Genomic DNA, 142,912 nt, shown 5'->3' with positions numbered 1-142,912 from the left:
AATGGAGAGAAGTGGGAGGGGGTAGGGGTGGTATTATTTTTTAAATAAATATTCTGTTCTCCATTAGGCATTACCTAGGAAACATTGAAAAGATTTCTGGCTTCAGATTTTACGGTAATCCATTATTAGAATAAATACATTTTAGCTGTATAGCATTTGTAAAAAAAATAATTGTGATTCATTCAAAAATGAAATATTCTGCCCTGAACAAAATTGCCAGCTCTTCCCCCTCTGAATCAAAGGATACTCCTCTTGCTTCCTTTTAAGGGGCAAGTTTGTCAAATGGTTCAATAGCCAGAGTTGAACATTTTGAACAGAAGGTTGAAACCAATGTGGGTTGATGTCCAGGCACTTACCTATAGTCTGGTGATTATACCATTTTTCCACCATAGAACATCAGTCTTTCCTTCCCTACAAGCCTAAGCAACCATGCCAGAAGCCAGCATAAGTCAAACAGTTGTAAATCTATTTATATGTATGTAAGACTTGTAAGTGCGATGATCACCCAGTTCTGCGATGGTCAAAATTGTAGTACTTTGGGTTTATAATGCTCAAAAGCGTAAGTGTTTGTTTATATTGAGCAAAGACGCGGAAATGTGTTGGTTTCCTATTCAAAGCTGCCTCGAAATTATACATGCATATGTGCTTGTAAATGGAAGATATTGCTTATATGAACATATTGTCATAATTTTCCTTTCCTCTTTCGTGTACCCCGGACTTGACTTTTTATGAGCAACTCGGCAGGTGTTTTTAGAAAAGCAGAGGATGCTTACTCTACCGGTGTACCTGGTCCATGCTCCCAGTTTTGAGTGGGGTCCAAATTGCTCATTTGCTTTTGTTACAGTACTTTGTATGATTTTAGTTACTCTGTGTTCTTTCTTGTGTATGCCTGTTTTCCATGTCTGGTCTTTGTCCCAGGAGTACATTCTTTTGATTACTGCTGTAACTTTGGTTCCCTTGATTACTCTTGAATGGACTTCCTTTCTGCATCCCTAGCCTTTATACGATAATTTTTACCACAATATATGTGGCCCCGTGCAGGTCTGGGTGTCAAAAGAATAGGCCTGCAGCACCGCTAAGCTTGTCTTAAAAGGCGACTAAATAGTGCTCAGAAACCTAGCCGGGGGCTAGGCCCTCTGTCCACAAAGCAGCTGGGATGTGTGCCCCAGGTGGTGGAATGGGGTACCCCTGGCTTGTAACATGCTGGGGTTGTCAGGCTATAATACGGAAAACCTGACCGCAAACCATAGTGGTGCACCGTGTTGGGAAAGATGCCATGTTCCTCGCACGTTAAAGATTACTGCTCGGGTATTCATTAGGAGTAGGAACCTTTGTGCTCCGCCACAGGAGGCTAAATTACCCGAGCTTACCCATCCCTCCCTTTTATCTTGTGGCAATGAAAATTTATCAACCCTTTTATCCTTGTGTCCCATCCCTTTTTTCATTTCATCATTATCTCATTTCATGTTCATTTTATCATCCCTTCCATGTTTATCGCCTGAATATAGGTGAAATGTTGCTGCTCGGGCATTAAACCAAAGTAGATTATGGAAAACTAAGATAGAATTAAGTGTCACCACATCTGGTTTACACTTAATCAAGGTATATCTACACATAACACATACATATATGTACATGTAATAATAATGTATCAAATGTCAGTATGTTGTGATGATTGTATCACCAGTATTATTTTTTTTATTAATTTGTTGTAGAGATCAACAAATGTCAGTAATTTTGCTGACCCATACTCATTGTTTGGAGATGAGGAATACCCCATGAAGATGATGCACAAGAGGTCTAAGAATGTATCGTCATGTAACAGAAGTATATCTAGCACTTTGAAAGATAAAAAGGACAACACTTCAATAAGAAATGTTTGTCATTTATCTTTAGTATCTGTATTAAATTAAAAATTGCCTTTTAAATGGTGTTACATTAAAAAAATACCATTATAAAATTTAGGGAAAAAATTAATTTCTCTTATGCAATACTATTAATTTTACCTGAAGAACAATGCTCATAAATAAAGTTTTTGAGTAAACAATATATAAGAAAGTAGAAGTTTTTGGAGTTATTACTAAATATGCTTGATTGTTTTAATTTGAAGGCAAATCTTACATTTAAAAAAAGGAAAATGCAGTAGTGTATCAATCGATTATAAAACTATTGTATTTATTTACTTGATTCCCAGTTTGTTTACACAACACTTTCCATAGCACTTGATTAGTTTATACGTAGGGAAATGTTTTTGTATAAATCAACTCACAAATAGTTAATTTTTTTTCAGAAAACTTCCACTTCAGTCTCATCCGATGTTACTGCAAGAGACTTACACTCAGCCAGTGCACTTGCATTTGATTTTGACATTCAAATCCCTTCTGACAACTTTAAAAGATTGATTTATGAGAAAAGTGCCCATGTTGCACTTGATGAAAAGATGACACAGTTTGCCATTCAAGATTATGATGAACAACACTAAACTCTTAAAGTTATTAGTATTTAATATTAGTTATTACCTTCTCATAATAAACTAGTTTATTAATTAATTTAATAACAAATCTTGCAAAGAATTTTTCTTAACATAATACAACCATTTATAGTGTCATGGAAATTAATCAGTTGCATTATATACAAACATATTTTTTGCCCTTTATGTTTGCTGGCATGGAGGGCTGCAGCAACAGAGGTTCTCAACTGTCATTGATCTTTTGTATCCTCTCAGCTGCCTCCCACTCATTTGGTTCATGCCTTCATTTCTCCTTTAGCCTTTCTTAGCCATGTTGTTTTTTTTTGCCTCTAACCATCTTGTGTCCAGTGTAATGTGACCTTGAAATGAGAATTGTCTTTGCTCATGACATGGCATATGCATGGCCTACCAGTACACACAAATGTGATACAGCATAAATTTTGCATTTTAAGTACAAAAATCACCAGTTGTATACTTAATGTAAATTTCGACATGCTGTACACATGTTTCAAGGAGTAATATCTCATCTGCACCATTTAAATGAAATATTTAGGAAGATCATAATCAAAGTATTAGTTTTGTATACAAGAATTACTTAAAACCAAAACTATTTGAAAAGGAAGCCAAATCCATCCCCGTGTACAATACAATGAATGAAGCCCCAGTGGTTTACATATTCTAAAATTTGGAATACTGCCAGATTTCATAAATAGGGTAGATAAAATATGATATAATTTGGGGTCAGATGCTCTATTTCAGGAGAAGGATAACATAATACATATGCACGTTTTTTTTTTTGCTTATTTTTTTTTCTGACATATATCATTTTTCATACATAGAATTTTGTGTTTTATTTAGTGTCACTTGTTTTTACAGAATAATGCTGCTGTTATTGTCAGCCATATTGAAGACGAGTTCTACTGTTTGTGTGACAGGAACAGGCAGTCGTGTGTTGAGAATATATCTTCCTGTGCAGCTTCAGGTAAGTTTACAGTACAGCATAACAAAATTTAAATGTAATTTTGTGGATGTATTTCTCATTTGAAAATCATGTCTTCTGTTTTTCTATTTCCCTGAAAATAACAATCAGTATTTATTATGGCTCCACCGGGAAAAGTGGAACATCCCCTATAGTGATCACTCTGTCTGTCCATCGGTCATTCATTTATTAACTCGTGTCCAGGTTTTAATTTTTTTTGCCTATTTATGTAGGTTTTTATATTTGGCGTGTGGGTAGATCATCTAAAGCCAATGTGTAGGATACCATTGATTGTGGCCTAATGATGTTTTATTTTTAGATTTAGATCATTTATACCCTTGAACTTTGACTTCAAGATCAAAATCCTCTTTTCTGTGACAAAATCCAGGCTGTAACTGTTTTGTTCTTCTATATGGGCTTTTGATATTTGGAATGTGGGTAGATTTTTAAAGACTAAGTGCTGCCTATCATGGATAGTGGCCTATGATCTTGAACTTTGACCTCAAGGTCAAATTTTGAATTGGTAAGCTTTCTCAAAATGCATTTCGTGTACATTGCTGAATTGCCACAGTGGGCCCACATAGCTGAATTCCATCTCAATAATTTCTGGTATTGCTTAAAACTACATGTAAATGCTTTTGGATGTTATGTTTTGTTTTACTGATGTTCTGTTAAGATTTAAATCAGTTATTTCTTTTATGATTTCTTATTGTTAGATTTAGATCATTTTTACCCTCCATGTCAACACATTGAAGTGGTAAAAGATATATACAATACATTTGTCTCATTGAATGATGTTGTGAAGTTGGATAATTCTGCAGGTATGTACATTCAACTATTAAAATACTTGTAATTGTGTACAACCATACACTTTGTTATTGTAGTCATTATACTGTCACTGTCTTTGCTATTACAATTTTATTCCATTACGAAAGTTATAGTTAACCAATAGATTTTGGCCCAAATGATGATAGGTAAAGTAAACAATTAGATGTACAAATAAAAACCATTCAGTATGCAATTTTTATACATAAAACATCCATGCTCTATGATCCAGACAGTGTTCCAAGAAAAGTGTGTATTCAATTTGTTTTTTCAGGGGATATAATTTATAAAAATAGGAAATTTTGAATTCATATCTAAATAAACTTAGTATCCACATATCATAATATAAGTTATTGAAAATGTATATTGTCAAAATTCATCCATAAATTCAATCATTTCTTACACTCAACTGAATGAAAATGCCTATTTCCTACATTATAACTTTCATTGCCATAATATTTCTTTTCTAAAATAACAGGGTTATTATTACTACAAGGTTGAAGTCATCAGAAGTTTTATGGTCATCATCATGAACTCGTGGATCGCTACGATGTATCCATCTGCACCATGAAAACTGATTTGTTGAACATGTCATAATTTTCCTTTCCTCTTGCCTACCTTGGATTTTACTTATTTTGAGTCACTCGGCAGGTGTTTCTAGAAAAGCAGAGGATGCTAGTCCTACTGGTGCACCTGGTCCATGCTCCCAGTTTTTAGTGGAGTCTGAGTTGCTCATTTGCTATTGTTACTTTGTATGTACATGTATGATTTTAGTTACGTTATGTTCTTTGTTGTGTACATGTATGTCTGTTTTCCATGCCTGGTCTTTGTCCCTGGATTACATTCTTTTGAATAGCGCTATAACCTTGGTTCCCTTGATCACTCTTTCAGCCAATATCATGAAAACTATGATAGATAGGAAGATACTTTCAATTGTGAAATGATCCTTATGATAAGTCCTAACAAAGTCTTCTTGAATCAAAATTGTTGGACAACGTCTTACTAATTTTATTGCCCTTGAAAGACAAAATTTAACAAGGTGAACGATTTAGGCTCCTTGGAGCCTCTTGTTTGAAATGATTAAGTTATGCAGTAAAATTTATATAAATAATGTATGTGCAGTTAACTATGTACATGTAGTTAAATATTTAAGATAATTTCAATAACAAAGCAACATTAATTGTTCATTATATATTGGCATAATACACTGTGTGTTCATGTAGATAACTAAATTTTATTTCTTATTCAATGTAGCCTGTACAGAACAAGAGGAGTCGAACCTCCCACTCTTCCCATGAATGGCACAAGTCCACCAGGGTACTGTTGTCTTTTTCTATATTTCTCTTCTCCATCTTTTTCTATTTGAAAACAATTATTTTGTTTACAATTTAAATGGTATATTTATCCAAATGAAAATATTGAAAGAAATGAATTTTCATATTTTTATATTCAATTTTACTTTTCTAAAAATGTTAATTTCTTTTAAAAAAGTTTAATATACAGTTATTCGGTAATAAAGAAGTTTTTCATGTACACATATACATTGTATATTAAAATCATTTTAGGAGTAGAATAACAAATTATTCAGTGATTTTATAAACACCAAGAATCCATCAACACTTAAGTAACATTCCACATAAAAATCATGCAAAATGTTATTCATGGTTTGAAAGCCTGCATATTTTCATTTTTGATATTTTGTTTAAAATGTCATAGTAAACAGAGAGTAACATTTGGCTTTTCATATAACTCTTGTTCTTTTGAGATAAAAAATTATGTAGAATGTACTGTAGAATTCTAAATTAAGGGAGATAACTCTGTAAATGACACTGAAATACCATAGAAACTACTGAATTTTCCTAGTAGATTGTCTCCCAAGAGCAGACAGATGTGAATGAATAATCACATATTTCATCATATAGACCTATAAAGCACCTTTATATAAAAAAATAAAAATATGTAGCCTCTGTTTTAGGTGTATCACATTTCTTTACACGATCTTTACAAAGACTGCTACTGAAACTACCAGACATTTAGCATCATCTATGATATGGTGAATACCATTGTGTCTACAATATAACCCAAACTGTGGAAGGTATTTTGATTCAAATTATTTTTTTGCATTTTTGTCTTCTTTTTTTAAAAATTATATTTAAGAATTGGCAATAATAACAATTTTGTCTACTGAAAAATAAAAATTTTGTCTATTGAATAATAAAAATTTTGTCTATTGAAAAATAACAAATTTTCCATGTGCATATTTTGTTTATTGCACTTCGTGCAATAAACAGTATGCACATGGAAAATTTTTCTTTTTTTTTCAACAGACAAAATTTTCATTGTTCAATAGACAAAATTTTTATTTTTCAATAGACAAAATTTTTATTACTGCCAATTCTTATAAACTAATTTTTAAAATATATTTTTATCTTTAAACATAAGAAAAGTAGCTCTAATTTTAACTGAATGGGGGCATGTCAATATTTTGTTATCCATTGAGATATAACTTTTTTAACCAATCAGATTACAGTATTTATTTCAAATTAATTTATATACATATAGATTTTTATTTGCATGTATTATGTATTAAGACACAGAAAACAAGATACTACATGTGTCATTTTATAACTTTCAACATACAGTTATTGTATCGCAAATAAAACAAATATCTAGTAGTTGTTGGACTTTCCTATCATGGTCAATCATGATCATATAAGACTGCTTTTACTATACTATCCTTGATTCAGGAATTAAGCAATGTAAAGGATAATCAAGGGAACAAAGATTCCAGTGGAAATCAAAAGAATGTAATCCAGGGACAAAGATCAGACATGGAAAACAGACAAACGCTACAAAGAACATAAAACAACAAAAATAATACTTACAAAGTAACAAAGGTCAATGAGCAACCCGGACTCCATTGAAAACTGGGAGCATGGACCTGTTCTGGTAGGCTAAGCGTCAAAAAAAAAGCATAACGCTAAGGTAATCTTAACTTCCCTTCAACTGCTTCCTCCTGTCCGTTTGTGAAATAAACATCATATGACGAATAACATTTCTTATAATTGTGTCAGTTATCGATGTTATCCTTATTGCAGTACCTATCATTGACTCTTCAATGCAAAAGTTCATAGATGGTATTATATCTTTTTTTTTTCGTCACACTTTTCTCAGCAACTACTAATGACAGCCTCTTGTTATGGAGCATTAGGTATGGGTCACATATTGTGGGATCTGAAACCAGGTCCGTTGGACATCTTCCTGTTCAGTGAAATGCGGCCATTTCTGTCTCTGTCTCATTTTCATTTTTATCTTAGAATGGCATAGCTAATTCTAGTTTACCCCTTGCAATGCAGTTGGTACAATGTACAGTGAATAAGTGATCATGGTTTCCATCCTAGCATCCATATGCATATGCATGTTCTTGTACGAAGTTTCGTTGAAGTTTTCCCTGCAACTTTTTATCGCAGTCTGTCGATCTTGTGGCAGATTCTATATATAGGTGTGTGATATTATGGAATATACAACTTATTCTTTGACAAGATTGTTAATTTTTGGCTATATGGTTGGCAGTGTTCTTTAGAGAGATTTGCTCACTTGTGCATATTAAATACCTTCTTACAGGAATGATTTTTTAAATAGAACTTAGAATCAAACACACTGATAAAAATATTTGTTCTTTACTTACATTGTACATGTAGCTGAGTGTCCAAGGACACTGCCTATTGGAAAGAGCTGACGTCTGCAGACTTACAGAGACAGTTGTGTTCCTGTCAGGTTTGTTACAATAGAGTTATCTTTCTTGACACATTGTTATAATTTCATATGCTTATTTTAGGGGCTTTAAAACCCATAAAAACCAATTGGGAACACTTATATTGTACAGCCCCGTGCAGGTGCGGGTGTTAAAAGAATAGGCCTGCAGCAGTGCTAAGCTTGTCGTAAAAAGCGACTAAATAGTGCTCAGAACCCTAGCCAGGGGCTAGGGCACTCTGCCCACAGAGCAACTGGGATGTGTGCCCCAGGTGGTGGAATGGGGTACCCCTGGGGTGTTACATGCTGGGGTTGTCAGGCTATAATACGGAAAACCTGACCGCAAACCATAGTGGTGCACCGTGTTGGGAAAGATGCCACGTTCCTCACACGTTAAAGAACCCTACTGTGGTATTCTCCCGGAGTAGGAACCATAGGGCTCCGCCACAGGAGGCTAATTGCCCAACCCTACCCACCTCTCCCAATTTCCAGTGGCAATCAAAAGTTTTCGACCCTATTATCCTTGTGTCCCATCCCTTTTTCATTTCATCATCATTTCATGTTCATTTTATCATCAATTTCATGTTCATCGTCTGAATATAGCTGAAATATTGCTGCTCGGACGTTAAACCCCAACAAACAGACAAACAAAACTTATATTGTACATGTAGCTTAGTTTCCAAGGACACTCCCTGTTGGAAAGAGCTGACGTCTGCAAATATCAAGAGACAGCCATGTTCCTGTGTGAATGAGGAGTAAGAGACTTGTTTATATATCGGTTCACAGACCTGTAGTTTCCATGGACACCCCCTATCGGAAAGAGCTGACATCTGCAGAGATTTAGAGACAGGTGTCTTCCTGTGTAAATGACGTGTAAGAGACAGACTAGTTTTTGTCGTTGGACGGGGTGGAAGGGAGGATAACTAATAGTGCAAGATAAGTGTGAAATTTTATCTGGTGATACTTTCCTGGTTCTACCACTTTAGACGAATACTTTTTTTTTAATTTTAAGCCAACAAGTACCTTGGCTGTGAACAGATTTTAAAAAGAAAAGTTTTGAGAACCGTGCTATAAATGAAATGATTAATGACTAAGTGCCATTCTGTGTAAGAATCTGGCAATGGGTGGCAAATCACAATCCACATAAATTGGCTGTTTTATAAACACCATGCATTAATCTGCAGTTATTAGCAGTAATTAACTGTTAATTTTTCATACAGGAATGATTTTTGTCTGAATAGAATTATTATAGACAACAATTTCATTAAAAAATATGGGTGATTATAAGATGAAATGATGGACAGAATGCTCAATCATCCGCTTGATATCGCTTTTTTAACAATAAAAAAAAAATTTCAATCGATGTTCTGTTTACATTTAAGGCATTTTCGTCTGTATATGAGTATTGTTAATAAAATGGAATTGAATTGATGTTGATGGGTTACAATTTTAAGCGGTTACAAGTACCGATACTCATAATGTTGTACCAGAAAGATATATAAGACACCTACCTTCGTCAAAGTGTCTGTCTGCCATATTGCATTATTGAAACCAGATCCTAAACATTTTAATCGGTGTCATACGATATTTTGACCCCCGCAAAATTTTGACCCCCATATGATAATTTGACACCCCCTATGATATTTTAACCCCCCAATTGTAAGTTGAATAAAACAATAGGGTAAAAATATCACAACAGGGGGGTTAAACTATCATAACAGGGGAGTTAATTCATCGCAGCAGGGGGTTAAAATATCATAACAGGGGGGTTATTTATCTCAGCAAGGGGGTTAAAATATCATAAAGATGGGGGTTAATTTATTTCAGGAGGGGGCTTTAAATATAACAGGGCTGTAAATTTATGGCAGAAGGGTGTTAAAATATCATAACATGGGTTTAATTTATTACAGCAGGAGGGTTAAAATATCACAGCAAGGGTTATAATATCATAACAGGGAGGTTAACTTATCACAGCAGGGGGTTAAAATATCAAAATATCATTACAGGGTTGGGGGGGGGGTAATTTATCGCAGCAGGGGGATAAAATATAACGGGGGGGGGGTAATTCATCACAGCAAGGGTATAAGATATAAAAGAGGGGTTAATTGATCACAGCAGGGATGTTAATTTATCGAAGGAGGAGGGTTAAAATATCATAACAGGGGTTTAATTTATCGCAGCAGGGGGTTAAAATATCATAAAAGTTGGGGGGTTAATTTATTGCAGGAGGGGGCTTTAAATATAACAGGGGTGTAAATTTATGGCTGGAAGGTGTTAAAATATCATAACAGGGGTTTAATTTATCACAGCAGGGGGTTATGATATCATAACAGGGGGGGTTAACTTATTGCAGCAGGGGGTTAAATATCATAACAGAGGGATTAATTAATCGCAGCATGGGAGTTAAAATATCATAACGTGGGGTTAATTTATCGCAGCAGGGGATAAAATATCATAACAGGGGGGTTAATTCATCTCAGCAGGGGGTTAAATATAACAGAGCGGTTAATTGATCACTGCAGGGAGGTTAGTTTATCGAAGGAGGAGGGTTAAAATATTATAACAGGGGTTTAATTTATTGCAGCTCGGGAGTCAAAATATCACAGCAGTGGGATTTAATATCATAACAGGCGGGTTAATTAATCGCAGCAGGGGGGGGTTCAAATATCATAACAGGGGTGTTAATTTATGGCAGGAGGGGGTTAAGATATCATAATAGGAGGATTAATTTATCCCAGCAGGGGGTTAAAATATCACTGCAGGGTGGCTTAAATATCATAATAGGGGGTGATTTATCGCACTAGGGAGGTTAAAATAGCGTAGCATGGGGTTAAAATATCACTACAGGGGGTCAATTAATTGCACCAGGGGGGTTCAAATATCTTAAGTATTGATATCTCCATTGAGCAACTTTCATTTGCGCTTTTATTTTTAATACAGTTTTTATGAGTCTTACTGAAGGATTTCCATTGATAAAATATTTTGGATCTGCTTTATATCTTGAAATATTTTTTAAATGCTTTTAGTGTAAAAATTCTTGCGGGAAATTTGTCTTTATGTTTTCTGTAGTAGAACATTACTAAATCTTAAAAGTTTTTATATCCAGTGAACTAATTTTATTTGTACTTATAAAAGAGTTTCTATGGGGCTAAAGGATTTCCAATAAAAAATATTTGTGATCAAGAAAGGCATGAATCACTAATTATAAGCCTCTGTTTAGCTTTTAGTTAGACCTGTACTTAAAATTCGCTATTTGTATGAAGTTTTTAACTACTTTTAGCCCTTTGGAACATTATTGTCAAGGATAAGAGAAATAACCCTGCAAAATTAACATTAAGGTTGTTACTTGGAAACTTGTAGTTCAATATCATAGAAATCTATTAATTTTTATGCAAGACATTGGGAACAACAGGAAAATGCTCATTGCTTGCCCATATTTTTGTTTTCCATTTCAAATGGTTGAAGTCATGACCCTAGCTTCAACCATAGCCATCCTTTTGTGGTATGAATCCTTTTGTACAATTTCATTTGTATCCACACATTTTTACAGAACTTTGAACTTTGTCTGAAGTCATTGTGAGGACACCAGAAATAAACTGTCTAGACCCTTTTTGGCCCCTAACTCCAAGATTGTTCAAATAACAACCCTCAGAATCAATCCCAGCTTTACTGTTGTGGTATGACATCTTGTGGTACTAATACTGTCTCAACACAAAATGCAAATTGATGTTAGAAATAAAACTTATATAGAAAGTTGAAGAAAAAGATCTTTGACCCCTTACAGAGAAGTTGACATTTTTAGCTAATCTGGCCTAAAAGGCCATAATAGCTATTGCTATCAGTTGGCGTCTATCGTCGTTGTCTGTTGTCCTTTGTTGTTGTGTCGTAAACAATTTTTCGAAGTTTTTTTCAACTTTATACAGCACACTTCCACATAATCTCATAAATTTATTTGTTCCAATACTTTTAGATCATTTTTAGTAACGAAAAACATGAAAACTTCTTTTGAAATGCTTTCAGCACTTGAATTCCTGTTAGACAATATTTTCATATGCTATGGCGAAACTGTTTATTGTCAAGTTATTGGAATTCACATGGGGACCAGTTGTGCACCACTTATTTGGCATAGGTCCATCCCATCATGCAGAACTATTCTACTCCCTTCCAGACTTGAGCTTAACCCAATTGTATTCGCATAATTCAGCTATTTTACCATTATGGTCTATTTTTAGTACCCAGCCATGTTTTTGCAAAAACAAAAACACATATACACACATTGTTAAAAATGTTGTACAGAAAATTCATGCCAATTTTTTTTTTCAATCGACCCAGTAGTTTCATAGGATAAGATTTTCAGTTAGAAATGAAAAATTCAGAAAAAAAAATGATTTTCAGGACCCATAACTCAAACATCCATCAACAGATCTTTCTGTAAATACAAAAATGTATTGTCATAGGTCCGTCTTATCATACTGAACAATTTTATCCACTGCCAGATTTCAGCTGAACCCAACTGTTTTCGAGTTATTTGCAAAAATCCTTTGAGATGAGCTCAAAAATTTATTATCTGAGGCATGGTCCCTTTGACCCCTTAAAATTCATAAAAATTTAAGAGATTTCTGATATCTGAGTTTTCACAAGGAAAATAATATTAAATTTTCTTTTAAATCTGACCAAAAATTTTTTAAATAGTTCTTTTGGGGTCATGGTCCCCTTTGGCCCTTATTTGAGCTATATAAGAGATATCTGAAATCTGATTGAAAAATGCAAGCAGGAATGGTAATGAGGAATCAATACAAAGAAATCACAATCTGAACAAAGTTAAAATGTAGATTTTTTTTGGGGTGGCTCTTATAGTCCCAAAAACATAAGAGATGTCCAAAATTAAAAAGCACAGGCAGGAATTTTCATCAGGAATCCAATAAAAAAATTCGGAAATCAAAAATTTAAAAACTTTTTTGGGTGTGGCCCTTTGACCCCTTATAAATTGAAAATGGTCTGAGATATGTGAACACAACTAGGGATTTTCATTTGGAATAAAAAATGAAATTATTCCAAAATAAACAAGAGGGTCTCAGGAGCTAGTCCGAGTTTCCTCTGACCCTGCAACCCTCCTCTTTTTTATTTGGATATTGAGAGGAGGGTTGCAGGGTTACAATTGTGACTCAAGAAGACTTTGGTAGCACTATCATAAGGATCATTTCGACAATTGAAGGTTTCTTTTAATCTATCACAGTTTTCAAGATATTGACTGAAAACAATAAAAAAAAAGTCATTTTCCATTTCGAGGGCAATAACTCTTACGAGGAATCTTCTGACAGCTCCTATCCCTGAAGACTTTTGTAGTCCTAATAATAAGGATCATTTCAGCTATTGAAAGAATTTGGCTAAACCGAACGGTTTTGGAGATACATGTACATAGGAAAATCTACTGTCTGACCCTTATGTTCTATTTTTAGTAATGGCAGCCATGTTTTTCGACATATCAAAAATCCCACATCAGTTATATGCAGGATACCGTAAGGAACATTAAATAACAAGTTTGGTTTTAATTGGCCTAGTAGTGTAGTGTAAGCGGAGAAGATTTTTGAAAGAAATAACGTTAAAAATAGCAAAAAAATCGTTGAAAAGAGGCTATAACTCAAACATGGCTTATCAGATTAAAACCAAAATTTAATCACAGCTGAACACGTTTACCCTATCAGAATTTAGCTAAACCTAACGTTTTGGAGATATAATATAATATACAAAAAATTAATGTCTTAGCCCTATGATGTGTTTTTAGTAACGGTGGTCATGTTTTTTCTCCTTACTGTGATATTTTAACCCCCTGCTGCAATAAATTATCCCACCTGTTACATATGATATTTTAACCCCCTGCTGCGATATTTTAATCCCCCTGTTGCTATAATTTAACACCTTCCTGCGATAATTAACCCCGTGTTATATTTTAGTAATATGCTGCAATATTTTAACCCTCTGTTGTGATAAATGAACCCCTACTGTTATGACATTTTAACCTCCCTACTGTAATAAATTAACCCCTTGTTATGAAATTTTAACCCTCACTGTTATGACTTTTTAACCCCTTTACTGCGATAAATTAACCCCCTTTTATATTTTAACCCCCTGCTGTGATAAATTAACCCCACTGTTATATTTTAACCCCCTGCTGCAATAAATTAACCCTCCTGCTATGATATTTTAACCCCCCGCTGTAATAAATTAACTCCCCCTGCTATGACATTTTATCCCCCTGCTGCGATATGTTAATCCCCCTGTTGCTATATTTTTAACCCCCTTACTGCAATAAATTAACCCCCTGCTACGATATTTTACCCCATGCTACGATAAATTAACCCTGTTATGATATTTTAACTCCCTGCTGTGATATATTTACTCCCCCCTTCTGTGATAACTACAGGAGGGTTAAAATATCATAAGGGGGTTTATGTTAAAATAACCATGGGGATCAAAATTTCATATGATATTTTAACCCCGGGGTCAATATTTCGCAGGGGTCAAAATATCATATGACACCGGGCTTATTTAGGACAGTGCTACTGGTATATAAGGAAAAAGTGCAGGAAATTTTCCCAACATTTTTCAATTGTGCATTTCAACTAAATTTGACATCCTTAAATCAAAGAAACAGTTTTTTTTTCTACGTGAACCGACGTGATCTGCTTCATATTCTTATAAATATAACTCTTAAGTTGCAAATACACACATTTTTGGGGTTTCCTTGTCTGTCTGTCTGTCCTTTGTTTTTCTACATATCTTATAAGGACAACTCCTAAATTGCTAAAATCTGATAAGTATGAAGTTTATAAGAATTTAAGCCATCAAGTGTAAAGAAGCAAGAAACATTATTTATGTCATAAGGGGCAGAAAAGGTAAAAATATCTAGTGTTATTCTTGGTTCCTGACAATGGCTTGGATAAAAGTTAGATGGATCTGTATGAAATTGAACCACCAAATATGTATGGCCGCAAAAAAAAATCTGTCGTTCAATCTTATCACCTTATCGTTATCGTTGTGTGTGTCCATTAACTTTACTTTATTTATGAAAACTTGATTAAAACTTATCTGATCTTTTTTAACACATTGTACCTAGCGACATGGCGGAGGACCACATAATATTTGGAGGTTTTTGCCCTCTTTTTCTTTTAGAAATATGGGGCTACAAGATAAAAAAAAACTTATTGATGATTTTCCTTGTCTGCAATTTTAAATCAGATTTCAGATATCTTTTATGGTTTTCAGAGGTCGAAGTGGCCACAACCCATGAAACAAGTTTTGTAAAACTTTATTTTTAGTCCGAATTCGAAATATTTTTTTATTGGATTCCTATATGAAAATTCATGCCTTCATTTTTCAATCAGATTTTAGATATCTCTTATGCTTTTTTGGGTTGCAAGAGGTCATATGGACCACACCCCAAAAGCCGGCTTTTTTTTTAAATTTTTGGTCTGATTTTGAAAATCTGTATTTGAATTTCCAGTTTTGTGTAATATTGTGCCCAAACTAGTTGTCTTGTCAATATCTTTTGTAAGTCTCTAAGTGTGTCAAAAACTAATATTATGTTCACACTTGCCACAACTTTTCAGGGTTCGAACACTGCTTTCATATCATGCTGCACTCCGCAAATCTTTTAATTTAAAAAAATGAGTCGCCAAATTGATACGCACAAATATGTTCACTTGACAGAATTTGCAAAAATCATTTTGTTTTCAGTAGGCTCTTATGCACTGTTGAAAATCAATAATGCGTCATATACTTAATAATCTTGAATTTGAAGAATATTATTTTTTTTGTAAAAAAATATATATATAAAAATTACTACTGGATCTATTTGTTATCACTCTGTTTTAGATATTCAAACTTCAATAGGAGACAATGTTACAGTACTGTTTAGGTATTACTTTGCATTCCTCTATTGATTTGTTCAACGTAATAGTTTTCATTTCCTCTTTCGTCTACTCCGGACTTGACTTTTTATGAGCAACTCGGCCTGTGTTTCTAGAAAAGCAGAGGACGCTTATCCTGCCGGTGCACCTAGTCCATGCTCCCAGTTTTTTAGTGGAGTCCGAGTTGCTCATTTGCTTTTGTAACTTTGTATGTATGATTTTGGTTACTTTATGCTCTTTGTTGTGTGTGTGTTTTCCGTGTCTGGTCTTTGTCCCAGAATTGCATTCTTTTGATTACCGCTATTACCTCGGTTCCCTTGATTACTCTTTCTATGCCAATTTGTTGTGGTAACATTTCTATCTTTTTTAATATTTATTTTCTTTACATGACAAAAGTCTCTGTCTGGTGGAGAATACATGTGTATGTTGGTTCGATTCCAACTGGAGACAAATGTAATACAAATATCAGTCATATAATGGTGTCATGCTGTCGTCGTTCTTGTCTCCACTTGTAGAATCTAATGTCTGAACAATAACTTTATTTTAAGTGAATAGATCTTTTTGAAATAATGCCTGTGATTTCAAACGTTTAGGTATTAGTGACCAAGAAGAATCATTATTTTCATGATGTTGAGATGTTACCTTGCATTCATCTATCCTTATTTGTTAATTCTGGTAGCTTTTCTATCTGCATTTATTGATTATTTTCTTTACATGAAAAAGGTTTCCATGTTAGGTTTGGAGAATATGTGTAGAGCTGGTTTGATTCCAAATGGAGACAAATGTACACCATTTGATTTTTTATTAAACCACAACGCATTTGCGGTCACTTGAGCTTAAGAGAGGTTTGTATCCTCAAGGTTAGTGATTCAGACCTTTTCTGAAGCACTAACAAACTATTTGCATTCACAAAGACAAAGGAATAACACGAAACCATACGGGCAGGGGATGGACACAATGTTGACACATGTAAAAACATTTAAAACTTTTATATTTAAGGCACAATTTATTATCACTTTTATTAAAAAAGTGTATAAAAATATTACTTTTACAATGAAATTGATTATCGCATATACATTAAACCAACAACATCAGCAGTGAATGATGTTTATTTGAAATTGATATATTTAAATGTTATGTAATAATAATCAAAAATCGATACAGGCTAGTGGGGATCTTTAGAAGGAACTATAATTTAATTTCCTGTTCAGTTAATTTTACAGTACATGTTTAATGGAAGATATAGATCTTCGTAAAAAAGGAGCAAATTTTGTTTAAATGGAATGCTTTAAAAAAAAAATTTGGAACACGTGTACAGAACAACGATACATGCAATATCAATAATTGATTTTTTTTTTATTTTGAAGAAATGTTTTGTTATTTAAGGACTCCAAAACAATGTTAAAATCATCTTGTACATGTAAATTATTTATAATCTTTTTCTCCGCAGTAAAGAGTTTAAGTACGCGCAATTACGCATAAAGAACTAGAACAAAAAATGTATTAATGCGTTCAGTTTCATTTTTTTAGGAGAATTGATTGTGCAAAAACATAGTACACTCAAAACATAAGAGAAGACATTTATACCAACTTGCATAATGATATGGATTACCTCTTGTGGTTTACCTTATATTGTATAACCAGTTTCGCCTTTTAGGTTAGCAGTGTCAGTAAATGTAAAAATAACAAAAGTGCATAATTTAACATAAAAATTCAACATACAATATTTGATGTTATTTTAAGTTAGAATTTTTTCTTCGCACAAGCGCAAAAATATTTTTTTCAGCAACAGCTGAAAATTTTCAATTTAAAATCTACATTGTTGAGTGATGGGAGGAATATAAAAATATTAATGATGATAATTTTTTTCTGTCCATAGCCGAGTAACAAAAATGTTTTTGCTTAAATGTGGAATAACTGTATTTAAGAAAAAAATCCTAGGCTCCCTCAGTATAAAAATGGCCCATGCCTAAGTACCATTCTGTGTAAAAATCCGGCAATTGGTGGCACATCGCTTTTCTCAAATTTGGTCCATTTGCCTGAAATATATTCAATACGTCTAGAAAACAGATTAAAAGCAGCTTAGATTAATCTTGACGCATTTGTGAAGTAAATATTTTAAATATACTTAAAAGACATAAAATACTACATAATGGTAATATTTTAAAACATTTTCTACACCAATCTGAAAACATGAAAAAAATAAATGCCATTGACATCCACCGTTTGTTAAACACAGAGTGATACGAAAGTATTAAAAGTACAAAAGACAAACCAATAACAGTTGATAACACAAGAAAAACAACAATCATAAGATATCACAGAACTGGATCTTTCCATATATGTATATCTAAAACAGCAATGTAGTATTCTCATTAAAAAAGTAGCGAGGAAACAAAGTTCGGCTCGTGGCACTGACTGCAGATTTTTGTTCATTCTTCTGGATCTGCAGTAAAAAGATATTAACATAAAGTAAAATGCATGACTGTGAATTAAAGTACAATAAAACATAACATGTTTTTCCTACCTTTCAAAACAAATGACAAACAACTATTCTTTTTCTATTTTTAACTTTCATGTTTATGCTCTATATTGCCCGAATTAAAAAAAAAGATTGTTCTGAAGTTAATTCAAGTTAAAAATACTTAATAATTGGTTGCCTTTTAAGCAAGTATGAGGAAACTTTTACTTGTCTAAATGTCAGTTTTCCTGCCCCCGGGCAATATGACAAACTTTAATGTCATACCCTCATATTTTTGTTTGAGAAATACCAATAATACGCCGTTTGTGTCCTTTTTAGTGAGTAATTTTGTATACATACATGTGATTGAATAGGGACATTTTGGAGACGATTCTTCGCCCAAAATGCAAATGAATACGTTCAGGTATTTGATTTTTCATTAAACCTTATTTTCCTTTTGTTTTTTACCCCGACAATCGTTTGCTTAAATGACGCTATATCACAAAGTAGCCTTGAAAAGCTATGAACCTTTTTTATTTAAAACTTTCAATTCTAAAAAGAAGTTTTTCTTATTAATTATAATGGCTTCCTTCTGAAGATTAAGTATATTGTCGAAAATCTTTTGTAATGTGTAAAAATTTTAACAACTCTTCACATGAACTTGATTGTATTTAATAGTTGCAAAATAATCAGTTGGACATTTCATTGAAATCATCCTTGTATACACCGACCGATTCCTTTTTTTTTTAATAAAACAATCTGTTTTGTGATAGTGTTTTGTTTGTTTTCTGTTGCCATAAACATGTTTATATACATGTATGTAAGGTGACCCCAATAAAAAAACATTTTAGCTTTTAATTGAATTATCCGCTTTTTAAAAAAAGAATATGTTATTAATAATTTTATTAACCTACAATGGTAATTAAAAATCAGTTACTTATGTTAATAAATATCATTAACATATGCAACATGTAAAGTACACCTAGTGTTGCGTATGGAGATGTGCAGACGCGTGCAGTGCCAAAATCTCCGGGTCTTGTGGAGATAAAATGTACAGCTACGAAGTCACCAACTTCTTCCTGGCCAGTCTTCTCCCGGTCGTAGGGTGGAAGCCAAACATCCATGTTTCTCGGATCGACATTTAATTTACATATGAAACTGTAATCTCGTCGTTGTTGCGTGTCTTGTGTTCGATCTTCTGTTGGTGTTGGTACATTTGTCATAGCGGCTACAGAAAATGGAAGATTTTGTACCCGAACACCACTTGGAATTACCGGATATATGTAATATGTAACTCCGGATATATATATTGGAATTTAGCGTTTTGTGTATCCTATTTTCTAAGATGGTCAGTGTAAGACGAGATCACGCGCTCTCAGACACATCTGATTTACTAACAAAAATGCCTACTAACAAATGAGGAGGGGCTTCTATTTTCTGTAATGTTATTGTCTATTTGAAGTAACCTCAATGCCTATGGCGCACGGCGCACACTTAAAAATAACCTGCTATATGCAGATTATTTAGTGTGCATCATGTGATGGATGTTATTTCTTCACAGACCGAAAAAATACAACAATCATGATAATTCCTTTAATTACTGATTTCAAATCATTAAGGTACAAAAAAATGTACTAACTAAAGTGAAAATAGTTTAGGATTCCAAGAAAATTTTTACTGTAACGTTTTCCTTTTCCCAAATGATACTGCCAACCAGGTTGTCGGGTGTTGGTGGGTTATGTCCTTTTGAAAAAAAGCTTGTTTCTATAAGTTCTCCAATAAGTCCCATTTCATACATGCAAATCCTCTTATGACTATGACTTAAAACTATGGATCACATTCGCTCAATAAAATAATTCTCCTTACATCTGACTTCACTTCACTCTCTTTTTACGTATGACTTCACTACACTAGCTCTCTTAACAAAGCATGTCTTGACACATCGTAAATGTAATTAAATAGAAAGCAAGTTTGCGTTAATTTAAGAATGTCAAGATAAAAAGAACTTTGCTCATTTCTGTCTCTCCAAGGATTAAAGCAGCCAAATGTGCAAGTTAATACATTTGTAGCATCTAATATGCCTTTGTTGACAAACGGTTTAATCCTGGTTTGCCCACTTTTAATTGTCCAATTATCCATCAGTTATATGAACGTTCACTTATCATAAAGTTGTATTGTCTGTTCTAAATTTATAAGTGTCACAGATTTATGTATTTTACTTCATATTGTATGAAAATGATGGAGCTCATAACTATTCGAACGTCGTCCGTCATAAAACTGTTACGGACAAAAAAAATATGTTCATTTCAAAGAGAGGTCCATGTCTATTTTTTTTTTCATTTTCTCATGCTTTCAGCAATTGCACCCAGAATTTTCAACTTCATAGGGTACTACAGGACCTCAAAACTGAGGTTTTCATGGCTAAACCAACTGACTATTCTTGCCACAATTGGTCTCTCTGGTCACTTCATTACGGGAGATTTAGACATCATAGAAAACGAAGGTCTCAGATACCGTGAACATCGTTCCATAAATTGGAATTATAATTTTGAAATTCTTATGGATGCTATGGGACACTATGCTAGAAAATGGATCAAACGAGAACTAAAAGACCTTGATTGACTGTATGAGTGAGGTTCGAATCTTTTAAAAGCGTATATGAATTCTAAGCAGGTCAATGAGGGTCAATTAATGCTCGGTCAATTTTCAAAAGATAAAGTTAAGTCCAATTGTTTATGACTACTTACCATATCGACTGCAACATTACCCAATATAGGACTAACATCATGACTTTGCTGACTGTTTGAGATTTAGAAAGAGACTGTAAAACTCATATTTTAAGTCATTCATAGTTAAGTTAAAACTTAAACACATTGATTACGTAATAAAAATCTGACTTAGCGTGTGACTTCTACATGTCATTTGCAAATAATAGGTTTATCAGATGAGGTGTTGCTCTTTATTATGGTAGAGAATCTAGAGCAAGCTGTATGACCAGAATGAAAGAATTAGTCATAGGTTGACAAATAAATAATACAATTACCGAAACCTTTAAAACCAACATTTTTTTGGCTGAAATCATAGTTTGTTAGAAAGGTGCTCGTGTTAGGTTCAGAATGTATCAAAGTAAGTTTACGAAAGGTTTCACTGTCTTAGTTAAATCTAAATTTCGTGCACGTGATGATCTTGAATGAATATTCAACGGAACATTCGTAATTATGACAAAAACTTTTAAAAAAAAATGCTGTAATTGTGTGCTTTTTAGCACTATAAAAACATGTATATTACATAGAATGTTGTAGTTGAGTGCCTGACCCAGACGTTTTAAAACTATTTAAGGATCTTGATCGGATGTTTGTACACACGTGTTTGTACACCCCGCATCCCATTTTTTAAAAAAAAAAAAGAAATGAATTAGAGTTATCTTTCCTGGATTATTAAAGATTCTTTTGGGGTATTATGAGTCTAGATAAAGTAAGTCACAATTATTTAAGAAGGTATTTTATTATTGATAGACCTCCACAATCGATTTCATTAGGTCCTGAAATATTTCTGGACCGCCACATTTTGACGAATTATTTAGGACCTCTGAGCCATAAATATTTTTTTTTATTTCAGGAGGTCCTAAAATGTTTCTGTACATCGAGAATTATTTATGGACTTCCAAAATACGATTCAGGACCTCCATAAATAATTGTTTTATTTCAGGTGGTCCTCAAATATTTACATGTAATCGAATTGTTGGGTCCAGAAGTATGAGAGGACTCCTGAAATCGTTTAGGACCTCTGAAATAAAGCAATTATTTATGGAGGTTCTGAAATAATTCATGACCTCTATAGGTCCATAAATAATTAAGGACCTCCTTAAATATTGGTAATTTTGACTAATTACGCCTCACATAATAAGGAGATGCCTATTTCTGTATTGTTTTCCCAATTACATGTAGTAAGGAAATTAACAAGCCAATGTAGAAATGTTTGAAGAATTTAATTGGCTTCGGTCCATCACGCATTTTTTTTCAAGACTGCATGCCAAACATGCACTGGCAGCATAATTTACATTTACGCTGTCCCATCCAATCACTGGTGGTAATCCACCAGCTTGGCAATTTATAATGTATTTTCTTTTAAAATGCAAGCATACAAGTATTTGCCTAGGTAGCCGATCCAGGATTTCAGGTTAGTTATAGCGATAGAATTTGATGCTCGATGGAGCAAGAAAGGAACCTTTTGTGAAAAATCAAGATTTTACACAATAGCATCCTGGGTGTCTTTCTTTGATTATACCATGGATAGCTAATGCACCATTCTAAGGGAATATGTATTCTAAATCTGCGTGGGAATACAGTTAACTGCATTAATTTTGTGTGATTTGTAATCAGTTTCATTATTTTTGTTTTTAACAATTAATGGACTAATTTTATTTTTTTCCCACTGTGGCCAGGGGGAGGGTTGTAATCACGCCAAAGTACTTTAACCCCGCAGTATTTTTCGCATCTGTACCAAGTCGGGAAATTCCGGACTCTGTATGTCTTGTTTCGTTTTCACTTTCAGTTTAGTAATACTTTTATGTTACTGGAGTCTATAGTGGTAACTATTTAGGCGTATCTGTGTAAAATGTTTAAGAGCCAGCTGCAGCTTACCCTGCGGTATGAATGTTACCTCGTCTTTCATTGAAGGACCCATTGGTGGCCTTGAACTGACGTTTTTCATCCCAGTGGTGTTGTTGTCTCAATGACATATTCATTATACCCATTCTAGTTATATATTGAATAAATTTTACTTTGGAGAATTACCCCGATTTACCTTAATGAACCCCTGAAAATTCGACTTCCGCTAGATAGTTGTATTATGCATGAGTCCTTTTAAGATATTTTCGATGAATGGCCACAGAAAATGGCAAAAATATATTTTTTAATCAAAATGGAAATAATTGTTCTCGGAAAAAAAGGAAATGGGGTGGTTGGAATCATGCCTACCCCCAAGTCCCTGTGATCAATAATTTCAAATACTAGTAGCTATGATTTTGAAATGTATGCTTTAGTTTTTTTATCCTATACAGTGCATGATGATTGAAGACTTGTATTACAGTATTAAATAAGTTCCTAAACAGTTTAAAATACAATTAGGATTTTAATGTTAACTTATTTTGGAAGGGATACTTCAAATTGAATGCATTACATTGAAATGAAGGTAAGAAATTGACTTGTATTGCATTAAAACTGGATTGCAAAACGGTGTAATTATAAGTTTTTTCCCTTTATTTTATATAGAGACGCAAAAATATCAAACTATGATGCTCATAAAATGCCAATTTACCTAATACCTTTGAAGATATCTTCCAATGCAGAAAATGAATGAATCACTCACCCTGCTTGGATAGTATAGCATTATTTACACCAGTGCCTTCAATAGCATGAACAAAATTTGTTGTGGACAGACATCGATGTATCATATAATAAGAATGGATTTCTAGACCATTTAAATATCAGTCTTTATAAAGATCGGGCAGGAGGACTCCCGAATTCAGTTTAATTTCTTGTTCACAAAGAGTCTCTGATCACATAACCAGTCTTAGTTTTGGATTTTGTGGTTATAGAAATTGAATAGATTGTACATGCAATTGAAACTTTGCAAGAGTTACCGTACTTGATGTTGTTTGATTTGGTTGATTTAAGTGGGAGGTAAATATTTTATTTTCTCAAAAGTGCAGATCTGAATACAGAAAATATCGATTCAAGTCTGATACCGCATTTGTTTTGTGTCGTATGAAAAGATCAAAGGGGAGACGGAAAATTCGGCTAATGTATATTTTGTATTCAGCCACGAGTTGCGTTAAAGGGACTTTGCGCATATTGCATACTGGCAGTATTTTAAGCTGAAGAGTGCTGGTGACTAAACAAATGAGCAGTTGTGCTTGCGAAATTATATAAGCTTCCTATAAACAAGAGGCTACAAGGAGCCTGAATCGCTCACCTAGTTAAATGTTGTCTTCAATTGCAATAAATTCAAAAAGAAGTTGTCTAACAATTTTGACTTAAGAAGACTTTGGTAGGACTTATCATAAGGATCATTTCAGCAGTTGAAAGTTTTTTTCTATATATAATATAGTTTTCATACTGGCTGAAAACTGTAAAAAAAAAAACAAAAACAAAAAAAACAAACAAACAAACAAAAAAAAAAAACCCAAAAAACAAAGAAATTTTCATTTTTGTGATACTTGCTTGTGGATTTGTCCTATAATATAATGCGTCCTATAATAAAATACTATCAGTTCTAAAGAGCTTGAATGACTCACTTGGAAAATATCGGGAAGCTGATGGCCTTATTACTGAATCCCTTGAAAGGAAGTGTCAAACTGAGAGAAAAAAGAAAAGAAACGTGAACAATTGTATGGTAAAAGTAATTAACAGAACCACGATTCTAGCGGAAATCATAAGAATGTAATCCAGGGACAAAGACACGACACAATACATACAAAGTAACAATAGTAAAAAAATATGGTAAAAATCTGATAAGAGCAAAATAAATCAGTTTCCAAACAATAAAACTACATACCTTCAACGAACTTTCCATCAGGTAAAGTATAACATTTTTTCAATTATACCATACTTTATGCTATGAATAAGTTGATTTTCTCAAATATTAAGATTATTTCTAGTGAATTAATTATTGTAAAATATGTTTGTCCCAAAGAAATCTAGCAGATAAAGTATGTTCTGTACTTTTAGAGTAAATAAAATTTTATTTTAAGATTTATATCTTTGAATTATTGTCCTTGAAATCAAATTAAGAAATAGATGAAATGAAAACAAAACACGTGCTCAGCCTTTTGTGTGTAATGTTATTTTTTTTACCAATGTGAAAGTATTCTTAACCCACGTGTATGTCCTGTCGGCAATCTTCGGAAGTAATGGCGAAAAATAATTAGATCAGAGCTATCGATCTTTGATACAAAAACGTTATTTTTCATAGTATTCTGCAGGTATTATCGACATTGATTACTCAAATTGCATTGCTACAAATTTATTTCATTGAATCAGCAAAATTCAGTAGAATCATAAATGTACAAATTTGACAGCTAATGCGGCTTTTTAAGATTTTTCTAACAGTTTGTGTCAACATTGAAGCAGTTTTCGTATTTGTTAAAGGTCAAACTCATTTTCATTCCATTTTGTGCAGTGAAATTATTGGTATTTTGTCTGAATACGCATTTCCACGAACTAGTTGTAATGGGAACATGTGCTCTTGTTTTTTTTGTAAGCATTATTCCATATTTACTAAGAATACTGGTAAAAGATAAAAATATGTTAACTTACTGTAGTATTAACAAGTTAACCTTTTGTAGTGGTAACTGATACTACCTCAACTTCGGTATATTACTTTCTGATTACTTTTCAATGGTTGAACACAAAAATATCAATAATATTCACCCCCCTAAAAACTTGAATCTGCCTTCTAATATGTACATGTAATAGACGTTTTTCGAATGCTGAGAATGCTTACCCCACTAATGGTTTGTTCATGAATTCAAAAGTTCACTGTTTATATGGTGTCAACATTTATTTTTTATGCCTCATTAATGTCTGGTTTGCATTTCAACTTCAAGAAAAAAACTAATTTTGAGTTAGGCAAAATTCCAAATCTCTCATTTAGTCCTAAACTACAAAAAAAAGTACCAAAGCTAAATTTCATTTCTTTTATTCATAAGCTATATATACTGACTTTACAATAACATAGCAACTCTAATGTATATAAAACTTCTCCAACATACATTTTTTAAATAACAAAGAATATCCAAGATGATCAACATTCTTAGAACAAACAGTACAGGGAGAGGCACTATAAAATGGTAAATGCTGAATAAGAAACTGTTACAAAAAATCTGATGTACATGTGAAAACTTGTGGACTTTTCATAGATAAACATTTGCAGTATTATAAATTGTTGTTAACTACAAAATCGTATTAATATATAAAGTGAACACCATACAGTTCGGTGTTAAAATGAAAGTGAAAGTAGATTTAATTTATTCATTATTTTCAATACAAGTTTGTAAAACAATTCCATGTAGCATTAATAAATTCTTCACATCGATTTTTTTTTAATTCAAGCTAATCTCTTACTTGTTCCATTGGCAACTTTTCAAGCTTCAGGTTTGATTTTTTAAATCTTTATAGGGCAAGTTGGCATTAAAAATCAAAATTTACAATTCATTTACATTTTAAATATAGATGATTTTAAAAATGAGGAATAAGAGGTGGGATTCAAGACTTGTTTAAACCGAATGACAAAGCACAATCTTTTTATAGATACACATACTAGATTTACCTTAATCTTTAAAGAATCAAATCATCAACTGACAATTTCTCAAAAGTGAAAACAAAACCTTTTAAGGGATGACCTTTTATAGAAACATATCACATGTTTACCTAGCAAATGCTATTTTTCATGAAATGGCTTTTCTGCAAATAATAATTAGCTAAACTTGACTAAGGTATAAATGCTGATTACAATCTTGTTTTTTTTTCAGGATATATAAAATAATTAAAAAAGCTATATACAGTCTAAATTCAAATACTGTGGTCCCGATGTAAATCTTTCTGAATGAAACTATATAGATAATGTAGAAAGAGACTTAAAATTTGTATTTCCAGTAATAAGCAAATCTGGCAAATACAGACGTGTATGTTACTTAAAAGCTCTCTGCCAGTGATGTGACCTACCAACAACTCAGAACTGTGCAAATTTTGCTTATATTTCTAATTCATAATCAAATTAAAGTAGCCCTAGTCATTTCTTACATTTATTTTACGTTACAAGTTGACTGTGCATGTCTGTCACATCACGAGTCTTGAGTTAGAATGGATAACATCTTTTTCAATTCTCGCCAATTATAAATTTTCTTTTATAACTAAAATACAAAATCGGCTGTTGTGAATTGATTCTTTCTCTAAAGGATGGTATGAGCACATGCATGAATATGGCACAAAACAACCCTTTTAAAAATAACTCAAATTTAAACTCCTTACAACCTAAGCTATATTAAAGTGTAATGAGGTTTCGCATGCTTATTAATGAAGCCAACAGATCGATTCATGCTAATTTTAAACATAAGAAAATAACCTAAATTCAAGACCAATGAAAACCCTTCAAGGTTAACCACTGCAGATAGCATCTTTGGGAAAAAAAGGAGAGGCATGACTAATGAATGGGGTCATAGAGAAAGGCACCATGATTTACGATTTAAATGTACGTGTATACTACCAAGCATCAATAATTAACAATACACAAAATTATACAATGCACACAAAACACAATGTAACAGTAACAATTTGCAAAAATAAAAATTTAACAATAATGAAGACCCATAAAAAAGTTAACATTTCAAAGAATACACATTTCTCAGTACGTGTGACTTTAACAAATTTATTCTAAATATACAATGTACAAGTACACACTGGATAATAAACCTGACTACAATAATTTGTCTCTAGTCAGGGATGTAAAATTATTAGAATCTACTATTGTTTCATCACAATAGTGAACAGAATACAAAAATGTGTGTAAAAAATCACACAAGAGGTAAAAATCACAAATTGTATTTAAAAAATTGCATCACTGTTGAAAAAATACAAGTGTATAGACAAATTTTGAATGTTAGTAATTTTCTTATTTTGACATTTACTGTATTAGTTTTCAATGCCTTTGTCTACAAAATAGTTTCATTTTAACAAAATAAAAAAAAACCCATGGTTATCACAAGAAAATGTCTTAAAAATTTTGTAATCCTGTTCAATTTACATTATTTCAACCAATCCTTCCCATTTTAAAGAAAGCCAACAAGATATAATAGTTATTCCCTTGAGAACTACATTTGACTAGTAATATGTTCCTATAACATGGATTTTTCTAGAGAGAGAGAGAGAGGTATCTAAATGTATTCTTAAACAATCATTTGCTTAAAACCCTGCTGGAGAAAATAAATTATAACATGAAATATTCCTATTGGAAGACATTTGATATACTTTGAATCTCAGAAAGTATTACCATTTATTAAACATAAACAGACTTTAAACCCAAAATATACACACTGAGACCTCGATTTCCCTACACACCTCTTTAATAACAAATGCAATATTTTCTGAATTTAAAAGCAAATATTATTAGAAATCATTTTTTGTGTACATGCATTTGTATTTCTAGTATTTCCAATTATATATACAGAGAGTAGGAGGAAAGGCAACTGAAAAAATCAATAATCAATCTTGGCCAACACTTTAAAGTTCAATAATTTTTTTTATTAGGCCAAGAAAAAACTACCTGTGCTTCCACTAAAATGCTCTACAAACTAGGTTCAGTTGGTAGGCAAATCTTTTTTCTCTCCAAATGATTATGACTGGTATGTATTGTAGACATATTCAGACTTGAGTAGTGCTTGTCAAAAAGTTGAGAAAAAAAACTTTAGGGTAAGCAGAAACACAGGTATATTATTTTCCATTATAGAATTAGAAAAACAACATGATTCCATATACACGTAGTAATAACTAAAGTCAATAACATACAATTCTCTTGTCCCCTGTACAATGCACCCATAAAGACCCTGGTAATGATTTCTCAGAACTAATTTACAAGTCACTTCTTCAACGTTTTAATTTTTCCACAATACTTTCTGTTACATATGTAGAATGTACAATGACATGTACCACACGTATTGTTTCCATGAAAAAACAGTAGGTCTTAATATTAAGTATTTGGAAGTGTTGACATTCAAACATATTTGTATCTATGCTTTATTTTGTTTGTACATTATACACACTCATAACATTATTCCTAATTAGGACAGATAAAAAGACTATAATTGGACACATATCTGCTGAAGATTTTAATAACTATTACCATGACAATCATGTAGTCTATGTTGCTATTATCAAAACAAACAACACATATTGCATTCAAGTTGTTCTGAGAACCCAAAACCAGAAGTTGACTTCGGGATGAAACATCATGTTCTTGTTTTAGAAGCACAAAATGATGTTAGTACAATTACACTGCCTCATTCATCCCCATTTTGTTGTTCCACGTCTCCGTTCACACAATCTGGATCAACATCTGTACTGTAAGAAGTACCTTCCAGTTTAATTGTCTTTTCTAACTTTGTTGCGGCTTTTGTTTCGTAATGTAATTTAATGTCTTGATCTGAAGGTAAAGTTTGAATGAATGCTTTGGTCTGGTATGCAATTTGTAAATATTTCCACATATTCCTCAATTCTTTGGGGATCTCATAGCCTTTGTAAGCCTGTAACAAAGTAATACAATCTTATATTAAATATTGATTTAAAGGGTTAGAGAAAGATAATAATGATAAATTGGTCTGATGTGGAGCATAGAAAGAGATATATAATGGCTGATTACTGACAGTAGTACACTGTATACCACTCTGTGGGTGGTAACCTGCGATTAGTTTCTTACTGAAAAAGATTACAATTTAGAGAAAAGTTGCATAGTAGGTTATGCCCATCAACATACAAAGAGTTCTTTTAAAGAAATCTTGATAACCAATAATGCTACCGACTACCACTTTCTGAGAGGAGTACCATTAATTTGGTGACCTCTCACAGTATGCCTCTTTCTGAACTGTACATCATATACAGAATATTAGGCAATTGTTGTTGATACTGGCTTAACCATGGGTATCTAAGGTCGAGTCTGTTACAAGTTTTCCACATGTCTGGTTTTAAACTAACCTGTAATTTTTGTACCAGGGCAAGTACACTAGCACTGTGACAAGCATTATTGATTTGTGTACATCAAAGGAAAATGCCACAAAATACTGATAAGTACATGGATCAACAACTTTATTGTTCTTCCGCCTGACGGAAAAATGTAATTATTGTTGCAAATATGGTATCAGCATAAAGGAATTTATTTTGGTACTGAATTAGTTAAATGTGACATCCACAATTTTAACTTGAAAGTTAGTAGAAGCAGTGGAGGTGCAGTACTCTGCAGTACCATCGAATCTCCAACTTTTTGAAGGGCACATCATTCTGGACCCCAACCCGACATATTAATATCCAAATGAAAAAGAGGACGGTTGCAGGGTCAGAGGAAATTCGGACTGGTAATAATCTAGACTTGTTTTTATTGGTCTTTTTAATGCTTAATCTAGAGACCATAATTATGCAGAAGTACAGACAAAATCTTGTCTTAATGTTGATTGAAAGCAACTATTTTCTTTCTGTAGTGTTCAAACATTATTTGTAACCATGGTTCAAGTTCCTTGGTTACTTCTATCCCAATGACGCTCACTTTTCCATATGAACAACTAGAAGTTGCCCTATCATATTAAACATTGCTGATACATGTACATGTTGCAATCTTGATTTTGCTCATGGAAAAACACAAAAAAAAAAACTAGGAAACAGAGAGAGAAAAAAACGGGAATTAATGGGTAAGGTCAAGAAAAACAATATTTTCTGCCTGTTCTGACAAAATTCTGTAGCTTTTGATACCAAAGGTTTTGATAAAAAAGAAAAAATTCCTACTTAAATAGGCAGAAAAATGATATTTTGATCAGAGTTATCTTTCTTAGATAACAAAGTCTAACAAATCCAGAAAAACTATCTCATATTGTACATGTATTTGACCAAAACAAATATTTCTATCAGATGCTCAAGTCAAAATAAGGAACACTAAATGTTCTAATCCACAGCTTACCCATAATAATGTTTAATATATGTACATGCACTTTGTGTTTGCGAAAATCGTAATACTGCAAGTGTACATATACAAAATGTAAGGCATCAAAAACAAAAATTCTATATATCCCCCAACTCTGTTTGCAGATTGTATATAAATATGGTTTATGAATGAAACAATGAAGCCCATAAAACTTTCACCTGACCTACATGAACCCCTACTTCTTCAGAGTTCCTATTATTTATTGTTTCCTAGGAAACTCACTTCACTTGGTCTTTCTCAAGTAGCTTGAGTCCTGACCTGGGTTTCATAAAAAATCTCTCATATTAAGATTTTTTTTCAAATCTCAAATGCCAAGTGATTTTATTGACCAAAATTTGACAGTGATTCCAAATGAATTTTTCTTCCATTGGTTATTTAACCAATAATCTTGTAATCACTAAGAATTTGCTCCAACTATTACTGGACGAAACAAAATTTTACTGGGTATGGACCTTCAGTATTGCTGATCTGAGGAGAACTTTAATTTGATACTCTAAATGAAACTGAGCCGTGGTCACTTTCATTATCATGTTCATTTTGCATGTATTACCTTTCCAGCAACTCTGATGTGTTGCAGTCGTGACAACAAGACTGTATCACTGTACGAAAGTGATGAACCACACAGGAAAGTTGTCTCCATCTCTCCCAAGTAACCATCAATATTCTTAAGCTGAGCAGTCAACTTCGTGCCATCATCATTAGGGTTTTGTAGAAATAAATTGAATTTCTGAAATTTATGAAATGTACTTAAATGTATACAAAGCAACATACAAGTACAAAAAAGTTTAAAGCTTGAATTATTAATGCATTTAACCAACCACTTTTCCTACAATGTACCTGTAAATTTGTTTTATCTGATACATACAAATGTACACTTGTAAGTTTTCCAAGTTCTGTTTCTCAAATTTTAAACTTCTAACCCAAGGACGTCCATTGTTCACAACCTTGTGTGCCAACACAACATTTATGAGCAATAATATATAATGCAAAGATCACATTCGAGCCTAATAATCTCCCATTAAAATCCAATATCTTGAAAACAAAATAATATTAAAGAATGGCAAATAGTACTATGTAAATATAATTTAATTCTCCCCCCCATAATGTATTATATATATATATTGATGTCATTTTATTAAAAGAAATGTAGATGTTTCAATTTCATACAATATCAAGAATTAATTCTTCAAATCATGAAGTACATGTATAATCATTGTTTGTAATATAAAATCAGCTTATCTTGATTGTTTAAAACAAACAAATGTATGTACATGTTACATTTATTTCAGAAATACATTTGTGCTTGAAGACTACACATAAAACAGTGTTCTAGGAAATGAGGAACTTGGACAAATTCCAAACTAGAACTAGTTATTTGAAATTTTCCCACAATCAATGTCAATGCCAAACTTAGTAAATCCCGTCAGAAATCATGTTTTAGTATCTATATGAAATGCAACAAGCTTCACGTAATAACTTTCCCTCACTAAAATTTCACTTTACTTTCTTCAGAAGAAAAGAAATGGATATCCCACTGTACAACCCAACACTGCTTAATTTTTTTCTTACTTTATAAACATCCTCAACATATCGAAGCGCTAACTGGTTCTTGGCTTCAGTTCTCTTCAACAATGGTCTGCTGATATTTACACTTTCAAAAAACTTTTCTACTTCATCAGCGTCATCAAAAACACAGTTTGAGATGTCTTGTCCTTTTGTGTCTCTTCCAGATACTCCAATAACAATTGGGAAAGTTTTACTCATTGTTTTGGCCTTGAAGGACTCTGGTAGATTGTTAGCAGGGACCGTGTATACTTGGAAATGAACATCTGACTTTTCTGCCAAAAGATGTGCCACCATGAACCACTGCTGGCAAATTGGGCATGAGCCTTTACTTTCCCCATCTCTTACTGAAGCCTGAAATCATTGAGAATACAAGCATCCATTAACAAAATAAATACATTTTTTTTATACTACGTTCTTTAAATACACCCAAACAAATATATATTTACTATTGCTTAAGTTTTTCTGTAAGTTTCAATCTGTAAGGTGTTAAAAACATACAAATATTAATTGAAGGCAATTGAAGCTGTCCAGCTGTCAAATACTGCAACGTTCAGTAAGTTACAAGGGAGTTAACTCAATCCGCCCAAATCAATGCCGTAGTCAACTTCGTAATATACTCCGCACTATCCAACAATTACAAAATAATTTTACAATTTGGTAAAATACAAACGACCTTTAATAAACTGAAAAAGGGTGAAAATGTGTGTTATAATTTACATGTGCATGGACACCAATGACAGGTGAAAGTATCGAACTTGCGCCAAAACTTGACCATGTTTTGTTGTAAGATTTTAACTACCAACCTTTATATACAGCTCAAAATGTGGCTTATTGTCTGACACGGAATCATTTGCAGAGTTGTCGTCACTCATCTTCTGTGAGAATTCAAGAGTGCGATGAAAATCCACTCACTTTATCACGTATGACGCACAGGACCTCGCCCAACGGAAGTAGCAGATATGTTAGCACATGCGTAATGGAAGGGGCACCTACCGTCATGTGACAAGAACATTAATCGGCGGGCAATTTTAAATGTTTCATGGTGTATTCAAGTCCTGTTTATTACGAAGTCAGGACAAAATAAATTCAGTAGTCATGCGGTTTTTTTAAAACCACATTTTACAACTCATTATGTCAAAGTCAATACCATTCACGTGACATATGTTACAGAAAGTAGTCAAATGATAAAATCGTACAGACACTTTTTTCAAGTTAGCCTAAGTTGGCAAGGGTTCAAATTTACTTTCAAGAGTGGAAGGTCCTGAACTCTTCCAAAGTTGATATCAATAGCCCACTTCAAGGAAACCAAAAGTCCTCAATATAGTGCCAATGGAAAAGATTGAAGGCCCAGAACCCAGGTAAATAAAATGTAAGAAGTCCTAAATCTGAAATTGAGTCATATACCTCTGACCACCACTAATTTGAACCCATAATTTGGTTGCTTAGTTACTCCTACTTGTAACATATGAGCAGGATCATCAAATATCCTTTGAAGGGGTATTGAGGAAGTAAGGGAACTACCATTCAAACTAGCCCCCACTAAAAAATCAAATGGTTGCTACCTTATGGAATAATGCAGTCCATACCTTTTTTAAATCCATCAATATTTCCTATAAAAAAAGAAATTTGTTTTGTTTCAATGTGGATTTCCATGACAGAAAACTTCCATTTGCATGTTCAAGTGGTTTTCTGACAGATTTTATGGTTTAACAACCTATGGCAGATATTTCATGCATTTCAGAATGAGAGCGATTTACCAATCAAACAGACCCTGGATTGTTCTAGTGTAATATGCTGAGCCAGATTTTTTTATTGTGCTAGTTCACAGAAGCAACAGCCTGGAAGTATGCATGCCACCCAACTTGGACACATATTCACAGACACTGAGCCAACCAGTCCTCTTCCTTTCCCCTTTAAAAATACCTCATGCTGGATGGAGAAGCAGTGACTATCAGTTGTAAAGTCTTTGGTATGACTTGGCTATGGATCTTACCTAGAAATCATGTATTCAAGACAAGCAAGCTACCCTATGTAGCTGAGACCACTGAGGCTGTTAAGTTTTTGTTTTGGAGTTTGGGTAATTAAACAATAATAGTGGAAAAAAGTGCATATAAAGTATAATACCTGTAGTAGAATTGGTATTGGTTGGGAAAATACATGTAAAAACACTACAAAATACTTTGAGCCAGCTGGCACAAAAACGAGAATATTCCACTTCAAATGGAATTTATCATGTTAAATCTTTAAGTTGGATTATATCTTCTAGAAAGTGACCTAATATTTTGTTCTTCCTTTATGCAAATTTACATATAATGTCGAACCTTCTGATAAATTTTATGAAAATTTGTAGGGTTTTTAAGGACGTAGACCTAGGGTAAGGGACATAACTTTTGAAATCAGTGATATGTTTGTATTATATTCAATTTCACCAAAGTCTATAAAGCTTTCATTTGAAATAGTATGAAATCAATCCAAGTTACTATGATGCTTAGATGAGATTGATGTAAAATGTTTTACACAAATGTTCCAGTGATTTATAAGAGTTATGTCCCTTATCCTGGTCTATCTCCTTAAGGAGGAATGCCCTTACAATAATTTAACATACATTGTATATGCCTCATATCAATTTTTATATGTTATTACCATGAATGCTTTGTCTAACCTTCCTTTCAAGTTTCATGAATAACCCATTCAGCTCACAGTTTATAATATTCCCAGTTTCTCCTCTATCCCCTTCCTTCTAAGGAGATAGAGGAACAACTGGGCATATTATAAACAGCATTCAATAGCCAGCAGACATGTCTGAGAAGACACATAATAACTCAAATGAAGGAGACAGAGGAAAAACTGGGCATATTATAAACAGCATTAAATAGCAAGCAGGCATGTCTGAGAAGACACATAATAACTCAAATGAAGGAGATAGAGGAAAAACTGGGCATATTATAAACAGCATTAAATAGCAAGCGGACATGTCTGACAAGACACATAATAACTCAAATATGGAAACAAAATGATTTAATGATTTTTTTTTGTGTTTAAGAAAAAATCCTGGTCCCAAGGGCCTGTGATTCAGCTGTTTAAGATGAGTTGCATTGAAAGATATGTGGACAGACAATTGGAAAAACAGGCAGATGGACTGACAGAATGGTGGCTTTGAACTACCAAAACATTTTCTTCTTTCTGTAGGGGGGGGGAGTTGTTTGGAGAATAATGGCTACATGTATGACTATTCTGAACATTTCTTTTTTTTAGGAGGGATGTACAAATACTATTAATTATATTATTAACTCATAATGTCCAAGTAAGCTTAGGTCCATTCCTGTATCAATTGGCAGCCATTTGAACTGGTTTGCATTAAGTCAGTATTTAGGAACAGAGACAGATCCAAAGGAGGGGGGTAGCTGCCACCCCCATGCAAGAAAAGTTTGGTAGATTACACGAGGACATTACTTTTTGTAGGTTTAAACTGGTCTGGAGATGGTTTATCAGTTAACTGCTAGTATTCCTTTGTTTGTTCATTTGTGTAACCTATAATCAGTTCCTTTATTTCTGCTTTAACAAGGGACTTAAACCTTTTTGAACTGATTTTTTGGTAAGTTTAATTGTGTAATATTGTTTCCACAGTGGCCAGATTTAAAAGGGGGAGGTTGTGATCAAGCCAAAGTCCTTTAACCCCACCATAGTTTTTGGACCTGTCCCAAGTCAGGAATTTCCAGCCTCTATACATGTGTATGTCTTTCTTTACTTTAATGTTGCTGTTTTGCTGGAGTATGTAGGAGAAACTATTTCACTGTACCTGCGTATAATGAAGTTTTGGGGCCAGCTGCAGCCTGCTCGATGATGTAAGGGTTTCCTTGTCTTTCATTGAAGACCCAAGGGTGGCCTTGATGTGACATTTTTTTTTATCCTGGTGGGGTTGTTGTCTCTTTGACATATTCACCATTTCCATTCTCATTATACATAAAAAATACTGGAAATCACTGGACCTAGCTGGCTCTCTTTTAAATCATTCATTACCACCCACTTTTCATAATTTTCAGAACAAAAAACTTTATTGTATAACTAGATCAACAGTAAATAGGATAACTTTCCATCATCTTTTATTTCCGGACAACAGAAAATTTAAACAAATTACATCCAGTTTTAACATAAGTTCATTAGTCACTTCAGTGGTAACAGTCACATCTTTTTCCTGGAAGTAGTCATTTCCTATTTGGCACCTAAAATAGAAAATACACTCTAATATTATTACATTTCCTATTGTTTTTCTTTCAGTGTTTTCATGCCAAGCCTCCTTTTTTAATGTTGCTTATTTGTATCGATATACTTAGGTACATTGTACCATCTTTATTCAGACCATATTTCCTGGTAGCTGTGTAGAATGCAACATGGTTTATGGGTAAACAAAGCTAAAAGAAGCATACAAGAAGCTTAAAAGAAGGAGTCTGTATAGAATATGGCTGCTCCAGCAGCCACTACTAAATTCAAATAAAAATGTCTGTTACATGTAAAGTCGATGACAGACAGTGGTGGATCCAGGGGCCCTGAGCCCCCCCCCCTCTTTACAAAAAAAAAAAAAAAACTGTTGAAAATTTGTGTGTGTTTAATTATGAAAAACACTCACTTCCTGATTCTCACCAATGTTCCTGTTAAGAAATTTTTGGGCCCCCTTTACCTACAACTCTGGATCTGCCACTGAGATATATACAGTATTCACAAACAGCAATAACACTCGGATGTTCAAACACCTATTAGGCAGGAAAATAAATAGAGTTTAAAACTGTGTATATGTGTATAATTGACAAAAAAAATAAATTTGCAAGTTGTCCACAGAATACATGTAAGTATATATTGCCGTATCCACCAGATGACAAAAATATTGTATTTTTTACTGGAATAAAAAATCTTGGATAATATATTTTTAAAAAGTTTACTTAAGCTTTAGGCAAAGATGGTTTCATTCAACCAGAGCATAACCTAAACATTGAAGACAAGGAAAAGTTATAGTAAATTCTGTTTGAAAAATAATAATATTGACATTTTTGTCCATGTGATATATTACAAAAACTTCTCTCTGTCAAAGATAAATGGAAGAAGTGAGCAAAATACAAGGAGAAGTTTTGCTTATTTCCCCCTTTAGATCAGGCCTTGTTAAACAAGTTTCAGTCAAGTCCTTCCCTTCCTTCTGTAATACATGCTAAAATGAATTGACATACTTCAGTCACTCTACACAAAAAACACCCTAAACTCCCTTTTTTTTCTTAAATGACTATGGAACTAACAGAACTGAAAATATTGTTTTAGTCTGAGCAAAGATTTATACAGATAATTGTCATACCCCACAGTAAAAGTACAAGCAACCCATAACGACAACTTTTTTTTTATACACTAGTCACAGCTGTGGTGAATGCATACAATCATCGTACAGAAAGTTGACACAATATACATGTTATGATGAATTGTAGACTATATCTACAATCTTTAACTATTCAGATTTAAATACTTTGTTTAAACTTGAAGATAACATACAGATACATAGGTATCATCTTTAAAAACCGTATCAAACTCATTTTTTTGTGTATTGGGGTAATGCATCATTCAACAGTCATTGGTTCAAGATAAAATCTGTTTTCTTCTGTAAATCTTGTTTAAACCAAACCAGGGACAGACCCAGACACTTTGAAAAGGAGGGGTACCAGCTGGGCTTTGTCAGAAAGCAGGGTCGTCTGAATATAGCTGAAATATTGCTGCTCGGACGTTAAACCCCAACAAACAAACAAACAAACAAACAGAAAGCAGGGGGGACTGCTAGGGTATTATTTGCTAATTTTTGTTAATTTTATACAAGAAAAAAAAAAAAATTTTCCAATAAGGGGGGTGTGCCAATGCAACCCCCTGCACCCCCTTTTAGATCTGCCACTGCAAACCTCTTTTGAACCTAGAGGCTTGTTTGGTGAAGGCAGGTGCTTGGTTTACACAAGTCCAAAAAATATTGAAGCTGATATGGAAAGACTTCAGATGATGTCTGGTTTAGACAGGTAACCAGTTTATTCAGGGTACCATTATAGGTAGGTTTCACTGTATTTTTTCCCTTATGATGCCAAGCAGTACTTCAATGATTAACTGGATTTCTAATTTTTTTTTTGAAAATACTTTTTTGAAAATTTAACTTATACTGGTAATGTTAGCTTAATTTCTTCACTTGACAGCCACTACACATCTATAATTATTCTAAACTTATGTACCTGTCCTTCTGAAAATCATCAAATATAAGAACTTAGTACCGGGTAATTCATTAAAAAAGTTTTAAAGTTAAAATATAACTAACAAAAAACAATTTAATTTAACTGTTTTACTTGGATGAAAAATCTTGTCTTTTGATTGCTACAGATCTCCCTCTACATATTTAGCCATTCTCGATACATTTGTTTAAAAATTTCTTGAGAATGTTTCAGTAGTATATTGTCTTGTTCAACCTACCAAAATGTCTTTTTTCAGTCTCCTCTCCAGTTAATTCTCAACATTTTTTCAGTTGTATAGTGACAACATTATAAACAAGTGAAGAAACACCAACTGAAAGTCATGTAGTGAAAACTGGAGAGGAGATTGAAGAAGACATTTTGGTAGGTTGAACAAGATATTCTCAATACTGTAAAAGTACTTATATTCGAGGGTATCAATTTTCGTGGTTTAGGGGAAATGCACATGTTCGTGGATTTTTGAATTGGTGGTTTTGATGATCTTTGTCATACAATTTAAAGTAAATAAACCTTTTCGTTGGAAACCAAATTTCATGGTTTACCTTACCCACAAAATCCATGAAAATTGGTACTCCACGAACAATAGTACTTTTAAAGTATATCAAATCATTGCTAGATCCTATCTAACCTAAAAAAGGAATATTAAATTCTGGATAAAAACAGTCCTAGAAATATTTTTGCAAAAAGGCTGAAACTCTTCTTTAGATCAGATTTATCTAAATACCTCATGTAGACTAGAGATCTGAACTATAGCAATAATAAAGGATACAAAGTGTTACTAGGTACGGCAAACTGAAAACATATAATTATTTACCCATGGCCTAATAAAGATAGTTCATCTGAGTATGACAACTTCGAATAGATACAGTATATAGATATTAACATCCATTCATCCACAGTTTTGTTTACACTTCTATCTTAGGTAAACTATAAAGGTCTGATACAGTTTTCAAGATCATACAAGTTGTCATCTGGTGAGGACACTTTTTTGGCAAAGTCAACCTATTAAAAGTTGACTTTGAAAAGATTCAAATATTTATAGTTTCTTATTCAGGTATTTGTAAACAAGATGTGAACTGGAAATGAAATAATGGTCCACAGAAACAAATCTTGGCTATAAAATGTTAATCCAACATTCCATAGTCAGTCCTTTTAAAGAAAATACTGGATTTGATAGCTTTGGTGTAAAATGTCTTCTTTGAATGATGAATGATACAAATGTTTATGAAAATGTAAACAAAGTGTATTTCTGAAAAAAAAAAAAAAAAAAAAAAAAAAATTATATCTACAAGTATATGTAAACAGCACCATATTGGTCAATAAAATTTTATAGTAAAATATCCTTCAAAATCAAGGGTAAGAAACAGAATTTCAGGTTTGAAAGGGGAGGGCATAAAAAAAACTAAGTATGATTTTTTTTTGGGGGGGGATTTGTGAAAAAATAAAGTTTACATGTTAAAAAAATGAACATCCCCTTCACCCCCTCTTATAAGGTTCACCACTCCTTAGTAGTTTTTTATGACACAATCATGTTTGCTGGATATGGTGTTTTGGATAAAAAAGTTAAAGTCCATGTGGATTAAATTTTGTGAGGATATATATAAGTTTTTCAAAAACAAAGATTTATTTAAATTTTTTTCTTCAACTGTATTTAGGGGTGGGGGTGGGGGTGGTGAATACTGAACAGTGAACACATATCTTCATCTTAACCTACTCCTGTTATAATACCAAATTACCTACAGCATTTTTGTAGTAATATAACTGTACAGGGGCATCATAGGAAAATAAAAGTTAATTTTGCCTTTAAAAATATATGTCTTCCTCTGTTCAAAACTTCCACAAAATTTAGTGGATCATAAATTCAGGGTAATATGTATTACCACATTATCATGTCCTTGAACTATAAATGTACCTACATGTATACAGTTGAATGAAATTTGGTGCCACAGTTTCTGAGGAAATTGGCTTATAAAAGTGTTGTGGACAGACAGACAGACAGTAAGGGTACACATAATAAACCAATACTTCTATGAGCTTTGACTCAACTGTTGCACAAATCTAAAATTCTGATACACCATATATTGGTTACTCTAAAAGAACTGTCCAGCCATAAAAAAGGCAATAAATAATGTTAACACCATTTCTAAATAAAATTTCACCTGTGAAGGCATTTAAACAGGTATTTGTGAAATAACAAGACTGAGAGATAACTTCTAGTTAATAGATCTTCGCCTATGGAATGAAATGAAGTTCATAATGTTTGATTGAGTAAATATATGGTAGCTGAACCCAATCTTTTTCCTATTATCAAGGTCATGGTTGTAACACAAATTAATTATGAACTAGTTCTTAGATCACTGGATTTTTACAGTGTTGACTATATCACATAAGCTTGAAATTAAATTAAGAGACTTTATTGTATAAATACTGCACTTATTTCCGTTTTCCTGTTCATTTGTACAATTTTCAATACAGGAGCTACAGATAATCTTTCTTATACATAGATCCGCAAGACATTACTTTGATTGTCACCAATATAAAAATCTACTCCAGTCAGAAAGATGTATCTGCTGGCTATTCATGCAATACCATCAAACAAAATACATAAAATGAAACCAGTCTAAACTGAACCCTGAATTAACTGAAAACCTGCCTACACCAGACAACTTTTGAAGCTCCATTGTGTATGTTTAAATGCATTCTGAACCTGTCTAAACCATACACCTGTCTAAACCGACCAAATTCTACAGTCCGAAAATAGTTCGGATCAGAGAGATTTTACTGTATATAACTAAATAAACATGGCCAGTGACCCATTGTCATATGCATATTAATTAGGATATGTAAGCAATTATTATAATATATGTACAAAATGTACCATACATTTAAGATAATTCATCATTACTGTAGTATGTCATTTTGTACAATATTCAGTTGAACTGGAATACAATGGGTTTTTTAATACCTACCTTGAAACATTGTAATATATTTTCTTGAGCAAAATACAAAAAAGAAGATTTTAAAAATGCTCAAACTTCAATTGTGTCATATAACAATACCAAAATTCTAATTCTAGATTTCACACACCAAATATCCCACAGACCTACTTCAGCTTACACTACCTCAAAAAAGAAAAAAAACTTTCCACTCTTAATAGACCTTATGGGAACCAGGCCCACAGCCATTGAAACAAGATCTTAAATACAGGTAGAATGGTACTATTTATTTCCCATAGGCGACAATAGTAAAACTTTCGAAAAATTCACTCCTTTAATAACTGTCTTTTTTCCAGTCATATCTTCATTCCCTAACTAAAAATATGAGCAAAGTCATAGCATTACCGTCTCATTTCTTTGGTATGAAATAATGAGAAATGAAGTATTCTATCTATACCAGCAATGGTTCAAAATAAATTGTTGTAAAGCCTTCATCCTATTAGACACTAATTACTCCTTCCTTCCCGTTTATTAATACCCTGCCAAAGATTTGGCATCATCTATTTTATGGAGTGGAGTTGTGGAGTTTAGTCTTGGACTGGACTTTTGGAATGAAAACTTTCATTTGACATTTGAAATAAAATGTTTGATTTATGATAAATATTGTGTAATATATGAAGGTTACATAACTGTTTGTTGGAACTTTTTTTATTACTGTCTATTTTTGTAATATTCTAAAACAAAATTGCATGTGTTTATTTAGAAACTCAATTGCAGATTTGGAGAAAAAAAAATTCACAACACCATGTACTATTAAAAATTCAACTCCGTGATGCCATTCCACAACACCACTCCATGACCCCACTCCATAAAAAAAACATGCCAAAAGATTTGCATCAGAAGGATCAATTAACATCCTCACACCATAGTTAATCATAAAATAATCACTCTCCATACATAATAAAACCTATAAATTTTCACTTAAACAGTAATTAAGGGTGATTTTTACAGTGATTAGAGTGTAAGATAGCTGATTTAATGCACACAAGTGTGATTTGGCTGATATTATGTCCATTAGATTTTGTGATAGGATCCTAATGATATAAATAACTGAATAATTTTAAAGTCAGTAAGAACACTCACATCTAAAGTAATGACAAACAATACCATGTAGGTATATACAGTATTAAGAACTATTTAAGAAGCAAAAACCAAACCATTGGTGGCACATGACAAACTTTGTTATAAAAAAAAATTTCTCCTATTTCATATCACAAAGTTGAATGTTGGTTTTTGATTAACTGCAAGGATTGAAGAGAAATAAATTCCATAGAAAGTACTGAAATTCAATGAAAAAAGGGAGATAACTTTTTAACTTGAGCAAAATTTGGTTGCTTTGTTAGGGAACTTAAAAACCACATCCCCAACCACACATTTACAGTTTAAAACAAACTTTATTCTATTTGACATGTATATGATATATACATTACATTGGAACAAAAAATTCAGAGGGATAAAATTTACCCCGTGCCACCCAAATCATGGGATCAGCCTGATTTTCACACTGACAGCCTTTTAATTTTATCAGCAACTATATCAATTTGCCATTACTCCTGCTGCCTCATAGCTACTGTTTTGAAGCTAAAAGTATTGCCAATTTCCAATCATATCAACTGTAATGTTGCCCTATCTGGCTAAGCAAAAAATTTTCTGTTTCACGTTCAAAACTGCCATTATTCTGTTTCCAAATTTCTTATTTGGGTCCTTCAAAAGAAGGTTTTATGATGATAAAAAATAACATTCAACTTTGGATAGAGACAACTGTTCCACATTCTGCAAGATTTTAGAAGTTCTTAGGTGTTGGACAGGTTTATTTATAATAAATTAAGTATGGTTCTGACTCAAAATAATAGAGGGCTATACACTACCTACCATATTAGATAGTAAATTTATGTAAGTGGCCTAGATATATTGAGTAGACCCAGACCCTTTTACATTTCCCAATGAATGCTGTATATTATGAGATATCTTTTGTCTAGATATGGTGTCAAATACCTCATGCAAGTTTCCCGTAATATTTCAAAATACATGTAGCTGAAATCAATATTTAGCTGAAAAAATCTGAAAAATCCAGTTTTCACTGACACTTTCATGATCTTTAAAAAAAAAGAAGAATATATCAGGCCATCAGAAATGTTTCCAGTTAAAACTATTTTTATACAAAATCCTTAAGTTTTCAAAACAGATTTTTCATATCATAGCTTATGATGAAAAATTGTAATTGCTACATTGATGTCATGCCAATAATAATTCTGCAGATGTTAAGTGTCAGTCTCTGTAAAAACCAGGCAGTCGGTGAAACAAGGTATGAAAAAAAAACCCATCATTTTGATATTGTAATTTGACCACCATCAGAATCAAAGAAAAAAGAGAATATTTTCCATATCATGTTGGTACATTGAGTTACAATTTCACTGAAATGCACTGAAAATGAACATTTCAATGGCAGATTACTCATTTTTCTAACATTCTATTGAAAAAATTCTGAACAAAGCCAGTGATGCAGAAATCAAAAAATGGTCTTTTCCAATTGAGAAAATACCCTTGAGTGATAGTACATTGTCAGATTGGTGGGGTTTTGACAGGCATGTTTCTGATTTTTCCCATTTTGCCTGATTCTTACAAACACTTACACTTGAATCTTCCATTCATATACAATGCAAACATGTATGGTACACTGACAATCAGGTGAAACATTTCATAACAAAACATCACAACAGCATCTCCCATTTACTTTAACTCTCAGGCATAGGAATGGATAATATGAAATAGCGACAATTTCATAATAATGTAGAAATAAAGAGTACTCAAGGGAACCAAGATTATAGCGGAAAAATCAAAGAATGTTATCCAAAGTATGTTTTTATCTTCAAAAAGGTATACTCCCCCAATCTTCCATTTCCTAAGTTAAAAGGGTATAAAAATTCAGCGGATCATAAATTCATTTTCTATCCACAAAGTTTCACGAAATTTGGGGCAATAGTTTCTGTGAAGTTATGCTTGCAAAATTATGTTGGACATATAAACAGACAGAAAGACAGAGCAGAAACAATATGGCTCTCCTACAAGCTCTGGGGGCATATATTTTCCTCAACCAAACCAGGAGATACTAGGCTTACTAGTAATTAACTCCTTAAATTTTTGCAGTTAGTTTTAAGGTGTTTCTTTTTCTAGAACTACTAAAGAAAATCATTTAAAAAATGGGAATCGTTTGCATTATAATCTATAGCTTGATAAAGCAATGTTGGGTTTCTACATTTTTCATGAATTTACTAGCCCAAAAACTAACAACCATAAATACCACCTTTTTTCTTGCTACTGGGTAGCATAGCATGTATTCAAGCTAAATGCTTGTGCATAGCTATGCCCTGTCACTATATATAATACTAATACACTCTATGAGAATTCTTAAGCATGGTTTTGCCAATTAATATTCACAGTAAAACTTACAAGCATTACAAAAACTATACGGAATATCCATTAATTTTACTATATAATTATAAGACAAATTTAGACTATAAAAGAGGTGTATAATTAATCTATTTTTGACAATTAATGGTAAATGTTTTTAACTACTGGTATGGTAAATGTACTGGCAGCGAATATCAATTTAAGATAATAGTTAAAATTCATGGTGTATTAGAGGGGATATTATACCCAAAATGGGCTGAAATGGGCTTAAGGTCACAAAAATTAATGTGTGTCTCAATTTTATTATCAAATGACTGGAAAAGTTAGGTTTGGTCACGGTTATCTGCGGTACAATTAATATATTATGTTAGATATGAATACTGTAATATTTATAATGCATAAAACAATTAACTTCAGGACATAGATATTTTCGTCTGTGATGGAACTGCTCAGGGTTATTGTTGACTGGACAGTTGAGAAAAAAATTGCTTTGTATTACTTTATTTGTATTTAAATGTTCGGTAGGAAGTCGCTGTAAATCAACGGCAACTTATTCAAAAGAAATTGCCTCAACTACAGCAAAACATGAGAGTATTCTTTCGTAGCCTTCAAACTGACGCAAATGCCAAAAAAATAAATCTGTAGCGTTTAAGAACAATTCATGTTTGGGGTTACCGGTTATTATTTTTTGTTGTTTTCATGGTCAAGTCAAAACACAAATTTAAATTCACAACAGAATGTAAAACATAGTGGCTTTACATGAAAAAATCCACTAGTTCATCTACCGAAATGTTGATGTACCATGAAAATTGATATACACAAATACAACAGGAAAGGCAAATTCATATACTTTTAACTTCCACATTTTTTGTACTAAAGTAAAGAAAAAGTATGTTGAAACTTTGATCAACAACTACTGGCTCACAGAAATGGATCCAAATGTCAAGGATTGAAGATTTCATTCAACAAATGAAGCCACTGTTCAAATACTTAAATTGGAAATACTATAAAACTAAAAAAAAAAAAAACCATTTGAAATAGTTCTTCCAATTTGATACAGTACAATTGATAAAATATACAGATATAGCTCTAAGCCTCAATCAAACTTTTGTCACCAGTAATCAGGGATAATGTTTAATCAATACGCAAACGGTTTCCAGCAGTGAAACAGTGAAAAGTAATCATTTCTGGACTGTCCGATGTAAAACATAATTGTAACAGATGGATGAATTTTGTCAAACAGGTAAGATACAAGTCAAAACAAATTGCAGGCATACTGCAAAACATCAATATATGTCTATTTTATTTTTTTGTAACTTTATCCTAATTCTACTGGATTCCTGTTAGGATCCCAGCTGGAATTTATAAGTGAAAACATTAAAAGGATAAGAAGGTGTTTTCAGTCGGAATTACATTGAAATGCCTATGGAATTCTATAGGTACTACTAAGTTACAATTTAAGGAGGTAGACCTATGGTTAGGAACATAACTCATGAAATTGATATGTTTTGTATCACATTAAATTTCAATAATGTCTTTCAAGCTTTCATTTGAAACAGAATGAAATCAGTCCAAGTTACTTTGATGCTTACATGAGATTGATGTAAAACAGTGAATACAAATGTTCCAATGATTTCAAAGAGTTGAGTCCCTTACCCTGGGTCTACTTCCTTAATTTACTGCACAAAGATATAATCATCTCATTAGATAATCGGCTTTACATGTGATGTTTCATGAGTCGTTGAAACACATCTATGAATTATTTATATAGGCCATGCCCACAGTTAAGTAGCCTACATTTATTGAACACTGTGTATTGCCTAATTTCAAAGTATATCTTATTTACATATATTAAAGAAATGTAATAAGAGAAGGTTTCATTTTTTAAAATTTTTCATTGGCATGTGAAAGTGTTGACCTCACATTCTGGACATGAAGCGCTAGCTTCATTGAACACTTTTACATGCCGACAAAACATCAAAATTTTATATGCTGTGATATGCACTAATGGAACATTAAGTGATACCCCGCAATGTAATGGTGAAAAAGGGGGGATGGCAATAAGTTCAAAATAGTCTTACTCATAAACTGCCTTGGCTTTTTGATTTTGCTGAAAATTAAACTTTACCTGTACTTAATGCTACTTAGTAACCGTACAAAATTTTACACAAAGTCATTACTCTGTTCTCAAGTTATCATCTGGAAATGTCAGGGGATAGACAGACATGCAAATTTTCGTAGGGTATTACATAATACTGTCCTACCTTGTGTGGCCAGATATAAAAATTATCAATTAAAACAAATGTTAAGTTGTTTTAATCCTCTAGATTGACCATCAAATCGGCTAATTGATCATATTTTCATAGCAATAAGATGTCTCTAGTCAAAAGCAGGTGTCACATGAACAAATTTATGGTATGATACTGTACCATGAATATGTAAACAAGAAACCTCTCTCATGTGACCATTTATAAATTAGCTCTACCACTGGAAATTATTTCACATAAATTCAACTACAAACACTTACACCATTTAGTTTTAGATATGAACTGAGTGAAAAGCTAAAAAAGAAAACAATCTCATCTAAATAATGCAATTTTTAGTATGTAGTACACATGCATATTTCAAAGGTGGAACTAATACATTCAATAACTATTTCTGCATAGTTTTAAAATGGACTAGTACTTCTTATAATTAAAGAAACATTGGAATTTTATCAATAAATAGGTTTGATACATTTCTTCCTAAATCACCATTCATATACAGTAAAACCTTTCTAAACCGAAACCTGAATGATTTGAAAACCTGCCTAAACCAGACACTTGTTAAAGCCCCTTATATCAATTCAAATGTATTTCAAACCATGGTAAACTGAACACCTTTCTAAACCAAACCAATTTTAAAGTCCTCAGGGAGTTTGGTTTTGACAGATTTCACTGTATTCTGTATCTGTATACATCAGGGAGATAGATACCTAGGTTGCCATAGGATTGAGGCCCCTTATGTTCATTTGTTCTTTCAAAATATCAAACTTTAACTTTAGAAGTGTCAATAGTAAATTCCTTTGATAGAACTTTGTTTGCTCAGTATTGTCCGATTTTTCACCCACAAAGAAAAAGATGATAAGATTGTAAATGTTATACCATATGCCTAGTTATAAGCTGAAATAACTGCACCATGAATGAAACTTCCATAAGAAGGTCCATTATGTGCTAGACAGGAAAAAGACTCTAGTCCACTAATGGCACAACAATGATTTAAATATTAGATAAGAAACCAAAAATTAAACAATATTAACCCCTGATCATGTTTCAATTATTTTTACTTACACAATGGAGTATTTACTAGTTACTTATAATGGGATTCCATAATTTTTTGAACTGCAAAGTCACCCTATTGTTTTGGTAGCATGATCCATACCTGTTAATCCTCCCACATTATGGGTAGGGTGCTCCAATCAAATCATTGAAAAACGGAGAATATCAGACAATAAAATTCAAGATTTACAAGAGATTTCTTGTAAATTACTATATTTTCTGTGAAAAAAAAAGATACTGATTTTTTGCATAAAAAATAGCTTTTTACTTGGAGGTCTTTCCTATATGTGCTAGTGTTATTGGGGGAGAATCTCCCACATGAACTGTTCTAAAGGGTAATAGGTACGCTGATCACATGAAGAAACTTAAGGAGGTAAACCTAGGGTAGGTAAAATTATGCACCGATAAAGTCAAGGCAGATACAAGGTCTAATTACTAGAAGTGTATTTACCCATCTTCCAGTTCTGAGAAACTAATTAAAAAATTAAAATTAACTGTTGACTAAACAAAACACATGTACTGCGAAAAAAACCATAGTTCATAGGGTACAAATTTCAGTGAGTTTCATGGAATTGCTCAAACCACAAATTTAAAGTGGCATTAGCAGTCAGAATTGCCAAATTTGATTCTGTGAAAAAGTCACAAATATATAAACCAAAGAATAATTTGAGAAATATATTAAAGCTACAAACCATCATATGTTGTGTGCAATTGATTGTTTTTGGTCAATTATTTCAAAATATTAACAAAATGCTGAAAAATTTCCATACTTAAATCCATGAAATTCATACTTCACAAGCTAACAATCTTTAGATAAGACCTTAGCTCCTAGCTTTGGGTAGGTAGGTAGGTAGGGAAAATATTTTTTTCAAACGTTCATATGATTCTGTTCAAGAGTAATCAAGGGAACCATGATTCTATCAGAAATCAAAAGTATGTAATCCAGACACGAAGACCAGACATAAAAAACATGATCAAAGTAGTGAAAAATGTTCCTTTGAAAATTAGAAAAAAATCTTGTCACAGAAGAGCAGTAACATTTTTTTGGGTAAGGCCTATTTTATGGGTAGGTAGGGTAAGGTGAAACAAAAAGAATTTTAATTTTGGCCTAAACTGTGCCAATAGATACATAGATATTAGAACCCTCATGGTGTCAGCCTCTGTGTTTATAATTGGCCCAGGAACCCTTTTGAACTGATGTCAATGGACTTCATACTTTGTTTGTTTACATAAAAACCATGGACAAGATAAAAGTTACCCTACATGTAAAGTCATAAAAAATACATGTACAAACACAATGGCAAGGACAATCTCTAAGTATCAGGAAATATCTTGTTTCCTTTTTCAAATGAAACATAATATAAGATGAAAATAAATAAATTGAAAAATAAGGTTAAAATATTTAATCAATAAGGTTAAAATACTTAATAGTTGATGATAAGATCATATCTGTACAAAAAAACATAGGTTTATCAGAAACAGAAAGTATTTATCATGATAAAAGAAATATTTCCCCTTTAAAATACAGCTATAACTATATAATTTTACCAAGAATTATTGTAGCCAGAACGTGTCCAGGAAACTGTGTACATCACTTCAGCATAGTAATCTTAAACAACAATTTAAGTTTCCAGTATGCCATAAATTTTTTTTGTAATGTATCATTTTTTTCATCTGTGGCAAAATCCCTTCACCACCCACGTATGTTCATATCACAACTCATACGTTATGCCAGAGCTTGCCGAGACTATGCATACTTTTTGTATCATGCTAGAATTCTAACAAATAGGCTACTTGAGCAGGGTTATGTTGCTACAAGATTGAAGTCATCACTACAAAAGTTTCATGGCCTTCATCATGAACTCGTGGATCATTACGGTATATCCATCTGCGTCATAAAACTGATTTGTTCAACGTCTCATAGTTTTCCTTTCCTCTTTCGTCTACCCTGACTTTTTATGAGCTACTCGGCGGGTGTTTCTAGAAAAGCAGAGGACGCTTACCCTACCGGTGCACCTGGTCCATGCTCCCATTTTTTAGTGGAGTCTGAGTTGCTCATTTGCTTTTGTTACTTTGTATGTATGATTTTAGTTACTTTATGTTCTTTGTTGTGTATGTCTGTTTTCCATGTCTGGTCTTTGTCCTTGAATTGCATTCTTTTGATTACCGCTATAATCTTGGTTCTTCTGATTACTGTTTCACAAACAAAAAGTGTGATAATCTGTTCATATAAGGAGAGATTAAAGAAGGACTTCAATTACCACAGAACATGCATCATATTTTGACATTAAAATATGGTGAAAATCTCAAAGTGACGACAATCCCATAAAAAATGACCACCCATGTGTCTTAAATGAACGATGAGGAAAGCCTCACAATACAGAGCAGGCTGCACTATACTTTGGGACAGCTACTCCATTAAGTCAGAAGTAAAATAATTAACTAGGCTGTGGCTCTTTTCACAAAAAATCGTAAGAGTAAAATTAGTCGTAAGTTATGAAGTCACAATACTTTCGTTTACTATGATGTTATAACTTATGACTAATTTTACACTAACAATTTTTTTTAAAAGGACCACTGAATCCTGAGTTATGTCAAGAAGTTAGCATACTGAAATGGGCTTATTAGGCCATTTGGCTAATTCCAAGGATGTTTTCAGCCTCCCAGTACAAGATAGTGTTAGTATTTGCCCCTGAATTGGTATGAAGACTAACAAACCAAACAAATACCCTCAAACCGGGAAGATTATATGGGGATGACCCAATGATTCTGAAAATGGGGTTGGCAGTTCTTGTAAATAAATATCTGCTAAGAAAAAAATATTCTTGCCTTCAGATTCTACTGAATAATACACATAATGAAAATAATTAATTCAGCTGTATAGCATTTAAAATAAATTTCACACACTTTTTAAAATAGATACCAATGTATTATGTCCGGATCAAACCTGTCAGTCTCCCCTAAGAATAAAATAGTATGCCCCTAACTATCATCATTAAAAATCTCAACAGATTTCAGAAGTTGAAAAACTGAAGTTTTCAAGCCATTGAAAATTTTTAATTGAAATAAAAGAACGATTAAAACTTTGTAAGTGGACAATATCCTTCATAGTTCTTTCATTTTATTCACAATTTAAATGACCCAGCCTATTTTAATATATGGCTTTCAGACAACCCACGAAGACATCAAAGTTGTAAAATATTATGCAATAAAAATTCTTTTGGTTTTTCGTCACATTCGATCAGAAGACAATGTTCAACTTATGTTACCACACCTAAAGTTGTTATCTTGTAAATAAACTATCTATTGATATGACCTTTGACCTTTTAAGATTTAACAGACAAAACAAAGATAAATGAAACAAACAGAAAAAAATTATTTCTTCTTAAATTCATGCTAAAACTAGTTTAAAGCCGATTGATGAGGGGTTATAATCCTGAATTAGTTTGCATAAAGGTCATAATGACAAGTGACCCCTAAAAATAAAGTAGTTATGAACAGTAAAACTTGTATATACAAAACCTCTTTTTTTCTGTTTTGACAAGTGTTTGGTTTTCTAAGGTTCAAATACATTAAAACAAATGTAAAATGTCTTTTTAAAATGTAAAAAGAGTCTAGTTTTAATACAGGATTTTGGATTACTCAGGATTCAATTCGACAGGTTTTTGCATTGCTCAGGATTCTATTCAGACAGGTTTTTGGATTGCTCAGGATTCTATTTAGACAGGATTTTAGAATACTCAGGATTCAATTTAGACAGGTTTTTGGATTACTCACGATTGAATTTAAACAGGTTTTTATAATACTCAAGATTCAATTTAGACAGGTTTTTAAAATACTCAGGATTCAATTTAGACAGGTTTTTGGATTACTCAGGATTCAATTAAAACAGGTTTTTAGAATACTCACGATTCAATTTAAACAGTTTTTTTTTTAGAATACTCATTCAATTTAGACAGGTTTTTGGATTACTCAGGATTCAAATGCATGCTAAAAAAATAAAAATAAAATTGACAACTTTAGAAAAAAAAACTCTTGGCTTTACTAGATTGTTTTGATAATAAAAACAACAATCCGAATTTCTTATGTAAGATGCACTAAGAAAAATGCCAATACCAAAACCCCAAACTTTTCAGACAAACTAACTAAAAGAAATGACTCATATGTACCTGGTGCCCTGCCACCCCTAAATTTCAAATAAATATCATCTCGTAAACAGGATGCTAATGTGTAACTACTTGAAAGCAGATACAGACTACAATCCCTTCCTAAGGAGGTATGAGAAGACAAAACAATACTGAAAGTACAAATACATTTGTGTTTGGATATTCATTGACAAAACAATGGAACCAGGAACACAAAAAGGACAAAACAATGCTAGAAACACCAAATGGATAAAACAATATGTTGCCAGGTACACTAAAATGACAAAAACAATGCTAGAAACACTTAAAGGACAAAACAATATATTGCCAGAAACATTTAAAAGACAAAACAATGCCAGGAACACAGAAAGGACAAAACAATGCCAGGAACATTGAAAGTACAAAACAATGCCAGGAACACAGAAAGGACAAAACAATGCCAGGAACACTAAAAGGACAAAACAATGCCAGGAACACAGAAAGGACATAGCTATGCCAGGAACACTAAAAAGACAAAACAATGCCAGGAACATTGAAAGTACATAGCAACGACAGGAATACCAAAAGGACAAAACAATGCCTTGAACTCTATAAGGACAAAACAATGCCAGGAACACAGAAAGGACAAAACAATGGAACCAGGAACACTTAAAAGACAAAACAATACCAGGAACACAGAAAGGACAAAACAATGCCAGGAACACAGAAAGGACATAGCTATGCCAGGAACACAGAAAGGACATAGCTATGCCAGGAACACAGAAAGGGCAAAACAATGCCAGGAACACAGAAAGGACAAAACAATGCCAGGAACATTGAAAGTACATAGCAACGACAGGAATACCAAAAGGACAAAATAATGCCTGGAGCACTTGAAGAACATAGCAATGCCAAGAACACCAAAAGGACAAAACAATCCTGGAACACTTAAAAGACACAACAATGCCAGGCAAAACCAAAAGGGCAAAACAATGCCTAGAACACTTGAAGAACATAGCAATGCCAAGAACACCAAAAGGACATAACAATGCCAGAAACACTGAAAGGACATAGCAATACAAGGAATACCAAAAGAGAAGGGGTGTTCAGGCCATTATTTGCTCATGTCTGCCCCAAATTTGTGACATTAACAAAACTTTCATACAAAAAAAACAAAAAAACAAACAAAACAAAACAGAACAAAACAAAAAACAAAAACAAAAAAGAATTGGTTCAAATCCTAAATCATATCCTCTGAATCTACAACTGTGTGTGTATTTCTTTCCAAATGATTAGAAGCAAGTGCAGGTTTACAAATTTTTCTATACTTTAATTTCGGGGGTTAAGTTGGGATTTGTTAAAAAAAAATCCTACCCAAAATTTGAAAAGTATAAAGCTGAACATATATTCTGTTTTTCTCATTTATTGTGAAAGTACTTTTATTCATGGATGACAATTTTCGTGGTATAGGGAAAAAAATGTATAAATTCGCCGATTCTTTAATTTGTTGATTTGATAGCTCTATCAAACAACTGAAAGAGATATTTACATTTCGTTGGGAACCAAATTTCATGGTTTGCGAAAACCACAAAAAACTGCTAAAATTGGTACCCAATGAAAAATGAAGTAATACAAGTACTCTGTTTACAAAGGGCATGTGAAGTAATAAGAAAACTTGTCCAACTGGTAGAGTAGTTGGTATGTTACCTGGTACAGAGTGAAGCTCTTATAATATGATAAATAGAAAACTTCCAAAAAAAAAGTTAGCAAAGTGGGCAAACTCTGTTTGACTAAGGTTTAAATGTCATAATTTTTCAGTCTGACTGAAGCCAACCCATAATTTTCGCTATATATAGAGAATGGACAAACAATGACTATGTCATAACGACAACAACCCCACCAGGATAAAAATTATCAGCTCATGGCCACCCATGAAACTTCAATGAACGATAAGGAGACCCTCATATCACTGAAAGTGAAAACGAAACAAGACATGCAGGACAGTCTGCAGTGGACAGTAGGGGCTGGTTTTAGTCAGGCTGTGAAGTTCACTTCCGCTGGCCAACAGAAAAAGTGCTTATTTTGACTCCTGACAGCTTACTTGGTTTAGCTAATCAGAACTACTGTTCAGTGCATACAGATATAACATAGTTGTTCAGTCTACACAGGTTTTTATCATTTAATTTTGACAGCAATTAATTTTACACAGGTTGGCCAGATTTAAAAGGGGGATGGTTGTAATCACACCAAAGTACTTTAACCCTGCTGCATTTTTTGCTGCATTGTTTGCACCAATCGCAAGTCAGGAATTTCTGGCCTCTGTACAAGTTGTTTCATATTCACTTTCAGTTTAATTTTATGCCGCTGGAGTATATGGGGTACCTGAGTATAATGTTTTGGGGCCAGCTGCAGTCTGTCCTGTGGGGTGAGGGCCTCTTTGTCATCCATTGGAGACCCATGAATGGCCTTGAGCTGACATTTTTTCATCGTGATAGGGTTATTGTCTCTTTGACAAATTCACCATATTCATTGTCGTTTTATTTTTTTAAAATTTTTCCCTAGACTACCTTCATATCAAGGTGCATTTAACTTCACAACTTAAACAAAAGTTAAAGTACTCCATAAATTTTGTAATAATAAGTATCTATACCTAAAAGCTTGCATTTTTTACATCATAAACGTTTATATACCTCCAAAGTCATGTCATAAATTTTGATATCATAAATTCTTTTGTAAGACACCTCACAAAGATATTTCTTTATTTAAAGCCCACTTTTATTGCAATAAATGTACTGGGTACATAAAATGTTTATCTCCCTAAATCTCTTTTGACTTTTTGATTCGAGTTTTCATTTTTTCTTTTGTTATTTTATATACAATCTTACAAGAGCTATATCCTTGAAAGCAACTACTATGAAAGTATTTTAATTTGTGGATGTCAATTTTTGTGGAAAAGGGAAGAAACACAAGTTCGTGGATTCTTGAATTTGTGGTTTTGAGGTTTTCAGTATATACTTCCATGGAAATCTCCTCTTCATGGGGAACCAAATTTTGTGGTTTAGCCTACCCACGAAAACCACGAAAACTGGTAGCCCACAAACAATAATACTATCACAGTATCTAATTAAAAAGAAAAAATAATAAAATTGATATATACATGTATAGCCAAATGCCTCAGGTCCCTGCAGAAATATGAGGCACAAAAACAGTGATAAAGTATAATTTGTATAATCAAAATATAGTATAATATGTTCATGTACATGTACTGTCAAATTATCCTACAAAATTTCAACAAAATCTGATGTCCACACAATACCCATATCATGGTAATGGACAGAAAAATTCCAAAAAAATCCTAACTTAGTCTTTCTTAAGTGTTACTGCATAGTCTAGGGAGAAATGATGAATAAAAGAGGCAAAAAGAAAATAATTCTAAGCCAAAAAATCCACAGTCCAATACTTTAATTCCAAGGCCAAAGTACTAAACCAAGATCAGATCTCTAGTTAAAGGCTAGAACAGAAAGGGGTATATCTTATAAATAAGTTCTAGCTTTTGACCTACACAAACCTGGAAGAACACTGCAAGAGACAGAAAATCTAGCATAAGACAAGAAGCAATGAAAATCCACTGTGGTTGCCCTAAGTGGGTTACCGTAAGTCAAATATGTAAATCTTAAAATTGCCTTTGAATGGAAGTTACAAAAAAGCAAGAAAACCAAATTTTCTCTACCTTATAATATTTTAGGTGCAAAAAAGTCATGGCTATGCAATGTTTCAAACCAAAGTTTCTAAAATACTCAGGGCATATTAAAGATGAGAATGTATATAGTGCTCATATTTTTTATAATTCTTATGACTTTCTTTTTGGGCATTTGGGACAGATCATCTAGTGCAAAGAATATTAAGTTATTTAAACAAGTCTTTTAAAGGTTTAAAAACAATGATTTTCAGACCTGTAAGTGTAGAAGTATTACATAGAGAACAATTTGTATTATTACATCATTATTTATCCAGCACAACAATTCAAGGATCCATCTTCAGATGTACAAACATAGGTAAAATTACATACCCCTATCACATGAACAGAAAATGAAAAGGAATAGGTTAAACATAACCCAAAAAAATGCCACTGTTCAAATAAAAGTTCTAGCAAACTAGAACAGCTGTGAGCTTTGTCATATTTCCTACTCAAGTAACTATATGGTCAAAATATAAACAAAGTTATCAATCAGGAAGTTGATGTTCCTTCAGTCTGAATTTATTTTTCATGACATGGCATACCAATATAAGCTTCCGTTAAAATATCATGTGGCTGTGATAAATAGTTGAAGAGAAAGCTTCGATGAAAAAGTTGTGCACAGACAAATGGACAGACAAATACCAAGATCCCTATTAAACTCCTACAAAATGGGACTATAAAAATTTAATCATACAAAATGAACCTACAAACAATACCAATAAACTGTTCTGACTGGTAATAATGTGCTAAGCAGAAAATCTGTAGGCCCAAATCCCTTGGTATTGCATGTAGAGCACAAAAATGTGAAATTCTACTATTATGTACCGGTAATATCGAAACATCTTATACATCCCTTGAAATTGATACCATTGATTAAATGTCAAATGACAGAAAATATAAACAAGAGGCTCCCAAGCGCCTGAATCGCTCACCTGGTTAAAGTTTGTCTTTAAGAGCAATAAATTTAACAAGGAGCTCTCCAACAATTTTCACTCAAAAATACTTTAGTAGGACTGTCTTAAGGATCATTTCTGTGATTGATAGTTTCTTTTTTCTATCTATTCTAGTTTTCAAGATACTGGCTGAAAACTGTAAAAAAAAGTCTTTTTTCATCTTTCAAGGGCAATAAATCTTACAAGGAGTCGCCTGACAACTTTGATCCCAGAAGCCTTTAGAAGGCCTTATCATAAAGGTCATTTCAGCATGTGAAATAATTATGCTAAACCTAATGGTTTTTAGTAATGGCGGTCATGTTTTTCAATGGATCAAAAATCCCCACTTAAGTTCTAAGCAGAATACTCCAAGGAACATTCATACCAAGTTTGGTTCCAATTGGTCAAGTGGTATCAGAGAAAACGAGTTTTGAAAAATTGTTAACGACGACGACGGACACCAAATGATGGCAATAGCTCATATGGCCTTCGGCCAGGTGGGCTAAAAATGGTTCACATCAGAACTTAACATCCCTTGTCCTATTATTTAACATGCATTACAATACTAAAATTGTAGTTAAGGATATGATTACTTAGATGAGAATGCATAAAATCTGTTTTGATTACATAACACAGAATGTTTCCCTTTAGAAAAAGCCTTCACGAATGTTTTCACAGAGGAATTGACCTGTCGTTGACTTGCATTAGTGTTTTTGTCACATTCTTCTTTTCATTCCTCATTAACAAGGGAAAACGAATAGCTCTGTGATAAGGACAGCTACGTAGGGAATAAAAGAAGAATTAAATTAGTGATGCTTTTCTACTTGTACCACTCCTCATAAGAATCAGGAATGTGGAAGGAAAATAAATACAAATTTAACTCAATATCAAATTAGATAGTAAGTTCTCTTAGATAAAATTTACAACTAAAATGAATAATATTTATTTGTTAAGTCCCTGGCTCCACCTAACTTTCAAATAATTTAGGTTTAGTATAATCTTATCTTACAAGCAATCACCAATCAAACACTTGAGATCTTAAAGAATGATCATAAATTTGTAAAAATTTTAGAAACTCAGCAGATGTTTCTAGAATAGCTGAGGACACTTACCCTACCAGAGTACCTGATCTGTTCTCCAAATTTTTAGTGGAGCCTTTCCTTGTACATTCAATTTTGGTTATTTCATGTGTTTTATTGTGTGTGTCTATATTTCCCCTCTCTGGTTGCTATCCTTTAATAATATTGTTTTAATTACCATTCCAATTATGTTCACTTGATTTCCCTTTCAATCTTCAATCTAACCCTGATCACCACACATTAGTTAATTTCAAAACAAAGAAGACGAACACCACAGACAGACAGACATGCAACTTTTGGGAGAGTATCATATAAATTATAATACCTTGCCACTTTGTGTAGTGGGGTATAGAACCAAATAAGAGGATATTGAGGGCAGAGGCAAAAGATCATCACCAAAAGATACCAAAATACTAGTAACAACAAAGGACCAGACAAGCTAAACCTTATATAATGGTCACTGCATAAGATAAACAAAGAAGAAATACAAACAGTCACTTTGTTACACAATATACCAACAACCAACTTGCAGAGAGTAGGGCACAGTCTTTCCCAAGGTTCAGTTATTTTTTTTCAGGACATTGGGTCCTGTGATGAAATACTATTTTCAGGACCAAACCAAGATTTAACGACCATTACGATCTGAATCAAGAATGACTAATATCCGAAATTTTCAGGACTTCCAGTCTGGCGATCCAGATTTTTTTTACCGGTCTTGTCACATTTTTAGCAGTGATATCCGACAGTCCGAGGAACCTTTGGAAAGACTGCTAGGGCATCATTCACAAAGCACTCATATGACTTACACATAATTCCTTAACAAACCAATGGGACTTATGTGCATGCAAGTCTAAAGTACATTTTGTAATACAACACCAAGGACCCTAAACTCAACCTAATCGCATGTACGATAATCTGATGTGTCACTAGAAATCTCATGAATAATCCTAAATAACATGACAAAAAAGCACATTTCAATCACTACAAACCAACAGCACTAATCAATCATTTTTTAAAAAGACATACAAAAATATTGAATAAAATTTAAGGTAGCACCTATCTTGTTTTTTAACATTTTAGCACATGTAGAAATATATATTTCATGATCAGGGACATAACTCTTGAAATCAGTGATATATTTGTATCATATTTGATTTCACCAAAGCCTCCCAAGCTTTCATATGAAACAGAATGAAATCAACCCAAGTTTCTTTGATGCTTATGTGAGATTGAAGTAAAATACTTAACACAAACGTTCCAATGATTTGTAAGACTTATGCCCCTTAGCCTTGGTCTACCTCCTTAAAGAATTTCATCTTGCAATCCCAAAACTTTATAAAAGTGTGATTTAAATCTATTAACAGCTAGAAATAACAAATAGGGCTAATATGTAGGGATAAACAGACAGACAGACAAATAATAACTTTTCTTGTATGATGCATCACTTTATACTCACATACATCTCGAGCAGATGGTCATCCTAAAAGGTTAGGAGTTCAAGTCCATCTCTGGTCCCTAAAGCAGATGGACCCAAACCTGGACTTAGGTGGATGGAAAAAGTAACAAGTAAAAACCAAATGGACAATACACATTTTATAACCAAAGTGACAACAGGATCCATATAGTTTTCATCACTGGTTGTTTATGACAAGATTATAGAACTATACAACTCAGTTTAAAGCTTTGAGAGTAACATGACTAGTAATGCAAAACTTGTCTGACTGTCTGTTATTTTCAATAAAGAGTACTTCAGTCCTGAAATTGCCCTGAAAGGTCTGGCAAAAATGCCCAGAATTGTTTTTTGAGTTCAACAGAGTAAGGACTATCAAAACATTATTCTTCCATTGAGAATAAAATTATAATGGACCAGTTGTTCCATAGATATTTCAAAGTTTCGAAAACAGCAATGGCAGTAACATTTTATTCACCAGTTATTGCTGGACAGACTGATTTCACATCTTTTTAACTATAATCATGATAATTAATGCATTTAAAGACTTGAATATTATAACTCTGAAGTTCCTAGAGATCTTATTTGTACATGAACACTGCAGGGATTAAATTTAAGAATTTTTTCCACTAGTTAAAGAGTAATCAAGGGAACCAAGGTTATAGCGGTAATCAAAAGAATGTAATCCAGGGACAAAGACCAGACATAGAAAACAGACATACACAACAAAGAACATGAAGTAACTAAAATCATACATACAAAGTAACAATTTTAGCAATTGCAAGTACCAAAAATATATAATCGCTAAATCTAAATTTCTTGGGTTATTTCTTTAATGAACTTAATATACATAAAGAACTCCACAAAATTTGTGGCTTTGTAGTTTTCAGTATAAAAACCAATAGGAAATTTCCATTTAATTGCAAAACCAAATTTTGTGATTTTGTCTACCCACGAAAACCTAAAAAATTGGTCAGTAACACTGAAAATTTCACAGTAATTGGTATCTACATACACAGTTATCTACTGCAGGGTCAATCAAATGGTAGAGTGTTCACTTGGGTAATTTGGGGGCTGATATGGATAAAAATACTGTCAGTTAGGGATCATTTCAACAGGGAAGGGGATACTGGCAAATAGAGAAAAAGTAATCAAGTGAAATACACTATTATATAAGCTGAAAAATTGCAAAATTTATAGAAGATCAGAAAAAAGTGTCATGGCGATTGATAAAAAGCATTTTCTCATGTATGTGGATCAAACAGAAAGATATTCCTTAAGACCTCAACAAAACACAAAATTTTGAGAAGTTTTATATTGAACTAAAAAGTCATTAAAAAAAAATAGACTAAATGCACTTTGAAAAATGTTTTATCTGATACTTATCAAGACTAATAATGTTTTGTAGAAGGAAATAACCTTGACTCAATTAAATCAAGTTAATTGAAATTGATATGTCGCAAAAAAACAAAATTTCTTCCTTTTGAACAGAATAGAGTTTCCTTTAAAGTAAGGTAAAAAGATATGCATGGATTGATAGGCTTATGTGTCATTATATCCCATAAGTATTTAAGTATCAGTCTTTCTAAAAATCAGACAGAGGATGATTCATGCATGTCAAAAACACACCTAATTCAGTTTTATTGCTTGTTCAGAAACTGTTATAAATCACATAACCAGTCTTAATTTGCGTTTTTGAGATAAAATGTACATAGATTTTACATGAAATTAGCACTTTGCAAGAGTTATAGTTCTTGATTTGGCTTGTTTTGGTTGATTTTAGTGGGAGGTTTAAGTGTAGTTTTAAAAAAAGTACAGATCTAAATACAGAAAGTACTTTTGCAACATAAAAATATAGCATATGTTGACCAAAACAGCATCGGCTGATCCATGGATTTTTCTACATGAATCACCTGTACCATAGACAGTGTCTGACTTTTATTTGGACTGGTACTTATGTAGCAGTCTTTATAAAAATCCATGCATAACATGCATGACAAAAACATAACTCATAAAGTCAATAATATGTTTGTATCATATTCAATTTCACCAAAGGCTATCAAGCTTTCATTTGACACAGAATGAAATCAGTCAAAGTCACTTTGATGCTTACATGACATTGATGTAAAATGCTGAATACAAGCGTTCCGATGATTTGTAAGGCTTGTGTCCCTTACCCTACGTCAACCTCCTTAAGTGGGAGATGAATGTAATGTATGGTTTTCTTCAAAAATGTAGATTAGTATACATGTAGAAAGGAATATAATTACTTGAACATATGACATATGTAGATAGAATTAGTGAACCTTACTTAGCACACTCATAATAACCCCCCACGTTTGCAGTCTTTCAAAAGCTTCTTTTGCAGTCCTCCTGAACCAATTTCTGTGAAAAACAATCCCAAACGAGTCAATCAAGATATTTTATGCTACCTACCATTCACCATGAATTGAAGGATTCCTAATTGATCAAAAAATGGAAGTCCTATTCTGGTGGCAAGCCTAAATCATTGATTTTTTACTAAGTCCCCTTCCGAAAAAAAATGGTCCCCATTGACCAATTTCTGTGAAAATCCCTCCCATTTAATATTTTATTGCTACTTAAACCATTCATCAAAGTTTAGAAGAAATCAGTCAAAAAATGTAAGTGCTATCCTGGCAACAAGAAATTGTGATTGATGCACAGACAGACAGACGAACGGACTGACAGAAGGGTCAAAAACATACCCCTGCAACTCTCTTGTGTGGGGGTGTAAAAAGCGTTGTTTCTTCAGTGGGTTCTGCTATACCGAAAATCATCTATTGACAGTGTTTAAAATTTATACGGATTGGTACTTAAAGGGAAGAGCTTTCTCATTCACTGTATCAAATTAATCTGTTTGAAGTACATTCAAGTGCTTGAATCATCATGTGTGGAAAAATTCCAAATATTAGTAATATTTCCATTCAACAAACTGTTAAAGTATCAATTTAATGTAGGAGGTTACTAATTTAATATATATGGAGATTGATTTTAAAGTATATTTGGTGATGTAAGAATATTTTAGCTAAATACAGGCATTCATAAAATGATTCTCAATGACCTTTCACTACTCTTTTTTACTATTCACACATCAGTTCTAAAAACTTTTCTACCCATATCTTGAAATAGACAAAAGAAAGTAGGCCAACAATTGATGCTAAAAATGTTTCATTTGGATTACTGTGGTATTAGACAATCATTCTTGCAAGGTTTGAACATGCATGAAATACAACTTCATAAAAACTGTACATTTTCCATTTAAATATTGTTTAATCAATTTCAGATTAATAAAAATCAGTAAAAACTTATTTATATACCAACAAATGATATGCATCAAATGTGATGTAATTTTAAATCAATGACACAGGTATATTACTGAAGGCTACCACTGGAATAGGAATGACATAGTTACCTCTCTTTGACCAAGTCAGCCAATTAATTATCTAGCAAATGAAAAAAAAAATACCCACATACTTACACTAGTGTTTTCTTGATTTAAGGAGGTAGACCTAAGGTTAAGGACACAACTCCTACAAATCATTGGAAAGTTTGTATTCAGCATTTTAAATCAATCTCATATAAGCCTCAAAGTAACATATAACTTGATAGGCTTTCGTGAAATTGAACATGATACAAACAATTAAGGAATCTTAAATGATCAAAAAATGGAGGCGCTATTCTGATGGTAAGCCTAAATCATTCATTTTTTACTAAGTCTCCCTCTGAAAAAAAAAATGGCCCCCCTTGACCAATTTCTGTAAAAATTAATCCAATCCAATATTTTTATGCTACTAACCAATCATCAAAGTTTGAAAGAAATCAGTCAAAAAATGGAAGTACTATCCAGGCAACAAGAAGTTGTGATTGATGCATAGACAGACAGACAGACAGACAGAAGGGTCAAAAACGTTATACGCCTGCAACTCTCTTGTGTGGGATTTAAAAAGCAATGTTTCTTCGGTGGGTTTTGCTACACCACCAATCATCTCTACTATTGGCAGTGTTTGAAGGAGGTTACTAAATAAATATGTATGGATATTAATTTTAAAGTATATTGTGTCATGTAAGAATATTTTAGCTAAATACAGGCATTCACAAAATGATTCTCAATGACCTTTCACTACTCAGTTTGCCTATTCACACATCAGTTCAGTTCTAAAAACTTTTCCCCCCATATAATGAAATAGAAAAAAGAAAGATAATAACATCACTGGTGTATTAGACAATCATTCTTGCAAGGATCAAACATGCATGAAATACAACTTCATTAAAACTGCATATTTTCCATTTACATATCGTTTAATCAATTTCAGATTAATAAAAATCAGTAAAAACTTATTTATACACCAACAAATGATATACATGCCATATAATGTAATTTTAAATCAATGACACAGGTATATTACAGAAGGCTACCATTGCAACAGGAATGACAGGTATATTACAGAAGGCTACCATTGCAACAGGAATGACAAAGTTACCTCTCTTTGACTAAGAGTAATCAAGGGAACCAAGGTTATAGCGGTAATCAAAAGAATGTAATCTAGGGACAAAGACCAGACATGGAAAACAGACATACACAACAAAGAACATAAAGTAACTAAAATCATACATACAAAGTAACAAAAGCAAATGAGCAACTAGGACTCCACTAAAAACTGGGAGCATGGACCAGGTGCACCGGTAGGGTAAGCGTCCTCTGCTTTTCTAGAAACACCTGCTGAGTTGGTCATAAAAAGTCAAGTCTGGGGTAGACAAACAAGGAAAGGAAAACTATGACCCGTTGAATAAATCAGTTTTCATGGTGCAGTTGGATACACCATAACAATCCACGAGTTCATGATGATGACCATAAAACTTCAATCTTGTAGCAACATAACCCTGTTCCAGAAGCCTATTTGTTAGAGTTCTAGCACAATACAAAAAGTCTGCGTAGTTTAGGCAAGCTCTGGCACAACGTATGAGTTGTGATATGAACACTCCATATGTAGGTGCTGAAGGGATGTTGCCACAGATGAAAGTTGACAATTTTGAATGAAAAGTCATCATGTTTGTCGTAAAGTTTGATCAATAGTTTTCCTTTACCATTGATTTCTAAGTGTAGGTCAAGATATAAGACTGACTTCACAGAGTCTGTAGTATCCTTTATCTCAAGTTCTTTGGGGTAGATGCGATGTATCAAATCCCTGAAATTAGGATTGTTTAAAGATAATGCATCATCTATATAGCGGAAACTGAGATTAAAGGAACTAGCCAAACGATATTCTGTCATTCAGATCAGATCAGATATAAGTCAGCCTCATAAGAGTGAGGGAATAGGTCAGCAAGTAAAGGAGTACAATTTGTTCCCATTGGAATGCGGACCATTTGTGGAAAAAAAAAGTCCACCACACTGGACAAATATGTTGTCGATTAAGAATTCCAGCATTTTGTAAACATCGTCTTCTATATATCTGGAAGATGATTTGGAATTATTTCTTACAAAGTATGAGGAGTCTCTACCAAGAACTATATATTTGTATCTAGGTGTACCATCTTTTTTGGAAGAACAATGTATAATGTTAACTGGGTATGGGGAATCGAAGTATACAGTGTTGAAAAATCATAGGTTTTAATGCTATTATATTCAGATAATAGTTTTGAACTGATTGTCTCCAAAAGATCTTTCAAATTTTTTGAATTAATACCACTATGGGAGTAACAAGTGTTGTGGTAAATCTACATGCTAACACTTTTGTTTTCTTGATTTAACCAGCAATTGAAGCCCAAAACATGAAGAAGTGTAAACAAAATACTGCAAATGTATTAATTTTCCCAATGTACTATTTTTTGCTATTTTCATGGTGGAGTGAAAAGCGTGAAAAATAGTACTTGCAAAATGGCTTTTTAACTCCATGTAACACTAATCATTTTTTCAAACTGCGAAAATTGATACCCACAAATTAGTAACTTGACAAAATCTGCGAAGATACACAACCATGAAAATTAATATATTAACAGTATTTGTTACAGATTGATTAAGTCCATGCAGTTAACACGAGACTACCTCAAGTGCTAGACATTTACAAATGTGAACACATTTTTTAGAGTGTAGCAGTTTGACCAAACATGGGAAAGTTAAAATAAAATGACACTGCATATATCTCAAGTACCTAGATGGTCGAGAATTTAAATAATTAGAAAGCTGATCAATTTCAATAAACTGAATAGGAATATACTAAAACAAAGCAAGTGATACCGGTATACATACTACCAATTGCCCTGAAGACAGATTTTCCTATCATAATGAAAATCAACAGAATTTAATTAAACTTGGCATTCATAGTTTCAGGGAGAAAATAATTTGTAAAATTCAGAAATGGATAAACTTGTTATTAGATAATTTAAGGACAACATGATATATTGACTCACACTAGTTTCAGGGTGAAAATAATTTGTAAAATTCAGAAATGGAACTTATTATTATATACATTGTAATTCAAGGACAGCATGAATTTGTAAGGGTTGTAGTACTTGGTTTATCCCCACCCTTACAGGAAGTTGATATCAGACAAAACCCAATGTATGGCTATATACAAAGCCGCAAACAAAATTTGAAATCAACCCATCCATTGGGAGCTGAGATTTTTGTGATGAAAATTTCCAGTATCATTGCATATGGTAAAACATTGTGAAGCCCCATGAAACAGAAAGTTCATATACTGTATAGCATCAAAATCAGTTACAATGCGCATCTAATCTATAAAAAGTCCCACACCAAATTTGTCCATTTGGCGCAGAGATAATTGTGAAGAGATTTGGGTGAATGGAATGACAGATCAACAAGGTGATCCAAATATATTACCCAATCATAAAGTGGGGTTATAATTAATACTTAAAAATATCTGCACATATTTTACAAGATATCATAGTCCTAAGTACAATTTAATTAAATTTCTATCTACCTGTAAATGACACACAATTTCAAGGTTGTGCAAGAAACACCATGGGGGCAATAAATTAGATAAAGATTTTTTGCCTTTTTTAAACTTAATTACACATCATAATCTCTGAAAGAAAACAACAAATCAGAATGGGGACGTCATTTTCTTCGCACCATAACCACTGGTACAATGAAAATAATATACACCTCTTCAATAACATAACGAGAATTAATATGGTGAATATGTCAGAGACAATAACCCAATGGAATGAAATATGTCAGCTCCAGGCCATCCATGGGTCTACAATGAAAGCAAGGAAAGCCTCACACCACATGGCAGGCTGAAGCTGGCCTGAAAAAAACATTATACACAGGTACAGTGAAATAGTCGCCCCCACTGAAAGTGAAAATGAAACATTACATACAGAAGCCACAGAGTCCTCACTTATGTTGCACAAGATTGAAGTCATCACTACAGAAGTTTTATGGTCGTCATCATGAACTCATGGATTGTTATGGTGTATCCATCTGCACCATGAAAACTGATTTATTCAACGGGTCATAGTTTTCCTTTCCTCATTTGTCTACCCCGGACTTGACTTTTTATGAGCAACTCAGTGGCTGTTTCTAGAAAAGCAGAGGACGCTTACCCTACCGGTGCACCTGGTCCATGCTCCAAGAGTCCTAGTTGCTTATTTACTTTTATTACTTTGTATGTATGACTTTAGTTACTTTATGTTCTTTGTTGTGTGTGCCTGTTTTCCATGTCTAGTCTTTGTCCCTGGATTACATTCTTTTGATTATCGCTATAACCTTGGTTCCCTTGATTACTCTTAGAACAGACGAAAAAATTATGTCGGGGTTGAAGAATTTTGGCATGACCACAACCCTCCCCTTTTAAATTTGGCCACTGTGAAAAAAAATGTAATACAATGAACATACCTAAATTCAGTTCAAAAGGTCTGATTTAAAACAGAAATAAAAAAAAAACCCAGATTATGTGTTACACAAATCCACCAACAACAGACTACCAGCAGTCAACTGAAATAACAGCTTAAAACCAGTTTAAAACTACAAAAGCTTTGCCCTCACCACATGTAGTAAAAATGAAATAAACATCCTCTATACGGCAGAAACCTTGGTGGGTTTTTGATAGATCACAGAAAATAACTTAGTATCTTAACAGATATCAATGGAAACTAGATGTTACATGCTATGTCAGGCTAATAATACCCTCAATAAACCATTCATACAGTAAATTGAGTTAACAGGAAATACATAAGCAAAGAATCAGGAAAGGGGAGACATTATACAAGTCATCATGCAAAAGCAATGTGCCAAAATATTTAAGCATTCCCTCCAATAGAAGCTGAGTAATCTGTTAACTTATAATTACCAGGAGTAAATGACAGACTGACTGATGGAAGTACATGTACATGGTGATTGCAATTGAGTCCCCATTCTCTAATGATTGGGTATAGCTTTGTATATTGTGTCAAGGCCACATTCTATAATAAATCACCCATAAATGCTCCTTGGATTTCTCGCTTTAATTATATGAAGCAGAACTCTTACATATATGGAACCAGAAATGACATTTAACAATACCAGAATACTCCTCCTTATGTAAAAGCAAAAGGCTAAAATACTGGTATAGAAAACACATATCATGGCCAGCCATGCAAGATAAATATATTACCGTAACTTCTTTTGTCTTTGTTTCAGAATACTTGAGAGATGGAAGCTATCAGATGTTGTTTCTATTTGTCGGCCATGACACCATGTGTTGGAGGCATCTTTTCTGTTGGTATTTAACAGGAGCACACAGTAGTTGTATAAATTGTCCTGATTTCCTAAAATTAAAGTAAAATTTTATAAATTTCATTATTTGCAAAATTGTTCTAAGGAAACATAAAGTGTGAAATCTTATGGTTGTGGAATGAATCATGGAATCTTGGAATATTCAATGAAAATTGGTGATGTGCTATCATCTGACTCCATTCAAGGATGTTGATTCTAAATTTGTTCACAAGAATGTTGTGGAATGGCAGAGGTTTAAATTTACTTCCAACAGAGAGAGGTCCTGTAGTTGATTTCATAAAAAAATTGTTACCATAAAAATAGTTGTAAGTTATGATGTCATAACACTTTGATATATTATGACATCATAACTTACATATGACTAATTTTACACTTAAGATATTTCATGAAAAGGAATGCTGGACTTTTGCAAGTTTCAAATCAAAGGTCTACTTGAGGAAAAGCAAAAGTCCAGATTAAATGAAAAGTCAGTTAACAGGGTTGAAGGTCAAGGATCCATGTAAAAGAAATTTTAAAGGTCTAAGGTCAGAAATTGATGGTCCTGGACCTGGCATCAGACAGCCATTAATTTGAAGCCTTGAATTGGCAATAGCATAAATACAATCAGAGGCAGATCCAGAGATTCACATAAGAGGGACCCCCTAACTGGCTTATAAGGGGAACCATCTGTGTCATAGCTCAGTGATTTCCTATATAATCAACCAATTTTTTACGACACAAGGGGGGACCCTGGCCCCCTGGGGCCCCATCTGGATCTGCCTATGACTACTTTCCTTTACAACTTACAACAAAATTATCAAACACCTGAATGCATTGTAATTATTTTGAAAAAAAAATTATATGCATCATTTTACACAAATTTAAATCATATACAAGAGGCCTTGTAAACAACTTATCTTTGCATACATTTTTTTAATTCAAAAATTTTCCATTGTGCATGATTGGTTTTTTGTATTCATTGAAATTCAGGAAAATTAATCTAGGGAATTGTGAGTGCAGTAAAAACAAAATGAATCTATTAGAATAAATTGGTTTACAGGTAAGGTACCCGGTACTTGGAAAAAGGATACAAAATGACACTTACACTCCATTCCCACAACATTACAACTTTTTTGTTTTGTTTCAGAATTATACTGACAGTAACTGTGTATTGACATGAAATAAAAACAATACATGGATGAGGCTTAGAATCAGGACTAAAGTAAGGCTGCACTGAACATTTTTTTTCCGATATGTGCCAAATTTGTATGTTGCTTTTATTTCTACTCAATATACTATTATTGTCTTCAACTGTAATCCCAATCATTTTTTAAATCTAGTTGAATTTTTCTACTACATGTTTATGACATTTTCTTCACCACAAGGGCCCATCAATATTGACACTAGGATATAAAACAGGAAGTTCATGCAAAGGGCAGAAAAGTAGGCGGAGCCAAAGTGTTATTTACCGTCCTTGACTGTATATCATCAATGAATGTATTGTCAAATCATTTCAGTTGTTCAAAAGAACAGTGACAGTATAAAGGACTTCAATCACCCAGATAATTATAAGGGAGAGATATGTATATCAAGAACTTTTTCACAGATTTTAATTGTTGCTTTACAGAATTCACTGATTTATTGAATTTTTAAGTAGCAGTCTATAAAAATCAGATTTACGCATGACAAAAAACAACTAAATTTGTATATATTTCTTAATCAGAATCAGTTACCAGCCACACAAACAGTCTTAGTTTTTCACTTGGGTGTTGTGCATCTGAGATAAAATTTATATAGATTGTACATGAAATTAGCACTTAAGAGTTATGGTTCTTGATATGGTTGATTTTGGTGGGAGGTTAATATGTGGTTTTATCAAATCTAAAAAATTGAAAGGACTATTGTCACATAAAAGTATAGCATATATAGACCAAAAAGACAACGTTTGTACTATGGGTTTTGGTTTTTCTACACCATGAATCACCTTACCAAAGGCAGTGTCTGAATTTTATATTAAATTCATGTTTCCTATTTTCAGTAGCATCAATTGCTAATGAATTCATATATGTAGTTTGTTGTATGTTTATCCCTGTTTGTGTGTTATTCCTAATTATAGCCATGATTATCTTTGGTTCTTCCATGCCCTTTGACATTCAACTTTAAATCTTTTTTTAGTTTTCATTTTCCATGTATCATATATACACACCTGGATCCAGTCTTAATCCCAGTCTTAAGAAATGCAAAGCATCTGTAATCTGACTTTTAGCTGCCATGGCAATACCCAAATGACCATAAACAGTTGATGCTAACCTCTGAAGGTCACTGACTGTTTCAAACATTGATTTTGCAGTGTCTCCAGCTGAATCTACTCTCTGTCTCTTAGTTTGTTGTTTAGAATCAAGTGATTGAATGCCTTTGGCCAGGGGTAGTCTTTGTGAGCATCTAAATAAATATTAGTGAAAATATAATGCACTTTACCAGTACACAAAAAATATCCACCCAAATACATTGAAGCTCCCCTTCTCCCCCAAAAAATATAATAATTTTAATTGTACGTCAAATACGATCAACACCAAAATCAAAATGTTGTATAAAAATATAACATTTTAAATGTATTTTTTTGTAGTATGGGTTTTATCCGTTTTAGAAAAACCATGAATTTAAATTCCAAACAAAACTTTAATTTTCCATTGTATACATATAAAATAGAGCCAAAATGTGTAAATTCTGCCACATTGGGGAAAAACACTTTATTTTATTACTTTTTTCTTTACAAGAGATTTTTGCCAAATGCTTCAACAACTTCAATATTCCCACCATTTAAGATTTTTGTTTTAAGACAACAAATGACCAAATATTTGTTGAAGTATGAGAACTTCTGGTTTCTTAAGAAATTAATGAACTGTGAGCCATTTTGAAGCCTAAATGAAGCAACAGCTCATAAATCTTTTCTGCCTAAAAAAATGCCAATAAGTCTTTTTTTTACTTAATCTATAATTTTAATGGTATAACACAATACTCCTCTGAGATCATGTCAAAATTGCTTGTATATTCATAATTGTATTGCTACACATTCTTACTTATCTAGGCATGTGATGGCCACCTCTATCTTCTCCAAGAAAACAAAACAATCAGCTCTGTATAGAAGAATCAACAAATCATTGTCCATTTCATCAATTTTTTTATCTACAGATTCATCTGATCTCAATCTCTTTCTTCTGCTAGAATCTATATGGCTAAGTTTGCCACTAGAACAAAATTCACTATCTGATTGAAAAGGTAAACTGGCTGATGATTTATGGGATGAGAAAGATGAATTATGGTATTGTAAGGGGAGACAACTCAATAGCTGGTCACAAACTGCTACACATTCACTGTAGTTCTTGGCTAAGTGGAGGCTTTTAATAGCCTCCATATAAATAGTTTGTAAAGTGGGAACCAATACTGATCTATTGCCAGGTTTACTCTAAAAATATACATTTTAAAAACAGAAATTTTAAAAAAGGTACATTTGTATACATATTACATTCATTGTAATTATAAATTAGAGAAAACCCTAAAGCCTTAAGCTGCTATGCTATTTTCTATTGTTTTATTGTGTAATGCTGAATAAAAAATGGAAAAAATAACGAATTGTGCTTACTATGTTTGAATGAGCATATCATTGTTATTATTGATCTTAGACCAATAACAGTTATATGTTAAAGTATTGTTGGATTCTAGAGTTTCTTATTTTCACACTATTTGATTCCATCAGCAATTTTACCTGTCTAGGTGCAAATAATTGTCAGATAATAAGAGAATTGATGATTTAATATTAGGAACAATTCCATAAAGATAAAACTTTATGATAATTAAACACATGTAAATATAAAAAAATTTCAGAAAACATTTTTCGCACTTTCAAAAAGTTTTAAAAAAAATTACAGGTAAATATTAAGGTATGGCATAGGTAAGTATAAAACTTGTGAACTATAAAAATGTCAAAGGAATGCCAAAAAAAAAAAAAAAATTCTAAAAAAAACCCATAATTTTTACAAATATCTGATCAACTTCATTTGACATGTTGGATAGATTGATTGATTATTGGTGTTTAACACCCGAGCAGCAATATTTCAGCTATATTAAGGCGATGACAAGTTTGGAGCAAGAAACATATACAACTGACTACCGAAAACGACAATAGCAAACATTAATAAAAATATCGAAACTACAAAAACTTGAAACTTGAAACTTTATTACTTGATTAAACGCCTATTTCTACATATAAAATATATTCAATGGCATTTCACAATTTAAAAATATATATATAGTATAAATATGATACAATACAGTATGTACACGATATAATCATACAAAATTCAAAATAGTGAAAAATAGTCTGCAAAATACAATGATTTAAGTTGACTTTTGAAAATAGCAAAAGATTCATAATTTCTTAAGTTTAAAGGTAATTCATTCAATGACAATAGTTGCACATGCAGCTTAAGTGTTAAATGTACATATGTCAGGCAAGTATATGATTTTATGCAATAAAGTTGTAAAATTGCAGTTCTGAAAATAGGATTTAAAATGTCTAAAGATCACAGTTTTCTCAATTTTATCAAAAAATTAAATTTTTTGATCCACTACATATAGGTCTACAAAGTTAAATTCAGGCTATCAGTACTGACCTCTACTTTGTCACTATCTGTGAGGTATGATAATAAATCAAGGTATCTCTGTGATGCATCTTCATACCTGTCAATTTAAAAAAAGATTTGTCAAAGCCATGTTGGTATGCCGCAATGTACAATCCAATCCACAGTATGTCATTGTACCAATGAAATTTCAAAGATGTATATGCAGAGGCATAGAAAAAAAATCTCAATTGTTTTGATCATGTAAAATACCTTTTTTTTTTATATATAATTTGACAAGAATTTTAAGTACAGCATGCCATACTAACAAAAAATAATGGTACTGCTCCAGCATTACCTGCATTACCTAGCTATGCCCCTGATATGTACCAAATTTCATTATGATGCAACGAGACCTTCATACATACATCAAGATATAACACAAGCAGAAATCTATCCAAGTTAAATTATCTCCCATTTCATTGTGATTTTCGTTTGTCAGGGAGTTTTACTCTTAATTCCTCTTGTAGGAAACAACAAATGTAGATTGTGCTGATTGCTTGATAGATTTGTAAAACGATTATTTCTTTGGATGGATAAGTTGTGAAAAATTCTTATATTGGTGGTAAAATGTGGTGCCCTGATGATATTTTGTGGTTTAAAATTGGATCAGCATTTTAATTTTATGGTAAGTATTTCTAGTTTCCTAGAAAGTAAAAATTATTTTTCTCTGAAGTCGCACATCGAAGTGATCCCCTTAAACCTAAAATTTTACTCAAAGACACAACACATGTACCTTTATAAGTAAACGAAAAGGGTCAAAGATTGTAATGTAGAATGTACATATACTGCCCTACAGCTTCATTCTTGATTTCAATCATATCTTAAAATCATTCAAGATTAGAGTAGAATATGATAATAGCTAATGAAGGATTCTCACATACCCACAAGATGAAAAGTTACGATTTTGCCATTTTTGGAATAGGTTCTATGCAAATTTTATGCTAAGACATTATATATGTTATATTCAGCGCACACGACAATCAGAAAGCTAGTTAAAATTCGTCACAAGGTTTTGTTATAGGCACCATGTTTATAATTGAAGAAGGGTCAGATGGAATGGTCTTTCTGAAAAATAAAAGAGTTCCAAATTCTGTGATTTTTATATCATCCATTCATTGAAAAAAAAATTATAATCTGACATCAAATCCAAGCACACACACACACACATACATATTCATTATTTTACAAATATGATTGGCAATTGAAAAGGATTATTTCCAATTCCTAGTACTTCTTAAATATTAAACATAGTACATGTACACTGCAACAACAGTCAAGTATTCTTTTCAGGCTTGCAAGTAGTAAATTTCTCTATTTTCTTAATGTTACATTTATTTAATATTTTTCATGTCTTCCGTTATAGGATTTTCGTATCCATTATCTTGGTAGAATTTATATGTAGCTATTTACAGGGAAAGTACAGGTAAGTGTGATAGAACAGCTTATGTCAGATTGGATCAACATGTGTTTATACCTGTACCTAGATGGACAGCAACAGAAGGAACACATTTATCAAAAATGCAAAGAAGTCAAAAACTGTATAGAACAAATTATGTTAAAAAAAAAAAACGAAATAAATTCAATATTTATTTATCACACTGTTACTACTTTCATTCACGCTATGATCCTGGTTAAGTTACTATTAACCAGACGAAAAATTCAGAAATGTATCTACCTTTACGGTTGTATCAAACTGCAACCTGGGAAGTTTTACATTCCTTGTTGAATTAGAATTGGTTAATATTACTAGGTTGCATCATACTTGCAAAAAGGATGGAACTTAAAGAAATATTGATTGTGGGTATTATGCATGTCGTATTTATACATGAACATATAAATTTGATAAGAAAGAGGTGCGAGATGCATACTTTCAGCTTAACGGAAAGATTCATGTCTACACCAGTTTAGGTTGATCTTAATAAAACTTTATAACAGGGTAAAGAAAGGTTTGTATTGATTTTAGGGTTTTGGAGGAATGTCGCGTAGTCCTCTGACCAACCAAAACTATGTTGTTATAGGGATGTTTCTCGGAGCGGCATTCTCTACATTTTGTGCACATGTGTAGTGTAATTGCTATTGAAACAAAATTGGCATAGATTTAAATTTTGTAAACCATAGAATTAGAGGAAGTTTGATTGTTACACAAATATAAAAAATTCGGACTGAAAGTATGAGAAAGAAATTAAGAGTAAAACGTAAAACTGAATTCAAAAGACAAAATGCATGAAATAACTTCAAACAAAACCTAATCATAAACTCATAGACCAAGTGTTGTTTCCTAATCATAAACTCATAGACCAAGTGTTGTTTCCTAATCATAAACTCATAGACCAAGTGTTGTTTCCTAATCATAAACTCATAGACCAAGTGTTGTTTCCTAATCATAAACTCATAGACCAAGTGTTGTTTAACTGACAATTCAACAGATTTCAACAGAATCACAATAAAACAGATTTTTTTGTGGTTTGCCTATTTTGATGGTGAGAAAAAATCTGCGAATGGAAACGTTTTAAATAAAAGCCATGCCCAACAAAAGCAAGAATTAATCAAATTTTCAGATTTTCGCAAATAAAATTCCTAGAAAAGAGAGTGTAAAGTGTACTGGTATAATATTTGAGTGAATATCACTGATAGATGTATAATTGTAGCAAATCACTTTTGGCATTAAGCCACTTTTCCAATATACACGTACATGTAACCTTGAACTTAATTGTTGTCAAGCTTATTGATGGGATTATACAGATAAACTTAGGTAAACTTATGACACGTGTACATCGGCAAGCCTTCAATGTCCCGACTCACTTAAATTTTTTTCTATGATTGTTACATTTAGGAAAAATACAAAATTTGGCATGTTGGTAGATACACTTTTGACAGACTTGTGTACTTTTTCCTGATTTTTTTTGTGATCAAACACAAAGGGTGATCCAATTTTGATTAAATGTACCCCCCACTCAAAATTATTTCAATTAAAGATCAAGGCTTTATCTTAGTATTATTTGATACTGTTTTTGTTGATAACTTAATGTTTACTAGTAATATTCCTAACTTAAATTGAATAATTTTTTTGTCTAAAAGTAACTTTTAAGCAACAGCAATAAACAACAGAATTCACTTTTCCGCCCTCAACTAAACGAGAGCGTGAGTTCTATTGTTCTTGTTGCTGTAGGTTTCTGCCTGAACAAAAAAAACTAAAATTTAAACAAGTATCAGAGGCTTGAAATTGTAAGAGACCCTATTTCTTTAATTAAGGCTGGTCGTGTTAAATGTTAAACAACAGTAATTCACTGAAAACAATATCCTAGACTTTTTATGTCTTATGGTTCTGTAGAAACATGTGAAGAGAGACACTTACATAAATTAAATTGCAAATTCTTCAGAGTTATCTCCCTTTCATAATGCATTCTACATACTAATTATATTCTATGGCCATATCAATATATATATCTTTGGGTTATTGTTTTTGTGCTTATATTTATCAAAATTTGCAATGAATTTTTTTTTTTTACCAGAATCCTCTGAAATCATTTCATGTCGGAAATAACTGACAGTTGTACAAATTTTATTGTCTAAAATGTGGCAACATGATCTTGACCTTCAACATTATGACCTTCTTGTGAGGTTAAATATATATTTTGTACATACATTTGTAACTGAGAACATCGACAAGCCAAGAGATACAGAACTTGATGTCTTGACAGTTCTTCAGTTATCTCCCCTGCCAAATCTGTAAACTTGTTATTTGTTGAACTATGAGATTCATCCTGATCTTCTAATGCCTTAGAAAGAGATTACAAAGGGATATCAGTTTTTTTATATCAATGTGCAAGGTTTCAAAACAAACTGATAGTTTATGAACCTGTGAATTTTTAACAGGTTTTTAGAAGCATTCCTCTTCATTAAATATGATTTTGATAAGGCATCTGAACAGTTCTTACAAGAATAAAGGGAAGATTGATGATCAATTCACTCGGCTAATCATGATAACAAGGTCATTTGTATCTGTCTTCCATGAGTGAACCTCCAATCAAAATGGTTGTAACAAAGATGTTGTGGTTTGTGTTGACAATGATCAGATATAATGAAGGTTATGTACTAATATCTGGGAAACAGCATATTTCATATTTTTTTTGGTTTGAAGTTTATGGGAAAAAAATAGGTTTTTACTTTAGTCTTTCTAAAATCAAATAGATTTTTACCCTTCCTCGGAAACAGACAAGACTTAACGAAAGATCAATGGGTAGACATTGGCAAAATCAGAACTAAATTTAGAGTTAAAAATAAGGCATTAATGGAAGAATAAGTGATTCTCTACCATGTACTTTTGAAAAAGAGTGATGGCAAAATTTAAAATATGGCATAACTTGAAAACTGCATTTGGGATTTTGCTGAAAATTGAACTTAAGCTGTATTTCAATTTATGATATTAACAACTGTGCAAATGTTAAAAAAAGTTTATTGATCTGTTCTCAAGTTATAATCTGGAAACTGTTGGGAGATGGATAGTTGAACAGACCAACAGACAGTCAGACAGACAAACTGATGGAGAGCATCACATAATACCTTGCCTTTTCATGTGGAAGGGTATGAATATGAATTGTCATCTGAAGTTTCAGATTTGAAAAAGCTCAAATTACACTTAAAATTGGAGAAAAATCATCTGTATAAGCATTATGTTGTCTTCTCCTTTCCTCCATGGGAAACTACTAAAATGATAGATTTCTGGAAAACTTATGGCAGAAATCCCAGATCTTTCATTGAGACTTATTTAGGAACCTTTAACACTAGATAAATTATTACCGTAGCTAGCAGATTTAGGGATTCTAGTTCTGGAGCCACCATACCCAGAGATCTGTATTCCATAGATATGTTGTATAATGGCAACAGGAAGGAGAAGTCATGGTCTAGTGATTCTTGAAACTTCTGAATAGCACTTTGATGTTTTCCCTGAAAAAAAAATGTCAGATAATTGATATTTCATGGTCTAGTGATTCATGAAATTTCCAAATAGCACTTTGTCATTTTCCATGAAAAAACTAAATGACAGATAGTTGATATTTCATGGATTCTTGAAACTTCTGAATAGCACTTTGATGTTTTCCATGAAAAAAAGAATGACAGATAGCTGATATTTCACAGATTCTTGAATTTTATAAACATAAATTAATGTTTCCTTGAAAAAAAAGTAAATTACTGTACACGTTTATTGATATTTTGTAAAATTAACATTTGTTTTCAGTTAGAGATTATTGAAATTCCTGAATAATAATTGATGTTTGTTTCCCTGACAAAAATTGACAAAAAATAATCAAGGTTTTATTGATGTTTTGTGATCTTAAAATTTGATCTCGTATACTTATTTCTTTTCTGGAGACAGTAAATTGAATTGAAGGGAGTAACTAGAAACCAAGGTCATTTACAGTTCATTTCTTGGGTTCTCAAATCTCAAGTCATTTTACATGAAAAACAATACAAGCTGTTGAACTTTTACAATGGTGGTTTTTTTTTTATACCATGTTTCAACTACTGCCTGATTCTAATAGAGACTGATACTTAAGAGAGAATTCATTGCAAAACAGCAAATATTAAATTTATATTGTTGCACAAGCATTTAAGATGATGCTTACATAATGGAAACATTGAGATGAAGCTATATGGAAAATACCCTATCAGTGCACCTGGTCCATACTCCCAGGTTTTAGTGGAGTCAAAAGTTGCTCATTTATTTTTGTTTCTTTGTATATGTTATTTTGCATTTTCAAGTTTTTTGTTGTAGGTGTCTGTTTTCCCTGTCTAGTCTATATCCTTTGATAATATTCTTTTGATTTCCACTTGAATCTTCATTCCCTTGATTACTTTTGGAAGAGAGTGACTAATTATTTTAGCGTTTTGTTTAAAGACAAGGTTGAGTATAAGGTGACAACAGGGAATGGAAAATTAGAAAAAAAAAAGAAGTAAATATACACTATAACTAGAAAAACTTAAAGAAAACTCACTTGGAGATACCCTTTGTCTCCTTTAAAACCATATAGGAAACCCAAAAACAAAAGAAGTTTACAGTGGCATCATGTAATAAAGAATGTATGTGAAAGTTTCACCTAATTCCATTGAGTAGTTTGAGTGGAGTTGCAGATTAAAACTGGAGAAAACGGACAGACAGAGAACATAATCACAACATACTTTCTGCTTTTCAAGCAGATAGTATAAATATATTTTAGCATTAAAATCTGGATTTGAAAAAGAAACTCGGTCTTTGAAATCAAAAATAAAATTTACCAGTTTTGAGAGAGCTAGTCCAAACAAATGACAGCACAAAGCATTCATTCTACATGTTATATCAGTGATATGTGGAAGGCTGCTAAGTCTTGTCAGCACCTCTATGTAGTTATCTATCTTGTAATCTTGGTATGCTGTAATAAAAAAAAAAGATGGGCCAATAGACATGTGGGCCCTACAACCAACTTGAAGGGTCCTCCTAGGCAAATTGGGAAAAGGATGGCACATAGCAAGGTGGAGTCAAGTACTGTATTTCAAGGGTCTTTAGTGTAAACTTAAAGGCTTTTCAATATGGCTAATAAAAAAGGACATGCTGTGCCAATCCCTCTTTTTTCTGTTTTCAGTTTTAGTCTAATTACTTGGAAATAAAAAATCGAAAACAAATAAAAAAAAGAGCTTTTAACATTTAAGAGGAGTCCTGCACCCATCTTTAAAAGAAGTTTCCTGCAACTAACTCCAGTAACATTAAAATATTTTTGAAAATGTCATTCAATTTTCCATGATTTTTAAAAGTACCATAGTTCTTCAGAGAAATTTAAATTAAAGCTTTTCAACAGAATTTTTTCATGTTTTCAGTAAAGGTTGCATCTTCAGAATATAACAGTAATAGTATAGCTATACAATTTCCTTAAAAATTTCTCTATACTTCGGCACTCATTTCTATTAAACACTGATTCCAATGAATTATCCTATAAGAACTCATATCATGTGTAATTCTTTAAAGAGTTTACCTAACAAATACAGTATATATGGTCTGAAATCTTGTGATTTTACATTTTCCATATATTCCCTGGCTTTTTGATGCTGGCTATTAAATAATGTCATTCCTGCCATAAGGTACACCATATCATGTGTAGAAGAGCTGTCTGTGTACTGCTGACCAGTTAAAAGCAAGGAAACAGGAAGCAAAAGGATGGGAGGTAACTCTAAACTCTGCAAAATTATACATCTAAGTATCTAGGGATGTTTTAACAACAGTATCAAAATCTTTTATGCAATGCTTTTTGAAAAAAATATCCAATAAAACTAATAAATATATATTTTTAGTTTACGATATAGTGCCATATTTAAAAAAAAAATTTCTCTATCAACAAACGTATTTTAAATTACCCTTCGACAGTAGTTTGGATTATTAAATAAAATGGTCACCCATAAGTCAGAATCCCTCGGTTCATTTTTTGCCTTTCAAGGGAAATAACTCTAATAAGGAATTGTCCTTTATCTTCCACCCAACTGAAACTTTAGAAGGCCTAATTGTTAAAAACATTTCATCAATTGAAAGTTTTTTCCCTATATATTATGGTTTTCAAAATGTTTGCTAAAAACTGTAAAATTATCATTTTTCACCTTTTTTTCACCTTTCAATGGCAATTACTTGAACAAGGAGTTGTCTTACATATTCAACCAGTGCAGGGGCGGATCCAGAGTTTTAGTAGGTAAAGGGAGGGGGGTAAAAAAAATTACTTGACAGGATCACCTGTGACGATCACTGGTAAGGATCAAGAAGTGATCAGATTTGTCAGGGGGGTTTGGAGGCAAGCCCACCCCAAGAAAATACTGAAATATTAAACCACAAATCCTGCATTCTAAGCATAGCATATCTTGAACAATTTTTCAAAAATATCTAAAAATTGCAATTTTGCTGAGGGGGACCCAGCCCCCCCAGGTCCCCCCTTGGATCTGCCACTGCAGTGGAAGACTATTGAAGGCCTTTTCATAAGTATTAATTCATCAATTGGAAGTTTCTGACTTTCTATATTGGTTTGAAAGATATTAACTAAAAACAGGTGCCTGTGAGTAATATTGTTACAAACTTGAATTTCTTAAGACATACCTTAAGAGAAGGTAAGCTACTACAATGCTCCAGTATATCAGTTGTCCTTTTTTCATCCTTTGTGTCAAACGTACTCCACAAGCAACACAGGTAGACTAATGAAATCAGGATAGCATCTACCAAAATGCAATGTTCAATTTATCTAAGCATTGAAGAAAATGTAAAAAAAGATTTAAAAAAAATATCAATTACTATATGTTCACCAAACTCCCTTGTTGCCACAGGGATACAGTCTTTGCCATACAAATTACTGACAACAAGCCTGAGCTGAGAAAATTTTGATGAACTTACATGTACATTTATATAGCAATCATTGGCATGTTAGCCTAATTCTGCAGAACTACCAACAAATGATTCATAAAATCTTGAACTTTGTATCATTTTAACATGTGCATTATAAAGAGGTTCTTAACCCGTAGTGTGTAATCTGCAATCAAATTTTGTAGAAACTACAACAGAACCATAATGATTAAGTAGCACTCGGGTTAAGGATCATGCAAAATGTGATTCATGGGTAAAAAGCCTACATATTTTTATTTTTTATATTTTGTTTCAAATGTCATAGTAAACAGAAATTAACATGTGGTTTTTCATATAACCTGTGCTCTTAGCAGATAAAAATCATATAGAATGCGCTGTAGATTTCAAAATAAAGGGAGATAACTCTGTAAATAGCGCTCAAATACAATAGAATCTACTGGACTTTCAATGTGGATTATCTCCTAGGAGCAGGAAGATTTGAATGAATAATTACACATTTCATTGTATAGACCCATAAAACAATTTAATTACAAAAAAAATATGTAGCCTTTTTTGGGGTGTATCAAATTTTTCAGATTTTGCATGATTCTTACAAAGACCGCTATTTAACAACTCTGTTAAAACTAATTTGTACCATTTCACAAATATTTTGAACCAAGTATTGAGTCCATATGATTGTATGATTTTTTGGAGATTTTGAACAACCATCATCTTGAAATGTGGCCATCTTTGATTTATAAATATATCATTGCACAACTTTTAGGAGGTAGACCTAGGGTAAGGGACATAACTCTTACAAATAATTGGAACATTCGTGTAAAGCATTTTACATCAATCTCTTCTAAGAATCAAAGTAACTTGGATTAATTTCATTCTGCTTCAAATAAAAGCTTGATACAGTCCTTAGACCAATCCACACAACGATTGGACGGATCAATGACCGTTGACTGATTAATCGCTGACAGATCGACGACCGGTGACCGATCTGATCGCAGTTTTGTTATGTAACATGACATAAAATCTGTTTGAAATAAAAGAAATGTAAAATAAAAGTTTAAATTGATGTTTAAATCTATTACATTATGTAAATATTTGTAAAATTGACAAAGATAACAACAAAAGCTGGAAAATACAATGACCGTTCTGTGCGATCACCGGTATAATGGATTGGTTTGACGGATCGATGTCTGACCAGAAACTGGTCGATGATCGATGACCGATCGCAATTTTTGATGCACAGATCGGTTCAGGTACTGTAGGCCTTGGTAAAACTGAATATTATGCAAACATATCACTGATTTCAAGAGTTATGTCCCTTACCCTAGGTCTACTTCCTTAAATGACTGTTTTCTACAGATATCTTTCATTTGACATACTAATTCAGAAACATATTACCATCATTTGTTTGTTGTAGAGACACTAGCATCAGCTCTGTGATGTCATCATCAACACTGCAATGTTTCCAGTTCTGTAAACCTACAACTGTACAATTCAAATGGAAACTATAAACAAATAACTTGCTAAATCATAAGTTGCCTTGACAACACACATAACAGACTAAGTTGATAAAATCGTAAGTATGCCATTCATTACTTTTTGAAAATAATTTGAGGATGAAAAAAAAAAAAAAATACTTAAGGATGCTTGCTGTTCTGTCTAAAAATAACAAGGATATCACAGGTTGTGAAATCTTTTAAAATCCATCGTGCAGAACAATATAGTTAAAAAAAAATGATGGGTCAGTGTGCTAGTTTTTGAGATATAAGCATTTAAATTTTTTTGGGGAAAAGCGTTTCTCTTGATTTTTTTGTTTTTTTTGTAGGCTTTGACTTAGTAGATAAAAACTTTTCAAATAGATTGTAAGGTATGTTATATTAAATTAGAAAAGAAAAGTGGGGGTCACTGAGCAAAAGATATTGATGCTATGAAATGGATAAAACCAGAGGAGTCTGAAAATCTGAAGAAAAAAAAATGACTGAACATGAGCATCGAACATCTTTAATGCACTACTGCAGGATGATGAACGTGGCTTTCTTTCTCCTTTGTGCAAATTCCATTTATCAGACAGACAGGTACAAACATGAAGTTACACGGTGTGTCATGCCAGGTATACACCCCTAATATCACTCCCACAAAACAGGAAGTCAATACTGGACAGAAACTAAAATTGCTTACAACATATGCACATCTATGTACAGCCAATCATACCATATAGTGAAAAATAGGTCAAAAACAGAAATGGCGGGGTTGCCATTGAAAAGTTGGTTAACATGGTTAACAGGAAGTAGAAATGTGACAGACCTGAAATGACATCCCACCAAATGAGACCCCATACTAAAGCTGCATACCAAATATCTACTGGCTGTGATTTATAGTAGCAGAAAAAAAAGTTGTAAAAATATTTTCCCTGCCCACATGCCACGACCAACATTCAACATTCTATAAGTTGCTTTACACAAGTGCACCCCTGCAAAAAATGGTTGAGTCCCACAAATCAGTAAAAAGCTACAAATCCATTGCATGTCAAGATAATTGCAATTAAATTTTAAAAGATATAATGACAGACATGCTCTAATACAACAACCACTTTTTTAGAGTATAAATAGATAGGATTCCAATAATCCTTACATTAATGAAATAGCAGATATCCTAGATAAGAACAATTCACAATAGTTAGGCAGAAAGAAAACATGAATATAATGTTAATATCTATGAGTTGTTAAGGTTCTTCACTGCTCATGTTCAGCCATTGTTGTCAGATTTTCAGACTCCTCTGGATTTATCCATTTCTTAACATATATATTTTTTGTCCATTAATCCCCACTTTTCTATTCATAATTTCATTAAACTGAACTTAAAATATTTTCAGGAAAGTTTTTTATGAAATCTGTGTTATTGCTTCAGTGTTTAATGGATAAAACCTATCAACACAAAACTAATGGAAAATCAAGAGAAATTCTTTTCCTGCCAAAATTTCAAATGCTAATACAAGTACCTCAAAAATGAGCATATCGGTCCATCTATTTTTTCATCTTGTACTGTTCTAGTATGAACAATTTTTAAAGATTTCGCAACCCTTTAAAATTCTTGTTATTCTTAAATAAGAGCAGCAAACATCCTGAACATCTATGAGTTGTTAAAGGAAATCGTGAAACTGACCTCGTACGAGAGTCTCAGCTAAAAGTCTTTCTGATCCTTCATCTTTATAGTTGTAAAAATTACCATACAGAATGATATAATAAATGTTGTAAAGGGCAGACAGCTCTATCTGTAACAAATTTGTGCTGATTGGAGCACCTAAAATTACAACATGCATGTACATCATTTTCTATAAAAGAGGGTTTTTTTTTGTAGTTATTGACAATGGTTTCTTCACTGTTTTTATCATTTTACTTGTGTAACATTTATGTACATGTATCAGCTAATTACTGCAAATTAAAGCAATTTGAAACCGAGTGATACTGATTTCAATTCAAATCTATCTAGGCTTTTGAGTTATTTTAAAAAGTAGCACTCCACATAAGAATCATGCAAAATGTGATTCATGGTAGGAAAGCCTACATATATTTATTTTTGATGTTTTGTTTAAAATGTCATAGTAAACAAAAAGTAACATGTGTTTTTTTTATATAACCCCTGTTCATAGGAGATAAAAATTATATATAATGTACTCTAGAATTCAAAATTAAGGGAGATAACTCCATAAATGACAGTAAAATACAATAGACACTATTGGATTTTCCATGTGGATAATATCTTGAGAGCAGACAGAATGGTATAACTATACATTTCATCATATAGACCTATACAGCAACTTAATAAGAAAAATAAAAATAAGTAGCTTTTTTTGAGGTGTATCATATTTTACAGAATTCACATGATTCTTAAAAAGACTGCCACTTCAAATTTCTCTTCAGGTAAATTATACCAATGTGTTCTACTTAATTACAACAGAACATGATTTTTTGGACACTGTTTTTCAAAAGATCACACAGGTACACATTGGTATAACCTAGTGCAGAAATCTAATTAGAGTCAGCTACTTAATCACTCAGAAGCCTAGATAGATATGTACTGAAATTGGTACCAATCTAATTTAAATTGCTATAAAACAAAACTTATCAGTTTTTAATAAACAAGAACAAACTGCATATAGTATTGATTGTGCAGGACACCAAAACAGTTGTTTGAAATTCCCAAAACGTTCCCATTGTCACAGAAGTTCCCAAAATCAGTTTATACAGTTCAAAGATTTTACCTTATTTTTTATGACTGTGTTATCTTTGAAGGGTGGCCATAATTGAAATAAAGAAATTTTTAATAAGTGCACACACACTTCCAAAAGTGATCTAATTTTGTGCCAAGTTAGGTTTCATTGCAATTCAGTTGTTTTGGAGAAGTTGCGCAGACAAAGCATTGGCCACAAAGAAGAATTGTAAGTGTCAAAACATAATGATTATTTGTAATCGTCTTCATAAAAACAGCACTTTTATTAACCCCCTTTTTTTTAACTCACTTCGAATTTCTAATACAAGGTCTTGCAAGTCTTTGATAAACATCTTCTGTAACTCCTCTGTAACATTGTCTTCAAGATGTTTCTACAAAATAATAAAAAATAGATACGCAAAACATAAACATGAGATACAATGATAATAGAACAGATAATTTCATTACATACATTGATACCTGCCTAAACCAAACCCTGAGTACCGGTAACCCAAAAAACCTGTCTGAACCAAACCCTGAGTAATGGTAACCCAAAAACCTGTCTGAATCAAACCCTGAGTACCGGTAAACCAAAAAACTGTCTGAACCAAACCCTGAGTACCGGTAAACCAAAAAACTGCCTGAACCACCCCCGAGTACCGGTAAACCAAAAAACTATCTGAACACCAAACCCCGAGTACTGTAACCCAAAAAAACTGTCTGAACCAAACCCTGAGTACCGGTAACCCAAAAACCTGTCTGAACCCAAATCTGAGTAATGGTAACCCAAACACCTGTCTGAACCAAATCCTGAGTCCTGGTAAACCAAAAACCTGTCTTTACCAAACACTAAGTAACAGTAACCCAAAAACCTGTCTGAACCAAACCCTGAGTACCGGTAAACCAAAAATCTGTCTGAACCAAACCCTAAGTAATGGTAACCAAAAAACTATCTGAACCAAACTCTGAGTACAGGTAACCCAAAAAACTGTCTGAACCAAACCCAGAGTACCGGTAAACCAAAAAACTATCTGAACCAAACCCTAAGTACTGTAACCCAAAAAAACTGTCTGAACCAAACCCTGAGTACTGGTAACCCAAAAACCTGTCTGAACCCAAATCTGAGTAATGGTAACCCAAACACCTGTCTGAACCAAATCCTGAGTTCTGGTAAACCAAAAACCTGTCTATACCAAACACTAAGTAACAGTAACCCAAAAACCTGTCTAAACCAAACCCTGAGTACCGGTAAACCAAAAACCTGTCTGAACCAAACCCTAAGTAATGGAAACCAAAAAACTATCTGAACCAAACTCTGAGTACAGGTAACCCAAAAAACTGTCTGAACCAAACTCTGAGTACAGGTAACCCAAAAACCTTTCTAAGCCAAACCCTGAGTGAGTAATAGTAACCCAAAAAAACTGTCTGAACCAGACACTTTTTCAAGTCCCTATTTATAAGTTCAAATAAATTTCGAACCTGGGTAAACTGAAAGCCTGTCTTAACAATCTTGAAGTCCAGAATGAGAAAAGTTTAGACAGATTTTAGTGCAAACATCATTCTGGATCTGATAGTTACAAACAAGTTTACTAGCAACAGTGATTTAGCTAGTGCTCGATGTTTTCCCCATTGATAAATCTTCACACTATTTTCAACAAAATTCACAACTTAGATTTTTTAAACACCATATTTTCAGAGTATCAAGCATGGTACAGGTAAACTGCTTAAGCCGTAGACTCACAAATTAACGAATGAAGCCAGGTTAGTCTAGCAATTAATATGCTAATAGAGCCAGTAAACAATTTCTTGATCAATCCGTTCAGCTAATCTGATATATTTGCGTGTATGTGAAACACAGCTGCTTTAAACACATACTTACAGTCATGAACTTGGTGGTTACAGAGTTACAGCTATGGATCCATCCTTTGTATGTGTTATCTCCCTTAAGCTGATCTGACAGTTCTGTACACTGTTGATACTTTCCAACAGAAAACAATGAGATGCATCGGTCTATCACTTCCATACTTTGCAATAAAACAACAACTTGACTGGTAAAATGTCGGTGTAATACAAGGCAGGACAAAGTTTTAAGCTAGAGAAGATCAATCAAACTATGATACCCTATTATTTTAAGGTCCAGAATGGCTTTGTTTCTTTTACGCAGTTATAATTATACCAAACAACTAACGCACTTAAATCCTTATAGCTGAAATATTGCTGCTCCGGCGATAAACCCCAACAATCAATCAATCAATAAATCCTCATGTAAATGGTGGTTGTAAGGTGCAGTGTCCTAGCTGTGACTGGGATTTCATTTTTTCTGTAACTGTGGCTGAGATTCATTTACACAATTTTTAAACGATTACCATTTTTCTCTGCTTTTCAAGAAAAAGAAATTTCATTTGCCTAAGTCATTAAACTCTTTTAACTGACATCCTACTGGGGACTTTTGATTTTTCTCAAGTTTAAAATTTGGAAAAGTTCAGGACCTTCCCCATTGAAAGTTGATTTGAACCCTACACTTGTGTGCTCATCAAAAACAAATATTTTTTTAAATATTCTACAGAGATCCTTATCACATAGTACATGTAGTTGTACAGCAGAAAAAGTATCAAAATTTCACAAAATTAGTCCCATAACTCCTGTAAAATTTGTTGAATCGAAATGGCAGCACAACATGATCAACTACAAATGGTATCTAACAATCCAACAAAATTTGAACAAAATCAGTAAAGCTGTGTCTGAGGAGTTGCGTCCACATGTGTGAAAGGACAGATGGATGCACACCCAGAGTTTCTATGTCCCCTTCTGCATGGTGCCGGGAAAAGACAATTAATCAGGGGTATTTATAAGCAGAAACACCTTATTCAGCACTTGAACTACCAATAAATGCAATTGGGAACTTTCTCATTGGGATCATTTTTAAGCCATTTCGTTTTTTTTTGTTTCAGAGGTTATTTATTGCAAACAACATCATTACAAAAAAGTAATCAAGAGATTTATATATCCATAGGTTATCCTTCCCTTGTAAAAAATGTAGTGTTTGCAAGGCATATGGTATAAAGTATGAATAAAGTTAGAGGCTCATATTTGTTCAAACTACAACTGAAAATTAATAGTCCCTTCTTTACATTTTCTCCAACACAAACCAAAACTTCGAAGAAATACAGAAGTTCTGCCTACCTACTGCTAGCGGAAACACAGGTATTTTTTTTTCTTGGCCTTCGTTCATGGTGATTAAACAATGATGGGACCACATAAGTCACTGAACAAGAACTGATGAGAAATTCTGTTTTTTTTTCTGACAAATTTACATTTAGAAAACTATGTCAACGAACAAGAGACAACTTTAAATTTCCACAAACGATGAACTATGTTATAATGAATGTATTCACTAAATAGACAATAAAAGTTTTATTTGCACAAATACATTTACAGTAAATGGTTTTGGCATGAACAAAAACAAAAAAAACAATACAATTGAAAATGATTTTTGGGTGTGGACACCATTTCATTGCCATGAAATGACCAAAAAATGACCAGATGGTAGAAAATGAATACAGTATCTGAATTTTAGTAAAATTTTAATATAAGAATTTTTAAAGAATGTAGAAGTCTTCATGTTGTCTTAAATTTTTATGTATTCGTGTCTCCCAATTCACAATTTACATGTTTAACGACTATTAATTTTCAGTTGTATTTTAAACCAATAAGAGTCCCTAACCTAACTGCCTTTCTCCATAGCAGTCTTTCTTTTATCTGTGGATGAAAGGTAGTAGTATAAAGTGTTGAAAAATTTAATTTTTTTAATCTACTACATCAAGAGCGATTATGATTTAAGATTTTCTGTAGTTCTTTATATATTTTTTTCAAAATCCATATCCGATTAATGCAACTTCTTGTATAGCAAGCTTAACAATGATAATGGAGACCATTTTTCACAGTTGTTCAAATGAAAATAAGTAGCTTTGAAAGGGATTAATGATGGTGGTCTCACATTGTCTTCTATTACATCCATTAGAATGCTGAAGTTAAAATTCCCATTAAAGTAGATCATAAATTACGGAATACTTTTTTTCCAATAGGTTTTTAACTATTTTTGTCAGAGATTATGTTGGATGAATATATTCAAGAATTTTGATTTTAAAAAATAAGTCACCTAACTTGGTTTTTCAGAAATTATGCCTTAACATTGGAGATTTTTTTTTCAAGGTGTTATATATATTATATGCAGAATTTTTCTCAAATATTTTACAATTAAAAACTAGACTATAAATAGAATTTCTTACAAAATTGTCAAAAGAATTCATTTAATATTCTGCCTTTAATCTAAAAAAGATTGACTTTATGTTTTCCAAAAAAATTGAATTCCAATAATATTTCTATACAACATTCTCCCAACAGTTACTTCCCACTTAAAAAGAGTATTTTAATTTAATTTAATAAAATAAAGGTTGTAAATTAACCATTAGTAGTTTTAAGAAACATTATTACTCTAAATTGAAGTACCAGTCCATATAAATTCAGACACTGCCTATGGTTGAGTTGATTCATGGTGTAGAAAAACCCCAGATGTCTATTTCACAAAAAGTCGTAAGTGTGAAATTATGACGTCACAATACTATTTTAGGTTGTGACGTCATTACTTACAACTTTTGTGAAATCGACACCAGGCCTTTCATTAAGAGGCGGTACCAGGTACTTTTATCCTTCTAAACTACTGAAAGGTACATCCAAAATTTTTAAATTTCATACATATTTATTATTAACAAAATGATGAAAAGTACCTCCTACAAATCCAAAGGTACCTGCATTGCAAAAAAATAATGAAATCCCTGAAACCCATCTAACAAATGATGCTTTTTTGGTCTACATATATGCTATATATATTTTTAAGTAATGATAGTCCTTTCTGTATTCAGATTTGTACTTAAGGTAAGGGACACAACTTGTAGAAATCATTGGAACGTTTGTATTCACCATTTGACATCAACCTCATGTAAGCATCAAAGTAACTTGGACTGATTTTATTCTGTTTCAGAGGAAAGCTTGAAAAGCTTTGGTGAAATTGAATATGATACAAACATATCACTGATTTCAAGAGTTATGTCCCTTACCCTAGGTCTACCTCCTTAAGAAAACCTTACATTCATGTTCCCCACATGTTGGAAACCCATGGCTGACACTGATGCATACCTTATTTCACCAACTAAATAAGATAAGCATCAGAATCAGCTGTGGTTTCCCAAAGATGTATCCAACTAAAATCAACCAAATCAAGAAAGATAATGCCTTAAATGGCTAATTTAATACACTATCTATATAATTTTTATCTTAAATATGCAACAACCAAGTGAAAAACTATGACCATTTATGTGGTCTGTAACTGTTTCTGAATATAAAATAGAAGTAATATGCTAATTATAAATGCATGCAGTGAAACCAGTCTAAACAGAACCCTAAATAACCCAAAAACCCTGTCTAAACCAGACACTTTTAAAAATATCACAACATCAATTTTATGTATTTCAGCCTTTGTAAACCAAAAACCTATCTAAATTTTCAAGTCCATAATGGAGTCAGTTTAGACAGGTTTTACTGTATTTCAGCATGAACTTGCAAGATGGCCAAAAAAAGATGCTCAGTGTGCCCTAACTATACCAGCAATAAAGAGTGATGTCACAGGTTTAATAAAAAAGTTACTTAAAGGTGATCCACCCTTCATGGCTTACAGAGAAATCTTAACATTTCCTTTAACCTAACAGACAATAATGTATTGTTAGCATAAATAACTTCATCCTTTTTGAACCTCTTAAGGAGGTAGACCTGGGGTAAGGGACCTAACTTATGAGGTCAGTGATATGTTTGTATCATATTCAATCTCACCAAAGGCTATCAAGCTTTCATTTGACACAGCATGAAAACAGTCCATGTTACTTTGATGCTTACATTATATTGATGTAAAATTCTGAATACAAACGTTCCAATGATTTTTATTAGTTGTGTCCCATACCCTAGGTCTACCTCCTTAAGTCTTTTAATTTTGTTTTCTAACTAAAAGAAATGATTGTAACATTACATAAAAAGTTCAGGAAAAGTTGGATGTATGTACATGTACACATCTATTACTGCAATGGCAGTTCAAGAACCTAATCTGCCTTGAAAAAAATTCAGCTCAAATTGATTATCCAAACCAAAGCATAGCTTTTCTTTAATAAGGAATGTATTATCTTTTGACATGCAGTCAGTTGCATAAAAATCTTTGATGTGCATCTGTTCATGTCATAGACAATGCTGGAAATTGTCCCACAAGATAGTTTTTGACTTGATGCCATTCATGCTGGAGTATGGAGGATTAGAATCCAAACTTTCACAGAATTCTATCCTGTGTGGCAGGATAGCCTTAATTAGTTGAAAGGATTTATCTTTAGCCAAAAAAGTTGGTCAATGGCTTGTCCCAGAGTGGTCTAGGGTTCAATCCTCGGTTGTGCAGAGGTATGATTTTGAAATGAGATTCGTGCTCTCCTGTTACACTAGTCCAAAAATTTATGCTGTCTTTGGAGGCTAATTTTTATTTTGCTTGGTTGCCTCTCTTCGTGAAGCATAAATGTCAAATCAAAACAAATGCCTCAGCAAACGTCATGATTATCTGGACTACCTTTGGTACTGACTTGTTTCGCCTACATTCCTGTTCGCCTCAGCTCTTTTCGGCTCGATATGAAATATATGTTAAACAAGGAAAATAAGAAAACAAAAACAACAAGTGGGTTGATTATGGTTTTCATTAAAATATGTGCATTTCAAAACCTTTTTTTTTCTCTTATCCATGCATATGCATAAAGAAAATGGTTATTTAACGAGAAGTAAAAATGAGGAAAAGTATTTCCGAAAAACAAAATGTCACATAACTAAGTTTCTGTGTGCAATTAATCAGTTCCGCAATTAAATCAATTGAATAAACAAGCATGACTTGATTGTTTGTTTAATGTATAAAGGATGTTTTTATAAGATCAAGAAGGTTACAGTTATTAATATGTCCTGATTAAAAAACATAATCGAATGAACATTTGTTGAAATAATTAAAGGTAATTAAACTTATTGAGAAATTAAATTGAAAAAAAAATTAACTTACTTGAAAATTCTATGAAATATGACTGAAAAGGCAATTAGAAATATCCAAGAAATTCACATTTGTATAGTACATGTATTTCTTGTTAATTTCATTTCAAATATTTTGTTGATATAAATCAAATGGACTACAGCTATTGTTATACTGGTTTATTCCTTACTGTGATCTAAATTTTTGACTTAATGGGCTCCTTAAAATTTTTCATAACTTTTTAGACTAAGTTGGATAATACACCAGACTCCAAACCAAGTTCCAGGAGACATGGGATATCATAAGTACATCGAGAATGATGTGTCAACAACCTAGACAGTGGGTCATCGCTATGGGGTTGATGACCAGTGAAATGACAATTGTTATAATACTTTATAACCATGTGCTTGTGTTGCATGTGCTGTAGACCGCTTTTCTTACAATGCAATGTGCTGTAAAAATATTAGTGCTGTTTTACCCGTATGTATGATAGAATGTGTAGATAGTTTAGTACTGTTTTATGTTTGAATATATGAATTTGAATGTATGAATGAATATGTACAAGTATATGAATATATGAATTTGAATGTATGAATATGTACAAGTATATGAATATATGAATGTGTATATATAAATATATGAATGTGTATACATGAATACATGAATGTGTATGTATGAATATTTGAATGTGTATATATAAATATATGAATGTGTATATATTAATACATGAATGTGTATGTATGAATATACGAATATGTTCCTATGAATATATTGTTGCTAAAATAAAATTAAATATGAAAGCAAATATGTTGTTATTGGTAATAATATAAGTTAAAGTTACTGATAAAAAGTCAAAATAAAAAAAAAAAATTAAATTAAAAAAAAAAAACAAAACATACAAGCAAACAAACAAACAAAACAAAAAAAAATGATGTTTCACAAAAGAGAGAAAATACAACATATTTAAAGTCCCATATCTCATTTACAAATAGCTAAAATGAATGTAGAAATTCATGCTCCTTACCTACAATTCATGTTAATTATTTAATTAATTCATAAATAAACATCAAGAACATTCCTACCTGCAATTAATTGATTTATCTTGATCTATGACCGGCGTGTGCCACATGTTGAGTAATACTTAAATATCCACAGAATCACAAAAAAAAGGTTAACATTTTTTTTGTACACATATTAGGTGCTATGAGAGGTTAAACTTACGTGACTGATGTCGACTTAACGTAATTTGATACACGTAGGTAATTGTTATATTGACTTACTGTATTATAATTATTCACTTAATTATTTAAATTTCACTTTCTGTATTGAGTATATCTGTTAACTAAAACACCAGTACAATCGTAGATGACAAGTTGCAAATGACAACGGAAATGTTGGCGAAATAACCCAAGGTGAAGTAGTATATAGGCGAAAGGACCCGAGACAAACAGGAAAGTGAGCAAAACAACTCTGTTGGTGAACTGGTTTCATGGTGAAATGACCCGGATTCACTACCGGTACACCTGTTACATTGTTGGAGTATGATTAGTCCGAATTTCCTCTGACCCTGCAACCCTCCTCTTTTTTATTTGGATATTGATATGTCGGGTTGGGGTCAGAATGATGTGCCTTACAAAAAGTTGGAGATTTAGCGGTACCGCGGAGTATCGCCCTTCAACCACTTGTAATGACTTTCATGTTGAAATTGTGCATGTCACACCTACCTAGTTGGATTCTGGAATCATTTTCCTGTATGCTGATACCAATTACCAAATTTGCTACAAAAATTACATTTATTATTGAAGTTTTGAGAGAATATTATTAGAGTATGATGTAATCCCTTTTGGGATTCTGTGTCCGAAGCTATAATCTGATTTGGCTACCCACTGAGTGTGAGGCCAAAACAGAAAATAGCTCCCAACACTGAATCCCAAAAGGGATTAGAGTATGATGATCCAAATAAACATGATGATCACTGAAGACTTTTTTTTAATCTGATGTTTATGTCTCACTATTGAAGGGAGGCTACTAAGCTAAAAATAAATAGCCTGCCACGACGGCATAATTGGACTAGAAGTATATGGAGGAAAGGAACTGAAGCAAAAGCTATTAATGGCTTTATCCGACTTTCAGTCTTTCGTTTGTTATGCCAAATACATGTAATTAATTTTATAATTTTTAAGTTCAACCTCAATTACCTGGCAATTAAAAGTTACATATCTACAAGAATTCAACTGTTCTGTCACACAACAAACGGAACAGATGATCAATTGAAATTTAGCGCCATATCCTCCACAGCCTGCTTTCGATTTCAACAACTTGTTAACAAGCCTATTTTCGTTTGGGTATAGACAACTCGGCCCTCGGATAACTCGTACCATAAAAAAAATGACAATTCGGACAATCAAAAATCTGTATTCGGACAAACAAAAAAGACGAATGAAGGTGTTCAAAGAATGTGTTTCAAATGCAAAAAAGCTTAGGTTTTAAAAGGACATACCGACAATAAAGTATTTTAATTCATGCAACTGATGTTAAAATCAAATACAATAAGAGTAATCAGTTCTATATATTATATATTCAGTTCTATCAAGTTTTTTTTGTTTTTGTTTTTGTTTGTTTGTTTGTTTGTTTTATTATGTGTTTGTTTGTTTTGTTTTGTTTTTGTTTTTTTCGTTTTGTTTTGTTTTGTGTTTTGGTTTGTTTTGTTTTTGTTTTTGTTTTGTTTTGTTTTGTTTGTTTTGTTGTTTTTTTGTTTGTTTTGTTTTTTTTTTTCTTGGGGGGGGGCATTTTTGGGGGTATTTAATGTTGTCCCGTCTTTATTTGACGTGACATTATACCATCATCAGACATATTTGAAAAATTCCGTGATGACGAAGATGAATTTTAAAACAGAAGATCGCCGTGCCAATCCAAAATATTTTGTTAGTGCTAACAGCATATAATATTGACAGTAAAGGAATTACTACAAGGGTCATTTTCAAAAAATGTACAGATTTCTGTCCGCTGATGCTGCACAAAAATCTAAATTTTAAAATACATTTTATGTTTGTGTAACCGAAAATTTGCATTGTTCTTGAGTATTGACATATAATTTTATTGCAATTTTTTGGATTAAATATGAACAAAAATGTATTCAAAGGTCTATTTTAAACAATTTGTGCTTGTCCCACTTAAGAAAATCGGACTTTGACCAACTTTTTCAAAGGTATAGCAAACGATATCAGGTGAGTGCTGTGGTGTTTTAGAATCGCTAGAAGCTCAATTATTATAAAAAGAAACTGATATGGACATATTCATATACATATAAACGAAAATCTAGGTTATGTAGTTGTCACAGACATTCATGATTATCCTGTTACCGGTCCGAATTAAATTCGCATACCAATCAATTCTCCCTGATTGAATGGAACTCTTCAATAATGACGTCAATAGCATATAGGAAACTGATGACGTGCTTTTTTTTTAAAAGCAGAAACTAAACATAGGAATACTTTTCAGTGATGAATAAATATCGAATATCAAATGTTTCAATGAATATTTTATAAATGTAGCTAAAGATATAGGCAAAAATTCAGCACCCAAGATGATAACCAACCACGTATCTGTATAGTAAAAGACAGGTATGTATTTCACACGATGTGCAGAATTGTTTAACAGTCAAATATGCCTCAGAGGATTTGGTAGAAAAACAAATTATCAAAACTAAAGTTAAAGAATCCACTATTATTGATCAAATATCTCCTGAGATACTAAAAATAACTAAAACCTGCAGTTATGGCCCCAATCATCCAACGGATACATTTATTCTTTGATTACTGTACTTTTCCAGACCAACTAAAGATAGGACAAGTTGTGTCAATACATAGAAAAAAAATAGCACTTTACAGAAAGGTTCCTATAGGCTAGTATTACCACCTTGCTAACCATTTCAATTTGAAGAATGGGTAATTTTTTTACTGTATTTTAATCCAGTTACAGCTGTCAATATGATGCTCTCATCAAAATCATATTGAAAGAGTATTAAAGTTCGTTTGTTTGTTTGTTGGGGTTTAACGTCCGAGCAGTAATATTTCAGCTATATTCAGACGATGAACATGAAATGGATGATAACATGAACATGAAACGATGATGAAATGATAAAAAGGATGGGACACAAGGATAAAAGGGTCGATAAATTTTGATTGCCACTAGAAAAAGGGGGATGGGTAAGGTCGGGCAATTTGGCCTCTTGTGACGGAACGCAAAGGTTCCTACTCCTGTCGAATACCACAGCAGGGTTCTTTAACGTGCGAGGAACGTGACATCTTTCCCAACACGGTGCACCACTATGGTTAGCGGTCAGGTTTTCCGTATTATAGCCTGACAACCCCAGCCTGTAACATGCCAGGGGAACCCCATTCCACCACATGGGGCACACATCCCAGTTGCTCTGTGGGCAGAGCGCCTAGCCCCGGCTAGGTTTCTGAGCACTATTTAGTCGCCTTTTACGACAAGCTTAGCGCTGCTGCAGGCCTATTCTTTTGACACCCGGACCTGCACGGGGCAGTAATAGTGAACCAATAACCTAGCGGTAATCAAAAAATGTAATCCAGGGACAAAGACCAGACAAGGAAAACAGACATACAAAACAAAGAACATAAAATAACCAAAAAAATACATACAAAGAAACAGAAATAAATGAGCAACTCGGATTCCGTTAAAAACTGGGAGCATGGACCAGGTGCACCGATAGGGTAAGCATCCTCTGCTTTTGAGGAATGAAAAAATCTGCTAAATAAAAATCAGTATGTGGCTGTTATTTTATTGTAAATTTCGATATGTTGTATACGTGTGTCAAGGAGCTCTAATTGGACAAACGTGTTTTCAATCAAATGTTCAACACACAGCTAATCATAGTTGCAATATCTGTTATAGAAATTTAAAATGATAATACAACTAACAGCGATTCGGTTTGACATCAAATCAGATCGCATTGGATTAAAAAAGGGTCTGCCATTAATGCATGGATGTGTATTTTTCTTCGTGATGTTACTATATTGTTTCTTTGTGTTGTGTAATATTTTCTCCTACATATGTCATTTTGGTTTCCCGAGCAGCGTCCTGTCCAAGATTTCCCCCGGAAATACCAATCGCTGCTTCGTCCTTGTAGATTATAGAAACGAATATTTTTGATAAAAAAATGAGTACCATTCTGTGTAAGAATCAGGCAATGGGTAGCACATCGTTTTTCTCAATTTAGCTTTTTCTTGCCTCAAATATATTAAATTCATCTAGAAAACAGCTGAAAAGCTATTTAAATTTATCCTGAAGAATCTGTGACGTAGATATTTTTTGACTGCTTATATAGAGAAAATGTGATGGAAAGTTTTCCCGTCATTTTTTTCATAACGTATTTCAACTAAATATGACCTATCATCATCTTAACAAGGGAAACTTAACAAGCTCTTTGATGAATATTTTTGGAGACTATGAGGTATAAATACTTGGATAATACAAAAAAAATATCTGCTTTTTTCTTCATGTATGACACCTAACACATATTTTGCCTGATTCTTAGACATTGTAGTAATTAATGATAATAGTTTTAAAATATCGTAAGCGAAAACTTAATATAACGCATTAATTATAATTGTATATATTATACAAAATTTTCACTCTAACAGAATATTAAATAATCTTCTTTTGGATTTCTTTAGTTTCTTTACTTTTGTTTTACATTACATTTTTAATGCAATATTTGATTTTTATCACTTTATGACACTTCCTGGATGGCTTCAGAAAAAAAAACAATGAATCGGAAAACCAACTGAAATTCAAAGTAAGTTTCCAGTTTAAAAAATCAAAATGTTTTATCAACGTTTCAAAGTTTGCCAGAGGTTGAATTATTTACAATGGTTTTGAAACTGTCATGCTTCACCCGAAAGAATAAATACTCGAATTGATCACTTCCTGTAGGTCGTTAGTTACCTTCCTTGATTATTGTTAAAATAAAAAAAAAATTAAAAACTAAAAAAAGCTAAAAAGAAAAAAAAAAAGCTTGAAAAGCTAAGAAACACATATCACACCAAACTGACCTTTGAAACATTAGAACCACTTCAATTTCTAAATATGTTTCCTTCATATTATTCTGCAAAAACCCAAAACAATAGAGATTCTTTTGTTTCGAAATCTTTGATAAATATTAACTTTCATTTATCAACTTTTACTATGTTTTTGAATTTTATTATGCTTCATTGGCTTAATCTTTATGTGCATATTTCATAAAAAAACATTCTTTTAAAGTCTTCCTGAAGTTATTCACGAAAAGTAAGGCTACATTAATTCTAAGTATGTTTGCGTCAAATCATTCAACCAAAAACTGATGAAAATAATATGTTCACCAATTAAGCTTGATTCCATTCGAGATTTAGAATCCACGTAAATATATATGATTCAAAAGACATTTTTCTTTTACCAGTTACGCGTGATTATATATCTGTAAATTCCTGATAAGTGCAGGCCACGTAACGTGCGAATAAAAAAAAAAAAAAAAAAAAAAAAAAACTACTCACGCATCGGACTTCTTAGGCCATGCTAAATAACTTTTGTTGTTGTCGACTTTTAGAAGAAAACCGTAATAAATGATTGTGATACTCTAATGAAATGTCTTCTGTGACAAGAGCGAGAAATAAAGGACTCTGCGGGTCGAATTTGATTGACAACTTCTTACATTAGTTCATTCCTTTTTACGAGTTTAAAAGCCCCGTGCAGGTCCGGGTGTTAAAAGAATAGGCCTGCAGCAGCGCTAAGCATGTCGTATAAGGCGACTAAATAGTGCTCAGAAACCTAGCCGGGGGCTAGGCGCTCTGCCCACAGAGCAACTGGGATGTGTGCCCCAGGTGGTGGAATGGGGTACCCCTGGCGTGTTACATGCTGGGGTTGTCAGGCTATAATACGGAAAACCTGACCTCAAACCATAGTGGTGCACCGTGTTGGGAAAGATGCCACGTTCCTTGCACGTTAAAGAACCCTGCTGTGGTATTCGATAGGAGTAGGAACCTTTGCGCTCCGCCACAGGAGGCTAAATTGCCCGACCTTACCCTTCCCCCCCTTTTTCCAGTGGCAATCAAAATTTGTCGACCCTATTGTCCTTGTGTCCCATCCTTTTTTTTTTTTTTATTTCATGTTCATTTTATCATCCATTTCATGTTCATCGTCTGAATATAGCTGAAATATTGCTGCTCGGACGTTAAACCCCAACAAACAAACAAACAAACGAGTTTAAAAAGACGAAATTCTTTTCTTTTGCTTAAACAGTTGTCAAGGGAACCAAGGTAATAGCAGTAATCAAAAGAATGTAATCCAGGGACAAAGACCAAACATACACAACAAAGAACATAAAGTAACTAAAATCGTACATACAAAGTAACAAAAGCAAATGAGCAACTCGGACTCCACTAAAAACTGGCAGCATGGACCAGGGGACTAGGATAAGCGTCCTCTGTTTTTCTAGAAACACTAACCGAGTTGCTCATAAAAAGTCAAGTCCGGGGTAGACAAACGAGGAAAGGAAAACTTAAAAACAATAATAGAACGGATGACTTTCAACTGATTACTTAAAATTCAAGACAAGCGTACAAACAACATTTAACATCAAATTTCAACCTACGTGTATTATACGCATTTATTTTTCAAAACCTTCTTTTTTGTTTTCTAAATAGCTTTTTAGATTGTAGAAAGCTATGAAAAAAGCCACCATAAGAATCAAAATGTAATTGCAATGTCTATCATTCTAGGACATATTCAAAATTAATATAGACTTATTGTATGCAAATTCATATTTAACGACCACAAATTCTTACGGTTCAAGTCCGATATTCTTAATATTACTGTGAAAGTACTATTGTTCGTGAAGGTATTAAACCAAATTTAGTTTCCAAACGAAAATGGGAATCCCATTGATGTGTAGACTGAAAACCTCAAAACCACGAATTCAAGAAGCAACGAATTTTTGTTTCTTCCCACATCCGCGAAAATTGGTATCCACGAATTTAAGTACATTCACAAAACTAACAATTTTTACAGAATTTTTTTTCTTACCTGGAATCAATTGATTAATTTAAGAATTTTTTTTGTTTAAATATGGTCCCGTTACCGGAGAGGCATACTGAATTTTAAATATATATAGTTAATGGTTATGACGTCAAGTGATGACGTGAAGTGCACAGTCGACTCGTGGACAAGTTAAGATGTTATGTTAAGGAGGAGAAAAAAAATAAAGAAAATAACGGTGACACATTTTAAAACTATTTCGGAAAATTTAGCATTTTAATAAACACCTGTGTTCCCAATTTATTCATTACAACAAATTTTAAAGTGCAATGATTGTCCTCAAAATCTAAACAATCGGACAAATACATGTAATTAAAAATTGAAGATTCAAAAACAAATAAATGCTCGCAAAATAAAAATACCCAAAATGAAACTTGCCTCATTTCACAAACATCTCTTAATATCGAAAAATTACGAATTTTATACTATTGGCCTCAATCTCGCAATTAAATATAGTTTTTGAGTCGTTAAATTAATTTCTACACGCATGACAGTGGTACTGTATAAATATCGTTAATCCTTTGAAATGTATATGCCAGTGGACTGCAACGGAGAACAAACACATTCCAGATATGTCTTCGACTGAAATAAGTGTTATCCAAACTAACACGACACAATCTTTCAGCGATTTACGAAGCTCTACCAGACCACGAAATGGGTATGACATTCCGGTATATGGACTAAAAAATGGAAAATTTTCCTATGTTCATACTACTGCGTTGGCATGTATTGCTGTCAGTTTCATTTTTTCAATATCCATTTTGATTGTTTCGTTTCGAACGGCAAGGAAACCTTTCTATCACAAAACAAAAAGTGAACGACTCGTCGTGTATATGGCGGTATTCGATTGCCTATTCAACCTTTTTCATTCAATGGACCATTTACACATACTCATCACAAAAGACCACGTTCGTCCTCCAATATTGTGTATATTTTATGCCTTTATGCTTGGGGAGTTTCTTTCAGCACAAATGCTTACCGTGCATATAGTTGCAATAAACGTATTTTGTATGATATTTCTTGGAATGGATCTAAAGTTTGGAAAGTATGACTGGAAATTAATTTCGTTCACTACTAGTGTTCCCCTTATTTTATACATCATCGCTGTGGTTCTTGGTAAACTTGGACCATCAGGTGCTTTGTAAGTATTCATCTTAAGTAGCCAATATTGTTTTTCAAAAAGAAGCAAAATATCTGGACATGCTCCAGAGAGATGTATGCTTTACAATCGATGTATAGGGTTTTGTTTAACTCAATTCATAAATCTATCAATGACGAATGTAGGTCAGTTTTTCATACGGAAGTTGTTTCATCATCACAACATTGTTTCAACCACGTTAGTTTAAATTGTATCTAAATGCTGTGAAATGTATTATTAATGAATACGTCACTTGTCCGTTAAAGATGTGCATTATACATAAAATAACTTGAGGTCATAGCGAATAAGCTTTATATTTTTGATTAAATTGGTTCCAGTTCGATACAAAGAATCAGAACACGAAAGTCCGAGTTATTATATTTGTCCCAGGAAAAAATCATTTATTATGGTCTCTTATGCTAACTGTCTGTCTTTCTAATTGTTTTTTTTTTTGCTATTCTTTCAGTTGTTATTTTGACGCCGTCAAAGGAGGAGACTTTTTCGTTTACTATAACTGTGTCGTAGTTTTTTACGTTGTTTTAGCAAACAGTTTGCTTTATGTGGCTACATGGATAAAAATTTATAAACAGAGTAAGACGCTATCTACAACTCTTGGTAATACTGCTCTCAGAATGAAACGTCTCCATAACTCAGCACGGAATATGTCGTTGTTTGTAGCAGTTTTCTTTATACAATGGACATCCCTCGCATCTTATTCTGTTGCCAGTTTAATGGGTCATATCCCTGATGTGATTTTGTTTTTTACTATCGCCCTTACTAACGTTGGTGGATTGCTTAACGGAATTGCATTTCTACTGATTTATCGTTGGAAAAGAAAGGGAAAGGAATCAAGAAACACCGAATCGACCTCTTCCGGAATTAATAATGATTCGAATAAGCAATCTTGTATTTCCCAGATAGAGCTAAGTATTGCACCACGTGTAGAGGACGAATAGGCATGTCAATGAGTATATTAATATAACTTGTTTTTTTTTTTATATATTTAGCATGGATAGCAAAGTAACATATTTTAGACTAATTCTTGTTTTTTTTTCTCATAATGTTCCAAATAATCAACTACCTGTTCTGATGTGTAAATGACGTTCACCTGAAAAATTCTCTCAACTAACATTCAAATTCAGTTAAAGTGTCCCAATAGGAACAGAAAATCGGTCAGACATTTTGAACACTGAAAACAACTCAAATGCTTTAATTTCAATAAAACAAAGTTTGAATTGCAAGAAAACGCATAAGATAGCTCCTGACGGATTGATTTATGTCCTATACGAAATTTGAACATGCCCAGCCAGTGTATTTTGGTAGTGAATTACGTTACCTCTGAACACCCATGTTAAATGTTAATAGTTTCATCATATAATTATTCAAAACTGAACTTCAAATGATATCATTCGATAGATCAACAATATATTTACAACACGCAACAAATATTTGTTCAATTTTTTTTTCCTTTTTTAAGATATTCTATATTTTATAACATCGAATACAAAAAAAAAAAAAATAAAACAAAATGAAATTGAAAAAAGTTATCTTATTATTCTTTGGAAACATAATTAGCAAAAGATGAAGGCCAATTTAGCAACATATTTTCATTGATACATCTTTTAGGTGATACACAGAAAACAATTTTGCATTCAAATCCAATTGGAATGTTTAAAAATTGGCTTAACGGGAATGACCGACTTTGTAACGTAATTCACTTATAACAGTGTAAAATATATTCCATGGCTTTCTCATGCTTTAATTGGAGCACATAACAAATTGGAAGGTGAAACACGAAAAACAACAAAATTGCAATATTTTGACAAGTAATATTTGAAAAAAAATATAATGTTTGTTAAGTTTGTCATCTTATACAGGCCACATAAAAAAATTTCGGTCTTCAGTGGCATGTAATGAACCGATAAAGGTACAGTCGGTTCGATCAGTTGTTTAACATAATAAAGCGTCATCTGCTTTTCTACAAACACCCGCCGAGTTGCTCATAAAAAGTCAAGTCCGGGATAGACAAACGAGGAAAGGAAAACTATGACCCATTGAATAAATCAGTTTTCATGGTGCAGTTGGATACACCATAACGATCCACGAGTTCATGATGACGACCATAAAATTTCTGTAGTAATGACTTCAATCTTGTAGCAACATAACCCTGTTCCAGAAGCCTATTTGTTAGAGTTCTAGCGCGATACAAAAAGTCTGCATAGTTTCGGCAAACTCTGGCATGACGTACGAGTTGTGATATGAACACTCCATACGCAGGTGCTGAAGGGATGTTGCCACAGATGAAAGGAAAGTTGACAATTCTGAATTAAAAGTCATCACGTTTGTCGTAAAGTTTGGTCAATAGTTTTCCTTTACCATCGATTTCTAAGTGTAGATTAAGATATGAGGCCGACTTCACAGTGTCTGTAGTATCCTTTATCTCAAGTCTTTTGGGATAGATGCGATGTATAAAATCCCAGAAATTAGAATTGTTTAAAGATAATACGTCATCTATATAGCGAAAACTGAGATTAAAGGATCTAGCCAAACGATCAAGTCAGCCTCATAAGAGTGAAGGAATAGGTCAGCAAGTACAAAGGAGCACAATTTGTTCTCATTGGAATGCCGTCCGTTTTTTGAAAAAAAAACACGCCCACCACTCTGGAAAATATGTTGTCGATTAAAAATTCCAGCATTTTGTAAGCATCTTCCTCTGTATATTTAGAAGATTATTTGGAATTATTTCTTACGAAGTAGAGGGAATGTTTACCTCGGGAAAGCCTGAAAAATTGTTCCCGTGCCACAACTTCCCTTCTAAAGATGTCCGTATGATAGGCGATGCCACTGATAATGATTTATAGTTAATTTGTTCTGATAACAGTGTTTTTTATCTGTTTAAATAAATTAACGTAACGTAATTCACTGTAACGTAATTCATGGATTTGTACTTGACCAAGAATGTGAAATAATATATAGCACCTGAAAAATCTGTTTAAGAGTCATTTATGATTGACATTGATGTGTGTGAATAAGAATATGGAAAGTTTGGTACTACCATTAACAGATGCAAGAGACACCGTTACGTAATTCACAATTAAATGCTAAATTGGAAAAAAAGATAAAAATCGTGTATTTTTTCAATAAAAAAACATTATCCTTTACGTGTGAATCATTCATTTTGATCTTTTTGTAATTTTATGGCATTTTTTCCTCACATAGGCTTACCGTAAATGTCAGTTACATTTGCATTACAGCTTCAGGAAAATTGTAACGTAATTCACTGTGTTTCATGGGACATCCGTATTTTGTTGAAATTTTTAAAAATCGTTTTCGATGTAAAACATAACAGTTCAAATTATGTTTTCTAGCCATTTTTCTCCCTAAAAAACTTACTCGTTAAAAACTCGCACGTTAAAGAACCCTGCTGTGGTATTCGATAGGAGTAGGAACCTTTGCGCTCCGCCACAGGAGGCTAAATTGCCCGACCTTACCCATCCCCCCTTTTTCCAGTGGCAATCAAAATTTGTCGACCCTATTATCCTTGTGACTCATCCTTTCTTTTTTTCATTTCATGTTCATTTTATCATCCATTTCATGTTCATCGTCTGAATATAGCTGAAATATTGCTGCTCGGACGTTAAACCTCAACAAACAAACAAACAAACTTAGATATTTATCGATTTTGTTCAGTGAACCGGATCAACCGTACCGAGGATGAACTGACGACCTGTTTAAACAAGAAACTGTCACTTACTGAATATACAGGTATCTCTTCATTGTGAAATCACAAATGTTATTTTCTTGCAGTTGCAAGGGCGACTACCGCCGTTTTGTATCTCAAATGTTTTTTTTTTTGTTTGCCTAAAGAGTAAATTTTTAGAAAAAAATGTGTTGTTGTTTAACTCCAGTAACAGTGACTAGACAAAAAAGTCTTGTATATAGGTTTTATGTATATTAACAATAGTCTTTACATGAAATAATTGTGATGTAGTAAACAGTATAAAAACCTCCCTTTGTAAACAACTACAGTGAAACTTTTTTTATTTAAAAACAATAACAAAAAAGAAAAGAAAAGAAAACAAAACAAAACAAAAACAAACAAACAAACAAACCACAAAACAAAACCCACAAGCATGGGTATTAAAAGGCAACCCATGAAAACAATATACCACAAAACATTTGATTTGATAATGACGCATACAATAACACAGGAATATAGTCCATAAGTAAAACTAAAAATAATTATTTTGTCTTAATTGTAGATAAAATTGATTAATTGAATTCGTAAAGTCAAGTAAACCTTCTGATCGGTTTGGCCTTTTTATGAAATAATAATTGTTATTGTATATAAAAGAAATAATAAATGTTATTGTGTATAAAAGAAAAAAAATAAATGTTATTGTATCGAAATATTAAATGTTATTGTATATAAAAGAAATAATAAATATTATTGCGTATAAAAATATTACATTTTATTGTATATAAAATAGATCTATATTGTATTGGCCCGCCGTCTGCGATTTAAATAAATAAATACCACTGTTGCATTTCTTGCGCCTACCTTACGTCAGGAATTTCTGGCCTCTGTATGTTTTGTTTTGTTTTCAGTTTCAGTTTACTTTTATGTTGCTGGGGTATATAGGGGCGACTATTTCGTTGTACCTGGGTATATTGTTGTTATATATTGGGACAGTTGCAGCCTTGTCCTCTGTGAGGGTTTCCTCGTCGTTCAATGAAGATCAATGTTTGGCTTTGAGCTGACAGTTTTCGTCCTGGTTGTGTTGCTGTTGCTTTAATAAAGTCACCATATCTATTTTTGTTTGATTAATTAAAAATTGGCCATGCTATGATTGGATGTGTTGCTTTGAAACAATTTACGCTTGTGTATAAGCAGCTAAAAATTAAACCTATCCCAAAACTGATGATATCACATAGCTTACTCTCAAACTAATAACACTCCTTAATTATCGTTTAATGACTTTTCTCAGAGAATAAAAAATACATAATCTATCAACTATTGTTGCATCTAACAGTACTAAACAGTGACCTCCATCTAATGAAAAATTTATAAAAAGAATACGCATGACCGCACATATAATAAAATTCCGATTGAAATTAGAAACTGACCATATTAACAGATGTTATCTATAAATGACAGATCAAACACAGCCATGTCATCGACAGAAATATATGTAGGTAAAAATGGCTCAGCGAATTTTTCAAATGCTTTACAAAATGAGCCAAAACAAGAAAGTGGATATGACATTCCGGTATTCGGTCTCCAAAATGGAAAATTTTCATTTTTACATATCACAGCGTTATCGTGTATTGCTGTCAGTATCTTGTTTTCATTTATTACTTTGGTAGTTTCAAACCATTCCTCAAAATCGACCTTTTACAAGAAGACAAAGAGTGAGAGACTTGTCGTGTATCTAGCGATATTGGATTGTTTGTTTAGCATAACTCATTCGATGGACCACTTGCAAATCTTCATCACAGAAGACCACGTGCAACCCCCGAATTTATGTGTTTTTTATGCCTTTATGCTTGGAGTGCTAGGAACAGCACAGATGTTAGTTGTTCATATTGTCGCAATAAATGTTTTTTGTATGATTTTCCTTCAAATGGACCTAAAATTCGGAAGATTTGATTGGAGATTAATTTCGTTCGCTACTAGTGTCCCCTTCGTTCTATATCTCATTGCTGCTACTTTGGGAAAACTTGGACCAACAGGAGCTTTGTAAGTAACAAAAACAGTACATATATTTGATTACTTCAAATGTGAAAAAAATAGTAATTATTGACCTTGCTTGTATCAGAAGTTATTTTGCGTGAACTGTTTGTGTAATTCTAGACTTTATAGCATATCTGATCCGAAAGAAAGAATATCGTTTAGCTAGATCCTTTAATCTTAGTTTCCGCTATATAGATGACGTATTATCTTGAAACAATCCTAATTTTTTGAGGATTTTATACATCGCATCTACCACAAAGAACTTGAGATAAAGGATACTATAGACATTGTAAAGTCAGCCTCATATCTTGACCTTCACCTAGAAATCGACGGTAAAGGAAAACTATTGCTCAAACTTTTCGACAAACGTGGTGCCTTTTTATTCAGAATTGTCAACTTTCCTTTCATTCCTTCAGCACCTGCGTATGGAGTGTTCATATCACAATTCATACGTTATGCCAGAATTTGCCGAAACTATGCCGACTTTTTGTATCGCGCTAGAACTCTAACAAATAGGCTTCTAGAACAGGGTTATATTGTTACAAGATTGAAGTCATCAATACAGAAGTTTTGTGGTCGTCATCATGAATTCGTGGATCATCCATCTTTGCTATAAAATCTGATTTGCTCAACGTGTTATAGTTTTGCTTTTGTTACTTTGTATGTATGATTTTAGTTACTTTATGTTCTTTGTTGTGTATGTCTGTTTTCCATGTCTGGTCTTTGTCCCTGGATTACATCCTTTTGATTACTGCTATAACCTTTGTTCCCTTGATAACTCTTTCTAACTGATTCAGGAATCATTTAAAAAAATAATTGAAAATACGACTCAATTAAACTTTTACACGTTTTCATTACATGATGCCACTGTGTACATTTTTTCTTTTATATCAGTGACTTTGTTTTCGGTGTTTTCGATATAAACACCAAATAAGTTTGCTGATAATCAGTGTTTTTTTTTTTTTTTTTAACAAAGGCACTCTGGTTATTTTGCATTTAAAATACTATGATATATTGCATTTCCGTCCAATTAACATAGTTCATTTATGCTGAGCTTCCACTTGTGATTTTCATTTCAAGTTCAAAGTTAAACTCGCATTTTTACAGAAACAAAAACACTCAATGATATATGCATTATAACACCAATTAAGTACCAGTCTTTGTAAAAATCAGGCATGAACGTCTAACACCTGCCGAACTCAGTTCTTATTCTTGTTCAGAAACCGTTATAGGTCACAAAATCAGTCTTAGTATTTCATTTGGGGGTTCGGTTTTTGAAATAAAATTTATATTGATTGTACATGAAATTAGCACTTTGCAAGAATTATCGTTCTTGATTTGGTTTGATTTGGTTGATTTTAGTGGGAAGTTAAAGTGTAGTTTTCTCGAAAGTACAGATCTAAATACTGAAAGGATTATTGCCACATAAAAATATAGCATATGTACACTAAAAAAAGCATAATCTGAACCATGGGTTTATCTACATCACGAATCACTATACCACGGGCCATTTTATATGAACTGGTACTTAATATTTTTTCTTTTTCAGTTGTTACTTTGATGCCATTAATGGAAAGGATTTTTTTGTTTACTACCATTGTGTCATCATAATCTACGTTGTTTTGGCAAATAGTTGTCTCTATGTTGCAACATGGATTAAAATTTTTAGACAGAGTAGAACACTATGCATAACTCTTGGCAACGCTGAGCAAAGAATGAAGCGTCTACATAAATCTGCGCGGAACATGTCATTGTTTGTTGCCGTGTTCTTTATACAATGGATATCAGTACTGTTTTATTCTGTTTCAAGTTTAATAGGTCAAATTCCTGAAGTTGTTTTGTATTTTACAATTACCTTTTCTAATGTTGGTGGATTGTTGAACGGAATTGTATTTCTAATGATTAATCGTTGGAGAGAAGGAAGTTGAAAAATACAAGATATTGCATTAAATGAAATTGGAATGAGCTGTCTGACGTAAACCAGACAGATTCAAGAGAGAATCAAAAGGGAATCAAAACATTTCAAAATCAGTGATATGTTTGTATCATATTCAATTTCACCAAAGCCTATCAAGTTTGATTTGAAACAGAATGAAATCAGTCCAAGTTACTTTGATGCTTACATGAGATTGATGTTTTTCACATATTGTAACAATTTCACTTACACTAAGGATTATGCAGTAAACCTAGCCCTGCCGTCAATTAGTTAAGTAGTAGGTCACGTGATCTATTTTAAAAATGTCGAATGCATATATTTATTCCAAAACAGGCATATGTATTTTTAATGCAGTCAATTTAATTTGTACAAACTTTGTTATGTTACTCTCCATGCTCATTGGTATGATATTGCTTCAAGTATCAGATACTGTAAGAGTCAGAATGTTGCTGATTAAAGTAAAAAATAAACTACCACTTTGACAGTGTAACGTGACCAGCATTTTTATCACTAGAATCAAGGAATAAGAAAACAATTTCCATGCAATTTTTTTTTAATGAACTGTAAATGAGCCATTCAGAGGCAGATATCTGTCAGTTTTCGAACAATGATTCAGAGAAAACAATGGCTATTCAAATAGAGAAAGTCTTCTTCGAGGGAAGTTTATTGTCAGGTTGGTGGATTTGTCACGTGGATGTTTTAGATTTATCCACTGTGCCGGATTCTTTCAAATGTTTGTGTCTAATGGTCATCGCGTATGTTAATAGTTTATTCTGATGTCAATAATTGATCCCTACAGAATACAAAATTTCAGTTTGTAAAATATTCATACGTATCACTTATTAAACACTAAAGGGTAACAAAATTATCGGACTCTAAGCAAAATTAAGTTCCATGGAATTGTCAACGAATAATCAAGGGAACCAAGATTATAGCGGTAATCAAATGAATGTAATCCAGCGACAAAGACCAGACATGGAAAACAGACATACACAACAGAGAACACAAAGTAACTAAAATCATACAAAGTAACAAAAGCAAATGAGCAACTCGGACTCCACTTAAAACTGGGAGCATGTCAACTATGACCCTTTAAATAAATCAGTTTTCATGGTGCAGATGGGTACACCGTAACTAAAAACTGGGAGCATGGACCAGGTGCATTGGTAGGGTAAACCGGCGAGGCAAGTATGCTTTTTGCGACACTTTTATGGTATTGAATCTGTCATCATACAGCATTTATTCAGTATTCTTCCATATCTGTCACCCATAATGGCAAATATATTAGAATTACCAAATATCAATAATTTAATTAATATCTACAGGGTGTATTGTGCAAGTGTACCATAGTCATAGATGGATCAAACCGAGAACAATCTAATCAAACTTTTCTCATGGCTATCTATTAGTTATAAATTTAATATTCTGTTTGAAACAAATGAAGATCAGATGGTCATTAAGACATTATGCGTTTTTTTTTGTGAACAATCATTAATTGTGTTGGGGTTTTAAGAAGCACTCAAGCTACAAATTATGCAAAATGTATTTCATTGTTGGACAGTCTACATATTTTCATTTTTGATATTTTGTTAAAAACGTTATAGTAAACAGAAATTAACATCTGGTTTTTCATATAACCCCTGTCATAAGAGAAAAGAAACTATATACAATGTACTGTACAAATCAAAATTATGGGATATAACCCTGTACATGACACTAAAATACAATGGAAACGATGAGATTGAGATGTGAATTATCTCCTAAGAGCAGACAGATTGGAATGAATGATTATACATTTCATCATATAGGCTTATAAAGCAACTTAATTACAAAAAAAATAAATAAATATAAAATAAAAATAAAAACATGTAGCCTTTTTGAGGTGCTCTACTAACTCTACTAAAAACCGGGAACATGTACAAGGTTATGAAATCTCATTTTAAGTTTTTCTTTTTTGTTTGGAGGGGGGAGTTGTATTTGTGTATGTGTTTGGTTTTTGCAATTTGTCGTTTTTGAGATACATGACTGCAACATGTACACAGTAGAAGACTACTCAAACATGTATATATGTCTCAGATTGTGTCGACTCCATTTGCTACACTGCTCCATCGGATCAAATTGATGCAGGGAAGAGAAGATAAGCATAGAAGGGTCAGAAAAATTCCCAACGAATCAAATTTTTGGTCGTTCCCTCCGCGGGACTGACTGGCAACACCGCCTGCACAAATTCCAGCGCCCTAGACCATTCGGCCTGCTAGGCTATATAAAAATATAGCTTTCGATGGCCGGGTCATTTTCTCCTCGTAGGATAAATCTCGGGTTGTTACTTAATAGATGATATATGGTAGTACAGGACAGCTCATCTAAGTGTTAGTGTATCAAAATGTATACAGTATATCATCCAAGTAACATAATTACTTTTTAAATAAAAAAGAAGGTACAAAATAAACGGCCGTATTGGCAAACTCTGGGCAATTGTCAATATAAGTGAAAAGAAAATAAGGCTGTATAATTAATGGCAATGTCGGATCAAAAACTAGAAAGTTTAAAACAACAATAATGCTACTGAATTATTACATGCATTATTGATGGAAATGGTGGGTTGAAACAGGTTTTAAAGTGCGCTTAATCAATTTATTTACTCTAAGGGCATATTCAATTTAGGGATATTTTTGCTTATGGGTTAGATTATATTAATGTTTTTTTTTTGTTTTTTTTTGCACATATTTATTGTCATATCTTAAAATGACGATTCTAAATTTTTACGCTCCCGAAGGTAGCGTAAATGGCTGTATTATCAGCTGGGTCATGCATACTTATGGACCGAAAAGCATCAATATCAGGTTTTGGCATGGAAAATCGGGAGCTTAAAAATAGTGTTATGGCAGTTTCATTTTCGTATACTAGTACTTGGTAAATGCAAATGAGGACCACACCAGTCTAGGAAACATAAGCTAGCTTCGAGGATTAAATACAAATCGAATCTGGGCTTTTCCTAAGATGGCCAAAACATGGCACCTAAATGTTTACGAAAATGACGTAATCAATATCGGACAATTAAAGTATTAGAAATTTCGGACCATAACAACCCAGTTTCTTACCATTTCGGCCCATGCATTTTTCAGACCATGACAATAGGAGAATGTATAAGGACAATAAAAACCGTATATCATGACATATTTTACCAATTTGCAAGTTAATTATAACAGGGCTAACAAAAAGTATGAAAGGACTTACGTGTTTGTATTCATATGTTTTTTTTTTTCAGGAGCGTTTAATGTTTCACCTTCCTTATTAAATTGTACGGGAAAATGGCTTCGTTTGAATGCATCTATATTTTTTATATATTGATTCTATTAAAAGTTATGATACAAAAATGATACGTCTTTTTTGATTTAGAGTTTATCGCATCCAGCATTATTTATTTACATTTCGACATGTTCTTGTTAAGGATATTTGCTGATCACGCTCAGTCATTTTAAACAAATTTGCAGACTCCTCTGGTTTTATCCATTTCATACCATAATATTTTTTGCCGATTACCCCAATTTTGTTTTCGTAATTTCATTAAACACACCTTAAAATTATTTTTTTTAATGAAATCCTTGTTATTCTTTCTTCTTTTTTGGTGGATAAAATTTACGAAGACAAAACTATGGAAAATCAAGAGAAATGTTTTTCCCGACAAAATTTCAAATGTTTATTTCTCAAAAAACGGGCACACTGATCGATCAAGTTATTCGATCCACTTACATTTAATTACTTACTAGTATATACTATAATAGCTATTGATTATTTCACTTCCACAATAAACAAACAAACTTTTTTACCTAAATAAAGAATGTCCCTAACTCAGAGTATATACAGTACAATTCATGAGGTAAACTACAATTAAAACCACGTGAACTCCTTCCTTCAAAACAATTTGGACATAAGTCTTTTTTTGTATTGTAACAGTATAATGTCTCAAAATTCTCTGAAATGTGAGTAAAACAAAGAAATAGATGGTATTATACCGGGAATTGGGTGAAAATTTACATTCTAATTTACTCGGCAAACCCGGGAAATGAATTTGAAACGGGAAAACATTTGAGATTGTGGGATTTAATAGCACGATAACTTCCTTTTCCACTTTGTTACCACAAAAGCACATATTAAGCCTAATAACATAAAATTTACATAATATTTTGATCAATATACAATAAATATTAAATAATTGAAATCAGGAAATATTAATCAAAGTGTCACAAGTCATATAGTTGATCTTTCAGTAACCATGGGAACCAAGATTCTAGCGGAAATCAAAAGAATGTAATCCAGGGACAAAGACCAGACAGGGAAAACAGCCACATACAGCAAAGAACATAAGATAACCAAAATAATACGTACGAAGACATAAAAGTAAATGTGCAACTCAACTAACAACTGAGAGCATGAACAAGGTGCACCTATAAGGCAAGCGTCCTTACCTTTGGTTTAAAATACATTTATCTCATCTTATTCGGTTTCGACAGGTTTCACTGTATATCACTAATACAAATTTGACTCTTTAACTTCTTCTGAATTCAATGCATATGAAAGGCATTATTTCCAAATTTTCCTTGATATTTATGTTAAAATAGGAATGTTGCAGGGGAGTAAGAGGCAATTCGGTCCATAAGAATACAGTGAAACCTGTATATACCGAAACCTGAATAATCCGATCACCCGTCTTAACCAGAATTTTTTGTCTATTTTAGTGTATTTTGAACGTTGGTAAACCAGACACCTCTCTAAACCAAACGCATTTAACAGCCCAAGACGGATAGTGTTTAGAAAAGTTTCATGGTATTTTTGCATTTATATTTTCAGAAGAAGTGAATATATATCCTTACTGTTTCAATTTTATATGCAACGTGTTAAAATTTATATAACAAATACAATAACATTATTTCGAAGAATCGTTATGATTTGAGATTTAGTAGGGTCAGGGACATCCTACCTACATATGAAAATGTCTTGAAAAAAAATGGCTAAAAATCGTACTGTTGGAAGTGACGGTATTAAGAAATTACGGACGAAGTAAGGAAGTGTATCCTTAATTTTTTCCCAATGACGAACAATGAGTGGTATATAAAGTCTCGCATATTCCCGTAGTTTGAGACAATACAAATACAGAAAAAACAGCAGTGCATTATCAACAAAGTTAAATATTGTTTAAGATCAAATAGCTCCGCCGACAATAGGTAAAGTCTTCAATCATATAATGTAATAGGCATGCGCATTGCTTATTGCTATCTTATAAATGCTTTGTTTTAAATTTTAATAATATGATCGGAGCTATTTATTTTTAAGGCGGTTTAAAAGCAGGTGGAACAGCTGAGAAAGATACGTGAATACATGCAACTTTTTACGAACTTAATTGCCAATTGATTGTATGACCAATAATCAAGGGAACCAATCTTATAGTGGTAATCAAAAGAATGTATGTCAAGTCCGGGGTAGGCGAAAGAGGAATGAAAAAATGTGACACGTTGAACAAATCAGTTTTTTTGGCGCGCAGATGGATGCACCGTAACGATCCACGATGACGACCATAAAACTTCTGTAGTGATGACTTCAATCTTGTAGCAACATAACGCTGTTCCAGAAGCTATTTTGTTAGAATTCTTGCGCGATACTAAAAGTCTGCGTAGTTACGGCAAGCTTTGGCATAACGTAGGAGTTGTGATATGAACACTCCATACGCAGGTGCTGAAGGGATGTTGCCACAGATGAAAGGAAAGTTGACAATTCTGAATGAAAAGTCATCACGTTTGTCGTAATGTTTCACAGTCTCTGTAGTATACTTTATCTCCAGTTCTTTGGGGGTAATTGCGATATATCAAATCGCCGAAATTCGGATTGTTTAAAGACAATACGTCATCTATATAGAGGAAACTGAGATTAAAAGATCTAGCTAGACGATATTCTTTCTCTCGGATCAGATCAGCTATAAAGTCAGTCTCATAAGAGTGAGGGAACAGGTCAGCAAGTAGAGGAGCACAATTTGTTCCCATTGGAATGACGACCGTTTGTTGAAAAACGCGTCCACAACACTGGGCAGATTTATTGGCGATTAAAAAATCCAGCATTTTGTAAACATCTTTCTCTGTATATTTGGAAAATGATTTGGAATTATTTCTTACAAAGTATGAGGAATCTTTACCAAGAACTATATATTTGTATCTAGATGTACCATCTTTTTCGGAAATAAAAACAACGATGTATAATGTTTTTAAGTCGGGATTTTAACTGAGTAGTGGGAATAGAACTATACAGTGTTGAAAAATCATAGGTTTTAATGTTATTATATTATGATAATAGTCTTTGACAGATTGTCCCCAAAAGATCTTTCAAATTTTTCAGGATCCATATTGAATTAATACCACTACTGGAGTAACAAGTGTTGTGTTAGGACTGCAGACTCTCTTTGACAGCTGTGAGTATAAAAGTTTTGAAAGAGGTTTGGTGGTACATTTTGCAGATCCAGCTATGTAACGTTGTTTGTATGCATTTTTGTGGAGTTTAGGAATCCAGTACACAGACGGTAAATCACAATCATCGTCCTGGTAGAGAGAAGAAGAAAAGCACAAAATAAAGGAATGCATTAAGTGTATACTTTCAATCATAAACATGAGCGTTGATATAGTTTCGTTTATTGAGCCTGATAGATTTCAATTTCTTATTTCTGGCTGCAGAACTTCCTTGTTAAGGCTGTTTCTACCGCGGCTGATAACTATTAGTAGGGACTATCTCAAGAATGTTTTTTTGTCGTTCACATACTTCAATATTAAGCTCACTTTGTGCCTGCTTTTAAATTCGACTGCATGAATATTTTATATAAAAATACTGTAGCAGTCGAGAAGATGGTAGTGAAAATAACACTCTTTGACCTCAGTACTCTGTAGGAGTACTGAATGACTACCGATTAAAAGTCCCTCAATATTATGTCTAGCGTGGGCTACGAAAGACAAGAATTCTGACAAGTTCAATCAATTTATTAGCAACATTTCTTTGAACTATATACAGATCATAAAGTACACGAGGAAATGGAGCGGCTATATAAAATATGAATTAAACACTTAGACGACCACAGTCCCTTTAAGTTTTATAGAGATAGTGAAGGATAAAATGACGTCACTGTCTGGTATTTGAAAATATTTTAAATATGAAAAGAGATTTAAACGTTTTTGAGTAATAACTTTTGTATGAACCCTCAAAGGTTTGACGTTAACAATTTATTTTATTAGCCATCTCAAATACTTCAAATAAGAGTAAAAATATAAGGCCAAACATCTCTTAAGTTGAGGTGACACGTTTCAAGTAAAGGCCTAAAAGTGACGTCATTGCTACTTTGACGGTTGTTTTTTTTTATACTTTTTGAGAGTAAAATTACAGGATCTATTTGAATTGTGAATCGTGTTGTGAATTATCGAAATTTATTACACATGTATAATTCTATGAATCATTGCCATCAAGAACTGCATGTAAGTGTCGACTGAAGAAAAATCTAAAAATTAGAAACTACAGACTTTTAAACCAAAAAAAAAGGCGACGGAAAACATCTACTCAGCCAATCAAGATACGCCTTTTTGCGAATTAAATAACGTCGAATTAACAGATGAAATGGACATATGTGTGCACTGAGTTAAAGCATACTTTTGATTAAATGCAATCGATACTTGTAAAATTATGCCATTTTTTTTCTTCATGGCAAATGTTGGCTGAAATGTTATGAAGGCATTTTTCAAATCTGTAAAATAAGAAACATGATGATGAACCTATTGCGGATGGTATATTAAAAGCTTAAATTCCTCCACTGACGACTTGCAGATTCTTCTTTAGAGTGTCATATATGTGTGTATTATTTATATTTGTGTTTGTTTTTTTCCACTCTAGAATGCAAACTATTGGTATGACGAACAAATTTGTGAAAAAAGAAATTGAAATGCCAGTGTTACTTATATGGACCCCTTTAAGTACTTCTCCGTCTAAGAATCGGCCGAAATGTATATAAGGTGCATGTGGCACATGAAGGCAAAAACTGCTGAGATTTTATTGCATTAATCAATTAATCATACCTGATAACCACCAGAAATAACCATCAAATGTTTGTAAAATTGATATTGATAGGTCAAATTTAATTGAAATGCACTACGGAAAAATGACGGGAAAACATTTTCCCGCACTCTATTTAAGCAGTCAAAATATATCTACGTCACAGATGCTTAAGAATAAACTTAAATAGCTTTTTGGTTGTTTTCTAGATGTACTGAATATATTTTAGGCAAAAATGACTAAATGTGGGAAAATGATGTGCCACCCATTGCCTGATTATTACACAGAATGGTATTTAAACATCGAACATGGTACGCAGTACAATGAATACTTCATATCACTAATTATGTGAAATTTATAGTTTTATATGAATATGAATGACATTTCAAACTTCCTGTATATTTTTTATGAGAAAACTGTGGTTAAACATCGTCTTTCGTGAGGAAGATATGGAAGCAATTTATCGAACAATATACGCTAAATAAGCAATCTGATATCACCAGATATACGACGGGACTTTCACTGAAAAAGTAAAACGCAAAGCTAACAGCGATACATAATAGCAGTGCATTGGTAACATACGGTAATTTCATGTTTTCGAGGCTTAATTCTGGATGGTCATTACCGTTGTGTTAGTAATTCGTGGTTAGTACTTTTTTGCAGATTGGTCATATGTGATTTGTACATGTATCTTGTGCAAGGGATAATATGTTTCCGATCAGCTTAGCAAAAAGTTCTTAGATTCATGTATATTCTGCAAGCACGTATTAATCGATGATATATATAAAAATGTAAATTTGTTTTTTTAATTTAAACAAGAATAACTGTTAAAACAAACAAATATTTGCAGATCAGAGGAGACAGAAAATTATATTTTAAATTCATGAATAGCCAAGCGATACCATTTCATTGAATAGTTCCTGATCAATCAAGTGTTAATTGCTACAATCTCTAATGTAAACAATAACTAACCAAGAGAATAAACTTTTTCGTATTCCTTAGAGAATAAGGAAAGCAAGCAAATTGCGTTATACAAGGATGTTTGCTGGTCATGTTCAAATATTTTTGATTGACCCCTTTGGTATCAAGCATTTCATGGCATTAATATTTTTTTGCCCAGTGACTCCCACTGTATAAATTTTTGTATTAATTTTCATTAACAATTTTAAAATTTTGGTACGTTGTTTATGAAATCGTCGTCATTTCTACAGTGGTTTTAATAGATAAAACCTACTTATACAAAACCTTTGAAAAGTCTAGAGAAACCCTTTTCCCGCCAAAATATCAAATAATTATAACTAAAAAACGAGTACACTAACCCATTTACTGTTTCTTCTAATATTGTTCTAGCATGAAAGATCTTAAAAGATTTCAAATTAACAGCAATTTTCAATACACATACAAAATGTTAAATATATACAATAACACAGGGTGAGGGCGCATAAGGCCTTTTGTAAATGAAAATATATATTTTTTAAATTTCGTTATAAGATGAAAATCTTTTTTTTAATTATAAAAATGATAAAAAATTATGTTTACCAAAGGGAGATAATTTCATTTTTTTAGAAGTCGCTACAGAGCCTTATGTACCACCATCCATTCATCTTATTTAGATGCAAAACAGAGGTTACACTTATTATGCAGGTATAGTTGTATATTGGTGAACTGTTTAAACTATTTCAATACAATATGACGGGTGTTGTGTGCTGTCGGAGCAAGACATGCCTTCTTTTCCGGAACCCCTGATGCCACTCCCGGAATTTTGGTATGGGAGATAATACTCTAGTGCGTTGATTTTTTGTGTGACGTATTGTTTTCCTTATCTTCATCTTTTATGTGTAGTTTTTTTCATATGGTTCGATATATTGTGTATGTAGGTCGTCTTTATTTCCTGCTTTCACGTTTTACGTTTGGTTTACTGATTCAGGAGACATTTTTACTACTTGTTAATAAAATGCACGGAGAAAGTTTCTGCCAATACTAGATTTAACTCTTATTCAACAAAATGAAACTATTCGAGATTGAACAAATCTGCACTACTTAACTTTAATGAATGATTTTATTCTGTAATGATTTTAGATGAAACCTTTCTTTTGAAAAAAAAAAAAGATATTTGAATCTTTACGATGTATTGTTTGTTATATTTGCAAACCTTATTCTCTGTCGTACAGTTCTCGGATCGATTTTGTTACTCGATCAGATAATAAATTTCATGAAGAATAAAACGACAAATTTTATTGAAAAGTGTCATTTATTCATCGTATAAAGAACACAAAATAAATCAAAAGTCACTAAAGATGAAAGACTTTATGGAAAGTTAATTTCAGTTCGTGGAATAAAATATATAAACTATGAATGTTTGCATTTAGATTATAAGAAAAGTGTTTTTTTGAAATAGTCATGTATTGATAGAATCTATTCTGATGTGGCTTTGAAGTATCAATTTATCAGAAACGTATCATTTTGTTATGTACTGAAATTCGACTTTAATTGCTTTGGATCTTTGACAACTCTAAGATGATAAGTATTGTGGAGTTGAAGTTCTGATTTTAATTGATAAACTCCATGCATGACATAGCTCTTTGCACGATGTTCTATAATTATCCATTAAAAAAAAACAACAAAAGTAACGATGCGACACAAAAAAAACAGGGTCATCAACAAGTTTGACGATAGATAATAATGGATAAGAATATTTTCAAATAAAATAAAAAAAAACAAAAACAAAAACAAAAACAAAAGAAAAAAAAAAAAAAAAAAAAAAAAAAAAAAAAAAAAAAAAAAAAAAACAAGCTATTTAGATACATTCGATTTTTCAAAGATTGGTGACTTAATTATCACCAAGTAAATGTAAAATTAAAAAAAAACACAAAAACAAATAAGTGTATCAAAATTGTCATTTTAAATTATAAACATAGCAGTTACTGATTTATAGAATGGTAACTGGGTTAACTCCCTGTATAAATACATTTTACTGTCGGATTCTCTACCACCGAAACGTCACAACTAGAATATCAATCGGCCGATCTCGAAAAGTTAAGTTTACGTTGCTATAGCAGTGAATGATGGAGGAAATCTATATAATAAAAAAGATAATCAATTGCGTGAATAACTAACACATTATTACTCGTGCCAAGAACACAAGAAAGTTGTTAAATCTAAGCGTTCGTCGGCACTCGGGATCATATTTTGGTTATTCATGATAAACTATAATACGTAAAGTTCGAAATTTTCTATTCCATTATGTTCCAAAGTTTAATTAGTATTACTAAGGTGGTGTGATGCTCAGCAAAATGTCCCCTTAAGAATCGTGCAGGGTATGGTAAATGGGTCGAGAAAGCTCACAAAATTGTTATTAATTTGTTGTTAAGAATGCATTAGAGTATTCGAGATCCTTATAACATGTGAAATATAATTCATCATTTTCTTTTTCTCATACATGTAGTTTTCATCTGAATTATACGTTACTAGAATGCATCATATAAAAATGTTTATTTATGCAATTATTATAGAACGCTTCAAACTACCTAACAATAAGGTAAAATGTATGAGATTTTGGATGGTTCTTAGCCAGACAATTATTTTGATATTTGCATTATTTGCATTGATATGCAACGAAAATATTTTTATTTCTGATGTCTATCTTTCCTACCAATGAATGTAAGGTCTATACTGAGAATTATAACATTACTGGAGATAAAGTAACGTATACACTTTTTTCATGCAAAATAAGATTGCGAAAATTTAGTTTATAAACTATAATTATGTATATCATTTTGCTTGAATAGTCATCACTGGCTTTAATCGTTGTTCCATTTTCAATAATCGTCCTCTATTCAGTGCGAATGAATACATGTAAAATATTAATCGAATCACTTGAAATGGTTAATCAAGATAATTTTGAAAGTATACCAAACAACTGCCATGCCTCGGGCATATTGAGAGTATTTTAATTTTGTTACTTCTAACGTTTGAGGTTACACAAAGCATTAAACCTACTGCTATGAATTGATAATTATTAAGTTTGTCATTCTACAGAGAACTAGGAATACCTTGCACATTCATGCAGGTATTAACACAATCAAAATTATGAGTTAAAGTTAAGTTTAATTGTTTGTTTGTTTTTTGTTTTTTGTTTTGTTTTGGTGTCTTTGTTTTTTTGTATTATTGTTTTTGTTTTGTTTTGATTTGAATGTATTTTTACTGCAACTCTGTCCACTACTGAACCATAAATAATAATTATCAAAATATCTTTATACAACTTCTTGTCTTTGTCTCCACAAATCTGAATAAAGTTCACACGGTGTCGTAAATGATAATTTGCCTTGGACCATTGTTGTATGTTTGCTTTTTAATATTACGAAGTAGGCTGTTTTTCCCTTTTAACAAATATTTTCTACAAACAAACTTGATTTGACATATACTTATCTAGTCTATTATTTAGGTGCTCGTCTATTTTAAATAGAGAGTTTTTTGTGGTGTACAAAAAAATCTTTATAATACAACAAATCTACGGGAGAAATGTTGAAGCAGAATGAGAAAAAGCATTTACGCATTAAAGATTTTTGTTTAAGTCCAGTAATTATGTACTTCTCTGTCTAAGAATCAGGCGAAATTTGTATAATATGTGGTACATTAAAAAACCCACATTTCATTTTGAAATGCTTGTGTCAAGTCAGGACCGTTACATTGGCTTCCAAACGTCCGATTTTTTACCCTAGTATTGCTATTTCTTACACGGACTTTCTTTGAATACAACCTAGATTTTATCAGTTTATAAATTTTTGTCATTACCCATAATTTGATTACCGTTCGATTCCTGGTTCCCTTGAATTCGCTGTAACACAATTTTGAATGAGTTAACAGGTTTTTTTATGCTAAAAATAGAAAATATTAAGAAATAGCAATGTGTTAAAACATATGGTAGAGTAAGATATTACAATGAATTATTATCTCAGATGACAGATTTCATTTTAAACACCAAATATCTAACCTTAGATATTGAAAAGCTTCAAAATCAAATCAACCGATATAAACGAAAATGAAAAATCGAGAATTGTACAACTTATTTGATTACTATACCTCTGTACATTTTAAGTAGCACTCAAGCTAAGAATCATGCAAAATGTAATTCATAGGTAAAATGCCTACACATTTTTATTTTTGATATTTTGTTCGAATTGCCATAGTTAACAAAAACTAACATTCAGTTCTTCATATTATCCGTGTTCTTAGTAGATAAAAAATTATAAAGAATGCACTGTAGATTTCAAAATTAAGGGAGACAACTCTGTAAATGACACTCAAATACAATAGAACCTATTGGATGTTAAATGTTGATTATCTCCTTAGAGCAGGCAGATTTGAATGAATAATTACACATTTCTTAATATAGACCCATAAAACAACTTAATTACAAAAATAAAAATGTGTAGCCTTTTTTGGGGTGTATCACATTTTTCAGATTTTACATGATTCTTACAAAGACAGCTACTTAACAAGATCCAATTACTATAAGGCGATTTGACATAGCGTTTGACATAGTAACATTTCCAATACATCTGGAACTACCGAATGTTCAGCATAGTCATTAATTAAACCATTTTATTGATAACAAATCTGCTTAAGAACCTACAAAATAATAAAATATTCAAAGCACAAAAAATAATTTTCGACTTAAATTTATAGAATTCATTTAATTTAAACATATTGTTTTACATTGTCGTACATTTAAAACTTTAATCTTGCTATCAGACAAGTCTAAATTATTCATGATTATTTAACGTTCACCATGTCTTTGTACATTGAAAATAATGCGTTTATATTTTCCATTTTTTTCATATAATTTAGACTGCAATTCCAAATTTGCAGTTAAAACAAAATGATTTGGAAAGAATTAAGAGTCAACGTTGGGATCAAGAGTATTTCAATGAAAAAAGATTGTGCTTCATATTTTTAAATATGTTTCTTTATTGCTTAGTAATAATATTGGCATTTTTCCGACGCAGTCGGTATAATTTCGATTTTTAATCTTTGATATTAAGGACGCTCTTCTATGGAAACGCAAATCACCTGATAGCAATTATGTTTCCCGATTGGCTAAATACTGCTATCTTAGTGGCGTTCGAAAAAACTGTGTGGAAATTTGAAATAGCGTTCGAAAAAAAAAAACAATCGAAAATTTGACATTGCTTGTCATGTTATGTTCTTGAAAGAAATGTAGAAACTTAGAAAAAGAACAAAATTTATTGCGTCGGATATCTTTTTATTAAACGATAGTACTTGTTTTCGGATCTTCTTTATCTCAATTTTCTCTGAACAGATGATGTGAAGCCATTGTGTAATTACTGTTCCAATGGTCTTATTCGTATAGTCCAGAGATTTGGTGATAAAGAACATTACTAAATTAGTAAAGTTTTCATTCATGAATTTTTCATAACATCGACGTTGATTAAACATTTCTTTTATGTCAAGGGCTGACTTGTTTGTTGTACAATTGCTTCCGCGCCTGGCGTCGATTTCACAAAAAGTCGTAAGTGTAAAGTTGATCGTAAGTAATGACGTCATAACAGAAAATAGCATTGTTACGTCATGACTTACGATCAATTCTACACTTACGACTTTTTGTGAAACTGAAGCCAGCTAATCACACTTTATACATATAAATAACATATTGAAATTACAGGGCATTTTTTTTACCTTTTTCCACCAATTCTAGAGAAAAAAAGGTCCCTACTTTTGAATTGAAATAATCACTTTATATAAAACATTTATATGTAAATCTTGTCGACTGATTGATTTTGAGACATTGACAGTGAATTCATATTTATTTAACAAAAAACCTGTCCTTTGTCGTTACAGTGTCAATAAAAAAGACTACTTGATTGATGTTCCCAGGTAAAAGACTCCACCGAGGCATCTGTCAAACTTCATTTTTTTTTATCAAATCCAGGTTGCTAATTTACTTTTCGACAACAAACTGTCTTGTAGAGGTACTTTTCACAAGAGACAATTTTCAATCCTACTACAAAGACGGACGCTATCTGTAGTCTTATGAATTTAAGATATGTTTAACGAGTCTTAGTTAATCAAGAAAATAGTTCTATGTTATATTACTTAGCGGCGTGGTGTCATTAGGTTCCAAATATCCCTCCTGTTGAATAGACTTCAGTTATTGTGATCCACTTCAACTTTATCTGTCTGAGGGACACAAGAAATTATACCTTATTCTATACATCATGTCATACCATTGGAGATGCCCGAGGAATCTATGACACACATACGAATATTTATTATCAAGTACCTAAAACTTGCAATGTCGTTTCCTGACCTCCGGCGTGATGGGACAAACGATTGCGTTCATGTCACTTACATAATCACTTACTAATGTTTTGAATGAGTAGTCAAGGGAACAAAGATTCTAGTGTAAACCAAAAGAATGTAATCCAGGGACAAAGGCCAGACATGGAAAACAGACAAACACAACAAATAACATAAAGTAACTAAAATATTACATACAAAGTAACAAAAGCAAATGAGCAACTCGGACTCCACCTAAAGCTGGGAGCTTGGGACAGGTGCCCTGGTAGGGTAAGTGTCCGCTGCTTTTCTAGAAACACCCGCCGAGTTGCACATAAAAAGTCAAGTCCAGGGAAGACAAAAGAGGAAAGGAAAACTATGACACGTTGAACAAATCAGTTTTCATGGTGGAGATGGATATACGATTCACGAGTTCATGATGACAAAAATAAAAGTTCTATAGTGATGATTTCAATCTTGTAGCGACATAATCCTGCTTCAGTAGCCTAATTGTAAGAAGTCTGCCGCGATACCAAAAGTCTGCGTAGTTACGGCAAGCTCTGGTGTAACGTATGTTGTCACATACGTGACATATTGTCACAGATGAAAGGAAAGTTCACAATTCTGAATGAAAAGTCATCACGTTTGTCGTAAAGTTTTCCTTTACCATCAATCTCAAAGTGTAGGTCAAGATATGAGGGTGACTTTACAGTGTCTGTAGTATCAGTTATCTCAAGTTCGTTGGAGTAGATGCGATGTATCAAATCCCCGAAACTAGGACTGTTTAACGATAATATGTCATCTGTATAACGGAAACTGAGAATAAAGAATCTAGCTAAACGATGTTTCTTTCTTTCGGATCAGATCAGCCATATTTCTATATATCGAATTACCTATTTCTCACAGGACTCATATATATAAATAATGGAGGGAAAATCTAGAATCACGGTAACTTCTAGTATGCATCAATCCTCTGTTATAAGGTTTGTCTAATTACCTTTTGCACACATGACTCATAGGTATAAATAATGGGGAAAAATCTAGAATCATGTTAACTTCTAGGCACAATTCGTTTATACACACCATACTGCTCTGGATAATAGCTCAAATGTGATTGAAGCTTGAACGTATGCAGGGCCACACAATGCGTTCTTTCCTCTCAGAACATTACTTTCAGAAGAAAACGTTTGGTCCGAATGCAGAGTAAAATCAAGTCGTATTTAACTTATTCGTATATCTTCACGAAAAGAGAGTAGTAAAATGCACAGTTTGAAGATTATGCACCGCTGAAATTTGGATTATGAGGATATGTATTGCTTGTATATCGGTGTATCAAATGTACGGGAAAATTTCTTGTCAAAGATTTTGTTTCAAGACAACTTGCCCCATTCAAAAGGCAAACAAAACTTCTACGTGCATTAATTCGATCCTGTGTGTTCCTGATAAAATAATTTACTTCATCAATGATACAACAACCAATGGTATACAAAAAAAAACCCACCAAGAAAACTGTCTCCACATCGTTAAGAGAATATCAAGTAAAACAAAACAATCACCAAAAATATCCTATAGAAATGTACCAATACGATGGCAAAACATTTAAGTTCAACGATAATACTGAAGTAGAAATTTTACACAAAATCAAGATTTTAAGAGTAGAGGTAGCCTATGACCAAATTAAAATGATATAAAACTAACGTCTCAACTGTATGTATAAAAATATCTCAATTTGTAAATGCATGATCTACGAGGTTTCACTTTATATCTTACCAGCCAACTTTCTACAACGTTTTACTTTTTGTATTTGATGACCTCCTCAAAGCAACCGTCGAGTTGTTCATATATAATTTAATTAACATTTTATTTGATATGCAACAAATCTACTTTCCCTGATGCTCAATATTGTGCATCAATTAACTCCAAACAATTTCTTTTTACGGGAAATGAGTTGATGTTTCTTTATTCAAATAAATCGAATCTTATTCAAAATCTTTTAAAAAGACCTTAGATCCTATAATTGCACATGTTAATAAATTGGTAACTTTCTCTACATTAAGAATCTTTTACTTTGAAAATTGTTTCCGTTATTCATCAACTAGAATTATTATTGGGTATTGTTTAATAAACGGTTCTGCATTTAACTATGCCTTTTGGGTATTGCCTGGAGATCATACTGATGTGTTCGATAGGTTAGTTACCACTCTTCATTTGATATTTGAAATGTGCATATTACGTCCCTTGATGAAATTTAATCATCCAAAATTCCATGATGTTTTATTTCAGCATTTCGTGACGCCACCATTCTTACTAGGCTGGAACGAGGAGCTTAATATTTGATTTTGAACAGAGCTCATTTAAGCTCATTCAATATATGTCAATTGCCCCCCCTCCCCCCTTTAGCAAAAATTGTGTATATATCATAAAATATTTACTGAGCGGGTACAGAAAGTGCTATTTGATTTCATTCTGTTTCTGTGTTTTTCTGTTTCGGTAAGGATTTAATTGATGTAATTTTTTTTTATTTGACCAACAACAACCACGTCAAATCAAAGAAACATTTACTTGCACTCAATTTACAAAGACCAGTGCAGGCGGTGTTGCCATAGATGTCACAGCAGTACGAGTTCGAGTCCCGCGGAGGGAACGACCAAAAATTTGTTTCGCAAATTTGACAGTTCTAACATCTTTGGGAATTTTTCAGACCTTTATATACGTTGATATATCTTACCTGTATCAATTTGATCCGATGGAGCAGTGTAGCGAATAGAGTCGTCACATTCTAAGACGTTTGTGTAGAGAGAGAGAGAGAGAGAGAGAGAGAAGGGTCTGAAAAATTCCCAAAGATGTTAGAACTGTCGTGTTTGCGAAGCAAATTTTTGTCGTTCCCTTCGCGGGACTCGAACTCGTACTGCTGTGACATCTATGGCAACACCGCCTGCACTGGTCTTTGTAAATTGAGTGCAAGTAAATGTTTCTTTGATTTGACACTATATACGCAGGAGCCGAAGGGATGTTGCCACAGATGAAAGGAAAGTTGACAATTCTGAATGAAAAGTCATCACTTTTGTCGTAAAGTTTGGTCAATAGTTTTCCTTTACCATCGATTTCTAAGTGTAGGTCAAGATATGAGACTGACTTCACAGCGTCTGTAGTATCTTTTATCTCAAATTCTCGAAATTAGGATTTGTTAAAGATAACACGTCATCTATATAGCGGAAACTGAGATTGAAGGATCTAGCCAAACAATATTCTTTCTTTCTGATCAGATCAGCTATAAAGTCAGCCTCATAAGAGTGAAGGAATAGGTTAGCTAGTAAAGGAGCACAATTTGTTCCCATTGGAATGCCGACCGTTTGTTGATAAACACGTCCACCACACTGGACAAATATGTTGTCGATTTCCAGCATTTTGTAAACATCTTCCTCTGTATATTTGGAAGATGATTTGGAATTATTTCTTACAAAGTATGAGTAATCTCTACCAAGAACTATATACTTGTATCTAGGTGTACCATCTTTTTTGGAATAACAACGATGTATAATGTTTTTAAGTCGGGATTTTATCTGAGTATGGGGAATAGAAGTATACAGTGTTGAAAAATCATAGGTTTTAATGCTATTATATTCAGATAATAGTCTTGAACTGATTGTCTCCAAAAGATCCTTTGAATTTTTCAGGATCCACATTGAATTGATACCAATACGGGAGTAACAAGTGTTGTGGTAGGACTGTAGACCCTCTCTGACAGTTGTGAGTATAGAAGTTAAAAGTTTTGAAAGAGGTTTGGTGGTACATTTTGCAGATCCAGCTATGAAACGTTGTTTGTATGGATTCTTGTGAAGTTTAGGAATCCAGTACACAGACGGTAAATCACAATCATCCTCCTTGGTAGAGAGACCAAAAGAGAATAGCACAGATTTATGGTTTTCCACAATCTCTTCTTTGGAAAGAGTGGTAGCAGTGTAGGTCTTATCACTGCTATTATTTTCTACATCTACCTCTGATAATAAACATTGGATATAAAACGTTTTGCAGACAAAAACAATGTTGTTTTGGGCTTTGTCTGCTGGTACGACAACATATTGTCATGTATAGTAGACAATGTTTTTGCTACATCGGGGTCTTTGAAAACTGATGTAGCCTTGGCACTCATTGACCTACTTAAAACTTTCATTCGTTTCAAAATTAAAGACCTCACGGCCTTCAACCACTCTGACAGAGAATCAATGTCTTCTTGTTCTCGTTTTATCCATTTTCTTGCATAGTCCTCGACGGCATCCATAAGAACTTTAAAGTTATAATTCCAATTTATGGAGCGTGGTTCACGGTACTTGGGACCTTTAGAAAGGATATTACGCAGAGATTCGTTTTCGATAATGGTTAAATCTCCCGTAACGACGTGACCAGAAGGACCATATTTGAATGCAGAGGTTTTGCAAGAACAGTTAAGTGGTTAAGCCTTGAAGTCCTTAATCTCGAGGTTCTGCAATAGCCTTTTATAATTGAAAATTTTTGATGCGATGGGTGAAGTATAGGAATATGAAATAATTGGTATGGATTCGTCTTTGAAATATGGGGGAATTTTGTTGGTAACGTTTTTGTGATGGAGGATGTTAGCCAAATTAATTGCATCTATACCTTTGTTGACAAACGGTAGTGGAAGAAATGATCGTTTTTCTTCATCTTGACTTTTCACATAAACTGGTTTAAAGAGTCTGTGGAAACCAATATCCAAAAGGATGGCAACAAGTCTGTATAATGATGAAGTGGGGTCAGAAACAGGAGTGTCAAGATTTGTTTTGTAAAGGGAGTGTAGTAGAGTGAGAGGTATAGAATAAAGTTTGGTTCTAATGTGATGAAGTTCGAGAGGTTTTTGTATGAAAGGAAGGAGACCATCTATGGAGACATCATGTAACTTAGGTGACGCATAGTGGCGATGGCCATGACTCCTTTTCCGTCTTGGATTTTGGTCAAATAAATTCATCACAATTATGTTACTGTTATATTTGCTTGAAAGGTTTCCTATACTTTTGATGTTGTCATTGCATCCATAAGGTATTGCAGTACCTAGTCTGCGTATCCAGTACTCCTCTCTTTCCCTACGATAGTTTTTACTTAGAACGGGACTGTTCGTAGGATGGTAAATTTTTTCTAAAATACGAACTTTCAGGGAGAGGATTGAATGATCTTGTTGATTAAAGTGTTTATAAACCGTGGGGAATTTGGTGGTAATTCCTGAACGATGACCGCACATTCTTTTATTTAAAACATTGCTATTACCTATAACTTTTCAATTATATTTGTTATCCTCTCCGTTTTAAATATTGTAGGTATACTTTATCTTTGTTGGATTTATACAAGTTTTGACTACAGCATATAAGTTGACATGTCCAGATCAATCCCACAGACGTTTTCGTCAACTGAACTGTACTTCAAGAGGATTTTCATACTATGATTGCCTTTTAAATGTAATGGAATAGGTGGAAAGCTGTTCTATGGTGGTTAATATAGTCAGAAAAGGTATAAGATGACCTTAAGAAATTCATTCAGTTTGCCTTTTGTATATATCCCAGTTTATTTTACAGATATGTAACGTATTTACAAAAAGGGCTCTTACAGTTTTGTTTTTTTGTACGGTTTAAGTTCATGAAATGTATATGTTTTTATTGTCATGGATTGGTTGGGGTTTAGATTAATTTAAACTTGTTCTGTTTTGTTTTTACTTCCCTTTTTCAAATTTTAAATATTTGCACTTTAACATTAAAAACAAGGCATACTATTGTCTTATACTACTTTTTATTATCTACATTGAATCCCTTTATCTCGGTTGGTTACTGTCTACCGTGAAATTGAGACAGTTTTATGCTCGCTATCTTTGAAGTAGGAACTAAAGCGCAAAAATAAGACTGAAGTGAACATTATTTTCGAAGAACATTAGAGTATACTACGGGGAAAGATCGCGAATGAAATAATGCGTGAAAGTTTATTGATTACAATAATCGCGAAAAAAAAGACAGCTCGAAAATTTTCCGGTGTACAGTATGAACTGTACATCATTTTGTTTTGTTGGTTTAGAACTATAGTCAAACTATTTTCCATGTTAAAGAATTGGATATAGAATTGTAGGACAAAACAGTTTTTTAGATTCAACATGTCCCTATAGTTTTGTATTATGCAGCTTAAGCATGATCAAGTTAAACTTTGTGTTGTAAGACTGTCTTTAGATGTGTTTTATTTTATCATGCATATGTTTTGTATTGTATTTTCTACTGGAGGTTATGTTCTGTGTTCTTTGAGGGAAAACTTAAATAATTTTATGTCTTACATGTACCTATGTGCAAAAATTGATAAATTTTGTTGGTTCCCCTTGACAGAAATAAAATGTAGGAGAATGAAAATGATGGAGAGCTTACTATGGATAAGTATACAAATTGAATTTTCCATTGTATATAAAGGTTAAAGGTTAAATGGAGGAGGTAATTATTGTAAAAGCTATAATTGCATGATGTATTTGAGGTCTTGAAAAGAAAACTAGAAAATAATTCCTTTGCTTGAATAGTTTCTGCATGTTCTTGCTTGTATTGTAAATAAAAAAAATGTATATGCATTATTAGGTTTTTTTTAAACCGTACACCGTCTACCCTGTATCTCACACCTCTAGACATATATTGCATACCCTATATTACACCCCTAGTCATATATCGCACCACTTTTGTGATACAGATTTTACAGAAAATTTAAAAACGAGATGGAAAAAAGGAAGAAGGGACCTAAAATATCTCATATTTCGGGGGAAATGAGTCAATAGCAAACACATTCTCCAGCAGAAAATATGAATAATAATGAAAGGTGAGAATATGACGGAAAATTTAAAATTAAAGTGACAATAGGGATAAAAACAATGATAACAAAATCTGTATTTATCCTTAAACATATATTCCCATCAATATTCCCGATTCAATAATACAAATGGAATAAGCTGATAATATGTAAATTGCTTTTACCGCGTATGAGCTCACTTGGGCAAATACTAATAAAACAAGAAAAGGACTTTAAGTGACACTCTAGAAATGCCTACATTTCAAACCTACTGACATAAGCCCTCTTTCGAAATAATACGACCCTGTTTTGTTGATAAGTTTTATATAAATAACTTAATTGTTCTTAGGATATAAGAAGATAAGAATGCGAGGAATTACTAATGGAAATTGTAGCGAACAGAGATACCAACCCATTGTCTTCTTTGCTAAGACATCCACTGATTGCATGTACATAAAGTCTACTTGCGAGGAGGAAGGCCAGCTAGTGGTTTCTAACAGAAAAGGGTACCAGGATAGACAGGATAAGTGTGATTTCAAAGCAGGATATAGCTACATCATTCATCCGAGAAATCCCTGTGCATGTATTCCGTCTGAGGAGGACTGTAGCTGTATACGGAAACACTGTAACAACAGTGAGGTGTTGTCTGCCGGTATCATTTATTTTTATTATATTTTGTAATTGCCCAAAATTTTTTGCAGCCGTTTTAAAACCAAGTCACTATGGTTTTAAGTACTATGAAATATTTGAAGAAACAATAACAAAAGAGATTCAAATTAGTTTGTCAAATGAATGGATTGTCATTTTCAACATGCAGTCCATACACATTGATTAACTCTGTTGTTTAAATAAACCATCAAAAGTTTACTATCATCTGCAGCTTATGGTAAAATTTTCTATTTGTAACCCGCCCGTATGCAGGCTTTAATTTCATGGTAGCAATGTTGAGAAAAGAATTTCAGACATAACAGAAAGTTGACATTTTATAAAGTCATAATCCTTTACTCTTATTCGCAGACATGATTTCAAAACTGTATATTCAAACGATATGCTAATTTTTAAAGAAAATTAACATTCTGCTGACTTGCATTTATTGCCCAAAAAAGCGTCTAGTCTAAAACGTGCTTGATTATGTAAAGGTCTGTGCAATAATCGGTTAAAACGGGAACATAATCCGAAACATGCATGTAAAAATCAAACATCTTCTGACTTACATTTTTTCCAACATTGACTAGACTTGAAAGTACATGATTATTTAAGGGTCTGTTCAAGAATCAGTCTAAATGGCTAGAGACCAAATCCGAATTATACATCGCAGGTCTGAATTATATATCATAAATCATTTACCGAATTTGGCAGAAATAAAAAAAATCAGTACCCTTCAAATATTGACGCTTTATGCCCTATACTAATTATCTTAGAATGAAGCTCTTTTAGATATTTTGGTTTAACCTATCGTTGCTGTGTTTAGCCTTTTCACTTCGACATTTTGGATTTTGAGTACTTGTACATACTTTACCTTTGAGTCTTGAACTTTCTTAGTATTTTGTTCTAATGTTGCTGCTGAGAGATTCCTCCTGCATACAAAACACATATGATCAGTGTTTTATTATTCATTAAAGTGAAACGTGAAAATCTTGTCTCCATTCCTTAGTTCTAATAGGACAAATAGTCAAATTATACTGTCAAAGCTATTTTTTTGTTTTTGACGTCTTTTATCTATCTATCTAAAGAATTTGATTTTAGCCAGTTGTTTATTTACAGACTATAAATGTGTGAAAAAGGATGTTCTGGTGTTGACTGCTTGTAATAGAATCAAGTAAGTGCTTTTATACAACCTTCGTTGTAAAGTAATGTGTATTTTGTGAAAGGATTATTGTAAAAAATCACCTCTCATGTGATTTATTTACATTTGTCGATTAAGTCACATATTTAACTTCGTTGTTTTACAGATCCATCAACTCGTTTTTCCGAGTTGGCTGGAAAAATAAGACAGTACTTCTGAATTTTTAAAAAATTTCACTAACCTCAAATAATTGACGATTTATTAAAGTTCATCATTACCTTTCGACAAATATGAGGTCAATTTCACCACAATTTCCTCTCTGACTACAGAAAAAATGGTCTCAGTTTTACTGCAAAATACACTCTGACTAATGACATACCATAAACTTCAAGTCATTGCAAGCCCTAAATATGAGAAAGTTACAATTGTTTTATGAAAAACTAAATAAAAAAACTGACCTGACGTTTGCTGTACTGAATTTATAGGACAAAAAAACCCTAAAGCATAAGAAGACAAAAAAAAAAAAAGAAAAAACAAACAAAAATAAAAACAAACAAAAACAAACAAAAACAAACAAAAAACAAAAAAATGGTCGTATGGGCTGTTTACCTGTTTTATCACTTTGGTACTAAGGACCTGCCTGGGGGGGGGTATAGTATTTTTGTAGGTTGTTGCCTTACCCCTAAAATAGGGAGAATAGTTGTTATCATTGTAAGTGATACAAAAAAGCTTCTTGTTGATCCGATTTTTTATGATTCAGATCTGTTCCTGTTGAAATTATGATTTTGTTTTGTTGAAGGTGTACTAAATTGAGCCATGTTCAAAAATTAAAATATTAAAAAAAATGATCCGATTTCAAACAAATAACGTTTGAAAACCCCGGTTCAAATATCTACTGAATTGATAAATCAGCCAAGGTCAAAATAAGATTTTAGTATTCAAAATCAGAAAATGAATTTGAATTTTAATAATCTACGTTCTTCCCAAAGGCATATGTTTGTCTGTTGACAGAGGAAAAATTGTTGTGAAAGAAACCAGTTCCAAATAAAGGGAGTCTCAGTAAGATAATCGAATGACATGAATGAAATTAAAACTTTAATAATATCATGTTCAGAACAATATCGAACCAAGTTAAAACTGACTACAAGTAGCTAAATAACAACATTTTAATAAAAATACAAGTTTAAAATTGACCTTTAGGTATAAAGTAGAACAAATAAAGCAAATTTTAAAGTATTAGAAGGACGGATACACGAGAATGAGCTACACCATTTCTTATCCAATAAGATTTGACCTGTAATTGTCTTTTGAGGTTTTCTTTATTGAGACAACTACTGCTAATATATTCATTTACCCTTTCGTTTAAGGGAAATGTTCTCTGTGTCTTATTATAGCATGTTTATGCTACAACGAACAAAGCCAAATTAGACACACTCGAGAAAATAAAACCGATGTATTGTATTTTTCTCCAAATGGCTATGATATACAACCTAGTTTTTAATTGGTGGACAAATCAAGTGCAATATTTACGTAATGTATTTTTGTTACTTTGTATGTATGGTTTTGGTTGCTGTGTGTTCTTTGTTGTGTGTGTGTGTGTTTTCCGTGTCTGGTCTTTGTCCCTGGACTGCGTTCTTTTGATTGCCGCTGTGACCTTGGTTCCCTTGATTACTCTTTGTTCTATTAATAGTGTGTTCTATGTTAAGGATTTTTATGGTATTTTTTTCTCGGAAATGAATGTGCAATAATTAGATTATCTCTAGTTCAGCCGCAATAACAGTATCCCCCACTACTTGATTGCATGGTCTCTTGTCGTGGATTGGGTATATACCATTTTGTAAAAAAAATTTTAAGTGTTCTTATAAAAACTTTTCTAGAATTGATGGGAAAATGTATGTTTGTTGCTGTGTTACGTATTCCAATCAAGTTTGAACTGAAGTGAACAATTTAAAGAAGAAGGATCATTTTACAATGATTTCCGGTAATGTCAATTTTGTTATACTTTAGATTGTCTTAAGATATTTACATTTTTACAATATTGATATTTAGGCTTCTAAATATACCGATGTCTGTCGTCCTAACGTACCAATTATAGAAGACGCCAAATTTGATTGGTCGAAAAATTAAGCTTTGATCGAGATAATGTCGGAGCAAACAAACCTAAGTCTAAGTTTGTTTTAAATTCTAAAAATGAAAAAAATCATGGGGAAATGTGAGAACAAAATACCTAATGACATTCTTTAAGGTAAGCCAACAGCACCGAAAATTAAACATTAAAGGGAAATGAAAGAGATTAGTGGTGAGAAAGAATTTCGTGATTTTGAACCCAATTGTTTTTTTTTTTCGTCTACATTTAATCAACACATTATTTGTTATTTGAAAAAGTAGAAATGAGTAACAGCAGCACAAACACTGCAATTTGTAATAAGGGCTAACTTTCAACAGTTGTTTATCGATGATTCCCAATTGTTACCTGAACTTTTACAAATAACCGTTGCATAAAATTCATATCAGAACTGATACACATGATATAAATGAATCATATACATAGCATTCTCGAACAATGCACAACGAAACATTTTTATTAGTCTCTTATATATTGTTCACAATACAATGAATTGAGAAAAAGATTATTTCAGTTGACAGGCCATTAGATTCCGACTTTCATACCATTTCAATGGTAGATAGAATACCTGTCAATTGCATGTAAAAAAAGTATAAGTAGCACACAGAAATCAGACTGTTTAATTGGTTATAGATATAGTTGTTCATAAAATTATTATCATCATTATTATTTCATCAGTAGAACAATGGTGACACCGGTTGTTAAAACATTCTTGCCTATTCAGCACCATCCTTTTCTTCTGTCTACAACGTCTGCAGGTAAATTTCCGTTTAGGTCAATTATCAGAATTATACAAAAGGGCAATTGCATATAATTATCCGATTTCTTATGACTGATACAAAGTTTTTGATTTTTTTCTTTCTATCTTAACACCAAAAACCCTTCCCCCTCCAAAAAGATCAATTATAAATATCTTATTATTTCGTATAATGAATTCTTTTTTTGCAATTTCATAAAAATCTCCTTACATTTTGTCTGAAATTATTGCGCGGAAAACAGAAAACAAACAAAAAGTAGTATTCAAGTTAAGTTTTTTTGTAAGAATCAGGCAAAATATGGAAAATAAAAAAAATAAACAAAAAATAAACAAACAAACAAACAAAAAAACAAAAAACATGCATGTAAAACGTCCGCCAATCAGTAATTATTATTTAATTTAAGGTAATTGCATTCTGTATTCGAAAACCAAATATTTTGATCTATGCATCACTTGATTTACTGTTTAAATAAAAAGTTATCAAAAAGAGATTTCTGACAGATATATCTGCACATGAAACGTTCATTTTCAGTGCATTTAAATGAAATTATAACTTAATTTATAAATAAAAGTACTATGAAAAATATTGTCTGTTTTCATTGATTCTGACGGTGCAAATTGGTGTATTGTTCATGCCATGTTTCACATAATGCCTAATATTTACTGACACTTTTACTTACGTGTCCATAAATAATTCTGCTTCTGTATTTTTTTTTTTGTATCACTCTGCTAATTTGTCACCTAAGTTATCAATGATCTTAAAATATTCACAAAGATGACTGTAATTGACCAGTTTACCTTTTCCTTACTATAGTATTAATATCATAACTCATACGTTATGCAAGAGCTTGCAGAAACTACTTTTTGTATCGCCCTAGAATTCTAACAAATATCATTAAAACCTATGATTTTTCAACACTGTATACTTCTATTTCCCATATTCAGTTAAAATCCCGACTTAAAAACAGTATACATTGTTGGTTTTCCCAAAAAGATGGTACACCTAGACACAAATATATATTTCTTTGAAGAGATTCCTCATACTTTGTAAGCAATAATTCCAAATCACTTCCAAATATACAGAGCGAAATGTTTACAAAATGCTGGAATTTTTAATCGACAACATATTTGTCTAGTGCTGTGGACGCGTTTTTCAACACACGGTCTACCCCCCTCCCCCCAAGAACTTGAGTGAAAGGATACTATAGACACAGCCTCATATCTTGACATACATTTAGAAATTGATGGTAAAGAAAAACTACTAAACAAACTTTACCACAAACGTGATTGCTTTTCATTCGGTGTTGTCATCTTTCCTTTCATCTGTGGCAACACCCCTTTAGCACCTGCGTATGGAGTGTTCATATCACAACTCATACAGTATACCAGAGCTTGTCGACATTACACAGACTTTTTGTATCGCGCTAGAATTCTTACAAATAGGCTTCTTGAACAGGATTATGTTGCTACAAGATTGAAGTCATCACTACAGAAGATTTATGGTCGTCATCATGAACTCGTGGATCGTTACGGTGTATCCATCTGCGCCATGAAAACTGAATTTTTCAACGTTTCATTGGTTTCCTTTCCTCTTTCGTCTACCCGGACTGGAATTTTCATGAGCAACTCGGCGGGTGTTTTCTAGAAAAGCAGAGAACGCTTACCCTACACCTGGTCCATACTCCCAGTTTTTAGTGGAGTCCGAGTTGTTCATTTGCTTTTGTTACTTTGTATGTATGATTTTAGTTATTTTGTGTTCTTTGTTGTGTGTATCTGTTTACCATGTCTGATCTTTGTCCATGGATTGCACTATTTTGATTACCGTTAGAAGCTTGGTTCCCTTGATTATCCTTTGACAGAGTTGTAAAAGCTTTGAGACAGCAAATATACAACTTTACACATGATAGACATAGGTTTTTTTTGTTCAATCGTTATAACAAATCGTGTAACTAACTTTTTGTACAGCAGCTTTTGTCATTGCCATGAATAAGAAATGCTTTAAGGATATGCTTTCTTTTCTTGAAACACAGTATATACTCTGAAAAATGATATTTAAGTTTCAGAAATATGCGGGACTGGCGCTATTGTGGTTATTATTGTAATTCTCGTTATTCTGATAGTTAAGTAACTTCATTAATGTGACCTACGGTGATGAATTTTTTTCAAGAATTTCAATGCTATCATTCTATAATTGTCTACATTCTGTCTTTAACCCTTTCATTTGTAGCACTTTAGAACATGTTTGTACCAAGTCTGTCGTTTCGGCAAAGTAGAGGTACGATTCGAGGGTTTATTCTTTTAAACAAAGAACATGAGAAACTTGAAATAAAGAAGAAATTTATTATAAAATACAGGCCCACGAAAGATTGCATTGTTTACTTATTTCGTCGTTTTATTGATATTTAATAAAAACTATATGAATTAATTTTTCAGCAATTGAAACCTTGTATTCTAATTTGCCCTACAGTGCGTTACATCATCCAAAGAATGCAAAAACTGGCTGTGTTGGCCTTTAATTATAGTTTTCAAAATATAATTTTAAACTACAAAAAACATAACTCATCGCATTACAAGGACAAGACAGTACGTGAACCGATCCATCATCAAAAAGTAACTAGCTACAGATCAGCCATCGTGTGCATGTAATTTTCAATTAATAGTTAAGATAAACAATGATTATACTAACTGCCCGTGCCAAGAACATTCTGAATTTCACATCGGTATTCCGTTTTGTTTTGTTTTGTTTTGTTTTGTTTTGTTTGTTTTTTGTTTTGTTTGTTTTTTTTTTGCTTACACATAAACACAAACAAATCGTTCTACCGGAATTTATTTCTTAATGGCTTGTACCAAATAAACAATTTCAATTATTGCCACGAATTTCTGTTACATATTATATGTCTTCAAGTCTAGGTTATTTTACCACTTTACTCCTTGCATGGTATTTATATATACTAGAAGAGCTTTTTTTAAATAATAGAATGAGCCCTCCTTATCACGGTCATATTGATAATGTTAGCAGGTCCAAACTGAGCGCATAACCTCAGATAAACCACACACGACACTTGGCACCCGGCCAGCGAAAGCTATATTTTTATATGGCCGAAAGCTATATTTGTATAGGGCCTAGCTGGCCGAATGGTCTAGGGCGCTGGACTTAGTGCAGGCGGTGTTGCCATAGATGTCAAAGCGGTACGAGTTCGAGTTGTATAATATTGATTTGTTGTGACATGCATCATTAATTTGATCCTCTATCCTACATAATAACACCTAGATGAACTGTCCCGTACTACCATGCATCGTGTACTAAGTTACAGCCCTAGATTAATCCTACGAGGAGGAATCACCCGGCCAGCGAAAGCTATATTTTTATATGGCCTAGCTGACCGAGTGGTCTAGGCCGCTGGACTTAGTACAGGCAGTGTTGCCATAGATGTCACTGCGGTACGAGTTCGAGTCCCGCGGAGGAAACGACAAAAATTTTCTTCGCAAATTTAACAGTTCTAACATCGTTGGGAATTTTTCAGACCCTTCTATAAGTTTACGTTATCTTCCCTGTATCAATTTGATCCGATGGAGCAATGTAGTGAAAAGAGTCTTCACATTCTGAGACATTATATATATATATATATATATATATATATATATATATATATATATGTCCTATTTATTAACATCATGTACTCATGTGCTGATGATTGCCCTCTAGATTTACTAACGAGAAAGTATCACTCGGTTAACGAAAGCTATATTATTTAACGGGTCATAGTTTTCCTTTCCTCGTTTGTCTGCCCTGACTAGACTTTTTATGAGCAACTCGGCGGGTGTTTCTAAAAAAAAACCTACCGGTGTACCTGGTCTATGCTCCCAGTTTTTAGTGGAGTCCGAGTTTCTCATTTGCTTTTGTTATTTTGTATGTATGATTTTAGTTACTTTATGTCTTTGTTGTGTATGTCTGTTTTCCATGTCTGGTCTTTGTCCCTGGATTACATTTGTTTGATTACCGCTATAATCTATAACATTGGTTCCCTTGATTACACTTTAAAAGCATAGTTGACCGAGTGATGTAGAGCGTTGAACTTAGTGCAGGCGGTATTGCCATAGATGTCAGAGAAGAAAAGGCGTTGATCTCGCTGAGAGAGAGATACCTTATTTGCATCGCAAATTTGTAACCTGGCATCGATTATAGATTTGGGGTGTAGCTTAGACTTCACTATGTATGAACATGTATCCTTGTATTAACATTTTATGTTAATCCTCACCGTGCAAGTTGCCATAGATGTCAGATAAGAAAAAGGGTTCAAATCCCGCTGAAGGAGGGACCAAATATGCAATTTTTCCATTTTCAAATGTGAAATTCAAATTTAGGTAAAAATCTATAAAATGGTAAATTTCTATGAGAATTATTGTATATTTCAAGTGTCATTTTATGTGTTCTTAAAACACTATACCGATTGTGAACTGAAATTATGTATATGTATTTATTATTATATGAAGACTGCGTTATCATATCTAAGCGAAATTTAATATGTAATTTGTAATCGATGAGTTTATCAAACATTAGTCTATTTGTAATTTTCTAGCAATGGTGCTGGTTTTCAAGCATCGAGGTAAGTTCATGTATACACATTATTAATATTATGATCTAGAGGACAAATATATTCATACCAGACAATATAGTTACTGTTATTGCGAAATACATAGTAAATATCTTTTATAAAAACCACTTGAAGTATGCCTAAGTCTAGACAAATGTTAATCTTAAAGTGTAAGTGTTTGTGAGAATCAGGCAAAATGGAAAAAAAAAAAAAAAAACAGAAACATGCATGTCAAATCCCCACCAATTTATCACTCAAATATTTTTTTTTTCTATTTGAAAATACCTTTATTTGATCTCTGCATCATTGAATCTGCTCAGACATTTTTAAAAAGAATCTTAGAAAATGAGGTTTTTGACAGGATTATCTGCCCTTAAAACGTTCATTGTCAGTGCATTTCAATGAAATTTTAACTCAATGGTCCAGTATGATATGGAAAACCTTGTCTGTTTTCCTTGATTCTGATAGTGCAAATAGTCAAATATACACTATGTAAATGATGGGTTTTTCATACCATGTTTCACCTACTACTGCCCGATTCTTACAGGGACTGACACTTAATGGTGAAGGAGTCAAGTCGGCACAATGGAGTTTGTATGTTTATATTTTACTTCACTCGACAACAGCAAATATTTTTTTGTCCGTCTCTCTGTATATGTATATTGTAAGTGCAATCTCTATTTTATCTCTCTTGAAAGCTGCTCCGGTGGTGCAATATCTATTTTGTAAGATTTAATTCGGACGTGACTTGATTATGAATTGGATTAGTATTCGATAATTTTGTTGTAATCATTATTTACCACCAACTGGAATTTGATGGAATTGGCAAGGATGGTTTGCATTTTCATAGGTGTGCATGATAAAAAAGGTCGTTACTGTCCCTTGCCTTGAAAAGAAAATACGTTTTTTTACTTTACCTTGTCAGCACAATTCCACAACAATTTCACATAAATGCTGAATGGATTTGATAAAATTTGATAGAATATACTAAAACAAATATCGATGTACAGGAATGAAGATGATTATTTTATAACATTAATCAAACTAAAAACATTTAAGTCTAGCCACTCTTACGTTGACCTCTTCCTAAACCGCCTGATAAGTTTTGATTTGAAGGTTTTAGAGATCGTATTTATTTTCATTTTTAACGGAATTTTGTTATTGATTGATGCCATAATTCTAGACTTTTAATCTAACATTTTTTTCCCTTAAATTCGTTTGTACAATTTAAAATTTATTTTGAACTTCAAGTACAGCCATACCAGGGTAATAAAATGTAAAAAGTTGAACCAAAATTGAAATATAACAAAAAATGTGTACCTGATAAAGTGAGTTGGCAAAGTTATTTCACATCAAAGTTTCCAATCGCAAAAGGCTTTATTCAGTGTTTTTTATACGTTTACCCAATTTGATTTTAATAATAAATTACT

The 142,912-nt window shown here is 32.7% G+C and overlaps 2 protein-coding genes across 5 annotated transcripts; both read right to left on the bottom strand.

Annotated features, from left to right (window-relative positions):
* Nucleotides 1-26,083: 26,083 nt before the first annotated feature.
* LOC148613704 (chloride intracellular channel Clic-like) lies at nt 26,084-33,660 on the bottom strand. The gene is made up of 4 exons (XM_088587229.1): nt 33,512-33,660; nt 32,712-33,059; nt 31,693-31,869; nt 26,084-29,697 (listed from the first exon to the last, which is right to left on the bottom strand). The coding sequence occupies exons 1-4, from the start codon at nt 33,578-33,580 to the stop codon at nt 29,455-29,457; spliced, it is 837 nt and encodes a 278-aa protein (XP_088443355.1). The 5' UTR covers nt 33,581-33,660; the 3' UTR covers nt 26,084-29,454.
* Nucleotides 33,661-36,794: 3,134 nt separating this feature from the next.
* Nucleotides 36,795-95,460, bottom strand: LOC148613703 (uncharacterized). 4 transcript variants are annotated; one of them, XM_088587225.1, is made up of 16 exons: nt 95,319-95,460; nt 94,845-94,898; nt 87,901-88,045; nt 86,332-86,413; nt 84,975-85,112; nt 83,211-83,297; nt 81,555-81,670; nt 80,452-80,653; nt 79,721-79,854; nt 78,245-78,391; nt 77,090-77,223; nt 73,436-73,502; nt 71,843-72,228; nt 70,969-71,204; nt 68,662-68,815; nt 36,795-36,931 (listed from the first exon to the last, which is right to left on the bottom strand). In XM_088587225.1, exons 3-16 carry the CDS (start codon nt 88,042-88,044, stop codon nt 36,805-36,807), a joined length of 2,154 nt encoding a protein of 717 aa, XP_088443351.1. In that variant the 5' UTR covers nt 88,045; nt 94,845-94,898; nt 95,319-95,460; the 3' UTR covers nt 36,795-36,804. The 4 variants fall into 4 exon arrangements, with proteins under 4 accessions (XP_088443351.1, XP_088443354.1, XP_088443353.1 ...); XM_088587228.1 differs by having other exon boundaries at nt 87,901-87,999; XM_088587227.1 differs by lacking the exon at nt 84,975-85,112.
* Nucleotides 95,461-142,912: the final 47,452 nt, after the last annotated feature.

Source organism: Perna viridis, chromosome 6 (genome assembly GCF_037379345.1).
Source record: "Perna viridis isolate PV_CMFRI_1.1 ecotype Kerala chromosome 6, ASM3737934v1, whole genome shotgun sequence".
In the NCBI taxonomy this organism is placed as follows: Eukaryota; Metazoa; Mollusca; class Bivalvia; order Mytilida; family Mytilidae; genus Perna; species Perna viridis.
The sequence above is the reverse complement of the archived record's forward strand: the minus strand, read 5'-3'. Positions and strand labels throughout refer to the sequence as shown.

Bases quoted from the DNA above. Each gene is read 5' to 3' on its own strand.
- LOC148613704 (XM_088587229.1), bottom strand. From the start codon at position 33,580: ATGAGTGACGACAACTCTGCAAATGATTCCGTGTCAGACAATAAGCCA. The intron at 31,870-32,711 runs GTAAGAAAAAAA...CATAAATTTCAG, and splicing joins ATGTTGAGGATGTTTATAAA to AAATTCAATTTATTTCTACA. The intron at 29,698-31,692 runs GTAATACATGCA...ACTTTGTTACAG, and splicing joins ACATCAGAGTTGCTGGAAAG to GCTTACAAAGGCTATGAGAT.
- LOC148613703 (XM_088587225.1), bottom strand. From the start codon at position 88,044: ATGGAAGTGATAGACCGATGCATCTCATTGTTTTCTGTTGGAAAGTAT. The intron at 73,503-77,089 runs GTATGTACAAAA...TTAAATTGACAG, and splicing joins CGATGTTCTCAGTTACAAAT to GTATGAAGATGCATCACAGA. The intron at 68,816-70,968 runs GTGTGTATATAT...CTTTAATTTTAG, and splicing joins GGGATTAAGACTGGATCCAG to GAAATCAGGACAATTTATAC.